The 113,201-nt window shown below is 40.2% G+C and overlaps 2 protein-coding genes across 3 annotated transcripts; both read left to right on the top strand.

The window, feature by feature from the left end:
* The first annotated feature begins 5,244 nt into the window (after window positions 1-5,244).
* Window positions 5,245-7,347, top strand: ddx28 (DEAD (Asp-Glu-Ala-Asp) box polypeptide 28). The gene has a single exon (XM_004539563.4). The coding sequence runs from the start codon at window positions 5,445-5,447 to the stop codon at window positions 7,128-7,130; it is 1,686 nt and encodes a 561-aa protein (XP_004539620.2). The 5' UTR covers window positions 5,245-5,444; the 3' UTR covers window positions 7,131-7,347.
* Window positions 7,348-9,680: 2,333 nt separating this feature from the next.
* Window positions 9,681-109,633, top strand: tln2a (talin 2a). 2 transcript variants are annotated; one of them, XM_004539565.4, is made up of 58 exons: window positions 9,681-9,825; window positions 35,933-35,980; window positions 56,055-56,226; window positions 57,063-57,160; window positions 59,334-59,463; window positions 59,625-59,777; window positions 60,990-61,132; window positions 61,466-61,593; window positions 61,748-61,811; window positions 61,920-62,024; window positions 64,321-64,476; window positions 65,276-65,377; window positions 65,797-65,873; window positions 66,589-66,769; window positions 66,919-67,032; window positions 67,170-67,278; window positions 68,048-68,256; window positions 69,205-69,303; window positions 69,850-70,017; window positions 72,718-72,852; window positions 72,939-73,098; window positions 77,222-77,388; window positions 79,564-79,692; window positions 80,404-80,517; window positions 80,668-80,781; window positions 81,215-81,349; window positions 81,570-81,698; window positions 81,860-81,962; window positions 82,691-82,899; window positions 84,024-84,143; window positions 84,627-84,824; window positions 84,975-85,114; window positions 85,774-85,867; window positions 86,056-86,145; window positions 86,245-86,367; window positions 86,474-86,617; window positions 87,439-87,600; window positions 87,854-87,994; window positions 88,107-88,288; window positions 89,469-89,601; window positions 90,174-90,275; window positions 90,848-91,018; window positions 92,958-93,104; window positions 94,869-94,970; window positions 95,543-95,662; window positions 96,188-96,334; window positions 97,087-97,253; window positions 97,960-98,143; window positions 98,317-98,442; window positions 99,610-99,726; window positions 99,960-100,145; window positions 100,440-100,547; window positions 100,739-100,844; window positions 101,468-101,592; window positions 105,352-105,540; window positions 105,637-105,819; window positions 106,064-106,189; window positions 106,748-109,633. In XM_004539565.4, exons 3-58 carry the CDS (start codon window positions 56,091-56,093, stop codon window positions 106,874-106,876), a joined length of 7,629 nt encoding a protein of 2,542 aa, XP_004539622.1. In that variant the 5' UTR covers window positions 9,681-9,825; window positions 35,933-35,980; window positions 56,055-56,090; the 3' UTR covers window positions 106,877-109,633. The 2 variants fall into 2 exon arrangements, with proteins under 2 accessions (XP_004539622.1, XP_076737779.1); XM_076881664.1 differs by lacking the exon at window positions 9,681-9,825 and adding an exon at window positions 9,911-10,160.
* The last annotated feature ends 3,568 nt before the right edge of the window (window positions 109,634-113,201 follow it).

Genomic DNA, 113,201 nt, shown 5'->3' with positions numbered 1-113,201 from the left:
ATGTTTCACCAAAGGTTTTTGCAACACTGATAAGCATAGATATAAAGCACTTTTTTATTGCATGCATTACTGTTAGGGCACTTTTTATGATCAAGTTGCACTAAAGAGTAAATAAGACAATACATTATTGTTTGTGAGAGAAAAAAATCAAGATGGACATTCCTGAAATCTAAGCAGTTGCAAGGGCAAAAAAGAGTCTTTATATTTTTAAAAAAAACTGCTTCAGCAGCAGAACTTTTTGCTATAATTCGCCCCATCCTTCTGCATATGCAGCAGTCAACACCGTCTTATTTTTCTGACACAGACACACATATACCTATGCAAGAAGCATGTGGGCGTTCAGACAAGCACTCAGTTCTCAAATGCATCTGAAAACATCAATATCACATTTCCTGTGGTCTTTATTTCCAAGCAAAAGCACAAAATTCAACCCTTTTCTTATTATTTGACATTTTATGAAGCGTTGTCTGTAGGCAGGTGTTCTACTTAGTTTTCTACATCTGGAGGATTACAGAGTCCTCCAGAGTTCCAAATATACATTTTAAAATGTTTTTCTAAATCTTTTCACCTATTAATGTCATGCCACTTTTGCAAAGTACTTGTTAAATTATACAAATGCACAGAAAGAGAACAAATACCTGTCTCTCATAGATGCATATTGACTTAAATAAAATTACCGTAAAACTATGCCACATTCTTGTAAGTAAATTGCATTATAGATTACATTATGCATAGAAGTCACCATATGAATCTTAAGGCTTTTTCAAACTTTATCTTATCGCCTTACCACTGAAAAGAGGAACCAAGCATATTTAAAACAAACGCCACATATCGTTGTTGCAGCAGTTTGTTTAGAATGATTTTTAGTAGCAGGGTTAAGAAAACAACCTGCCTTAAAAATGTAAATTAAAATTATAGTTGTATCTGACTCAATTACAAATACAACTAGGGCACTGGCTATAAAACAGAATGAGGAAGGAATGAAAAAAAGGCTTTGGCTGAAATTGATCCATGTGTATATTAGTATAATAATATTGTAGTTATAAATTATAGAATTATTATATTATCATGTTGCAATTATATAACTTGAATGAACTTTCTCCTGTGCAGAAGTCATGTCTCCAGACCCACCCGTCTCTAATTCAGGTTACCTGCATCTCTTATCGTCGCAGATGACCTTTGAAGGGAGAAGATAAAGAAAACAAATTGTGTAGGAGGCTGTAGATGTGGTTTGTGATATTATGTTCTTGTAAAGAAAGTTATGAAGGAAAAAAAAGCAGCCTCTGCCCCCACACTGGTCCTGTTTCAGAGGTGTCATTCTTTCAAGGATTGGAGTTTGCACACACTGCAGAAATGCAATGCAGCACCATGGCAGCATGTGCAATGTTCACAAAATGTCAGTGAATATCAAACTGTGTGCAACTCCGTATCTGCATGTCAGCTGATAAGATTTTAAAAGCTCATGATAATGAAAGTAGTAAAAGAGAAATAAGAAACTATCTATGCTGTCAAATGTCTGAATGCAGTTAATTCTGTGTGCAAATTATACCTTTATTTTTTGTGGGGTAGATTTACAGACTAGCAGCAATATTTACCATGCAGAAAAGGTGTCTGTGTGATGCATATAGTTTACAAAACGAACAGTAATGCAGACACATTATGCTTTTGTTTGTATATGTCTATGTGAAAGAAATGGACAGACTTGAAAAACAGTGCAAGCCTTTACTGACATTTCTCCGATTAGGATTTTGGTTGGTGTGAAATCTACCTTGAAGTTGTATACTGCCCTCTTTTGGTCAATCTCTGGAACTGAATGTTGATGTCTAATACTTGAATAATTCAACAAACACGGATTGGTCATAAAGCCTTGTATGAATAGGGGACTCACACTATTTAAAATTTGCCCTGCAGTGTTATGCTTAATTAAATAAATTCACATGAAGTAGTACATAGACTAATACATCGTCAACTCAGCTCTTTCCTACTTTGGGTACAGCACACAGGGATTCCTACTGCCAGAGCATTTGTTTGGCCAATATGTGACAGAGTCTCTAATACTGAAAGAGTGTGTGATGTTCTGAAGCTACACTAAATCAATGAATGAGCTGATTCGTTCAGCACATGCTGAGGGTAGCTGATACACAATCAATGCTAGATCTGACAGCAGCACTGATGCAGACAGCTGATTTTTTTTCACCCCTGATGTATAAATACCTTTGTCCTTTGCATAAAATAATATGCTGTGTGGGAAGATACAAAGTCCCTTATCAAAACACAGTCATAAGAGTATTTCCATTAAACAACTGAAGAGAGGCAGAGTAAAATGGCAGTAAAGCTGCTTGTTCCCCCTGTTTGGACCCTCTCTAGATGCATGCCTATGGAGATTAGTCTCCTTTTTTATAAGCTTGCACACCAGTGTTGAAGCAACAATGAATTATCCCCCTCAAGGAACTGGGCACCAGCAGGATCTACAACAGTCATACCTCTTGTGATGATATTGACAATTAAAATGTTGGAGCAAAAGCCCAACAAGAACACATCTCAGCCACGTTTTAGGTAAAAGGTTAGGCTCTAATGATTTCATTAAATTTGTGTTTAAAATCTTAAAGGAATCAGTAAATTACAACATAATCTTGGCCTCTTTTGGGTTCAGTAACGCAAACCAAAGGTGTTATTAGGTGTGTCTGTTCAACTGTCAACATGGTAGTTGATGACAGATGTTCTGGTCTGAGTACTTCAGAAAAATGCTGATTTACTGTGATTTTTCCCCACACAGCTATCTCTGAAGTTTACAGAGAATGGTGGAAAAAAGAGAAAATATCCAGTGAGTGTCAGTGAAAATGCCTTGTTGATGCCAGAGGAAAATTGCCAGACTGCTTTGAGGTAGGCAATAGTAACCTCCAATAATCAGCTGTTACAATGCAGATATGAAGAAGAACATCTCTGAGCACACAACAGTCTTGTCAAATCCTGATGTAGATGGCCTTCAGCAGCAGAAGACCATACCAAATGCCACACACAGGGAAAACTGGACCATAGAAAATTGGATTTATTGGTTTGATGATGTTGCTAACCATGTCCACTCTTTTATGATCACAGTGTGCCCATCTAGCAGGATAGGGTTTCTATGTCCCACAGGTCAGATCCTCTCAAACTGGTTGCTTGAACATGACAGTGAGTTCACTGTACTCAGATCTCAGTCCAGTAGAGGACCACTGTGATTTGGTGGAACAGGAGATTCCCATCATGGATATGCAAATGACACTGCAGCAGCTGCATAGAGCTATCATGTCAATAAGAACCAACAGGCCAAAAGTTTCAACCACCTTGTTTAAGCTGTGCCATAAAATTAATTAAAGCCATTCTGAAGGCAAAAGCAGGCCCCACCCAGTGGTATCTTATGCATGTGTCATTGTACTGTTCTTTCTGTATGTTCTTGTTCAGCATGTAATTTTTTGTGTTGCATAATTGTAGGATTTTGTTTCTTACCGTGCCTAAGGTTATAAATGGTTTGATGCATGACATCAGTCTTGCTACATACTTGTCCTTCCACAAATAACCCATACCTTTTCTTGTCTTTTTCTTATAATGTAATGGTGGAAAAGTCAGGGGCGATCGTGGCTCAAGAGTTGGGTGTTCATCTTGTAATCGGAAGGTTGCCGGTTCGAGCCCCGGCTCGGACAGTCTCGGTCGTTGTGTCCTTGGGCAAGACACTTCACCTACCGCCTACTGGTGTTGGCCAGAGGGGCCGATGGTGCAATATGGCAGCCTCGCCTCTGTCAGTCTGCCCCAGGGCAGCTGTGGCTACAACTGTAGCTTGCCTTCACCAGTGTATGAATGTGAGAGTGAATGAATAGTGGAATTGTAAAGCGCTTTGAGGGCCCTGAAAAGCGCTATGTAAATGCAATCCATTATTATTATTGGATGTTGTCCAAAATAAAGACAATGTTGGGTAACACCTCCCACCCACTCCATGACATGCTGGTCAGTCACAGGAGCACGTTCAGTGAGAGACTGAGATTACCGAAAAGCACCACTGAACGACACAGGAAATCTTTCCTGCCTGTGGCCATCTCCCTGTACAACACATCCACTTAACACACTGTTTACTGCTACAACTACACATGTTTCTTTTTCAGCTATTTATTAATAAGTGACTTTATATGTATATATTCTTAGTTAGCGTATTGTCTGTCTTGTTAATGTTTGTTTATAATGGAGCACTGTAACAAAAAAATAATTTCCCCCAGGGATCAATAAAGTATTCTGATTCTGATTATTATAATTAATGTAGTGCTAAGGCTACAACTTCTACAAATGGTATTTGTTGTTTGGTGAAGGGGATTGAGGAGAACTCAAAGTCAAAGTCATGTGGACTGTTATTGACAGTCACTGCTGAGTCAATGACAGTGTGCTTTCTCACCCTAGAGTAATCTATTACAGTTTCTTACATTACCATATACAGCAGGCTGTGCTGAATGCCCAAGCCAGGCAACAGATGAATGAGTTACCATTGTAACAGCCCTATGATGAATACAACTTCAAAGTGGATGCACTAATCAGGTAGAATTCTTTTCTTGGGACCCTCGATTGACTTTGTTTAATAAATGTATTCTTTTATAATGCCAGTGTGTATCTTTAAATATAATCATACCTTTAAAAATTCATTATGTTTTCTTTCCGCTCTTGCCAATTATCTCACCCTTCCTTTTTCTTCTGCATAACCAGTTCTTGGTGATTAAAGGCCAGAGCCTATTCTAGGAAGGATACACGCTAGACAGGCTGTCTGTCACAGGGCTAACACGGAGAAAGAGACAAGCTTATGGCTATCCTGAATTACAAGTTAACCTAACTCACGTGTGTCTTTGAAAGGCTGGATTACCCTGATAGAAGGCGAACGACCATAGGGGGAAACTGCAGACTCCAGACAGAGAGGCCCAGCCATTGTTTTTAAACCCAGCACCTTTTTCCTCTGAGACAACAGTGCAAACCACCACCCCACCGACTGCAAACGTTCACATTACACAAGTAGATATGATAAATATAAAATGTTAAAAAAAAAAAAAATAGTGATGGCATGTTAATATAGGACGTGTAATATTATAATAAATAGTAATAACTCTCTCGTAAGCTACATTTCTGTCTTTTTGGTTAAAATTTAGCTCAAACAATCAAACAACAAAACACACGAGTTGAATCGGGATTCGGCTTTTCTGTACACCTCGTCACGCCACGCCCACTGACATCATCAGCACTCGCCGGGAAAGCATGGCGACATGACTGTCTAGTATATAAATTTCTGCGCCTTTTGGACCTTTATATTGTCTTTTGTGGAATTACAGTGAATTTAATGGGCTTTATTTCCAATTTTTTTATGGTTCAGTTTTGTTGCTTTTTCTCGTCAGCCGACCGTTGGACACTTGCGAGCCGGTTAAGTATTTAAAATGCAGGCTGTGAAGGTCGCCCATCTGGCTTTGGTAGCGTCCAGAGCTCTCGGATCAAGAAGATTGTGTTGCAGTGAGCTTTTTAAAGCGTCGGCTTGGCTTCGATCTCTCGGTCAGAGTCGCTTCTGTCAGACTGGAGCAGAGACCGCGGTCATTCGTGTTCCCCGGTACCTGCAGAGACGCATTGAAAACGTGAAGGAAATTCGAAGCAAAAGCAAGATCAACACCATCAAAGCTGGAAAGCTCCTCATCCAGAGCAAGAACCCAGCTCTGAACCAGTCTGCCGGATACATCCTGGGAAAATTCGAGCAGCCTTCTCTTTGCTCTAAAGGATGGAAACATAACAAATCATTCGGTGACTATTTCAGCATCAACAACGTCAGGGCTGTTGCACCTTACGTTGCTGAAAACGGGAATGAGGACGCTGAACAGAAACCGCTAGCCACTTTTAATAATCTCCACATCTGCAAGGAGCTGGTGGAGACTTTAGAGACTCTCAGTATTAAACATCCCACCACTGTGCAGCTGCAGACCATCCCCAAAGTCATGAGAGGTCACAATGTACTCTGTGCTGCTGAGACTGGCAGTGGGAAGACGCTGAGTTATCTCCTACCTGTTATTCACAGACTGCAGGCTGATAGGGAGTCTGAAAGTTACTCTGAGAGTGCACACAAGATATGCACTGTGGTTCTTGTGCCTTCAAGAGAGCTGGCAGAGCAAGTGGCAGCTGTGTCCAGGACTCTGTGTGCGCCATTTGGTTTCGTTACAAGGACCATTGGAGGAGGACGAGGTGTGGGACACATCAAGACAGTCTTCAGGAGGGATCATCCGGATATTTTAGTGGCTACGCCAGGTGCTCTGGTCAAGGCCCTGCGGAGGCGTTGTCTGGATTTGAGTGAGCTGGGGTTCTTTGTGGTTGATGAGGCTGACACAATGTTCGACCCCAGCTTTTCTGACATGCTGGAGAACATCCTGCTCCACGTCAACGTTGCTAGTGATCCCAAGGAAACACGTGGCCTGGGTCACAAAGCACAGCTCCTCGTGGTTGGGGCAACCTTCCCAGGCGGTGTGGGCGACGTGCTCAGCAAGGTGACAGATCTTGGAAAAATAGTTATTATTAGGAGCAAGATGCTGCACTTTCTTATGCCCCATGTTAAACAGACATTCCTGAAGGTAAAAGGTGCCGACAAGATCCTAGAGCTCCACCAAGCTCTGAAGCTGCTGCAGCAAGACAGAGGTGGAGGCGCAGTTCTGGTGTTCTGCAACAAGTCTTCCACCGTCAACTGGGTTGGATACTCGCTTGAAGAGATGGGGGTAAAGCATGCACGTCTCCAAGGGGAGATGCCTGCTGCTGTGCGTGCAGGAATCTTCCATTCCTTCCAGAAGGGCAACGTAGACGTGCTGATATGCACGGACATTGCCTCACGTGGCCTGGACACATCCAGAGTGCGCTTGGTGGTCAACTACGACTTCCCAGAATCCCACACGGACTATATCCACCGAGCAGGCAGAGTAGGGAGAGCAGGTGGTGTAGAGGATGGGGAGGTGCTCAGCTTTGTCACCCATCCCTGGGATGTGGAGCTGGTGCAGAAGATTGAGACAGCTGCACGCAGGAGATTGAGCTTGCCAGGCATGGAGTCCGACATACATGAACCAAAGCCCATAATGTTAAATGAAATGGAGTAGATGGTTTTTGTGTGTTTGTGATTTAAATGCAAAACATGGAACAGAATAGATTTTAAGGAATGGTTATTTGAAACTAAACTGCAGTCAGAACCTATAAAGCTCACGTTTAAGAATGATTTGTGTGTGCTTCACATCTAAATGTATTTTTCTGCCATGTACAAAATCTTGTCAACACCTTTATCTTTTGATTAAAGATGTTCTGCTTGTACAGATACAACATTTGTTGGGTATATTTCTGTTAACTGATGCAGTTTGTTTTTTTTCCAAAATGATTTCACCTCAAAGTAAAACCTAATAGCATATTCCTCCTGTGCAGTTGCATTTACTAACATGAAGAAGCATAAAAGATTATTGGCTGTCCAAGTCTGGATTGGAAAGCGTCTAATTTTTGAATCTATGTTCAATCTTTCTTTAGGAGCAGCAACAGTTTTGATAGGTTTGTCACGAATCTTATGTTGCAGACTTAAACCTCCTCAAAACATCTAAAAAACCAAAACTTTTAGTTATTACCTCATAAAAAGTTTTAAAATCTGTAAGAGCATTAAATTGCAGTTAGTGTTGCCCTCGTTTATGTATTGCATGTATTCTGCCACAAGGTGGCGGCATTTGGCTGATATTGGTTTGTAGAGGGTTTAAAGGTGATTACATGTGCAGGGGAAGGATTTATGCATTTCTTTATTTTGCTTTCTGCTCATTGCAATTAACTCGGCACAGTGTAAATAGCATATTATGTGCCCACCTAGTAGTTTGTGTGCTGTGGCTCCCTGCATGTTGTTTTGTGGTATAGATGTAGCTCATCAAACTAAAGCAGTAATCAAAGTGTTACAGCCGAATAGCTCTTATTGTGGTAGGTCTGCAGTACTTGAAAGGATTTCCCCCTCCTCTTTCATGTCTATGAGTACTTGTTGAAAGCAAAATGAAAAATTGCAGGCTTTTATTTTGTAATGCTCATTAATGTGCCTGGTGATTTAAGCTGGAGTCGTTGTGGAAGTATTGAGATTACAGGGGCAGACGGACCTCAGCGTGAGGCAGACAGAGTTAACGGCACTGAGGGTATCAAGGGGCTTCCATGAGAATGTTTGGTATTTAGCTGTAGTTGTCCTGCTCCAGCTGGGGTCGACATCTTTGAGCTTTTCCCCCCACGTAGGTTCACATTTCACCCCAGTTTGCCCTGACAACAAGAACCCGATATCCACTTACAACATGTGGAACAACTGCTGCCGATCCCTCAACTTATATTCTTGTTCAGTTTTAACCAGAGTGGCCCCTGTAAAGTAAAACACCTAAATACTGTGTAGAGTTTCCTTTATTTGTCTCGCTCCCACATAGTTTGCTGGGTCCCATTTCCCAAATGGCTTAAATCAGTGGTTTAAATCCATCATTTAAATCATGGAGCACATAGAGCTCCATTTGACCACTTTGATTAAGTGGGTTGAACTGGTATAACATAATAACACACATAACTGATTGTTTTTACATTATTTCCCAGTTCTAAAGCCGCTAAGCAGTTCAGTTGGTTATTAAAAAGAAACTTACTGGCTCAGCTCCTCACTTTAGTGGCGTGGCAGGCCGTGGGTGATGTGAATGTCAGTAAGAAGGCTGACAAACATTGATGATTCAGAACTGTGGCCTGGATGAAATTAGCAGTTCAGACATCCACTTTCATGACGTTGACTTAATACATAGTTCTTCATTTATTACTATTGTGACATATGTGCAGCTGTCTTCTGGGGCTTTGGGGGAACTTCACTGAGTTTAAGACAATAACTCAGTCAAGGTCAAAGGGACTGTGTGTATATAACCTGAGAGGTGATGGAGACAGTCTAAGATGCATTCTAGAAAATGTGCCAGTCCTATAAGCTCAAGCTCAATTTATTCTATCTGCTGATTTTCAGTTCAGTGTTCAGTCAAAAAAAAGTTGTTGTTTTTTTAGTGTTTCCTGATTTGGAAATTTGGCTCATATTGTGCAGTTTTGTACATCAGTATCAACATCTGCATATTTGTCTGCTGGAGAGAGAAAGTTTCTCTCAGTCACTGGTGTATGAACATGTTTTTGTGACCCTACAAGTGGTTTAGAGATCTTTTGCTGTCCACTATACTGCTTAGTCAGTCAGATATTTCCATTTTTTCAGTGTGGGAAGAAGCAGTAGCATTAAATATGAGAATTATCAACTAGGTACATTTCCTTCTGTGTTATAAAATCAAAGCTGAATATTTTTTCCCAAGCCCTGGACTTTCAAAATATTTGAGCAGGTGGTGATTTTTGCGTGTCTTTTTTCTTCTTCTTTTCTTTTCTTTTTAGTTTCTGGTTTTAGCACATCAATGCTCGTCTGTTACTAAAAAGAAGAAGAAAAAAACAGGAAGAAAAAGAACAGTGTGAAACTAACACTACATCACCGAACCCGATCCATTTTGTAGTTTAACTGGGTACAGATATGACCAAACGGACTACAAAACGCTTGGGCCATTAATAATGACGCATTTCCTTTTTGCCCCACCGTAGGATTATCCCCCCGTCCCCTCCCCTCCCCATTTACGCACACACATACACACGGTATCTCTGCTGCTCACACGCTGTTGGCCACTTGGAAATTTCCCCTCAACGCGCAGGATATTTTAGTGCTGAGGAGCGGGGCTGCCGGCTAATGTGCATCTTCTCAGGGCTGACTTGCCTGAAATGCCCCAGCATTTGAAGGTAGGTTTACACCCCCCCGTAATCGGTTTAATCTGGTGACCATCTCCCCCCCTGGCAGCAGCAGATCTGCCTGACCTCTCCGACCAAGCTTTTTAATCAAACTGCATGCTGTGTGTGAGCGTGAGAGTCCCAGCCCCTCTCTCTGCTCTGTGACTGCGCTGCATTTTTTTCTGAATGGATCTGCGGTCTTTCAGTCGCCGTGATGCTCATTTGAATTAACGAAACTTGTGGGGGTCTCTAATTGCTGACTTTTGTGGTTGCATCGCGTCTTTTTTTTGCTTTTTCTTTCTTGGGCGACTTGTACAGACCACATGGTTGCAGCAGGGGGTCGCCCGGTGAGTTTGGTTTTCTGTCTCTTATCTTTCCGTTTTCCCTTCTTTTGGCCTTTGAAGCCGCAGGATCGAGCGTGCGGTGAGTGCGGAGTCTAAAGAGTTCACGGAGCGGCTGGTATCCTAACTTGCATTGCACTGGCCGGAGAAAACCAACCTCCGCCATGTTTCCATGTCAGTCAAGCTGCCTCTTGTACGAGCAGGCAATTGTTTCCAACTTTTTAAATCATCGTTTTTCACGCGCTTGCGTCGGAAACGCACGCGTTAAAGGCTGCAACCTGTACGAAGCCAGTTACAATCGCCCAATATCACATGGCTTGCAGGAGGAGGGGAGCACCTATGTTTGAGCTGTAGGCGTTATTGCCACCTTTTATCCGTGGCTGAGTGCACGTGATTGCCATTCTTCTGGCTAACCTGTGATGGAAAATGCGAACCGCGACATCTTGGAGTAATGTATGGCTCCACCACTGCAGCAGGTTGTATGGACTAAATGGTGAGGATGAGTGGCTCAGCTGCCACACCCCTTCATAGAAAGACGAGGCTGGTTATGTTTTTACACTGATCACATGTTGTTGTTATTATTAGTATAGCAGGGAATTTGGTGATGTCTCCAAATGTCTCCTCTTGTTTGGCGTGGGACTGAGCTGGGAGATCACCTGTGTGTGTGTATGCTAAGTTTGTGTGTGAGGAAGGATCAGTGCAGGCCATCGCTGCTAGTATTAGAATGAATGGACCTATCAGCAGCCTGGGAATTTCAGTGAGCCTGGTGTGTAGACTGTGACAGTTCTCATGAGATTGCTGGCCAGGTATGGAGGAAGAGTTGCCTGTAATGCAAAAGTACTCTCCTGAACACCCCCCCCCCCCCCCCCCCCCAATACGCACACACACCTCCTTTGGATCCCCCCACACTTCCCTTGAATTCCTCCACCCCCAAAAGCTGCCCAGACCTTGGCTTGTCAGAAGAAGACACATGACCTTATTGGCTGCAGGCTTGAGCGTGTGTGTAGTGCCTCGGGAGAATGCTCTCCTGTGACTGTTCTTTTAGGTATGTTGAACATGAGTCTGAGCGTTGAGATCCGGCTGACAGTAGGACAGCGTACCCCGTGGGGAATGCTCGGCAGATATCGGATATGTTTGCCCAGAAATCTATAGTTAATAAAGAGGCTTCAGCAAAAGAGAATGTCATCGCTCCACCTCAAGTTGCCCTTTGTTAAAATCTGTCCTTTCAAAATGGCAGCTCTCGTCTAATGAGCCCAGCTTCTGTTTTCTCGTGCTTATCATTTATTCTTCTGTACATCTCTGAAAATGTCATTCTCCCGAGCCCCCGTACCTAGCTGTTACTATCTGCCGTCGCCGCTGCTTGGTATGCAGCTCTGGCACCGGCGACGACACCGATCATTTATTAAACTGGCCAAACTCACTCTGGCTTCCTTGACATAAAAGCAGCAATCAACAGCGTTTTCATTACATTAGCAACCGTGCTGACCTTTTGGAGAGTGTGTTTATGCATCCATTAGACTGTTAGTAGTTTTTCAAAGCGGAGTCCTGCACAAAACCCTTTTTTATTTTTCTTTCCTTCTGTTTTTTTCCCCCCAGTGTAACTGTTCAGTTATTTGGTGCTGAAGTCAATGGAGATGGAGTGAGAATTGCAGAGATGTTCTTGATAAAGTATTTCAATCTGCATTTCAAAGTATCACACTTTTATTTTAAAATTTATTTATTTATTTATTTTATTTTAAAGATTTCTCACATTAATAAATGCTGTATGTATAGGTTTAGCAGAAGTTTACAGCTGGAAGATTGCATGGAGTGTGATTATCATTTAGCTTGTCGATATCTGTTGGGGATTTTAACTTTCAATGGAAATGTGCTCCTGGCTTCAAGTCCAATCTGTGGGGTTACTCATCAGCTGCACATGGCTAGTTTATTGATTTTTCTCATTGTTCTGCATGAAATCAGGCCTCTGCTGTCACCTCTGACCACAGAGAGGAAGTAATGAGCAAACTGTAATGACACTTTAATGACACTGATAATGCAGCGGATTAGTTTGCGGTTGCCATGCTCAGTCAGATATTTCTGCTGTGCTCTGTTGGCAGGGGGAAAAGGAACATACAGAAAGTGTTATTTTCATGGTCAGGGTCAGCAGTGTTGTTGTGTACAGCAGGCAAGTTCAAGTTTTCTATTGAGATTTTCTTTGAGAGACTGCAAGAAGGGGAAAAAACACTCTGCTTGTGAACTGTTTACCCTTTAAAAAAGTATTTTATGCAAAAGCTGCAAAGTGAACAGACTATTTGTAATGCAGGTGGAGGGAAAACAGTGAAAGTTGTGCAACGAAAGCTACATTCATCAAACGTAATACAGCTTAGGTTCAAAATTCTGAAGCAGCAGCTATCCCTTGATGCTCGTTCCAGAGTCGCTCTGAGGTAAACCAGCTCTGGTTGCTTTTAATGCTGCACTGACCTCGTGAAGCTCTGTCTCTACTCTTCGTTTGTTTCCCAGGGCAGCTCCCAGCTGGTCACCTGGAATTAATTTTGTTGTTTTTTTGTTTTTTTTAACGTGGCTCTCAGGGCCTGAAACAAATGTTTGGAGCTGGTTGCCAGATTGGTAACTAAGAATCGCTGTTTGGCTGAGAAAGCTGGCAAAGATAATTGGTGTAGTTTAAACTGTTTGAGTGACAATGTTCTTGTGTGGGTATGCAATTATAGATGATCATTGTATGAATTACTTGTCAGGGTGAAAAGGGGAGTGATGACCTCAAGCATGCCTAATCACATTTGCAGTTTGACTCATGTCACATTGATGCTGTTGATTTGTTTAACGATGACATTAAAGCTTTTACTCCTGAGCATGCACTGAGCAGGCTTAGTCAGAATAGTCTCATCTACGTTCAGCGTTCGTACTTGGATACACGGCGCCTGCTTGCCCTTGTTTAGGGATGTCTTGTTGGGCTATTTTACATCACCTGTTCCTCTCTTTTGCTACTTTGTTAGTTCAGCCTCTGAACAACTAGACTAGCAGACTTGTTTTATCAGTCGTGAATGGTTGATGGTCTAACTTTCCGTCGCTTAAATCAGGTTTTTGTTTGACTTCAGCATGTCAGTATGTGTGGTGGGTCTCTTTGGTGAAACTAACATTTTGACATTTATCTTTGTCCTTTATGTTCTTCAGCCTCAGTGATGGAAAAAAGCATAGCTGTAACTTTGGATTCAGCTAATGAATCTTTTCAATCCATGGGTGCAAACGTGCTCTTAAATATAATCCTTGAGATTTATTTAAAAAGAGTGTTTTGTTTTTGTTAAGCAAAAGCTATTCAGTGGTTTATACTCCCTACATACCTTTCTTTGAAGCTCTTTGCACTGTTACTGGTGGAGTCCAACATTCCTGCCTTGTATTCTAACAACCTGTGTATGCATAACTGCAGTGTGAGTTTGCATGGCTGCTCTGTAAGCAAATAAATCAGTTCTTCTGCTGTGTTTATGACAAATTAAATACTCGAGGAGCGTTTGCAGCCCACATTAAACCCCACCTGATGCTGCTGTGTAAATCAAAGTGTTAAATCAGATAGGCCTGACCCAGTGACAAGATTTACAACTTTAATGTTTCATGTCAGCTCACAGAGTTCATCTGAAAAGGCTCTGTAGGGCCATTTTCATGGAGGCAAGAGCTTCAACATGGCCGTATGGCTGACCTGCACACAGTAGAGGAAGAAGTGTCTGTTCCATTGTTATATTTCTTGTTCTGCGGTTCTGGATACAACTGCAGAATTCCCTCTATGTATAATAATTATATAATAATTTTCAGTTCAATTTAAATCAGTTTTTTTTTATGTGCTAAATAACAACAGCCGCCACCTTAAGGCGCTTTATATTTTAAAATAATGAACCCAAAATAATAAATAAATATAATTTTATTTATATAGCACCTTTCTAGACAGAATCACAAAGTGCTGCACATAAGATAACGAGTCATAAATTTTCTTTTTTTTTTTTTTTTGAAAAAAAAGAAAAAAAAGAAAAGACATAGAGCTGTAGCAGATCAGAGGTGTAGGCTGGTGCCAGTCCGTGCACAGCTCTGTAAGTCAAGACCAGGATCTTAAAATGGACTCTAAATTCAACAGGAAGCAGTGGAGATGAGATAGCAACGGTGTCACATGTGAATACTTAGAGGATTTTGTCAAAAGCCTAGCTGCAGACGATCCAGAGAACCTTTGCTTAGACACATAAACAGCGAGTTACAATAGTCCAAGCACGAGGAAATAAATGCATGTATAGCAATCTCCAGTTCAGAGCGAGATAAAATCTGGCTTAGCTTAGCCACATTTCTTAAATGATAAAAACAAGACCGAACCAGAGATTTCACATGACCATCCAATGTGAGGCTACATCCACACGTACCCGGGTATTTTTGAAAACGCAGATTTTTCTATGCGTTTGCACCTTTCGTCCACACGTAAACGGCGTTTTTGGTCACTGAAAACGAAGATTTTTAAAAACTCCGGCCAGGGTGGATGTTTTTGAAAACTCCGTTTTTGTATTTACGTGTGGACGAGGAAAACGGAGAAAACGCAGCGTCAAAGATGTGCGCCTTTTTTTTTGACGTCACACTGTGCGCCACGTTATTGTTTCGGTGAAATTAATTTCTACAATACTGTTACTTCTACTCTCTGCGGTGTTTAAATGCTTACATATACACACAGTTACTGTCCCTCCACACATACGACTTGGTTCTGCTTCTATGCCCCAGTTTTGTTTACTTTTTCCCACCGAGGCTTCTAGACTTCTGATTGGCCAACATTTCTACACGGTTAGGAATATATCACCACCTGTTGCTTTGGCATGTTCCTAGCAGCGTTTTCCTTCATTTCTGCGTTTACGTGTGGACAGGATTATTTTTTTAAAACGAAAACGGAAAATCTCCGTGGAATGTAAGCGTTTTGGGCCGTATCAATCAGGATGCACAACTCTGTGAAAACGACTGAAAACGCTAGTGTAGACGCGTTTTCACCGTTTTCAAATCTACCCGGGCTAGTGTGGACGTAGCCCGAGAGAGGACCAAGAGCTTTCACTATCTGCGATAAAAATCTGCCAGGAGCACATACGAGGACTTCGGTTTGCCCCTCGTTGAGTTGGAGGAAATTTTCAGCCATCCAACGTTCTAACAACCTGTGTTGGAACCGAGAAAACCTCAACAATCAGACAATCAGCAATTACTTGGCAACAGTGCGAAGGAAAAACTCCTTTTTTAACAGGAATAAACCTCTAGCAGAACCAGGGTCAGGGATGCACATGACCGATCAGGGTGAGAGGAGGAAGGCAGGACAATAGACACTGTGGATGATTAAATGCAGAGTGGTGTATGAACATCACTGTTCAGTGGGAAACCCCCAGTAGCCTAGTCCTGCTGCAGAGTAACCTGGGTAGGATTCAGGGTCACCTGGTCCAGCCCTAACTATATGCTTTAGCAAACAGTAAAGTTTGAAGCCTAATCTTAAAAATATAGAGAGAGTCTGTCTCCATAATCCAAACTAGGAGCCATCCTATAAACCACATGTAAGCCAGCATTCTGAGAGCAAAGTGCTTTGTTGGGGTGATGTGGTACTATGTAGTCTTTAAGATAAGACGGGCCTGACTATTTAAGACCTTGTATGTGAGGAGAAGGAGTTTGATTCTGGATTTAACAGGGAGAGGCAGAAAGATTAAAATACAAAGGGTTCTTTCTTTCAAACTTCAGTTTGTACAATTAAATGTCTCACATGCTGGGAAGAAAAAAAAAAATGAATATTTTGGTGTTCTTTATGCCAGGATCTGACTGGAGACATTTTAATGAGTGTCTGGCCCAGTTCAAGTTAACAAAATCAGAGAATTTTACAGTTTGTTGTGCCCAACCTAGGCATGCATGGCCTTAAATGCAAGAGTGAAATCACAAGATTCCCATCAGAGAGGCTCCCTGTGCCTGCCTTCTTCTCATGTGCACTTTTTGGATAGTGTCAGATAGAGAAACGATTGGATAACTTTCGATTATCCTTCATTTATGAGGTAAGAACTGGCAGCAAGTGATTGGCTCATAACATATCGAAGTCTCAGTGCCAGGCTTTTTAATTCTTTAAAATGTCTGTGGGGAAAAAAAAGAATATTGTATTGCGACATTAAAAAATGAACAGTGTAAAGATTAATGCCCAGATATTAAAGAATACTACCAGTTGAACAAGCAAACAAGTGCACTGATTGTGATGTGTAACTTTAGGATGATGGTTACAGTTGGATGGATGCAGCAGAGGCTGCCTTCTTGGCACATCGTATCTACTTTCTGTTTTTTCCCACCTCCCACTGAGTTCTCGTTTGCCTGCCTCCCACTCACTTCACCATCCCATGTAGATTGCATCACAAATAGAAGCCAGTACCGTGACTGCCCACTGGTAACATGAAGAGCTATTTCTGCACAACTAGCCTTTCCTAATTGATTAGTTTTAAATACTCAGCATGACTCAAGGGCAGGACATGTTCACTGTGTGTGCGCGCCGAGGGGGTGGTGGTTTCTGTTTTGTCTAAAATTAAACATGAAGTATGTTTTAGGAGGAGCAAGCAGTCTGTCTGAGCAACTGTTGCCCTGCAGCAGGCTCCGTATGTGGCTCTGTACATTCTTTGATACGAGGCGGACGACCCTCAGTCTGGTTTAAAAATACAAAATTTTGGTCATGCCTTGCAGTTTGGAGCAGCGGTAGCCAGTATGGTTGTCATAGAGACGAGAGATGGAAACTCATGCTGCTTACTACGACAACAGGGTTTTAAACTGGAACAAATGAGTGCTATTGTGCCCAGAAATACATTTATATTTTGTCCCGAATCATACTTTCTAGCATTAAAGCATCTAATGTGGGCTTTTAACACAGGATATTCTTATTTGGCAACAGAGGAGCTGAGAATTTACTGTCCTGCCAAATTGATTTGTCAAATGTTCCACACCTGAAAGAACAGAGCTTCCAACCTCGACGCAGCAGTTATCTATCTCTGTCAAAACTAGAGATGGTCGATCCTTCAGCTGGAACACAGACGTTCTTATGCTGTCTGACAATCGCTTTCATAAATTCAGGAAATAATATCGTGTTGAATATGATGTAGCGCTCTCAAGGTGAAGTGTGGCGAAGTAATCCTGTTTCAGTTTAATACTTTGAAATGAACACCAGTCATTGCTGAATTCCAGTGCTGTTTTTTTGCTTTAAGTGCTTGTGATGGGGCTGTGTTGCAAGCTTTTGGATTATAATAATGAACTTTGGTTTTAGTGTGCATCTATTATGTTAATGAGCGCGAATGGTTGTTTGTCTCTGTGTGTTAGCCCTGCGACTGGACGGATGGATGTTTTTATCTCTTTATAAACCTATTTATGCTGGCCTCCGCAATAGTCCCAGGTTTCCATGTGGTGCTTCGGGAAAATAACTTGCCTGCCCCAGGGTAGCTGTTCTGCTTGTAATCTAAACTCACTATGATGAAACACATGTCCTTTTAAGCTACATAAACATCTGTAAGACAGATCAGTGTTTCTTGGAACAAATCCAGGTTCTCTTTAAAACATCAGCTTGCAGTTTCAGGGCTTTTGGACAAAGTCAACCATCATCTCAATTTTTGGATGAAAGAGTATCTGCTCCGAAATGTGTTTCAGGTTACAGCTGAGCTCTTCAGCTATTACTGGACTGCATCTCTGGCAGAAATCCATGCTGCCGTAGTTGCCACCTCGAGGCTCATGCCTCTTAGTCACCAGGGCAGAAATGAAACCTAATCAGGTGTGTGGTACTCCTAGTTCACTGCAAACAGTGTAGATTGGCTGTTTTGTACAAAACCACATGTGGCCAGCCACCCTTGTGAACCATGTTAGTATGTAACATGCTGTAATTTTCACATTTCTCTTCAGCAAATCTTACATTGCTTTAGGCAGTAAAATTCAATCTTCGTTTACCCTCCTCTTCTCTCTGCTTGGGGGTTGTTTGATTTGGCTGAAGTAACCAGAAAACGTAGTAGTTGCCTAAAGGTTGCAGGATCTTGTCTGTTAAATAGAGAATGTAATAGAGTCAGTCTGCAGTAGAAATTAAACTATGCAGCTATCTCTGTGCTACAGCAGTGGTTTAACTTCATGAATCGACTAATGAATCTTTGAAGTCGGGAGTTGTACATGCGATGATGAATTTCTCAGAACTCTTTCAGATTATAGGGATTCTCTAAATGTTGTCTTTCTTAGTAATTGTTTTCTGATTACACATCTTATGCCTGTTTCTCTTGGATAACTTGCATGTAATTTAAACACTGAAAAACTCCAACTGCTGGTCAGTAAAGGGAATATTGGGCATTTACTAGATTTCACACTAGCAGTCTCGGTCTACTTATCAAAGGTTGTTGTCCTGTCTCTTTTAACCAACCCAAAACTTCAGATGCCGGACCATTGTCCAACAAAAAGAGCAAGAGTTTTGCTGTGGTGTAAGACGACAACAGCATAAAGAAAGGAAAAATGCACTGCTGTGGTGGTATGCGAGCAGCATCTCCAGAATCCATTGGGAATCTAGCGAATCCACTGCCAGAAAATTAACAGTGGTGGATGAGCACATCATGATTTGATTGCTCTGCCAATGAAAACCTCAGACCCACCCTTCTATTTTAAAGATGAGGACATGTTTCTTCTGTCGCTTTGAAGCCGCCTGGGCAGCTGGGGAATAACGTCACGACGAAGTCATGGACAAATGGTGTTCTCGTTACTCGACATGAATGTTGTTTGTTGACAAATTTCAACATTCGTGTCACTCATCAAATTATTTCTGTCGCTGTGACGTAGCGCTTTGTGAAAAATAATCCTACTCTGGAATTCCCCCTGGAAGCTGTTGTGGAGCAGCTTGGAGCTTTGTTGCACAGGGGTGAGTGTTCATTCTGGGAGTACTGGAAATGTATTCCACCATCACCCGTTAGCTCCTCCCTAGCCCTCCTGCAGCCTGGGGAGGCTATTCTTGGTTTTCCCATAAGTATAAATTCTTGCTCTAAATGCTTTTCATGGGGAGTCACCTCTCTATATAAGGCCGCCCTACTGGCAGAGGGACCGAAATGGCTTCAGTGTTGCAGAGCAGAAAGAGCAAATGGTCTGGACGTGAAAATCATGAACTATGACAGTAAAACTTCACATCATTTACCTTTAACGGATCACATCAGACGTGGCTGCTTTTCTTTAGTGATGGTGAAATCTGTATGTTTGTAGGCTGGGCACCTTTTCCAATGTAACATAATATAACATAAAATGAAACACCATATGTTCATGCAGATTTTCCCATATTAATTACTACATGGTCGCAGGCAGGCCTTAATGCTTTAAAACCATTATAGTTGCTATAAAAGAGAACTTTGAAAATCTTTGATAAAGGGCTTTGATAAAGTGTTGTTAAATGCATTTGTCTTATTTAGCCTAACATGGCTCCTTCACCACTTAGTTTATTACTATCAGTCCAAATAGAAATCAAATTACAAGGCGTTTGACTAGAAAGAACTGGATTATTCCTTTGAGCTTCTGTAGGTCAGTCTGCATTTTCTATAAAGGCTCCAAAACAGCTCCCATCAGTATCAGAGAGCAGAACACATACATTTTTAAACATCAGTTAAACACATGGTTGATTGCTAATGTGCTTTGTCAGCACTGAGTTGACTTTATCCTCTTGTTACCAACATGCCTCTCTTTAGTATGTTTATCCTTTCTTTCTCTTTTCCTTTTTTATCTTTGCAAAGTTTATGTTGTAGTATAGGTTATTTTTAAAATCTGGATGATGGGACGATGAGGCGTCTTGCTGAGGCTTCTCTCTAGCTGAATCCTTTTCTAACCTGGCCACTGCGGCCGGCACGTTGACTCATATTTGTGTCTAGAGTTGGTTGCTGGCCACTTTGGGTCACTGTGGTTTGGTTCTTTGTTTTAACTTCATGTTATTTTGTATACAAACCGAGTCCCAGCTATGTCAAAGGCATTTGCTCATCCTGTATTTTTTGCCACGATTTGCCTTATAGATTTGTTGATGTTAGTATGTTGTGGTAATTATGTTTACTGTCACTTGATATGCCAGTTGGAACCACCATCCTGCACCCTCCTGGTTCACATTAGCCCTAGACCTAACCTCTTCATCTAAAAAAAAATACTACAATGAATGCTATTTTTATTTTTTAAATGTCTTGTAATATCATAAGTTTTGTGAATCCTTTATCAAGTTTAATTGTGTTGTGAAAATCCGATATTCTGCAAGTCCTTTTTTGTAAAATCTGACTGGAGGCATATTTTGTGTTCGAACATTATACTAATATTCTTTTATAATTTTTTCCCTTCTTTGCTTTCCTCTTGGTATGATGCTTCCCCCCCCCCAGGTACTTTTGCATAGTATGTGTCTCGCTTTGCACCCCTCACAAACTTATCCAACCTGACGCTGCAAAATTCTGCAGATGGATGGCACCAGAAATAGCACTTTAAGTGGCTGTTAATGTATGAGTGTTACACAATCGCACTGTCAGTGCTCCTTTGCCCTTGGCCGAAGCCTTTCTGTCTGGAACAGGCTTGTGCTTCCCACCTCCCTGCAAACCTCTGATGTTGCATGTGGATGTTGTAGACTTTGAAAAGAGCTATATAAGGGAAACCATCCTTTGTTTATTAGTTAAAGGAGAGCACACGGGAGCGCTGCCAGGCCACTCGGAGTAGAAAATGGGGACAGTAAGAAGAAGACAAAACACCACTCAAACAGAGTGTGCTTTGCTATGTGGAGTTGTAAACATTGCCCCCCCCCCCCCCCCCCTCCTTTTTTTTTTTTTTTTTTTTTGGGCAGTGAAACGATTCAGGCAGCTGGCTTACATTACATGTGGAGCGCTCAGTGTTAATCAAGTGGCTTAAAATAGGATTTTATATGTGCAATGGGTTATGGACAGTGCACACTAATGCAGCTAGCCCCCAAGAATACTGTGGTAACATTAGCTGCCACTGACTGAGTATAGTCTGCTGGCTGCAGACGTCTCTTCTTCTGCTACAGTTTCATTGCATTTTTAAAAGTGTAATCAACAAATAAGATATGTCATATTAACATGTTACAATTTAACTCTAGGCTGCTAAATGTACTACCTGCACATGTTGAAATGTTATTCAGGCAGGAATGTCTGGAGATGCGGTTTTTTTTCCATTGATCCGAAGTCAAAAGTTGCTGTCGGCTTTGCGTAATCACTGCTACACCTTTAGCTTCTAAGTAACTGTATGTATGTGCACTACATGAATTGCATGTGATTCCACAAGGTCTTGACTTCATCTTGGCATTATTCTTGGTGGAGAATAAATGAAAACCATGAGATTTTATGCTTCATAATCACCGCATGCTTAATTTCAGAGGCCACTGTTTGCAAACAGCGGTATAATCACTCGTGGTCCTGGTTTGAATTTAATTGAGATAATCCAGTGTCAGTATTTTCTGCTTTGCCAATTTAAAATAAGATTGTTCCTAGTAATCTTCTGAGCTTAAAGTTGTTGCGCACTGTCTTTCATATCTACATGTCTGTGGGGAGCTTGTTCTCCAGCTGGCAAAGAGACAAATGCTCCATTGTCAGATTCCTCTATTTAGATGGACTCAGGCATTTTGTCTTTTGGAGTTGGGGTAGAATGCCAGCCTTGTCCTCAGTCGGGTTACTTATCTCCCCAGTGCAGAGCACACCCCCAGGGAAATTACTTGGGAGGCTTCCTTGCCCACTCCTTCAACTCTTTGACAACATGATTGAATGATGTCTCTCTTCAGGGTTTCTGCCAGAAAAAAGTTGTTGGACTCAGCTGAGTCTTGTCTTATTGGGGTTTTTAAGACTCATCATATCAGTGAATGCAGCATGCTTCTGTCTTATGCACTCTGCACACAGAGGCGGTCAGTTAAGGGATATATTATTATAACAAGACATATACATACATATCAGATATAATATCTCTATAGTGTTATACTTCACAATGTTTGAGTCACACTGGCAGCTTTGCACATATAAGCTTTCGCATACACAAAGGTTTTCCGCAGTTACTGTAGCACAGTCCACCTGGCATAGACGCAGGCTGCGTGGTACAAACAGAAAAGCAGAACTGCGTAGGCTACGTATCGCTCTACTACTTATTCTGAGATGACTCAGTGTTGCTGATAAGACAGAAAAAGAGAGACCTGGAACCTGCTTCAGCATAAAGAGAAAGTAAGGCCTCAGTCACATAGAGGCACCGTGGCAACCTCTGATTAATAGGGAAATATGTGTATTCCCCAACTGGTTGGGGAGTGGTTCCTCCTCTCCTCAGGTTAATTTGATTGCAATGGTGTTACTGCATAAAAAGCCTCCCTGTGATTGCTTTGGTTGCTAGTAGATTGCGAGTTGCCCATAGTTTGCATGGCTAAGCGGTAGTGAAACTGAAAACCAGAAATGGAGACAATTTGTCTTCAAAGTAAAGGTTTTGCCAATTTGTCACTGGATAGTCATTTTTCCCTGTCAGCTGGAGGTTGCCAGGGGGTCACTGACCAGTTCTGTGGGCTTCAGTGATTGGGGCATAACATATAACAGCGGCAGTGCACCAAAATAGTGATCCTCATTTACATACACTAGTACTTTATTCAAAAATATAAACTAGATATATATGAGCTGAACAACTGACGCTAAAAGTTGTTTTAAAAACTAACTTTTAAGTTTTATAAGATTTAAATTTAAAGTCATCTTACAGTGATATATTTGGACCACATCAAGTAAAAATACAGAGAGAGGAGTGAGGGGAAAAATTAGAATGGCATGATTTGTTTTTATTTTTTAAAGGTCCTCTTTATTGTAGGGGGTGGGGTGTTGAGTAAGGAAGCGCATGGGTTCCCTCTTACTGGAATGATAAAATCTTCTTGATTTCGATCTCTCATACTACAAGCAGCAGTCTGTTCAATAGGCATTTCATAAATCTGCGCTCCGCTAGTCTCCTCAGCTTTATTTTGCTCAAATATTCTTTATTTTCATAAGGTTGGTCAGATAGCAGGTGGAAATTTGTTGCTGGCCGCTGTCAAGGAAAATGTTCATGCAGGGGCTCAGTCTGGATTTTGAACTGGTGACAGGCACTGCTACCATGCTGGGTTTATATGCCAGTTACAAGTGGCAGATGGGATTTTTTTGATCTGTTTTCCAAGATATCAAGTGCAGCTTGTTCCTTGATTAGAGTTTTGTTAAGTGTGTTGCCAAGCCTTATTTTTAATGCAGCTGTGTGAGCAGGTGAATACTCGCGAGAAACCTGGGACCCTTGCGTACTTTGGACTGCCATGCATTCCAATGATTTTCTTCACCTTGCATGGATTTACTTCAGGCTGTGTTCACCTGAAACAGACATTTTTTTTTCTTTTTATTGGAGGGAATTTCCTTTTTAATACACAGATGGTCACTGAGACGAACAGACTGGTACTACTTGCATTTTTATGGAGAGACAAGAACAAAAATGCACTTTTCTGTCCATTAAAATGGCTGCAATACATATTTCTATATTAACAATAAGAGACTGATAATGAGTCTACAGAGAATTATAAAATGACTGGATTTTTCCTAAGCTACATGTCGTTTTTACCAAAACCACTCCATACTATGCAGCACAAAACAGCAGGAGGAAAGTTAGCAACTACCTTGTGAACAAAGTGGAATACGTAGGAGCTAAAGAGAGATATTTCCCTTAGAAGTTGATCAACACTAATAACAGATCTGTCACAAGCACGGTTTGAATGGCATTGTCACCATGGCTGCTAATTCCTGTACTTGTGGTATGTTGCGCATGCTTTGACTTTTAGTTCCAGGCTCAAAGGAAACTTCAAAAACCCTTCCTTTATGAATAATAGACAAAAAAAGTTAGGTTAAAGAGGCTTTTCTATCCACACCATACAAAGTACAAACATTGGTGGACTTTTCTCATATTTCAATTCTGACGCTGGTCCATTAACATCAGAGAGCATAAAAGACAGTTCGTGTACTTAAGGCAGACAGACCTATCAGAGGATATGAATGAAATTCCCCCACGAGTATAGCCTGAACTTGATTTTTACAAAACATGAGCTGAAGTCAAATTTTTTTGCTTCCAGCTATTTCCACCAGTCCCCTGTGTCCCTTAAAGCCTGATTGAACATTATAAGATTCCAAACACATAGATGGAGCTGGTCAATACAACAGGGAAAAAAAAATACTATCTGAACTTTTCCCCACCCATTCTCCTACACTAGTAATAATCAAGTGATTAATGATATTAATGTTATTTTTTCCTGTTAATGAAACAAGGCCAGCTTACATTATTTATGGGACACGTGTATCATTACTGTAAGACTGGACCATAACTATTGTGACGCCCAATCATTAAACTAACAAATTAAGGCAACATGTTTCCTGATAACTCTGAAAACAGATTTTATGGTACCATATAAGGCTGTGATTAGATAAATTATCTTTACAGTGGCACAGACTATTTAACCTTATATCAGCAACCCAGACTGCAGATTTGGAATAATAATTAGCAGTGAATTATTTATGCTGCTATTATGTTGAAGGACTTCCGTCGTCACAGATGTTTGGACCTTCTAATCTCACGGTCGAGCTCAAGGTTAAACTTCCATCACCTCTAAAACACTGTGGTAGGGATTGTATAAGTTGCTTAAATATGGATGTCGGGACTTGAAATGTTCATAATTGTCACATTGACCATATTTTATTTTTCCTGATTTGCCCCAGATCTCATCTAATAAAAACAAACAAACAAAAAACCCTTTGTATCTGTCATTAATGTCATCAACTCCTCCGGGTATGTAACATGCTAAGAATTCATAGTGCTGGTTGCCTCCTGTCTCTTCCTTTGGTCTGGTTGTGGTATTCCTGCTGAAAGATAAGCTGTCCTGGAATCAGCCCCAGTCTGCTGACCTCGCAGGAAACAGTAGCTGTGCCAGCCCCCACAACCCCCCCTAACGGTTTCTCTCTTCATCTCACCTTTTCTTTTTTTTTCTTTTTTCCCCCCATTCGAATCTAACCCTCTCTTAATTCTTACAGCCCCATCTCTTCCCAAGCCTGTGGTTAGCGAGCATGTCAACACCTCAGCCCCGACCCAGCCACATGGATGAAATAACACAGGTTGGGCTCGCTAGGCTGTAAATCAGCACAGACATCTGGTAAACGGATGAAGTGTGGTGCATAGAGGGCCGGGATATTCACACTGCCTGTGTGACATTTTGAATTTTTAGCATTGTGTTTGTCTGGGTATCTAAAAAATTGACTCCTCTTGCATGATTTGTGATGACAGGAAATGGGTCACCGTGCCTTAACTTAGCTTGAGTTTAGTATTACTGTCACTTGCGTAGAAAACATAATACGATGAACAACCCTGCCGAGATGCTTCCTACACCACTAGAATTATAGTGTTACTACAATGCTAAATGAGGTACTTAAGGACGAGTTCCTCTTCATTTATACTTCTGTGCTTTTACACTACAAATGCTGTGAGTGCTGTAGCCAGCATTTTGTTCCATCTGTTAATTTTAATTATTTTTACATACATTAGATTATTACACTAATTAGATAATGACTTTGCATGTCATTTTGACACAGGTGTAGTTTAGCCTATAAATCAGTTTCTAATATATTAAATGGCTGACCAAGACCTGGTTGTCAGCGTGGATTGGATAATGTGTTCAATAATACCAAGAAGAAATTTGACACCAGTTAGATTTTAACTACAACGATTTGGTCTGTAAGCTCAAGATGGTTTAAATATGATAGAGCAACACTGATATGCTAGCTGAATGACATCAGCAGTAGGGCTGGGCCATATCATACCGTTCACGGTAATGCCGGTATAATGTTAGGCAATGATAAGAAAATGAAATATCGCGATAGAATTTGGGTAAAACGCGCATGCGCAGTGCCTTTTTTTTTTTTTTTTTTTTTTTTCCTCATACGCACATGGTGGAAAAAGCATGGCTGCAACTTCAGTGGTGTGGAACTGGTTTAGCTTTCGTCCGTCAGATACACAACAAAGCACTATTTTTGGTAGCGCATGCTAGCGAGCCGTCGTTATTACCGTGTTTTTTGGAAAATACGGCACACTTAAAATCAATCCTTTGATTTTTCTGAAAAGCGACAGTGCCCCTTATAATCCCGTGTGCCTTATGTATGAATTCTGGTTGTGTTTACTGACCTCGAAACGATTTTATGTGGTACACGGCGCTCGAAGATCTGTCAAATGTTTTAGTACGACTTTGCTAAGCTACGAACCCACACCGCTTGATGGATTGTCGAAGCATTACGGCTATCGTAGGCAGAGCTTCGAGGAGTGATACGTACTGTGCTTCAACATAATATTACCATATTGTGTGTATAACCTCTTTTTAAGTTTTGTAGATATTATACATATGTCGGCCAATTTCCACTGGAAATGCCTTTTGGTTAAACTGTCAGCAAGGAATTTGCATTTGCACTGTTAAATTTTTATATAACTTTAATGCACATAAAAGCTGCTTGTTTAAGTGAAAATTCATTGATGTTTTTTTTTTCTTTTTTTTTCTTTTGCACTAATAAAGTTGTGGAGTTGTAAAGTATTTTGTCTATTGTCAATAATATCGTCAGTTATATCGTTATCGCAAATTGTATGTATGTCATGATAAATATTTTTGGTCATATCGCCCTGCTCTAATGTGAGTAATGTGGATATTGTATTTTAAAAACAAAGGTCAGGTCATTAGAATTAAATGCAGTCTTTGTTATAATTCCTCTGTTTTGAAACGATGGGATCTTAAAATCGAGAAGCATGTGTGCACGAGTGTGTGCACGCTCACCACCTTGTCTGCTTTCTGTTGCCAGAAACTCTCCAAACAATTCATAGCATTTAATGTAGTATGAGTTGAATTGGGAGCGGCTCTTGCCTTCTCCTAACAATAGAACTGACAAGCAAGAGGTCAGGCTTTCACTTTGCAGACGGCTCTGAAAAACTGGGCTTGGAGTAGCTGAATTGTTCACCCACAATAGGCAGTCGGAGGCCTGTAAGTCACTTTACCTCCCATGTCATGTTTTTCTTCTCCTTTGCTGTGCCTGGGCCTCAGAGCAGCCAGCAGACTGCTTTTTAATTGGTTTTCCTGCCTGTTTGTCGGCTTACCTGCCAGGAACTGTTATCACATCCACTTGTCCTGAAATTGCTGCATACACTTTTTTTGGGGGGTGGGGGTGGAGTTTGCTTTAAGAAAGTGTCATGCCTGGGGGGGAAAAAAAAACCACTTCGAAAACCTTGACTGCAAATGCAGGTAATGAAAAAGATGAAGGGTGGCTCAGCGGTACTTTTGCTGGTTTAAACATGTCGATCCATATATTGTAGCTCGTGGCCGCATTGCTTTTTGAAGGCCAAAATGACTAGAGCTACAGCAGCAGACCGTTAAGTGTCTGTTTGCAGCTGTCCATCCAATGAGCGGATTAGAGGACTCCCATATCTGTGCGGCTGAGATGCAAAAGAAGATTAGGTCAGCAGCTCATAAGGAAGGTTGGACCATCCTAATCTGCAAGACTGCCAGACTGAGACATGGCTTTTTAAACCGGCGATTTCTTGTACCTTGTAAATAATGTACTGACCCTGGCGGCCATGTCTGTGAGCACATTTAAAGCCCGAGAGGACCAAAAGGAAAAAGAAGCCAACTATTCTGTGGTGTAATACAGCAGTCCCCAACCTTTTTTGCGCCACGGACCGGTTTGTGTCCGACAATATTTTCATGGACCGGCCTTTAAGGCGTCGCGGATAAATACAACAAAATAAAACTAGTACCTGTACCGAAAAAAATAAGATTTATTCATAACACACGTGAAAAGACCCAGGAAAACCTGCACGAAATGATATCGTCGTGTTGGTGTTGTTCCCAGATCAACATTGCAAGTGACCAATCAGAATGTTGTGACGTCATACTTTGGCGACTTCGGGAAAAACCGCCGTAAAACAAAAAACTGTACTTAAGCTGCAAGAAACTGCCCCTGTCCGCCAATCAACGGACCCTGACCCTAACCCTAACCCTTTAATAAACGCTAAGCAGAATTGATATTGTCCTTGCAACATTGGAATTTCATAAATGCATGAATGGCTTGGCGCGCCAAAGAATAACGTCACAAGAATGTGATTGGTCACTTGCAATATTGATCCTGAAACAACATTTACTATGTTATTCCAGGAACAACACCAACACGACGATATCAGATCATCCGGAAAACAGAGTTAACGGAAAAAAAACCGATAACAAAATAACGCTAAAAACCGTGAAAACCATACATTTCACACCCGAGTCTCACTCTCGCGGCCCAGTACCAAATGACTCACGGACCGGGTCCGTGGCCCAAGGGTTGGGGACCGCTGGTGTAATGTGTCAAAATAAAAAACTCCCTCCAATCAAGGCACTCATCGATTACATTTTCTCAAGTAACTTCTGTAGCTTTCTTACTAGATTTGATGTTCACGCAGCACTGTTGGTACTGTTTTGAGCCTTTATCAGCTGTTCTGGCACATATAAGAGCTTTATTATTTTGCCAGCAGTGAGTGGCAACATTTTTACCGTGTATTGACCAAAGTAACAATGGATAGTAGCTCTAGATTAGTCCAGTGGTGAAGCTTTGCTATACCAAAGCAATTGGTGTTTTTCCCATCAAGATGTTAGCTCCAAATGCAGTACAGGATTGTGCAAAGTGATCAGAAGGTGTAACCAGAGTACAGGATGTATCACACCCTGCCAAGGAGTGCAAAAGTATGATTAGAATCAAGCTGCTCAGCTATGCCGTGACTGCTTAGCAGCTGGTATCTTTATGTCCAGCAAAACCTGCTTGAAACACTGGACCAAGGCCCAGATTTTTACCTCTGAAACTTGGTGAGCTTCTTCAGAAACCATTTTCAAGACAGATGGATAGCAAAAAAGAAAAAAGTTATGACATGGTATTTATGTCAATTTAATACTGATATTATTTTTCTGCCAATTTGATTTGTGCATTTGCATAATCTAATGTTAAATGTTGCACTAAGACTTTTGTTTGACGGCTGCTCTGTTCTGTTTTATGATGGTGAAAAAGGAAGGATCTTGTTGACTTGGCCAGTCTTTAATGTTTCAGCTTTTTCAGGGAATTCTTTTTAGGGCAGATTTACTTCTAGGGATGGATGATGGTTAATAAACAAGTGAAATGTGAAGTGAATGTAATTAACAAGAAAACTTTGTACATCCATCCATGTTTTTTTTTTTTTTTTTTTTTTTTTTTTTCTTCCTCTGCTCCAATTCAGGGTCACGGGGTGCTGGAGCCTATTCTGGCTAAAACAGGGCAAGAGGCTGTGTACAACCTGGACAGGTTGCCAGTTTGTTGCAGGGCTAACACAGACACCATTCACACTCACATTCACACCTTTGGGTAATTTAGAATCACCTATTAACCTAACCCGACTGACTGCATGTCTGTGGGCTGCAGATATGGTGAGAACATGCCAGCGCCACAAAGAAAGGGCCTGGCCAGATGGTGGATTCGAACCCAGGACCTTCTTGCAGTGAGGCAACAGTGCTAACCACGGCACCTGAAGATGTGCTTCATAAATTTATAAATGTATAATTTTATGATTTGTACATTCACATTATTTGAGTAGTTTTAGTTTCTTTCTGCTTCTTTTTGATAGTTTTCCTCAGGTGTGTGTGCTTTTGTCATTTCAGTTCTTATTGTTTGCCAGCTGCTCACAGAAACTTGGCAGCAGGAACTTTAAATAGGAGTATTTCATTGCACTATTGTTGGTGGATGTAGCTTTCGAAAAGCAATTACACAAATGATATTTAGATTTATTTTTAGTATATAGAGCAACTCGGATTTCCAGTTTGTGTTGTCTTTTACTTTTGCCTATTTTGCCTCTTGTCTAAATACACTTTAGCTTCATGGGGATAAATATCTTTCTGAGTGGATAAAGTTGAGTTTTAATAGCAACTAATTGCAGATTCTTTTTTGTCTTTTTCCCCTTTTTAGGGGGTCATTTTACATGTTTTGTCAGAAATCCTGTGAAACCCTTATTTCATAACGGGGTTTCCAGTGTTCAGCCAGAGAATAATAGCGGCCTCTCCCAAGCTAAAACAAAACCAACCAGTGTAAATCACAAATGTAAACACATTCTTGGCACTCTGCTCTCCCCCCCCCCCTCGGCCGGGGTGGTTTTGATTCCATTCATGGAACTGGGAGTCGGCCTGAACACAGACGAGAATCTGTGTAATTGAATTAGTAGCCGTGCCTACCCTCCACCCGCACCCCCCATCCTCACCACTCCCCACTATCTGGAAAGGCAGAGCTAATCAGTGAGAATCTCTGCCCTCCCCAGAGAGGGTTGAATGGTTGCCTTGTATAGAAGAGAGATGAGAGAGGGTCTGGTGTGTGTGTCTCAGTTTTTGTCTAATTGTGGTTGTGCAGAGACTATCTATACGTAGACCAGATTAAATGGTGTGTCTGGAGACCGGGCTTCTGACCTCCTAACCCCTGTGTAACAACTGTGTGTATGTGTGCTTGCATATGATGCAAAGCACCAGCTGTTCCCCAGATGTCATGCCAAAAAAAAAAGGGGGGGGGGGGGAGAAGAGAATTAAGAGGGGGGGAAAAACTCCAAACTGAAGGAAGAGTGATAAGGCCCTGTATTTATTATTATGTTTAATTTCCTAGTGAAAATGTCTTTATTCTTATAGGGGGCATGCACTGTGTTGCACCAGATGTCTTACATAATTTAATATAAGCATTTCTGCCACTGTATTACAAGTCTGGGCCTAAATTGACCACCTGGTAGGCCAAAGCACTAGGGGACTCCCCCCCCCCCCCCCCCCCCCCCCTTCTCCTATATACCACAGCTCCAACTGTTGGGTTAGATAATATGTTATTAGCATGATTTTAAACAATGGCTTGTTTGAACTTAAACTGCTTTTGCCTCTTCATCTCATATCCATCACTTTTAATTCACCTCTGTCTGCCTTTCTCTCACATCACGCTGTACAGAGATACATCTGTATTATTTTAAAAAAGGAGCTGAAGGTTTTTTTGTGGCACTTTTGAGGTCGGCAAGCAGGATACAGAGGAAGTAACAGCAGATAAAAGTAGAAGCTATGAATTTCTTTAATCTATTACTGCCATTATTTTTTTTTTCCTCCCCTATTAGATTCATTCATAAATGTTTTCACATCATTATCTTTCCAGGGTTTTCAGGTTAGGGACTAGTCTTTGATTTTTCTTTCAAGCAAAGCTCCCTAGTTTCTTTTTCATTTTGGGATCGAACTGTAAGCTACAAAACTTTGTTCCTTTTCAGCATTATGTTAATGGAACACACGTCAGCAGAACAGTATGATTTGTGTTTATAAAGATTGGCATGCAGAGAAAACCAGTGCAGGTACAGGAAGAACATGCACCTTTTGCAAAGAAAGGCTTTAGAGAGCCATGCGATTCAAATGTCGAACCTTCTAACCACTGAATCACTAAATGTTTTTTGCTCTGGTTGATATTAGTGAAACGCGAGCTGGCATTTGCACCGAAAGGTCACGTTATCTGCTTCACACAGGTGGTACGGATTAAAATATATCTGTTTACTTTTACTTCATGGACTTTTTGCATCAATTAGTTCTGTTGCAGGGTTTCATCCTGTCATATCTTGAGTTCTCTAAAGGTCTATTTTTATTTTTATTTTTTTTAATTTATTGATTAAATTATTATCTCTATTTTTTTTTTTTAGTGCAGTTATAGTTCTAGTCGCTTCCAGTGAGGGTAATGGATAGAGTCTTCTCTTCACACCTCCCCCATCACATTTATCATTCCCAGATCCATGCTACCATTTAGGTCATTGCATATCAAGTTATACAAAGTGTGCTGAAAGAACACAGACGATTAGTCAGTATCTTCAATGCTGGGATGTCTTCCATGACTTAGGACTATCAGTGCTCCCCTACTGACATATAAACAGCAGGAGCATCATCCAGAAGTTGTTTTCCCATCAGCATTGCTTCTAAAAAAACAAAAAAACAAAAACAAAACCCATTCTCTGCAAAGAGCTGACAATTTCAGTCTGTGGTTTATAGACGGGTTGTTTATGGAACAAAGATTATCCCTGCTATTACATCTGTGGGTTTTTTCAGGTAGTAGTGCTATGGTTTTATCGAGACACTTCTGTTTTGTGAAGCCATTTGGAGCCAGGGTTTGCTGTTGATGGTAGTGGTAGATCTGCCTGTCCGTGACGCTGAGCCACTTGTTTTGCTAATTCAATGTAATTAGAGTTGTTTGATTTATTCGATGGATTTCAAATGATAATAAGCTTCCATGTACTTGAGATGAAAATATTTGGCCATGATTTGGGATTCAGTCTTTCTATTTGCAAGTCAATTTCAGATTGTAACACAGGACAATTGCATTGCAAGTGCATTTATTGTCATGAAGTTAACACTTAACTTCATATTTAAGGCGCAGAGAGCAACAAAAATGAGAATAATAAGTCTTCCAAAATGTCAAACTATTCCTTTGAGCAAGACTGTGTTTGTGTAAATCTCTGAAGAATTTGGTAAAGATGTGAATGAGCAATGCTCCCCCGCAGTGAACAGCTGCCACTGATCTTTGAGATGACCTGGATGAAGGAACTTAGCACCCAGCCCCGAGTTTTTAGAGGAGAGCTTTAGTGGCAGCTGTGTTTGTAGTAAACTTGTTTAAGGTAATTAATTTAAATTTGCTTAATGGCAAACATCATCTCCTGTTGATAGTTTGATGCTGGGGGATCATAGTGGGCAGCTTAATTAAAGGCCTCCTTTTTGGGCTTTTCCTAGGCAACACACTGTCAGCTTGTCCCCACTCTGTCCTCTTCTACACCGTGTTATTAATGAAACAAGCAGGACTGAACAATGAGGTCCCCAGTGGTGCATTGTGCTTCCAAAGGTTGCCTTCAGCAATGCGCCACACCTCTGGAAACCCCAGGGATACCTTGTGAGAGTTTTCCCTACTCAGTTATAACTTCCTGCAGCCTTATTTATTTTTTGGACTAATTAAGATAGAACAAAAATATCCTAAAGTAAAGTGTGGTTTTTAAGCACATAGTTGCTACTTATGCCTGTGGTGACCCCTGGGAGTTTCCTAAATCAAGCATGTTGAGTTTTGCTCAAAGCAACTCCCCTCAGACTCAGATGAAAGAATTATAGGATTGCAAATATGTGTCTAGTTGTCTCTCTTTAAGTACCTTGCTTAATTTGTGTCCTTAATTGTTTTCCTTGAGGCATTACCAATGATTCTTTTCATGTTTGTTTGTTTTTTTTTTTTTTTTTTTTTTTTTTTTAATCATTGTTGTTTGATCTGTGTCAGTTTCCTTTTCATTTTCTAATGTGTCTTTGATAGGAGACCCTGTTAAATGTCATCTAATAACCATCTATTATCACAGGGTATAAACATTGGGGAACAGTGTACTATTTTATGCAAAACTGTAATTTGAATGTTAAAATAAGACACTGTTACTTCCCCTGCTACTTTGCTAAACTGAGCAGTGTGATTCTTTGAAATGATGCTGCACATGTAGCGAGAACTAGAAAATCACTCACATCTGATGCATCTTGGAGCTAGTATGCTAATAGTAGTAGGCTACATTAGCCACTACTAGGAAAAGATGCAGTGGGGTTAACAGTGTTCCTAGATTTTGTTAAGGCAAAAGAACATGCAAATAGCCTGTCTGTGTACAGTGGTGACATTCATCTCTGCTTGAGGCTATCAGCTATAACTAGTGGCTAATTCTGCTAGCATAACACTTTGGAAATCGCTGGGGGAAAAATAGCTTGTTATTGTTGAAAGCGGTGTTTCTGTTCTTGAGGCTATCAGTTTATATGCTAGTAGATGCTGATGTAGGCTACTTTAGCTACTATTAGCATAATAACCCAAAAACTAAAGTGGTTTGTGGCACCTAGCTTTTCAGTTGAAAGTAGATTTCTATCGCTGCTTAAGGCTATCAGCTTGAACGCAAGTAGCAGCTAATGGCGCTGCTTAGCAGGAAACTCTGTAAACACCTTGAGGCAACTGTTGTTGTCATTTGGTGCTATAGAAATAAAATTAAACTGACTAACTTGCCAACAGTTATTTAACCCCCCCAATTCTAGTGAATTAACCTATTAGTTGAGTGTATGTTCTGCTTTACAGGCATGCTTGGAACTAGTGGGTTATATGCTATTAGTATTTAATATAGGCTACTTTAGCCACTAGCATACTGGAATCTCTCAAGCTGTTGGAAGTCAAGTAGCAAAAAGTTTAATTGTTCCTGTCAAGGCAGAAGGAGCTAAATTAAAAAAAAATAAAAAAATCATCACAACATGAGTGCTGGGTGCATGCTGCTTTCCTGGCCTTTTTTCCTCTTTGTTTCATTCTTTTAATGAACATTTGCTATCATAAAGTTTGATTTCTTACCTCCTTAGTGGGACTGGAGAAGTGAGTCATTGTGTGAATCAGTTGCCTCCCAGTAAGAAACCTAAACCCTTCTTCAACTCACTGCCAATGTCAGCGAGTCAATAATACTCAGGGGGCAGATTGCCTGAGCAAAAGCCAAGCTCCAGTGGAGTCTGATGATTAAGCAGGTAATCAGAATCATTAGCAGCACTGGCCAGTGTTTGCTTTCATCAGTATGCAGCCCTTTGGAGTTGCCTTTCCTAATATCACACTGTTTGTACCGCTTGGATGTATTAATTGACGGATAGTTCTGGCTTCCTGTGAAACGTACTTTATCTTTTCACATTTTGCTGTATGTGAAAACGAATAACTTCATTGGGGTATAGGATTACAAGGATGTCGCATTCTCACACTCAAGACGACTGTGCAGTAATGCAAGTGACGGTGTTACCGCAGTGTGTGCAGAGCCTCCCGTGGGAGAGAGGACAGGCATGACAGTGTGCCTGCAGCGTGCTGGTTTACCCTTCGATGATCCACCTTAAGAGTGTCTCTCACTTGTCCACCCATCAGTCCTCCTCCCTGTCTGGAGCCACTGCAGCCAGTTGTCATTAACTCTGGCTGTGGGCATGATATTGTACTGCCTGGGCAGGTGTAATAATCCATGCTGCCTGTTGTGAAATGTTCTGGCTGTCTTGCTGTATTGATCAGCCTTGAACATTTGGAAACTGTAGCTGTAGAAAAATACTGCATATACAGCTATAGCACAGATTAAATTTGCTGTCTTTTTTTGTGGTAGATTGTTTGTAAAACCTTTGTATCCTTGGACATTGTTTTTTTCATTTTCTTAATAAACAAACCTCAAATGTTTTAGTCTGACATACCTGTAAAGTGCAGTCTTCACATGAAGTAGGTAATTTTAAACCACAATGTTGTTGGTTAAATATCATTTAGTCAAAATGTCTGACTGCTGTGTAATAAGCGTGCTACATAGTTGTAACTATTCATTTTTTTGACATTTAAAATATTCTAGTTAAACTGTTCTGCTTTTTTTATTGTCTCATTTCCTCTTTGTTCTTAACAGCAAGGAAGTAATTATTGTGCATATCCTAATTATGCTTTGCCTGGAGTGTATTTTATACTTATTTGCTGTTAAATATGTCATAGCCTGTTACACATATCTAAAAGTATAGGCCTAGGTGTTTTGTTTCAGTGGAGCATGAATACTCCTGCTGTGAATCCATTGCTTTAATCACTGTATAGATTAACATTTGTAATTATCTTTTGTATGCAAGTCTATATTTTTGCATTCTGCAAATGTGGCTCATAAATACCCTCCTTTCTGTTTTTCAGCTGTGAAGTTCAGCAGATATCCAGGGCTGCATTTTCCTGAGCAATAAGGTAAGAGGCTGTTAATGGAGATGTGGTGCACACATATAGTGACAGAAAAGCTTTTAAATCACATGTCTGGACTGTGGCTGGATAGATTGTGAGGGGGAAAAAAAGAAGTCATTACAGATGGTACACAACACCACTTACGGGTGAAAGAGAAGTAGCTGAAAATGTGTGATTTGGCTTTTCATTAAATTAAATTAAAGTGTGAAATCACACATTTGGATAATTGTAATGGAGGTTTTGCAGTTTTCACTTTTATGCTGTACTGAGACAGATTGGACGCCAATGAAATTTTCCCAGTGGCAAGCTCTTACTTTGCTACCAATGCTAGAGGATGAATATGAAATTCATTCACTTTAAAAGGTACAGTTTGCTAGTACTGTGTGGAACCCCGTCTTGCCTTCAGATATTGCTTAATTCTGTATGGCATAGGTGCTGGAAATGTTCTTCAGAGATTTTATTCCATATTGACACAATAGCGTCACGTAGTCGCTGCAGATTCGTCCACTCTACATCCATGATGGAAATCTGCCGTTCCAACAGTTTGAGAATCTGATAACTGTAGAGCCATTTCAGTACAGTGAACTCATTGACAAGAAATGTGTTTGAGTATTCTAGTCGTAAAGGTTGCTGATAAAGATTTAAAACAAGCTTATTTGGTATTGAGAGGCCGAAAGTATGCCAAGAAAATATCCTCCACACAGTTACATTATAGCAACCAGCCTGAACCTTTGACGCAAGGCAGGATGGATCCATGCTGTCATGTTGTTCACGCCAAATTCTGACCCTACAATCCAAATGTTGCAGCAGAATTCAAGACCGATCACATGTGGCAATGTTTTTCCATTCATCTTTTCTTCAGTTTGATGAGCCTCAGTTTCATGTTTTTAGCTGAAAGGACCTCAGTGTGCTCAGTCTGGTCATTGTCAAATTTCTGACCTCCACAAGGCGTTTTCACCAAGGGAACTGCTGCTCAGCAACCACGCCATTTCTTTTCCATTCTGATGCCATATCAGCTACCTGATAAAATATCCAGTTTGTGTATATTGTAGAAGACGTGCTACTTTGTGTTAATGGAACCTATACAGTTAGGTTACTGCTCTGTCGCGTGCTACATGTTTGTTCTGACGAGGCTTATCGGGATGATCAGGAGTAGCTTCCAGCTGCCGGGGAGCCATATGGAAGCACACTAAATGATTTCTAGTCGTGTTGCTTTTATCTGCTGTTTGGAGTTGCAGCAGCAGCATCTTTAGTTTTACTGTATTTTCTGCCCTTTTATTTTTCAATGCGCTTTTTTCCTCTGTTTCCATTATTGTCATTCTCTTCACTTACACGATTACAGGTTCACAGTGAAAGCTTAAGCACTTCACCTGTACAGCTCACTCTAAAGCATTACACACCAGTCGAGGGAGCCGCTGAAACTAAACGGTCTACTTCCGCTCCATTTGTGTGTTTACCCAGCAAGGGGGAGAGTGTGTAAGCAAGACACACCTGGTACAATTTATCAGTTACTCTGTGATCTTTTCTGTGGACACTCGAGATTATGCCGTTTACATTCAACTAACTAATAGTCAGTAGACTTTATAATATATTAAATTGTGTTTGCCTGTATACAGACCTCTCTAACAGCACACAATAATGTACATTTTCAAGTCGACTCAATGTGCTGCTTTCTGGGGGCAATTAACTAGGCAACATCTGGTGCCCAACTCCTTTGTAACTATGCTCCACTCTGCAAATGAGTTTACAGTTTCTGTGTGTTTTAGTTTTCTAGCAATTAATGAGCTCTGATGTTGATTTGTACCAAGCTTCAATAAACAGGCAGATCTCAATGTAATCAGATGTGCTTAAAGTGTAATCCTAAATTATAATCAGGCTATAGGTTAAGAATCGGCTTTTTGAAGTGATAACATGTTAATTACGCTGCTGTTTTGTATCTTGCTGTGCCTGCTAAAAAATTTCTTCTTTTGTGTTTGGCGTTGACCGTTGTTTAACGCCCCGAGAGACACAGCTGAAAACAAATCGGTGTCCTGCAGAGTGTTTGACATTTGCATGTTTTTGTAGCGTAACCCAGATTTAAAGGGGTTTCCCAATTCATTTAACAAAGCATTACATTTGAAAATGGTAGTGTGTCTTAATTTCAATATGGTGGGATGTTCAGAATTGAGCTGCCAGTAAAGAGAGAGACGGAGAGGAAGAGGGGGACAAGGAATTTGTATCTCGGTCCAAACCTTTCCTTAAAAGTCTGTTTATATCTGTCATGGCTCAGCTAGTTTGTGTGATCCTAGCCTCCTCCAGCTGTTCAGTACTCTGTTTGCTCTCACATGATTAGTCCAGCATGAGCTCAGTTTGTGAAGCTGTGAGCAGATGAACCTTTTGATACACGGCGCATACAGTATATAGACCAGCTTTGGCTGTCTTAATGATTCCCACAAAATATATTTATAAAAATATTAGTTTGAGTTCAGGATCTTTTCTTCACATTTTGCAGGATTTAAAGGTGATGAATGTGAAATGTATAAGATTTTACTGCAGCTTGCTTTCCAGCATTGACACAAACAACAGCACTGGGTTTCCCTGTATCTTGCATTGTGAGGGCTGTTTATCCTTATTCACATCCTAACGGCTGCCAACTAAACTACACTACACTTCCTTGGATCTCCGGCAATACACCAAAATAGGGTGAAGTAGGGTTGCTGAAAAAAGTAGACACAAAGGTGCCTTTATTTGTCAGTGACTTTATCTCAGTAGATGAGCAAAGAAGCAGTCTGAGCTAGCAGCAGATCAGGTTTCCATAATTTATTAATTTTCCAAGGTATTGTGTGACATCCTCACATGCTTTTTCCACATGCTGTGGAAGCACCTCTGCTCTGCTACTCATGAGACAGCAACCTTTCTAAATTATTTTTTTAATCCGTACTCTGTTTCTTTTTATCACTGCCAATTGTTTTAGTTCTGTTTCTCTGTGCATGGCCAACATATTGCATTTTAAACACGGCAACTGTTGCCGATGGTACAGCCCTGAGTGGATGTATTGTTGCACTGTCGGCCTCTTTCTTGCCAGGAAAGATTCATTAATTGTAAATGGAAGTAATAATGCTGTGAAGATACAGATTTTATTTTATTATGTAGTCTTATTATGGGAACTGTTGTGCTGGATATGAAGAGCCTAATGTTTCCAGGCACATCAACCCACAATTCTGGGTTGGACTGTCTTGGTGCTCTATTCGTCCATGTTTGACCCAATGCTGGATTACTGAAATAAGTCACTTTTAACCCAGCAGCTTTGTCTTTTTCCTTGCACGTATATAATTTTGATTTATATTGTTATCGCACTCTTTTGAAACAATATACTAATGAATGAACTAACTTATATTATATAAATATAAATGTTTAAATTACAGATATATTTTTGTACAGTATCATGCACTAAATCTCTGTCAGTTGATCTGATACCTTGCAGCTGAGGTTGTCTGTGGTTTATCTAACAATGATGATATGGTGTGTCACTATGGTGACTGTAAAGCAGTGGTTACAACTGACTATGACCAGATGTTGTGGAATTAGTGAGTCAGAGCGGCATCATTCAACAGCAATGGCAAGTATTTCTTAAACAAGGAGCGCTGTGCTGAGGAAGAAGTGATTTCACTTTCATAGCAGAAACCTGCCTTGATGCTGTGATATTTGTAGCAATGCTATATGTACTTTCTATTTAAATAGCCTTCGTTTATTGTTGTTGTTTCCAGGACTGTCTGTGATTTCAGAGAGTAAAATGCTAGTGATGAGCAGATGTGACTATTTTTTTTTTTTTTTGGTTTGTCAGCAAACAGATTAAATATTTATTTTTTATTTTTCATATGAGAATTGGTCTTACTCGCCCTGTGAAGTGAATGGCTCTCGGCCACATCACACCCTGACTGTTTCAAGCTATCGCTGAATTCCTTCCACAACAAGACATTTTACCGGCAAGTAGTAGGTCATGCCTCCTGGTGGGTGAGACTGAGGCCATCGCCACACCAGCTAACTGACACCATTATAGTGAATCACCTGTTTTTCCAGTCAGAGTGACTGTGCCATTGGGAAGGGTTGTGTAATCGGAATTGCATCACTGCCAAATAGAGGGGGGCCTCAGAGTCTGGGAATCCTTTGGCCTTCTTGGCATTCAAATCAACCCGACTATCATGGGTATTCTCCCCTGGATTTCTTTTCTTTTGGGGGTTTTTATTTTTTGTCTTTATATGTTTTTGTTATGGGTTATTAAAAAATAAGTCTGTTTTTTTTAAATAGATTTACAGTGAAATGGCTACAAATTCAATAAATGCAGCCACTTTCAGCATGCTAAAATAAAAAATGTTGCATGTACTTTGGACCTTGAATGTTAATATTGTCACTTATGTATAAATTGGCTTGATACTGATACACTGTCGTTTCTATTTGATCTCTAGTGACACTTTCATCCGTGATTATATCTGTGTTCATCAGTGTCGGCCCTTAGTTGGAGTCGGCACTGCTACACTAATGACTTAACTACTATCTGCATTCATCCAAACAGTATTCAAACTGAAGATCTTGTGCTATTACAGATGGATGTGGAATTATTATGGAGAAAAGTGACTAATGGAAATTATCTGACATCAGGGATTATCCTCAGACTTTAACGAAACCGGTCACACGTGAAACGCAATCCATCCAATAAACATTTAAAACCATATAAAGCAGAGATTATATGAACGTTTAGTGAATGGCAGAGTTTATTGGTTACAATGTCATCACTGTAAAGTGTTTTGAGAAATAAGTATGAAAATCACATTGTAAGAAATAAAATAAAAGGTTTACATTTTTTGTAGACTTGACAGCAGTGCATATGAGAATGAATGGCATATTGAGCTTTGGTTATACTTTGTTACTCACAAATATGATATCATATTGGAGACATGATAGCCAAAGAGTCATTCCTGTTATACTTCCTTGAAGTCCGCTTGTAGGCCTTTGCTGTCCGGATGCATAGTTGGTGCATTGTAATGTAAATTCTCCCATACAAATCTGCACAGTCACGTGGGGTCCACCCAGGTCCTTGCACTCACTGTCTGATGATGAAATTGAAGTCACTCGGACCTGAGCGGACCATAGCAGACAAAGCACAATCAAGGCTTTAAATCCACATGTTAAATCCATCAGCTCCCCAGTACAAAGTCTGATTAGACTGATTTGGACTATTGTAAGAGTAGCACAGGTAATGGGCCAGGAAGCTCCCTTAGCTAAACCAAACTGAATATTTTCAGTTGTGAAAGTGAATCTAATGTGGACTTTCTCTCGTCGTGTACTACATCTGAGAAAGGACAACTTCAGCAAACTTCTCCACCTTATTCTCCCGACATTGTCCCGAGCTCTTATGTCTTGTTGTACACTCAGCTGCGCAAACTGGCTCCATAATATCTTTGTTAGAGCACTATTTACCAGAGACTTGTTGAAAGTAGGATGTGTCATATTCTGATCCTGGTCTGGATTTAGCACGAAAAGCTCTTTGTCTTTGAAGGCAAACCTTGCAGTAAATGACACCATGACTCAATTCAAAGTAAAAGCTGTGCCTCAATAAATGTTGTGTTTCTGATGCATTTGTTTACCAAAGCTGATATTCTCCAAAGTTTGTCTTACTTGTAAAGCCAAAAGTCTGTATGTATAATATTACAGCTGATTTCTAAAGCTGCTTGCAAGTGTAAAAATTGTTAAAATCTTTTAAATGTGAATTATTTCCTCTGACTTATTAAGAATAGCAGTGCAAAATGGAAATGGTTAAAATACAAGCCCTTAGAGTAGGTTGAGCTATAACTCATCCTTTTTACTTGAGTCATTTTTAAAACGGTTCCCTATAGCAGATCTACCCCTACGCCACTGGCTTTACATAACGAGATATAGATCAGCTCGGTTCTGTTTCTAGACAAATTGCAGCCCTGTCAGAAGGAATTGGGTAAAGAAAAGTAGATGGACAAATGCACATTCATGCACAGAGATCTGTTCGCGCCTGTTTGTCTGTTCAGAACCTGCAAAGCCTGGAAGAACGACAACAAATGTGGAGTGAGTCACATTTGTGTCAAAGCTCTAACTGGCGTGGTGGTCTGTCAATGGTTTGGTGACTCTTGGATTTTTGGCTCTCTGATGGATGTTGCCCAGCTGTCCTCTGTGGTTTTCAGATGGGATGAGAGGAAGTGGTGCTGTCCACTGAGATCTGTGTTCAATTATGTCTGAGAGGAAGATGAGCTTTATAGACCTCTGACCAGTCTTTTTATTTACATTGTTCTCCATATGATGATGACCCTTCATTCATTTTATTATTATTGGGTTTTTTTTATTATTATTTTTTAATGTATCTTTTTTTAAATAAATCTAAATAGCTATAAATCTCTCCTTGGGCTGGTTCCATCTTATTTATGTGTTTATATGTGTAAAAACCACAACCAATACAGCCTTCGTTCGAACAAAATCATACAATTGATTGTCCCAAAAATCAGAACAGAATTGGGGAAAAAGGCTTTTAAATACGCTGCCCCTGCTTCCTGGAATAATCTGCAGAAGGAACTGAAATTATCAGAATTGGTTACCTTGGGAGAGTTTAAGTCTGTCTTAAAGGAACGAGAGAACAGCTCTTTTACTCAGTGTGATTGTTTTTAATGTACCGTACTCTTAATTTGATCTGTTATTGTATATTTTACACATGTTTGTATGGGATATTGTATTCGTTTTAAATGTTATATACCTACTGTATGTGGTATGTGACTTTTGTTGCCATGATGCCAGGTCTCTCTTGGAAATGAGATTTTTAATCCCAATGAGATTTTTTTTTACCTGGATAAATAAAGGATTAATAATAAAAAATAATAATAATAATTTAATAGTGCTACTTCTGCTTGATGCAGCTCTTTAGATAACAGCAGCTAAAAAAGAAACGATGGCAGTGAATTGGATTTGGGTCTTTTAATAATCTGGTAACCTGGAACAACAAGGTGGGCACTGGTAGCGTGTTTGAAATGGCCTTGCTGTTGTAAAAAGATTGTGTTAGAATGAGTTTTGTCCTTCACTTTATTTCGGTACACACACATACACATTTTCTTTTTGTGATGTGTGGCTGCAGTTGTCCGTCACGATGGAGCCACGATGGGTTGAATCGTGGACTTTGGCAACATGCTACACCCAGTTTGGGATGAGAAAAATAGAATGAGGGGATGTTATTAATTAGTTTTGTGTACTTCCCAAATGAGATTTCACTCTGTGTTTAGCGTTCTGCTGTATGGTTTATGCTTTTTAGGATATCACAAAGAACTTTGATACTTATCATATTTTGAGTTTGACTTCCAAATTTGTTGGTCAAAGTAGGCTGACGAGTCTGTTTCTACCATCTATAAAAGTATGTCATTCATTATGTACTGCTTCTTCATTCTGCTTTCAAGAGCTACAAATCAAATAAAAAGAATAGAATTGGTCGTTAATAGAATGTATAGCATTTATTTAGGGTATTAAAATAGCTTTGGCTGCTTTCTTGACTGAGTTTAATCTTTGATAATTAATTAATTTTTGCTTTAACAGATGAGACGCACAGACATATCGTTCGAATATCGGCATTAGCAGATACTGGCCCTTCTCACTGAAACTGACAGGTTGAAAAATAAAACGTAACATATTGCTGATATTTCTCTGTTTTCTTGAATTCTGCGCTGGATAAATGTTCAAAAAATTATGTGAAAAGCTGAAAGAATTGAAACAGCAAATATTTCTTTACCAAAGGGGGAACTGAATAACTGCAAATTAAAAAAACAAACAAACAAGAAAAGTATTTATACTTGACAAATTGTGATTTTAAACATATAATAATCAGTGCACCCTCTATGCAGAACCTCCTTACTGTCTCCATAGGAGTTAAGAGGGTAAATAGCAACTGCGTGCTATTAGTCAAGTGCACTTGATTAATTGATCATCAGCAAGTGTGAGCACTGCTATATAAGTAGAAGTTTTGGCAGTTTACTGGTCCAGAGCATTCATGTGTGTGTTAACAAAATGCCACGATGTTCAGCCCAGTGCAGTGCTCAGAAGTTGGAAAAACCCTCAAACTACATCTGAGACGCTACAGGCCTCAGTATGTTAAATGTTATCGTTCATGACAGCACAATTAGAAACATACTGAGGGGCCGCCAGAAAAAAACCAACACACACACACAGTGGCATGTCTTAGGTCCACAAAGTTGCATCTGAACAAAGCACAAAACTTGTGAATCAACTTTGAACCAAGCATCTTCACTTTGCTCTCATTGGTCCACGGTGGAGATGATGTGGCCATCTCATGACGCACAAAGTGGTCATGATCCACAGTAGCATGTTTGTGCTGGTAAGTGGTGTTTGGGTTTTGCCAAACCCCTCATACCAAGCATGAGGTTGAGGGGTGATCACTGGGATTCATTTACAGGACCTGGGGCGTTGCAGTCATTGAGTTGACCATGAACTCCTCTGTATTGAGGTTTCTCATGTGACATCACGCACACATTGCTCAAGAGTTGTTTGCCTTATTGGGTGTGATGCCATCACCAATTATTGGGGAAAAATATGTATTGACTGTCAGCGGTTCGCAAAGATTGCTGACTCTGGCTACTTGCTGATTGCAGTGATTACTTGAATTTTTTGTTTGTTTGTGTTGGTCTGCAAATACTTGCTAAGCTGAGCTTGGCAGAACATTAAAAAAATTCAACACACACTAGAAATGGTTTGTCTTCAAAGTAAAAGCTGTGCCTCAGCACTACAGCCAACATGCTTCATAATGCGTAACTTTTATTTTGAAGACAAACTGTCAATTTCTGGTTTGTGCTACACTTTTCACAGTTTCATTGCAGCACAGAGAGTAGTTAGCCAGTGTTTGTAGATGGGTAATTTCCATTCAAAGTAAATGCTGTGGTAAGACCTTAAGAGAGGCTCTGGATAAACGCATGACTGCAAACATAAATGAACTGAAGCGACGCTTTAAAGAACAGCATGCCAAAATTTCTCCACATAGATGTGAAAGGTTGATAAAATTGTAAAAAAAAGTAATCACTTCAAGTTATTGCCTGCTAAAGGTGGTTCAACAACTTCCTAAATCATGGGGTGTACTTAGTTTTTTTTTTTAATTTTTATTTTTTTTATAGAACCGCATAAAGTCTTGTGAAAACTTTCTTTTTCACGTGAATATCAGACAAACAGTGTTTTCTCATTTTAATGCCTTATAAAGCAGATCAGATGATAGTCGAGCCACAACCTGCCTCGGTAACCATAGCAACCTGTATTTGAACAAATCCTTGAGTAGCAATGGAGTTGTTAGAGGCTGAATCCATATTCTAAATAGAAAACAAAAGCTGTGGTCTTTACTTGAAAACTGCAGTGTGGGAGTAAGTGAGGGTTGTAATGCAAGATCAAGTCCGAGTATTGGCTCAGAAACGAGAAGTCTTACACAGCCACGTTTGTTTTCAAGTACCCGTCAAAGCTGATATCCATATGACAAATTGAGCCAAATTATGGTGGTGACTGTGGTTTGGCTTCATATTTTGAATAGATTCAAGTAGACTCCCTACTTCTAGTTAAGAGGCTGATATGGTCCAGGTTCACGTCACTCAAGATTTTCAGTTCCCGGAAATATTAGTAACAGCTTGAGCAATTTTTTCCGTTAACTTTTATTTACTTAATGTAGGCAAACACAACAAAAAACAGGGTAATGATAATAAATGATCATGCTGACTGTGTTTCACACTGCCTCATTATGTTGAATTTGTTGCAGTTGTGGGACTGTTTGCCTCTCTTCTTCGCTTGCATGAAACTCGACACCTGCACAAGAGCCGCTGCCGACAGAGATGCATCACCTGCCTGGCTTAGCTGCTTGCCAAGCTCGCTCTCTCTCTCTCTCTCTCTCAAATGCACATGCAAAAACACACAGGCACACAAAAGACTTGGAGTTTGTGACCTGTGGCATATGCAGTCTGTCACCTAACCCCACCACCAACCAGGTGGATAATTATGCAAGCAGGGTTTTTTAACATGCAACTTTTTTCCCCCCACGTAGAAGGGTGTGAATGTTCTATATCCTACATGCCTTTTTAAAACCAGGCAATAATGAAAAGCAGTTAAAGTATAACAAGTTTTAGTTTTATGGATGTTAAATTATATTTATTTCAGCATTTGTAACACAGCCAAAAGCCAAAAAGAAGAAAGACTGGTTGTTTAAAGTGTTATCCGACACATGACTTTTCTTTTCCATTTTCCAATTTGGCCTTTAAAAAAATAAATAAAATAAAAATCTAAGATAAAAAATACAGTTGGTTGACACCTGTAAAGCCTCCCTCCCTCAGTCACACTTGTTTCCAACCTGCATTTATCAAAACTTCCTCTGAGACTTAAAAAGACTAAACAGTGGAGTTTGAGTGTTTCTATCTCTCCGATACTAACAGAAGAAAACACCACAGGCCTCGTGGCACACAGGCATAAATATTCATTAACAAGTTTACCTTGAAACCAGATGTGTTTGTATGTGCATGTGACTGTACTCCCAAAGGGTTTCATTTTTTTTCTCCTATGCACTGATGCATTTGAAAGACTTCCAGCATCTGCTCAGTCCGGTGACTCTACTTTAAAAACATTTTACCCAGCGTGAGCCTGTGTGAACTGGAATGCACATGGTGAGCAGTAAGCAGGGTCACCACTTGACTCAGTTGCACTCGGAGAGAGAGAGAGAGAGAGAGAGCGATATTTACTCAGTTCCTCGTCCAACACTTTCCACTGACTCTTTCAACCTCCTGTCCTCTGCAGCCCCATTCATGCTGGCTGGATGATGATGATGACGTCATTTCTAACTGTGCTGGTTTGATTGTGTGTGTGACTAAGCTTGTGTGCTTTAGATCAATTTCATTTCTGCCTGATGAATAGTCAAGAGAGGGTCTAGAATGCCTTGTTTACACTGCGTTTGCCTTGGATATGAGTGGTCATAAAAATTGATTTATTGGCAGCTGAGGTTATTTAGAAGAAAAGGCTGGCTTGTTCCAGATGTACATGAAATTGGTAAACACTGAAACTCATTCATCATGGAATAATTGTCAGGACGACCAACCCTACTTGTGGGAGGGTGTTTGTGTAGTTGAGAAAACATTAACCGAATATATGAAACACTTGAAAGGCCAGTGGAGATGAGGAGCAATGGAAAAGGCCAGCAGGCTGTTAGCTGTGCAAGAGGTGCTAAAAATGAGCAAGACCGATTTTTACAGCGCTTGGAGGGTGGTTTCTTTTCGATTTAGGATTTTAGAACATCAGCACAGCACCGAATTATAAGGAGTTGATTAAACGGTGCCCTTTCGTTCTTCTCAAAGCTTCAAGCATTTCCTCCTGTGGTTTACCTCCAGTAGAACTCTCGCAGCCTCTACGTCGATTATTGTGTGAGCTTACAGATCAAGTTAGAAAATGAATCCTTACATTTGTGTTAGATGATAGAACGCACTTGTTGGCCAACATCCTAATAGCTTTGTCTCACATGAATGTAACCACTGCTTGTACTCTTCTAAGTGTTTTTCTGTGTTATTTAATCAGTATATATTTTAATTCAATTTTAATTCAATTTTTATTCATAATGCTAAGCTGTAAGGTTTTTTTTTTCTGAACCAGTCTGCAGCATTCAGACTGAGAACCACTGACAAAGATGCTAACTTATGCCAGCGACTTTGAGTTTAAGAGCCAGTGTCAGCATGTGTCGCCTTATAATAATTCAACTAAACCCACTCAGAATTACTATGGTGAAGCCTGACAAAGTACTGCATTATACAGCATGATCATTATTCGCTAGCAGTGCATAAAAAATGGATGGATCGCAATTTGTAACATGCTCTAGGAGCACATTAGTTTTTCCACCCTGGGGCTAGAGTGTAAGTTTTAGCTTTTGTATGTGGTTTTCACTGATTTTTTTTTTTTTTTTTTTTTTTTTTGGCTATCAGACATGGTTAATTAAAACTTTATCTTGGTATTTGTTATCAAGCATTTAAAAAGGGGTTTCTTTTAATAAAAAAAAAAAAAAAAAAAAAAAAAAAAAAAAGAACAACAACAGCGATTGCTCTCAATCTCCTAGGGGCATGTGCACAGTGAATGTTACGGCATGATAAATACACGCTGCCTTTGTGCAGTGCTTTGGGTCAGAGAATAAATCAACTTTTAACTTCAAATTAGAAAGTGATCTGTTCATCTGGAACAACAAGTTGCTATATGTTACTATGATAAACTGAGAGGCAGGTGGACTATGTGTACATGGGCTTTGCACTAGCCCAGTTTGGCCTTGTGTAGGGTACTAACATGCTCTGGTCAAATATCGAATTGATTGTCTGTCTGGTTCAGAAATCCTCTAGGATTGGCCTGTTTGACTTGTAAGCTGTTCTATTATTGGATTAGAGGACATGTTACTGTAATAGGGCATGGGCATTCCCAGCAGGCACTACTCTGCCTCATTGATCTATTGAGCGGTAGCTACATGTTCTAGCGCTCGTTCTAATTTTCCTTTTATCTCACGAGCTCTTTGTCTTGGAGTTCTCTACACATGAAATCAAATTCTTTGTGCACAGTTACAAAATGTAACACGCTTTCCCTTTACTCTTTCATGTTCTCTGTGAGCTGTCTGTCTCCACTGGTGTGATGCGTGTGTCAAACCCTGTGCCTCTGAGTTTCTAACTCAAATGACACAATGCTTAACACAAACCATACTGACAGCTCCCATCCTTTAGCATCTGTCAGCATTTGTTCTCTTGGATGTGCATTTACTAGCTCCAGTGGAGGTCAGTGCAGCCTAATCCTTAACCCAAAGCAAGGGCAGCAGTCTTGGCAGGTCATTTTATTATTGATAGAGTGTGTCCACAGAGTTGAGATAATGCGTTCATTTAGGACAGTCAATAGGCAACAAAGTCAATTCAATGCAGTTGATTTGCTATAATAAGTGGTGACATACAGTTAGTTTTTATATTGGAGTTTAGGGATACCTGTAAGTCGCTATTTGAGATGTGTGGGATTTATTTGTCTGTGCAAATACAGGGAAGACACAAGCATGCACTATTCGATTATCAGGGCTCTCTACATCTTGTTTCTCTGATAGAGATGTAGTTTTCTTAATTTACTAGAGGTGTAGTGGCAGATGTATGGCAAAACCCCTGACTCCTGTCGGCTGGAATTACCCGGTAGTTACCAAAATATAGACACAGGTGAATCGGTGCACACCGTACCGAATAAAGCTTCCATTACAACACAGCATATCCTGTAATCTGTCATCTTTACTGTGTGTAGACACTTGGTGTGTTCTGTTATTTTAGTATTTAAGCCAGTATTATCTCACAGGCAGAATACTTACCTGAAGTTCGGTGGTTCGATCCCAGGCTGCATCCTGGCTGCATGCCAAATATCCTTGGGCAAGATACTAACCCCGTGTTTGCCTACTGGTGGTGGTCAGAGGGCCCGGTGGCGCCTGTGTCCGGCAGCCTCGCCTCTGTCAGTGCGCCCCAGGGCAGCTGTGGCTACAATGTAGCTTGCTATCGCCAGTGTATGAATGTGTGTGTGAATGGGTGGATGACTGAATGTAGTGTAAAGCGCTTTGGGGTCCTATGGACTAGAAAAGCGCTATACAAATGCAGGCAGGCCATAAGTTAGATTGTACCAGGTCTGTTACAAAGTGCTGTCTTAGGAATAGACTGGGTTACACAGCCTGCAGGCTTCGTAACTCACATGAATGCAAACATTAAGTAAATGTATCAGTGCACTTTGAGATGGGGGACTTTTTCCATGTTGACAAAGCTTTTGTGATGAGAGATGGAGGTAGACCATTGTTTAGAAGAGACGGATAACATCAGAACACATCTTTACACCTTTGGCAATGGGATGGACGATACCTGAATGATTAAGAGGTGTGGGTCTTGGGGGAATTGTTTTGAAACACAAATCTAAAACGGGCCAAAATAGAAATGCATGAGTAAAGCATAAGTACTACAAATTGTCGCACAGTGCTGCAAGTAACTACAAGCCTAGAGTAATTCCTCACTCTTCAGTACTTTAAACAGGATATAGAAGTCGTATTGTCTAGATCAGGTGGCAGGAGATCGAGGGATGCACCTGGGACGTGTCTAAGCTAACACATTCACGGCGCTTCCCTTTTGCTCATGGCAATTCTGTTGAAGGGTATTAACTTCCCTGTCGGCCTCTCGGACATAGTCTTTGGCGGCAGGTACATGTACATTGTCACCTTTATTCAGGGTAAATATGATACGTAGATAAAATGCTGAAGACCTTCAGGGCTCGCTTGTTTGAAATCTGAGCTCATTGTTGCTGGCAAAGAATTTTTCCTTACTTTAGTTTTTCTTTGTGATGGCATTCATCATAGGACAGAGAATCAAGAATAAGTATGGCGTGTCGGTGCATCACAGCTCGAATATGCTGGATTTTAACCTGTGGATTATTTGGGACATTGCTGGGTTTTCTCCTTGTTTTCCTTCCACTAACCAAAGATATAGATATTGGCTTGTTTTAATTATTTTCTAAATTGATTATGGGTGTTTGTTTCCTGTCTGTGTTAATCCTGTGGATGGATTGGCAGTTTGACCAGGATTTACCCCAGCTTCTGCTCAATAATAGAGGTGATAGTTTCCACCCACCCACAATTCTAGTTGGGTAAGAGCACAAGACTAAAATGAACTAACGTTGGATCAAGTTGTTTCTTATCAGAAATGCAGAGCATTTAACAGAAAGGTGCGGATGTTTAACCAAGTATTAGGATGACTTGGGGTTGCGCTTTTGCTGGGATCAATTTAAGGTTTTGATTTCATTTTGATGTGAACATTATTTGGGTAGGGTTAGGAAAATGTAATAGCTTGATTTTGAACTGCATGCTCTTACAGTTCCTTAAATTTTCTGAGCTATGAGGGTGCCAAGTTATGCAGGATCTAAAAGTAATGACACCAGCAGACATGTTCCACCCACATATTCAATTAGAGGGCCAAACTGTACCACGTGGCTATAGACTGTAATAACCTGCAATTTTCTGGTGAAAAACGCTCTTTGATTGTAGTGCTAATTAGTGAAGGTTAAGAAATTGAAGTAAAACAAACTGTTTTTAAATTTAGATTATTACATCCCAAAATCCATGCATGAAATGTACTGAGTGGTCATAAAGGGGACTTTTATAGAACATATACATAGAACAATGTATATTAGTCATCATGTTTAGTGACACTTCTCTGAAAATCCACACTTATTACTCATTCAGGGCCAGTGCACTGTGATTAAACTGGCCCTGAATGAGTTTCTGCTATGGTTGGTGTACGTCACATGAAAAATGTTGTTTACAGCAAAGCGGTCCTGTTGAATATTCGTCGTTATGTGAGCCTGCAGTACATCAAAGGAGTGTAGGTGTAACTGGTGCAGTGGGTTTAAAGTCAGGAGGGGAACGGAGGCTTTGTGTTGAGTGTGGGAGTCTACAGTGTATTAATGATTAAGGATTTATACGTTCTCTGTCTGTGTTACTCTTACATGTACTGGTGGTTCGGTGTGTGAGGGCAGCGGCACCTTTTCCTCTGCTCGAGGGGCCTCCTTTCCTAAAAATCGCTAACGTTTCCTCACATTCTGGTGGTTTTAACTCCTCTTCTGCTGTTTGGTGGCAATTAGCTTTGATGTTTAGGTGTAGCTTTGAGAGGCAGGTGTATAAAATAGACAGAAAATGCTGCTAACTGACAACACCCTGATGCAGGTGGATGAATTGTACAGCCACATAAAAGCAGATGAGCAGGTAATCAAAGTGTGCAGGCAAACAGACGGGCCTGCCTCCAGATGGATTCGCCAGAATGGAGCGAAATTATGCCAAGAATGAAATGGCTGACTACTGTAGTCACCGAAAACAAAACTCCTCTTCATCGAATCAAGTGAAACTCGAGATGCAAGTCTTTGAGTTCTTTGTTTGGTTATTGCCATAAAAAATGTTTAGACCCATAGATTTTCTCTTTGCCTGTAAACTGATCAATTAATTGGTCTTTTACCTGCTGCTTTGGCTAATATACTACCAAATCTGGGAAATTAAGGGTTGTAATATTAGAATGTTTTCCCACACTCGTTTTTAATTAACATCTGGCTGACTAACAATATACCAAAATTAAAAAAAAAATACGTTTTTAAATGCCATGCTAACAACACCAGTCTATCCATTCCAAATTACAATAACTGATTGGATTTCCTACTTGATTTGTCAACAGCTACAGGTTCATGTTAGCTGCTCACATGACTCGAGTCTCAGGTGTTTTAAAAGATTTGGTTTTGTCTTCATATTTTTCTTCAAGAAGGCTATGCATTTTTTTAATTTAGTTTTATTTACAGATTAGTTTAATATCCTAATGAGGCAAAGTCTTTATATGTCATTTATGTTCCTCTTAGAATTTGTGTTTTTTTTTTTTTATGTCTGAATATTCATTTTTTCTTTTTCAAAACTAAATCAAGAGAGTTGCCACTTTAATTTAGGTGCATACACGATTACTGAGCAGGTTAGTTGGTACTGCATGCCCACTGGAGCTGTATTCCCTCATTGGATTTTGTTGCGGTCTAATGAGTTGGCTGTACTCAAGTGTTTTGGGGGCTTTACAATCACATTTGATCTCGGCAAATCCTTTCTCATCTCAGAGAAGCGAAAATGCACGATGGGACGCTTTGCCGGTAATCTGGCGTCGACAGAGACGCTGCTTTGCCTTAATGTAGGATGAACCTTTATATTTGCGTAATGGGCCTTATCGGGAGTGTCATGCTCTCAATCAAGCTCATCATTTGGTTTACCGTGCGTGATTTGGATTTTAGCAGGTAAAATGTTTGACGGCTATCATGCTCGGGATGTTTTTAGCCATGTTTGTTTACGGAAACAAATCGGTTCCTCTCGTGAATATGTTGTTTGTGTGCAGTGAAATGGAATTATAATTCACAGAGGATTCACATCTTACAGAAGCTCAAAAGGGTTTAAAGGAGGATAAGTAAAACATGCTGTGTGACAACCAATTTTCATATTACTGCTAAGGCTAAAAGGATTTTGTGTGAGCCAATTGTGTGGGTGTTCTTTTTTTCTTTTTTTTCTTTTTTTTTTTTAGTTTCCGATTTGACTCGGGACCCAAACGGTGTGTGGCTTTACTGTGCATTCACTGTGCTTATCCATCGCCAGGTTTGCCACCTGTATTGAAATGGGAGACTGCACAGAATAACATTTCAGCAGCATGGTTGACACTAATAAGATGTGTTATGCTACAGTTTAAATGTTCAAAACAGGGAAAATGCATAAAGTTGCAGTCAAAAATGGATTTTTGTGCTTGTGGTGCCATACCTCCTTTATTGTTAGTGATTGGCTGAATCTACTTGTGTTTCCCCTGTCACAGTTTTTTTGTAATATTACAAACCTTTTTACAGAAATGCTTGAATGTTGTTTAAATAAAAAGAATTTTAAAAATTCTTCAGAAAATTACAATCACTGGTGTGAAAAAGTAGCAAATGTCCAAAGAAAAACTTTGAACTATTGCTCAAGAGCACTTTAAAAGGTTGCAAGAAACTCTGGCTCCTTGGAAGCAGAAGAGGGCTGGCTCAATTGAAGGACTGGAGCGATTCCAGATATTTCATCCACTGAAAACCTTTACTGAATACATATGAAGTGAATGATATGAAGAAAGTAGTGCTGCCAGCTAATGTCGTTAAAATGACATTAATGACATCAGGGGCTGCACAGCGCTAACGTATTAACGAGCTTAAGCGCGCTGACGTCGTGCAGCACTCGCATGGGGCGATCCGCGTTAACTCGCTAACAGAGATTTGCCGCGTTAATGCGGTTATGGCGTTAACGTCATTTTAACGAGATTAACGCTGACCGCACTAGAAGAAAGAGAAACTTTTGAAATTCCATATCAAGCAGCTTAAATCCCATCACGTCAGTATAGGAATCGTTGTTCTTATGGATGCAGGTTGGTGGGAAACATGGCCATATTCCAGATCAAGATTTTAAATTATAAGCAAATCATTGGTTCCATTATTATTGTGATCGCAGCATTCCCAACTTTTTTGGAAATGGGGTTAATGTTTATCTTTTCCTCCTGTTCATCTTTCTCCACTAATGGCTGATGATTACATTTCTGAAATTCTGTAAAGTTTGTTTCTTGGCAAAAAGATAGAAAGCACTGTAAGCTTAGCAGATAAAGGGAATATAAAAAAAGACCCCAAAACAATCATGACCGTGACTCTGAAACAGATGCTGCTGATGCTTCACGCAGCGATGCAGAATTTGTAGTATTCCAGAAATCTGTTCATATACGTGTAAATCACCCTCAGCCCTGACAGGGTTCCCACAAGCTCACCTTGTTGGTTTTTTCATAGCTGATAACTGGTCTTTTAAGACAGATGTTTTCATATTGTTGGTTAGCGGGCGATCACCAGAATAGCAGCTCATATCTATTTTAGGATGGTGTTTTTGCTAGTGTCATGATCTGACACTCTTATATTTTGAGTAGGAGCCAGTTGTTAGCAGTTGAAGTGTTTGGATTGGCTCCAGGAACTATCAGCAGGAGGTTTGGGAAAAGGCTTGACTGACTAAGACGGAATACACAGCAATAAGGAATGTACAGGCTTGAAAGTCTGCGTAAATGGTTTGTTAATAGAACATTTTAACAAGTGCTAAACTGAGACACAACACATATTAACATAATGGATTTTTTTTTTTTTTACCCAACTTGAGATGCATATCTGAAAAATGCGTGGCTGTGTTATTACCGGCTTCAGAATACCACGGTGACATGTCAACATGGTGCAAGACGAACGCTCCAATCCTTTGTGCGAGTTAATCTCACATAGGAACCAGATTTTGAGAGTCTGAGTCAGGGTTAGAGGCCAGCGGAGCAGAGGGGAAGCTGCCTGTGTACTTCAGCTATGGCCCAGGCTAACCTCTGACCTTTGACTCTCCTGTGCCACAGGGTATTCCTATGTTCTCATTGGTGACAGACAGGATGTGCTCTGTCAGCGAGGTCATGGCTCTTTTCTCCCTTTTCTCTGTTTTAGTTGTGAATCGCAGCAGTGTTGAATCTGAAAGTGTACGAGCATCCTCCTCCTCCTCGTGCATTTCTAATGACATAAAACTGTCTAAGATGGATTAAAATTGCACGTTACACGCTGAAAACTATTGTTAAAGCAAGCATTTTTATAGCATCTAAGATAAAACTGCAGCAGTGTGTGAGAGGACTTTCATTATTTCATCTCAGTATTGTCTTTCTTTTCTTTTCTTTTTTAAAAAAAAAAAGAATGGACAGATGATTGACAGCGTGTGTTTTCTTACACTGTTGGTTTGCGTGTTGCAAGAGAACATCAAGCATTCTGTTATTTCAACAATGTAGGACTCATGTTGACTTTATCTTAGATAAGTTGGAAATTGCTCTGTTTCCTTTCTGAAGAAGGAAATTTCATGCAGGCTTTTCTTGCTGCTCCCCCCCCCCCCCCCCCCATTGGCAAAGAAACATCAACGACTTAAGCGGGTTTTACCCACCTAGTATGAAAACAATTGTAGAGAGCTGCCTCTCTGCTTCCAGTTGTTGTTGTTGCTGCTTTTCTGCTTTAGTTTTAAATCTTTCACAGAGAAGAGACTTTTTCTTTGTCCCCAGCAGGGACCAGATGGGCCATTTTCAAAAAGTGATAAATTTGTTAGCTCCTTTTTGTTTTATGAAGCATGAAAATTTCATTGTTTATGATGGTGCAAGGAGATGTTTTCCTTAAGTATGTGTTATGAAAGAGTGATATACTACAAGAGCTTAGGTTATGCATTTTCCCGTGCATGAAGCACCACAGTGGTGCCACACTGGATATATTAGAAATATTAGAATATAAAAACAGCATAGAGAGATTTGTGTTTCAGAGACCCTCCCCTCCAAAACAACTGAAGGGGCATTCTTCTTCTTCACCATCTGGCTCTTTTATCCTGTTCAACGAGTTTCTTCCCTCTGCTCAAATTTGAGACTCGCGCCTTGTTAATAAACTCAACCTCTTTGATTTTTGCCAGGTGTAGCTGCAGCGCTCGCCCGCACCGCCTGGCAAGATGGTGGCGTTGTCACTGAAAATCTGCGTGCGGCAATGCAACGTTGTGAAGACGATGCAGTTTGAGCCCTCCACAGCTGTCTATGATGCCTGCAGGATCATCAGAGAGAGGGTCCCAGAGGCTCAAACTGGACAGGGTGAGAATTAACTCTACTTGGTTGCAAAAACTTGGTTTTCTTTGTAAAGACAAAGAGAGAAGTATAAACTTTACTGGCTGTGGTGAAGACTTTTGCAGCAAAAAGCAATATGATGGAAATGTGGCTTAGATAATATTTGATTTACAAAATGTAGAGACGTTAAAGTCTCATTTGGTAGGTTTATATGTCATTTACACTGCTTTAAATTGGATTGCAGTCAATAAACTAATGCTTGGATTAGATTATGTCACAATTTTGGCTGCTTTGCTTCTGATTAAGTCAGTGGGTCTCAAACTTCTTCAGACATGAACCTTCTTTCAGACCCTCCCTCCCTCCCCCCCAAAAAAACACAACAACTTGTTTTTGTGTATCAATCACTGATTCAAGTTGACATCCAGCGATTGAAATGTCAATATGACAATTAAATCGTGTTTAATTTGCTTTACATAAATCACATTCGTGTTAAAATTAATTTCATTGGCTCTTTACTCTGCAAAGTTAGTCTCACAGTTTAAGAACCACTGAATTAAGCAACCATGGAATCTGAAATTTTTGCCATTACTTCCATGACCCCAATGCTAGCTTTCCATTTTACACAAGTAGCAGGTCTGACTTATCTGTTCCATTCAGCAGCACCAAAGTCATCATCCCTCTTTTGATTTTCCATGTTTACAGACTTGCCTTGCGCTCTTATGACCATTGTTACAGAACATGTGGTGAATGCTGTCATAGAGGGGTCATTATAGAGTTGATGTCATTTAATCTGATCCTGGCCTAGGGAGTCATTTTCAGTTCTTTAATGTCTAAAGTAGAGTTGTTTCTTCTCACTGCTACAGCTTCAGACTATGGCCTGTTTCTTTCGGATGAAGACCCCAGAAAAGGCATCTGGTTGGAATCTGGAAGGACGCTGGATTACTACATGCTCCGCAATGGGGTAAATAAATGTAACCGTGAATTATGGATAACTGGCATCATGGGGGCGACACACGCACACACACACACACACACACACACACACACGCACGCATGTGAATAACGCTGTGTCATAAACAGCATAAACTGATGCTTGGTGGTCCCAGCGTCTCACACATTTTCTAATCATTGGAGGTAGCAAAATTACAAACACTCTTCACTTAAGTAGAGGTACAGATACTTGTGTTTTAAAAAAAAAAATAAAAAAATACAGTTGTAAAAGTTGGAAGTACTGGTTTAACTCAAATAAATAAAAGGCTAACTGAACTTCCTGCCATAATAACACCATACTAATATAAAAAATAATATTAATACAAAGGAATGTGAATCTCATTTCAACCTAAATTCGAATTCTAATGAATTTATTCAGCTTGAACATCTGTTAAGTAGAACTGAAGCGGAGAAAAACTCTCTTTGCCTTTGCCTGCATTATAGATGAGTGACTTTGCCACCACACCTGAGCAAATATACGCAGATATTATATGAGTTATCATGGCTGATTTCCCATAAAGGTGGAATTTAGTGAGTGAATCTAATCAGCATCATCAACTTAAATATAATTTACCCTCAATGGAACATAACATTGACTATGAACAGCACAGCTTTGCTGCACCAATCCAACATGGTGCATTACTGCAAACAGATCAGTGAAACCTTTGCACTTTAATTTGATTTGCAGAATATTTCACAATATGAAAAAAGCAAGATTATTCTATAAATCCCATATGTGTTTAAAAGGCTTTAAATTTCCACATTATCAAATGTCCTGGAGTAGCTGCCTTCTCCCTCTGCTGTCCGGCTTTATATCTTTCCATCTCTTTGTAAAGTTAGAGCTCATTCTTTTCCCTTCCTGGGAAATACGGCAGCTGAACATTTAGTTAGCAGACACACTGTGTGACAAACTACAGACCAGCACTTTGTGTGTTTGCTGATATTTGGTGAGCTGCCAGAAATCTGAAATTACCCGTCACTTAAAAGAAAAAGAGTTTACTCCCTTCATGCGCACTCCTCTTCCGCAGTGCTAGTTAGAATCAGAAGTATTGCGACCATAACCCCTGAGTGTAGTACAATAAGTCATATCATTTTGTGTATTTTTTATGTATTTTTTCTTCCTGTTTTTTGTCTTTTTCACCCTCCCCTTTAAGTGTGTAACCATCGATTGATCCACCAGTATATTGTCTAGTTTTGTTTAAATGTGTGTAATGGCAGGAAATATCTCCCCTCAGATGTTACCTAATGTAATGTAACAAGCCTGTTTTCAAAATATAAGAAGTACAAAGTTAGAGGTACTTGTTTTATAATGTAGGAAGGACAAAATAATTCTACTTAAATACAATTTCAAAGTCTTGATACTTTGTTACTTCCCGCCTCTGCTAACAATACTTCTGTTACCTGGCATTAAGACTGGGAGTGGGAGTTAAAGCCTTGCAGTGTTGAATATATCAGCAAAATGCTTCATTGTTTGAGCGTATTTAAACATTTTATCTGATTTAAAAAAACAAAACAAAACATTTTCGATCGACATAAATTCACTAAAGAGAAATTGAAACAGCTGCCAAAAATCTCATTCAGACACACATCATGCACAGGAAGACAAAACAAAGAAGCACCCCGAGAAAATAAAAGCATAAGCTACAACTGGGAACCAAGACACAGAGAACATCGAAAGAAGATTTTAAAAGCGATCCTTAAAGAAGTGCTATAGCCAGCTTTAGATCGCTTGCCAGCTTGTTTCAGAGGCTCTGATTCTCACTGCCAAAGGCCTGATACACTCTGGTGTTCTATTTAACTGCATATCACAGCCCCTCGGTACATTTGTGCTTGTGGTTTTGCAGCTCTAAATGGTTTCTCCTCTTTAAATCTACCAAAGGCAACCCAGGTAGAAGGCATGACTGTGACCAATTATTCTGAACCAAATCTCGTCTCATTGTTGAGATTGGAGGGGAGCAGCAGGCTGTGATAGGCAGCCGTTAAATACGGTTTTCTGGCCTTTATTCTCCCCTCTCTCTACGCAACCTGGATGCTTGTGATCTTTTTCTAAGTAGTTACTTTGACTCTCTCTCTCTCCCTTCATTCTTCTTTCTTCATTTTACTCACATTTTCCCCCTCTCTCTACCTTTTTTGTTTTCAACCAGGATATTCTTGAATACAAGAAGAAGCAAAGACCACAGAAAATTAAAATGCTGGATGGGGCTGTCAAAACTATCATGGTGGACGACTCCAAAACAGTGGGAGAGCTGCTTGTGACTATATGCAGTAGAATAGGTACATCATATCTTTGTTTTCTTGTGCTGCCAATCCTCTCTGTGTTACAAATCTGTTGAATCTGTGCTGAACCTTTATGGACACACACACAAGAAAAGAATAATCTTTCCATGTGAAATCCTTTTCCTCCTATCTCTGATGGGAATCCTTTCTTTCCCCAGGCATTACAAACTACGAGGAATACTCTCTGATCCAGGAGACGGTGGAGGAGAAGAAGGAGGATGGCATGGGTACCCTGAAGAAAGACAGAACACTTTTGCGAGACGAGAGGAAGATGGAAAAGCTGAAAGCCAAGCTTCACACAGACGATGACTGTGAGTTCAAGAAAGAAAATGAAAACACAAGTTTTCCCTATTTTTTTTATTTTTTTTAAAGTGAAGTCTTTTACCAGAAACATGTTATATATGGAAAGCGGCAGTTTAGTAGCCCACGTTCACAGCTCTCTGCGATATCTACCAGCTTTCACTGGAATGTGGGAGTACTAAATCTAAACTCCTGATCCCAGGTCAAAACATCTCACTTCCTGCCTATATTGCATCCAAGATAGGAATGCAGCTGTTATTCTGTGCCTGTGTGCAAAATCACTGCTTCCTTCCCTTTTTACTCCCTCACATATAGCAGAAGATTAAAGCCTTACTCTGTAATAAAGGTGAGCCTCACCTGGGAAGGACTGAATAGAGACAGGAAAGATGGACTTGCTTGTATTTCAAGAATAAGGGGATGTAGATTAGTCTGGTTGGGACCATAGTCTGTTTAATTTATGGTAATTATAGTTGATGTCAAATCCAAATAAATGTCCATAAATTCACTTTGCAGCATTTGTTGTCCCATAAGCTTATAATGTATATAAAACAAAGATGGAGCCACCATGAACAGCAGGTTTGAAGTCCCATCTTTAAACCTCAATTTAGCATTTTAGCCGTCTTAGCTTTCAGAAGCCAAAAGTTACGGTATTTGGAGGAATATGCAGCCCTACCAAACCTGGGTGGCAAGGTGGATCCATAGCCACAGATACCTGTTTATTAGTGCTAAGTAACATATAGGTAAATAGTTAAACTGGCTTGTAGTACAGTTAACTGCAAAGTGAGCCTCCAGCACTGCAAACACTGTTATGAGTTTAGCTACAGCGTAGCAGACAGCAGCTGCCTGTTTCAGCACCCACCTGCCACTTAAAGCAGCCACGCCCCTAACACTGCAGAACTTTTATGCTTTCGCACAATTTAAACAGTTGAGTTATAAAAAAGGGCCACGTGCCACAAATGAGGAAATTTGCTACAGAGATGACAGGTGGCCCTTTTTTTTCTTAATTGGGCAAAATGTATTTACATTTGCTTTTTCCAGCCACGAATGTGAAGATGCAATTTGGTGTTTATCAAAAACAAATACTTGTAAAAAAAATTTAATAAATAAACCACACACACAAAACAAACTTGCTATTGTATATGGTGAACATTAAATAAAGATAATAGACCTATGCCTCTTTAACAAGAGATTTCTATGAACTTGTTATTTTTTAATTTTTTTAGTGAACTGGCTGGACCATAGCAGAACATTCAGGGAGCAGGGAGTGGACGAGAACGAGACTCTTCTCCTGAGACGCAAGTTCTTCTACTCTGACCAGAATGTAGACTCCAGAGACCCAGTTCAACTCAACCTGCTTTACGTACAGGTCTGGAACTTACTTTTAAATATGTCTTCCTCTCATTTTTCATTTCAGCAGTTCATGACTGTTGAAGCAGCAGTTTGCCAGTGTCAAAAACAGACACTCGGATAAGAGTGTCTCTCCTCTCCTGAGTAAAACAGGATGTGAGCAGACGATATGCAGTAAAATCCATTTTTCTCTTGTCTCCTAATGGTGACAAGCAGCTACAAAATGTGCACACGGCTGGCTTTTTTTGATCAATTAAGAATTATGCAAGTCTAGAAAACAGATACAGTGGAAAATAAAGTCATAAACTTGATGTCTACAGTTAATTACTGACCGTTTTAATTTGTCTTTTAGGCTCGAGATGATATCCTGAACGGTTCCCACCCGGTCTCGTTTGATAAGGCCTGCGAGTTTGGAGGGATTCAGGCCCAGATCCAGTTTGGACCTCACATAGAGCATAAACACAAACCCGGATTCTTGGAGTAAGCATCTGTGTCATGACGTCTGTGGAAAAACTTGTAAAATATTAGGGTTTTTTTTTCTTTTTGTCAGAAATAAACAGAAAAGGAAACAACAAAAGGAGAGTTCAGACTTTTTTCATGAGTTTCAGCTTCTTATTTTTCCTTTCTTTTCTAGCCTGAAAGAGTTTCTACCCAAAGAGTACATAAAGCAGAGAGGAGCTGAAAAGAAAATATTCCAGGTGTGTTCGTGTTGTCCCTTTTGATAAATGTACACATTGGTGCACAAGCGTGAAACGGGGGGATTTTCAGTGTTCTGAAAATCAATACATGAAAAATCTGACCTGCAGGAGCACAAGAACTGTGGCGAGATGACCGAGATTGAGGCAAAAGTAAAGTATGTCAAATTGGCGCGGTCTCTGCGGACATACGGCGTCTCCTTCTTCCTCGTCAAGGTAAGTTTTTAAAATCATCCATTTGTCCTTTTACCAAATGTTTGAAGTACCAATGCCCTATTTTATTCCTTCAAAAAGTAAAAATATAGCCTCAAGTTCTCTACTTGCCTTTTTATTTTTTTATTTATTGTAATAGGAAGCGGATTTTGGAATTAGCCGAACTGTAGTCGGAGCCTTTTATCTTCACAGCATGAAATCTGTCCTCTGGGTTTGGTGCTAACTGGATAAAGAGGCTGATGGTGGACTCCGCTTGTATAAACTGTCTGCTCCTATTTGAACTCTCGCAGCTCGTTATGTCACCTTAAACTAAGCAGAGTACCTGTTGCAAAAAACCAAAATTTCAAGATGAAAGAATGCGCTGCGTGCAAAAGCAAGAACCCTTTTGTGATTTGTTTGCCATGCATTTTCCCCTTGCACACCTCTCTCGCTAACACACATACAAACACACTGGCAGCACCTCCTCTGCAGGGAGTTCAGTGTGTTCCTGGAAGGAAACCAAATGTTGTCTGTGCAGCCGAGTGTGGCACTAAGATTATTTCAGAGTGAGTAGGGAGGAAGTGGAGTGAATGAGATATACAAGGAGACATTGCACAGGTAAACCAGCGATACTGAATCTCTTGAAGAAGTCCAGCTGCCAACAGATACGAGCTGATGGGAGCAATTTGCAGACTTCCAAATGCAGTACCTATAAAACTGTTCTGACAAGAGTATCAGAGTGACTTTTCCCCCCACGTAATTAGTCACAAAGAGGACATCCTGCAATGGAAATCTCCATTTGCATCATTTGTTCCTGTCAGCTTCGCTGCGCTCTAGTAGAAAATTGGATATTTCCTGGTATTACTGGGACAAGTCACTTGCGCTTTTCATTAATAGCTTTCATCACAAAAGGATAAAGAGCAAAAATGTATCTTGTTTTTTTTGTTTTTTGAAAAGGAAAAACAAAAAAACACTGTGTTGTAGGGCTGTGCGATATGACCAAAATCTCATATCCCGATGTAAGAATTCTATCATCCCGATAACGATATAAATCACAAAAATGTAACATTTTCTGTAAATTCTGTGAATCTCGGACAGCTCGACTTGCGGGAAGTGTTTCCAGCTGCGTGTCATGTAGCTGCAGTCGAGTGCTTTAACACATGCATGAAACTATACATTTTTAGACATAAGTTGTAACGGCCGTTTTCTTTGTGAGGTTTTTTTTTTTTTTTTTTTACTTCTCATCCGTAAATAATCTGCTCTTTCACGTGATTCAGTTTATTTTGAAAAGTCTCAACAGGATATTGAGCTTCATTGTGAAAGGTCTATGTGGAACATAAACAAGCGGACACGCGGTGGTTTTACCGTCCTTGTTGCTAACCAAAATGCATAAAAACAGGTGCTTGTGTGGTTATATTAAATATAAGAGAAAGAGAGAACTTTAAGAAATTAATATAGCCACTACAGTGACCATCAAAACGATGAAAAAATGTTGCTGTAAACAGTTCATTTTGCGACACCACGAAACAAACGTTTTTATATCGTCATCTGATATATATTGTTATATTGAACAGCCTTACTGTGTTGTATTGGTTCAATAGCTTTTAGCGAGTGGCTTGTGTATTCCTTTATTCTATACATAAAAATATAGATAGCCATTATATCTGCTCACCTTTTGTTGTCTGTCATCATTAAGGTTAATTTTACGGAGCAGAAACATTTTAAAAACAACCGTGGGGGGGGAAAAAAAATCCGCCGATAGTCTCTAACCTATAACCTGCAGAGGCCCCAGTGAGTTTACAGGCCCCTCAGGATTTTTGCACAATTTACCTCTTTGCCCCTTGTGTCACAGTCCATCACTTTGTGTCTCTTCTCTAACTGCAGCTCCCGAACAAATGTTTGCTCTTTCCATCGAAGAGAAAAAAAGGGGGGGGGGGGGAGGAATGTAATGCTTCATGGCTTAGGAAGCAACTTAAGTATAACATTAAAGGTTTAGTGAATACAGGAGATCTAGCAGGAGGTTGAAAGATGTTGACAGGCAGATAAAGACAAGATTTAAGATGCAACATTTTAATTGCTAACTGGGAAAAGTTAACGTTTCCCCCCCACTGGTTGAACAGATAAGTACCCATCTTGACATATCATTGTGACAGAAAAATTAGACCTTTGTGCTGAGAGGAAGATAAATTTACATGATTTGCTTAACTTGTTAATCTGCCCTGTGCTTCAAATGTCTCTGGTCGCACTTTATACCCTCAGTTATATTTTGTGGTTTTTGACAGTGTTGTAAAGTTTACATGGTTCAAATTTGTTTTTGCAGGAAAAGATGAAGAGCAAGAATAAACTGGTGCCGCGGCTTTTGGGTATCACAAAAGAGTCTGTGATGAGAGTGGATGAGAAGACCAAAGATGTAGTTCAAGAGTGGCCACTTACCACTGTGAAGAGGTGGGCAGCATCACCCAAGAGCTTCACCTTGGTAAGAGCCACATTTTCTACCTTTAAGCCTAAGACTTGTAGCACATTTATTACAGAAAGCAGGAGCTCTGAATACTTCATGATATGCTGGCTCTGTTGGGGGGTGTGTTTTATCTTTTATTCATTCTGTTTGCACTGAGCATCTTGTCGCTAATGCTAAATAAGAGTGACAGGCTCACGGTAAACCCAACGATTCCTGCGGTGCAAACAATCACTGTTACGCTCAGCCTGCATGGCTTTTTTTGGCCCTGGTGCACTTCAGATATTGAACAGACTTTTTTCTTTTTTTTTGTCAGTGTCAAAATCCCTTCTTTGTGTCAGCAACATGGGTCTAATCTTGCAGGTCTGGAAGACGCAACATCTTAATTAAATTAACCCAGCCTCTTTCCTGCTGTTAATTCGGCAGAGTGCTCTGCCGTTTAGTCCGCGTGTTTTTCGTGACGCTGTGATTTCAGGTTTGATTTGCAGCTTTCGGAAGATGTCATGGTGGAAAGGTTTAGCATTTTAAGTGCGCGAGTGTAAAGAACTCTTTATTTTACTTAGTCCTTTTTTTAAACAATACATGTGGAAGTAACCTTTGCAATGCTCCGCTGAAAGAAATCTTCAGTGTCCTGTAAAACGTCTACCCCAAGATTGCTGTTGGTTTAATCCAATTCTCTGTATGTTGCAGCTTTTTGATGTCAACCAGTGTTCTAATCCTTGCAGTAAATCCTTAGCCTGCACAGCGCACTCTGCAGTGGTTACTTTCCTTACAATCCACAATGAAGTGTGTGTGTGTGTGTGTGTGTGTGTGTGTGTAGGACTTTGGGGAGTACCAAGAGAGCTACTACTCTGTACAGACCACTGAAGGGGAACAGATCTCCCAGCTCATTGCCGGTTACATCGACATCATTCTCAAAAAGGTGAGACATTTATCTCTGGAGATGCTGATGAATCCTCGCGAATCAATATCTTCCTGTGACAAATGAATTCTCACATCTGTTGATACTAGACACAGCCCAGCCACTGTGTCATACAGCTCCATTTAAATAAAAAAGAAGCACATGTGGAAAGGCTCATGTGGCACCGGTATACAGCAGGAGCTGGTAATAAAGCTTAGAGTGAACAGCTGAGGTTCCATGGTTAACACAATTACCTATCACTATTATAGGCATTAGAACTGTCGTCCCCTCCTTTTTCTGGGGGTTAGAATACCATCCATCACAGGTGTGTTCAAGGTTTAGTTGTATTCTACTCTGAATGACCTAATTTGTCATGAACCTGTGCAAGTGTGCAATTCTGTGTCACTCAAATTTTTGTTCTGTTATTTTGTTTCCTGCAGAAGCAAAGCAAGGATCGCTTTGGATTAGAAGGTGACGAGGAGTCAACAATGCTCGAGGAGTCTGTATCCCCGAAAAAGTATGTGCATTCCTGCTGAACAAAAGTGGCAATGTAGCCTCTGTTTAGCATAAATCAGCAGTCTTTATTTAAGCCCAGTTGTATTCAAATATATGTTGAGTATAAACGGTCGTATGATGATGCTTTGACTGTGAGCACAATAGCACGGTACAAGGCGTTCTCATATTATTTGAACAAAGCACAAGATTAAGTCTTTCTTTATTTCCGTCTCTCTGCCGCCTGTGACCACAGCTCAGACATCCATCTCGCAGAACCTCACTTCCTTATCCTGAAAGATAATCATTATGTGAGGAAATTTTGCTGCACCGGACAGGCAAAGGCTCTGTCTGAACATTTCCTTATTAGATGTATATTAGCTCACCGAGCCACAGTGGACTCTCAGCGTGTAACTGAAGTCCTTTTCCTTTCATGCCTCAGTTGATATTGCTTTCCTGTTTTCAACCGAGAGAGTATTTGTTGCAATTGTTATTGTATTTTTTTTCTCCTCCTTCGCCCGCTTTTATCCAGACTTGTTCACTGGCTGTAGGCAATCGTCTTTAATATTACAAAGACATAGTAAGCCAAACTCTGGAAGGCCTTATCTGCAGAAAAACAAAACAAACCTTTGTCTGCCAGATGTACACATTGCAAAGACTTTTCAGTATCTTTCTGCTTTGTGCACAGTCACAAATGCACGTATGAGAAGACTAATGTTTTACATGCATCATATTTGCAGGTCCACCATCCTTCAGCAGCAGTTTAACCGTATGGGCCGGGTGGAGCACGGCTCTGTGGCGCTGCCAGGGGTGATCCGCTCTGGCTCAATCGGCGCAGAATCACTTAGCATGGGTACCATGCCATCCCCTCAGCAGCAGATCACAATGGGTCAGATGCACCGTGGACACATGCCACCACTGGTAATGATGCCTGTAAAGTTTTCTTCCCTGTTAAAGCCGCACGTGTAAGAGGTGGTTGTAGCGATGCTGCTGCACACATTAACTAGTGAATTTAAGAATCAGTCTAATATTCGCAGTGTAAGGTGACATGTTTTTATCTTTATGTGCAGAGCTCAGCACAACAAGCTCTGATGGGAACCATCAACACCAGCATGCAAGCTGTGCAGAAAGCCCAGATAGACCTGGGGGAGGTGGACAACCTTCCACCACTGGGACAAGACATGGTACCCTGCATTGCACTTGAACTCTAATATATATGCTGATATTGTAATAGTAGTAATATGTCTATGAGATGTGTTATTGAAAATCATGTTTGTAGTATTTTTACATGTGTCAGTGATGATTTGTGGTCTCTGTTTAGGCATCTAAGGTGTGGATCCAAAACAAGATGGATGAGTCAAAACACGAGATCCACTCCCAAGTCGACGCCATCACTGCAGGAACAGCCTCTGTTGTCAACCTCACGGCTGGTCAGTGGCTCTGGCAGGAGTCAGCACAATCTGATAATGCTTTTCTTTATTAATTTCGTCTTCAGAACATGAATCAGTTTGTCCACTAAGAAAGCGTGGATTTAGTCTAGCTTATAGGAAAAAATATAATTCATTTCAGTCTTAATAGTAGAGCGTGTCTCTGGCATACACTGTTCAGTGCTGACATTTATTTAAAATAAACACAATTAGGTATTTTGGGAATTCTACATAAGGCCTGTAAAGTAGTGGTGCTCACACTTTTACGAGGCAGTGTTAGCGGCGCTATTTTCTTGCAGTTAAAATTATTTGGCCAATTAGTGACTTTAAAGGAGACATTTTCCATCACTCTGGTGTTCATTATCATCATTGTAGAACCTGTATAAAGTCTAATAGCTCTCTCATATCCTGCTGTGGTTTGGAGACTGTGCGCTGCTGAAGGTGTCGGCTGGCTTTGTGCCAGTCTTGCCACTTCATGTTGAAAATCATTTATTGGTGTGGTTTTTTTCAGCTTAATGCTCTTGGGAATTGTTCCCAATTTCTTCACTATTTTTTAGGGTTGTTTTTTTTTTTTTGTGCTTATTTCTCTCAGCTGAAATAGACTTATGTGATTATGCAAAGTCTGTAATCTTGGTTAAAGGCAAATACTTTTGATAGTTAGCTGACTGACTCTGTGAATCTTTCGTTTTGGGGTACCTTTATTATAATCACTTCTCTGAGACTGTATATTTTCCTGATCTCCTCTCTTCTGTTCATTCTTAATCATAATTAGCCGATCCTACCGACACAGACTACACAGCAGTGGGCTGCGCCATCACCACCATATCCTCCAACCTGACTGAAATGTCAAAGGGTGTGAAGCTGTTGGCTGCACTCATGGAGGACGACGTAGGAGGAGGCAACGACCTGATGAAGGCCGCCAGGACACTTGCAGGGACCGTATCTGACCTGCTGAAGGCTGTGGAGCCGGCCTCTGGAGAGGTGAGCGAAAGCACCCCAAACTCTAAGAATATAAAAATAAACCAATTTAAGCTCTTTCAGTATTTAGGTTTACTTTACATTTTAGTGCCATATCTATTACTGCGGCAAAACCGATGGCTACTAAGCTAAAAAGGAGCATTGTGTATGCATTAATATTGTCTACTGCATATGTAATATGTGGAAGGTCAGCTTTGGTTGTCGGTTTAAAGTCAAATAAGGTCTGGACATAAAGGAGGTATTAGAATAGAAGCTAAAGTATGAAGGGAGGACCAAATTTGCACACTGTGTTGAGACCAGAGGGAGGAGGGGGAGGAGGAGGGGTAGCCACATTGATAGAGGCATAAAAAATGGAGAATGTGTGAAAATGAGTCCTCACTCTGGATTCCAAGCATCAAGCAAACTTTTCACCATTTGTACTCCATTAAATGCCAGATTTTGTGTGTATGTGCCTGTGGAGCTTTTTCTTCAGTCCAAATGGGCAACCTAAAAAACGCTAATCAAATTGGTCACAGAGCAGCTCTACCATGAGACAATGGATCGTCTCTGAATAATCTATTTTCTCTCTTGGTCCTGAACTAACCTAATTATATTACCATCTTCCACTGCTTGACAGCTTTAACTAACTAAATTGTTATGGTGAATCTGAATAAAGACGGGATATTGAAGCCGAGCTGATCGGCACGTAGTTTGGAGTTAGTTTGAAGGACTTTAATGTAAGGATGTGTTGTTAATTTGTTTGAAAAAAATAATCTATGTACTGTACAGTGTTTAACTGAAAACCATTAAGCTTTACACAGGTGTGCATCGCTGTGCATGCGGATAGTTGGAAAGGTGAATTGTAGATTTGAGTTTAGATGCTACTGATCCAACGCACACAACACACAAATCAAGATATAAAATGCTGCCGGGTGTTTAAATACAGTTTCACATCCTGTGTGTTTTCTGCAGCCAAGACAGACTGTGCTGACAGCAGCAGGCAGCATTGGTCAGGCCAGCGGAGACCTCCTGCGCCAGATTGGAGAGAACGAGACAGACGAGAGGTTTCAGGTGAGACTGCAGCCATTTATCACCTCACTGCATTCAGAGAAAAGTCAATGCTCTGGAACTGCCACTCACTTAATCAAAATCGCCTTGTATCCAGGGGAAAAAGACCAAAATATTGTTCCATATTTTGACCATGTTTTCGGTTTGAGTTGAAGGATTTTCTAGCTTTTAATCTAGATACAATGAAGCTCTTCTTTAGCCTGCCTTCCTAAACACATTCCATTTTTTGCTTGTTTTGCATTTTACAACAATTCAGTTAATGAGTTGAACAGATGTGGAGTGGCTAAATGCGTATGTGTGTTTAATTGGATTATTGAGGCAGAAGCTTTGATGAGATTTATTTAGTTGCATATAACTGCAGACAATCCTGCGCTGATTTTTGCTTCACAATAGTGTTGGTTTAAATGTTCATTTCTACTGTAAGATGCTGCTGCTGCAATTTCTTCCATTTGTTTATGGCTATTATATCAAATGTTATATATGTACAGGTACATAATGTTGCTAATGAGGTGGATTTCCAAGTTTTTTTCTATGTTTGTTGCTTTACAGGATGTCCTGATGAATCTGGCGAAAGCAGTGGCCAATGCAGCAGCCATGTTGGTGCTGAAGGCCAAGAATGTGGCCCAGGTTGCAGAGGACACCGTCCTTCAGAACCGGGTCATTGCTGCAGCCACACAGTGTGCCCTGTCCACCTCTCAGCTGGTGGCATGTGCCAAGGTACAAAAATATGCTTTGTTGGATGTGATATGAAATGAAAGTGAAGAGCTCTGTTCCTTCACCGGTCGTCACAAGCATGAATCATATATTTTTAAAAACTTGATCGATATTACATTTTTGGGCCTACACCAGTACTGGCTTTTAAGGAATACAACTTTGAAATATCATCCGCTGTTTTAATATTCCTGCATGTATTCCATAAACTAAACATAGATCTTCAATGTTAGGGGATTTAGCACGGAAGTTCCTATCTCACTCCTGGTTGAGAGATATTTTCCGTTGCTCCATCGGCCCTCTGTGACACTGACAACAATTCATTGCGTTTAGCTTAAACTGTCCACGCTCCATAATCAAAACTATGTGAGCCAAATGGGGGGGAAAAGACAGCCTGGGGAGTTGATTGCCCCCTTACAGCCTGAAGAGAATTAATGTAGGATATACCTGAATCAGCTGAACATCGGAAATAGTATTAATTATGATATCTTCTTGTCTGTCTCTTCTTCTTTAGACATGTGGATCAGTAACTTTTTCAGTCTTTTTGTGTGTGTGTGTGTGTGTGTGTGTGTGTGTGTGTGTGTGTGTGTGTGTGTGCGTGCGTGAAACAGATCACTTGTCTTTCCTTTACTCTTCACTGTGTTCTCCCCACACACAGCCGATGGAAGAAAATGTTTTATTTTACATCCAGCATTACTAATATTGGACCAAACCAACAGACATAAATGCTCCCACTTCTTTCCTGTTTTTAGTTAATACAACAAAGTAGTGGAGGTTGTGAGTTGTAAGCGTCATTTACTTTGACTGCAAGTGTTGGCGAAAAAGATTACATTTATTATGTTTATAATAAGGTTCATATATAGTTAATCCATTAAAAAAAACAACCTAATTGGCATGTTTTTGGTGACCACTCCCCATAACTCTGTCCTTAACTGAGTCAAGCAGATGCTGGATATTAAGGTCAGATTTGATGTTCTGAATGACAGTAGCTTTGGGTTTGCTAGCTAAAAGAGCTTATAACATGAGTAACAAAGGAAAGACAAAAACATGGAAATGTTGAATGATTTACAAAGAGAGTCTGCCAGGTACAAGTTTTCCAATTTTTAGCTACTAAGATCAGATCTCTAATCCCTAAACCTAACCAAGGAAAACTGGCAGATTAGCTTGGGTAAAAGAACGAAACTTGAGGCACACAACAATGTGTGCGGCGGGTAAAGTTTCTGGGCTGCTTTTCCTCATGACACCCATCCCCCAAGATTTTCTCCATTTAAAGCAATGCTTTGTCAGGGATTGTAACATCCTAGTCCTTTTACTGGATCAGATTTTAATATACTAGTACATGCCCATGCAACAGTATTGTTTGGTCTGTTTATAAACTGATATACATAATAAGAAGGAGCGAGAAAGTATCGTAATGAAACCATTTTTGTTGATCCCCTCCAATGCTCAGGTCCTGCGCTAGTACATTGTTAGGTGGATGCCAGGCAATGTGATTCGGTATATAAATAACGTTGACGATTTATGGATTCAAGACATTATTTTCAAGAAATTAAAAGGATGTAATGCTTTCATAAGATGTTACAGATACATAAATGTTGCAAATGGGTCATTTCAGCTCATTGGTTGGTGGTTGTTGGGCAACATGATGATGTAATTATTTGCACCCTATTTGAACCCTTAAGGGCCAAAGATGTACCTGTGTACTAAGTTTGGCTTAACTATTAATCACGCAGGAAGAGTTCATAAACAAGCAGATAGAGATTGTGTATATTATAGTGAAGATCCAACAAAATTCTTTGTGTGTACAATATGGAAAATTATGGGTTAATTGTTTATTTCAAAAACTTAAGCAATGCCATCATCTCCTCAGTTGTGATACTACTCAGCTACATGTGCTGCAGACAGTACTCGGTGTCAGTGCTTGGTTGTGTAAACTATGTACTGGATTCATTTTTAAATTGCCCTGCGGTTTTATTTTGTTTTTTCTGTAATCTTTTCAGACAGAAGTTTTCAAAGCTATTCTAAATGGCTCGCATCAAGCAGTATTTCCATGAGATACATTAAATATGATGCTTGTTTTTTAGAAATGATGATTGAATAATGGGGATTTTCTTGGCGTTTATTTTGTCTTGGATGTGAATATTACACTTACAATTTTACAAGAAAAACACTTGGGAAAGACTGCATTTGGTTTCCTCTTTGCGATATAATCACAAAACCGTGTTGTAGATTTAATAAAAACTAAATGATTTCCTCAAATATTAGAATCTCCTATCATTTTTTCTGCAGCGCAAACTTCCATTTTTATAGTGGGGGAAAAAAAATCAGTATACGCTAAGGCACTGATAAATACCCTGTGCCCTCATCATATTTGTGCATCTGTAATTGTACAGCCCACATGTCTCTAATTAGTTTAAATGCCCTGCCGGCTCCTAATCTGAATAGTTGCATTTACAAAGCCAATCCTCACCTCTGTTCATATCAGCGTGATGACAGCCATATGCTGAAGTCCTTTTAAATTTATGTTTTCTCTGTTCTTTGGTTTTTTGTTTAATTAATGATGAAAGAGTGTTAAAGTGGTTCATTTATTCCAGGTTCCTGTTTGGATTTGAGGCCTTTTTATTTAAAAAAAAATGTTTTTGTGTTACATTTCTCACACAAAAGAGGTAATTATATATATTCTTTTTCATCTTTATGTTGACGTAGGTGGTAAGCCCAACTATCAGTTCTCCAGTTTGCCAAGAGCAGTTAATTGAAGCTGGAAAGCTTGTCGACCGCTCGGTGGAAAGCTGCGTCCAGGCCTGCCTTTCAGCCACAGAAGATGGCGAACTTCTCAAGCAGGTTAGTTTGGTTTAGTTTAGATCAACATTGCGCTAAACCTTTTGCTGCCTGGTGGAATAATAAACAATGAATCTCTTGTGTTAAAGGTGAGTGCAGCAGCCAGCGTGGTTAGCCAGGCTTTAGGAGATCTCCTGCAACACGTTCGTCAGTACACCTCAAGGGGAGAACCGATTGGGCGCTATGACCAGGCAACGGACACCATTATGACTGTCACTGAGAGTATTTTCAGCTCAATGGGAGATGCTGGTGAGTCCAATTGAGGAGAATTTTCTAGTACTCTAAAATCTGAAATATGCTGTGCATTCAGTGCATGTACAGTGCCACTCTTCCTCACTTGAAGTCAGGAAGGGTGGTATTGTATGAGGACGACAGGAGTGACGGACAAGTGCTGTATATGAGTGTGGTGTAGGGCATGTATGAGGAGGCAGTGAGAAAGTGATGAGGTATGTGCTAGACGTGACAGATGGGTCCAAGGTGGTGGTGAGATTACATCAGGGATCAGCTCTGAGCCCCTTCTTGTTTGTGATGGTGATGAGCAGGTTGACAGATGAGGGCAGGCAGGAGTCTCCATGGACTCGGATGCTCACAGGTGACATTGTGCTCTGTAGTAAGAGTAGGAAGCAGGTGCAAGTATGCTCTAGATAGAAGAGGAATTAAAGTCTGTAAGAGCCAGTGTGTGAAAGAGAGGCAAGTGGACAGGTGAAGAAGCAAGTTAAATACCTGGGGTCAGTCATCCTAAGCAATGGACAGTGTGAGCGTCATGGGTAATTTGTGACAGGTGAAGGTTTACAAGGTGGTAGTGAGACCTGCTATGATGGTTTGGAGACAGTGACACTGATTTAAACAAAAAAAAGGAGGCAGATTTGTGGATGCTGAGATTGTTGTTGCGATTGACCAGGATGGACAGGATTAGAAACGGGGACATCAGAGAGACGGTGCAGGTTTAGCGGTTTGAAGACATGAGACAGTTTGGACATGTGCAGATACAATGGACAAAGGATATTGAAGATGGAGCTGTTGGGCACGAGGAAAAGAGAAAGACCACAAAAAAAATTCATGACTGATGTGACAAAAGAGGATGGAGGCAGATGAACTGGTGGGGCGACCAGATCATCTTCAACTCTGGGTCAAGTGCTCATTTAGAAAACTCAGCATGCTAATATGCTAAAACGGAGACAGTTATAAAGTAAACATGTTATGTGTCTTTGTCTTGCTGATGACCTGTTTCCATCATCCAAATTTAGAAGTATTATGAAAGTAATTGCTGATAATCTGGAGAAGGGGGAAAAATGAACACGAAGAAATGAAACAATGACTAAAACACATTCATTGGCTTGTAGGCAAAGCTCACAGCTACTAGCTGATAAGTGCCATCTAAGCTGTCCAAGTGAAATCAAGTGTCAGCGTTGACTTATCAACACTTTTAACCCATGAGAGCTGAATCGGCCTGAAGCATCCTCCAAAGAACCAGCCATAAGTATATAAATAGTTACCACAGCCTACTCTAGAGCTAAAAATGTGAAACTCAACCTGTTATTCTAAGAAGTTTGAGTTTAAATAGACAAATACATTAAAACAGTGCCAGTAGGTGCATTTTTCTTTAAAAAAAAACTGGCTTACCACATCTCTAAGGCTTGCAGTCCCTGAGTAGATGCTTTTGTGTATCTGTGCCTCTTCCTGTCTTCTCCTCTGACAGACTGATGTGATGCTGGGTTTGAATAGACTCCTGTCAGGCGTTGTGAGTCCACAGAGAAAAGCTGACAGTGATTTTAACAAGCCTGACAGTAGAGAAAGACCAATAGATGGATATAGATGCACTGAGAATGTCAGGGCCTAGAGGTCAGCTCTGACAAAGTGATTGGCCTGACAGTAGAAATTGCTGTTTATTCTTCTGAGAGCTAAATAAAAGAACGACAGAAAACGCCGCCTTTGAACTGGTTGTCAAAGACGGTATGTTATGTTATGTCACACCCAGTATAAAAAAGATAAAGTGTGAAGAGCATTAAAAGAGTCGCTCTGTCAGTAGTGTCAGGTTGAAGGATCACCTTAGACAGTCACATGAATTACAGAGGCTTATCGTAAAGTAGCTTTTAGGGTGTGTGTCTTTGGCACATAGATTATAAACAATAATTTCTTTCATCATTTTTTATTTTTTAAATATTTTAGTCTAGGGCTGTTCGATATGACGATATAAAAACGTCTATCGTCAAAAGAGCTTTTGACGATAGACAAAAGAGCTTGACAAACTCTTTTGACTACGATGACCTGGATGACTGAGAACCTTCACAGACATAAAAACGTCTATCGTTTCATTTTACGCTATCGTTTGTTTCGTGGTGTCGCAAAATAAACTGTTTAGGGCAATATTTTTTCATTATTTTGATGGTCACTGTAGTGGTTATATTAATTTCTTAAAGTTCTCTCTTTCTCTTAGATTTAATATAACCACACTACAGACAGACAAGCGTTTGTTTTTATGTGCTGTCGTTAGCAACAACGACGGTAAAACCACCGCGTGTCCGCTTGTTCCACATAAACCTTTCACGATAAAGCTCAAGATCCTGTTGAGACTTTTCAAAATAAACTGAATCACGTGAAAGATGACGAGTGTTTACGGATGAGAAGCAAAAAAGAGCGGTCAGGTGCTAAAAAATAAACCTTAGACTCAAACGTTAGAACAGGCTTTCCCCCGCAGCACGCCGTGTAATAAATACTCACAAAGCAAACGGCGGCTGTTACAACTTATGTCTAAAAATGTATCGTTTCATGCATCGGTTAAAACACTCGACTCCAGGTACACGACGCCCAGCTGGAAACACTTCCTGCAAGTCGAGCTGCCGGAGATTCACAGAATTTACAGAAAATGTTACACTTTTGTGATTTATATCGTTATCGGACGATAGGTGTCTTAATATCGGGATATGAGATTATAGTCTTATCGCACAGCCCTATTTTAGTCTGTAATCTTAGTCTTAGTCTAGGAAAGTTTGAAATGTGCTAGTAATATTTACATTCACTGGTTTCTTTGTGTGTCACAAGGGAGATATAAAGTCCTCCAGATCTTATTAGGAATACAGCTCTTCACCCACACAGAGTGAAACATGTTTGTATATTTTCTTTCTCTCCCACCAGGCTCTCTTTTAAAGGGCCCTTGTTACACCTCAGTCATATTTATTACTTCAGACCGTGGTAATACAAGTGAATGCACAATAAGGAAGCTTAAAAATTCTGTATCTTACCTTATACTTTCTTGGGTTTAAAATTTCCATCAAAAAAGGTCTTTTGATCAATGTTACATCTGTTGGGCTTTTTTCTTTCCACTTTGACACCAGAGGGATTTTATCTGATTCTTTTGAACGTTTCCCTGAGCTCACCTGAAAACATGTGTACCTGCAAGCAGGATTTCTAATATCACATGTTGTTTAAAAGCTGATGTTCACTCATCGCAGTGCTTATACCTCATATGCATCTCTTTTAATAATGTAGCTGGAGTCGTGCTTGTATTAGTGAAACTTGAATCTTTGTAAAGATTTCTGCCTTTTAGTTAATTGAGCTTTTTTGTGGCAAAACCACAGAAACAAAAAGATTGCTCAAAGCAGTGTAAATTTTATATAAGCTTAAATGTCTGAAGGGGATCTTTTATGTTGTCTTACTGATAGAAAATTAAAATATTTCAAATTTAAAAATCAATACTGTCTTGTTAAAATGTTTATCTGCTCCGCTAGGGTTTGCCAGCATGGGAACATTATTGCATCGTTATCACTAATCAGTACAAAAGAAAGCAGTTGTTGAGAAGGGTTTGACTAATATTGCAAGTGGTTAAAGAAATTTTAAATGCTGTTATCCAAATTGTTCATTATTCAGTAAACTTGGAAGCATTTGCAGTAAAGAGATCTAAAAGTACCCAGTACAGGTTTCTTAAAAACAAGCAACCACCCGGTCTTTTTTGGGAAGGGACTCGATTCTGTCCCAGCTGACATTGGGAGAGGCTGTGTACACCCTGTATAGATCCTTAGTCCATCACTGGGCTCCTGAAATTGAACAAAATTCCAAAGCCAGTATTATTTTTTTGTGTTATTTTATTCCTCCTAAGCCAGAATTTCATACTTTGTTGAACCATTTTTGCTTTTTTGCTTTTGCTAGTGCATGGTTGTACATCTTGGTGTTTAAAATACCTCTTGTTCATAATTTGTAGGGTTATACATCACATTAGTGGGAAACATTCACTGACATAATTTTAATCCATTCATTGAGAAAACCACTCCACGAGGAGGGATTAAAGGAGCCTGTCATTAGTATGACTTCTACATTTACCCATGTCTCTGTTTCCCCTCATCTCTCCTCTTTAATCCGTCGCTGCGTTTCTCAGGAGAGATGGTGCGTCAGGCTCGAGTCTTGGCTCAGGCCACCTCCGATTTGGTGAATGCCATGAGGTCCGATGCAGAAGCCGAGGTCGACGTCGACAATTCTAAGAAGTTGCTGGCAGCTGCTAAATTGTTGGCTGATGCCACAGCAAGGATGGTGGAGGCAGCAAAGGTAAGAATCATATTTATTAAATGGTGAATGGACTTTTTTTTAGTCGACTTGAGCAATCAAAACACTTTATCCTACGCACAGCACTTTTTTTTGCATCTAAGTGCTTTCCATCTAATAATCACTCTGCGATCAAGGGATCAGTGGCAACTCAGGGTTCATCATCTTGCCCCTTTAGTATGCAGAGTGGAGCAGCCAGGTATCGAACCAGCAACCTTCCAATTCTCCTTAGGCTAAAATTTCAAAAACATGCCTGTTTATCTTTTTTGGAATTTGGCTTTGATACCTATTCTGTCCCCAAAAAGACTGAACTGAGCTAAAGATTTCATTTTAATCTCAGTAATGGCATTTTTAAGATTGTGTAAAGATCCAGTGGGCTTGGCTTTGCTTCTCCGGTATGTATAAAATGACCTTTATAGTGACAGCAGAGGGGAAAGAAGCAGAACCAGAGACCCCAAGAGGGAGGTAGGTGTGTGTGTTCACACAAAGGGGAGAGAGGTTATTCTGCTTGGTCTTGTTGGCACGGTTCTAATTCTTTAATAAAAGATGACCTTAAAAACTTTTTCAATTTAAAAAGAAAAAAAGCCCCTCTTGATCCTTATTTCTAGGATGCTTTTCTCAAAGTCAACATCTACAGGGTCAGTCTTCTTGTTAAGCTGCATATTGAATTGTTGTTGGTTAATGTTGTGAATTAGCGTTGGTGGTTTAGTGACACTGCTCATTCTTTTGTACTTGTAGAGTTTGTGTGTTAGAGTTATTTTATTTTAAATACTTTGAAATTACACATTAAAAATCTAGGCCTTGTTTAGTTGATTTATAGACACTTGGAGTTGTGTGAATAGTGACTTTTATATTGCTAAAATTTCTAACATTCAGGCAGTTTTGGAGCTCACTGAGTAACAAATTATACTTTGAAATGAAATGAAGAAAATCCTGCTCCCTTAAACCTTCCTCTGGTAAACAGCAATAGTTGAGATTAGGAATTACTTTGAAGTACAGAAACAATAATCAACTAAAGTGTAAAATTCACAGAATTGGTCTGAAGCAATATATTGTTTAGTTTTCTCTCATCTACTTATTACTTCATAACTTTTTTATGAAAGCAACATTAAAATTGCCTGGACATCAAAATTGATTCTCCCCAGACTTTTGAGGTCAGGCTTAGCTTTGCCTCTTATCTCATCGTCTTCTATCCAAATTATTTATCTGCTATCTTTCGACATCGGTCCCGTTATCTTTCAACAGAATCTCACGCTGATATTAATAACTCTCAACTTCCACCATGAAAATTAAATGATGCCCTCCAGCTGGTTGGTAGAGTCTGATGCCAGACTTATCACCATCACAGCTGTATGTTTATCCGTGTGAATGGAAGCTGAGACCTTAGCCAACCATTGCCTTGGTAATGGGTTTAGCATATTTAGCTTATTTCTTTTGCTCCAAATTGTAAAATCAATGCTGATGCTTGAGCACTGTTGACTTGCTGAAACTCGCGTACCATGCTGCTATTAAACAATCTCGGATTTTAAAGACTAGTTCCCCAGGATGAATTCTTTCTTGCAAAGTGTTGTTACACCCTGTGGAAAACATCACTTTCTAATAATTATGCAAATTGGCTGCTCTATTTAAATGGTGTCAGCAGTTGCCAACAGGCTGATGACAGCTGCAAACTGCACCGACTCGAAACCGGTTACTAACAACATTTTAACTCTGATTAATGCTCTTGGAGCACAAAATTAGTTTTGTTTTTGTCTGTGTGCTCGTGATATATTGGGTTGCAGTGACTTCTGCCAGTAGCATCAGTGAGGTTAAATATTTCTTTAATGACATGTGTTGTTATGCACACCTTCCTCTCTGTGTAGCTGCAGGTGATGCTCCCCATTAATTAACTTAATGGCAGAAGGCTGAGCTTTCTCTCCAACAGCAGGAGACGGGAAGGTGCGAGTACCCAGTAAACATGTACCGCTGTATGTATAAACAGGAAGATGGAAAAGCTTCTTGATATGAATAAACAACAGCTCCTGACATTTAGCCGTCTACAAAGAAATGATTGTTTGCATCAGGTTGAGCAGTGGGAAAGTCATTTTCAAAGATTTCTCGGGACTGGACGTTCTAAGATTATTTCTTCCTGCCTTGCCTATCTGTCATGTATAGGCTTATCTGTGTGTGTGTTCTCAGGGAGCAGCAGCCTACCCAGAAAATGAAGACCAGCAGCAGAGACTGAGGGAGGCTGCAGAGGGGCTGCGTGTGGCCACTAATGCTGCTGCTCAGAATGCCATCAAGAAGAAACTGATCAACAGACTGGAGGTCAGCAGAGCAAAATTAGCAGTTGCACATCGACCCAAGTGAATAAGCTACCACAGACAGATGATATTTCTTCCTGAATTTAGCCTGAGAGGTGATATCGTGCTATCTCCAGCACCAATTCTAAATGTCACCATCTCTAAAGTTGTATTAGTATTAGGATACTGTGTCACCGTCTACAAAGTTCAAATGAGGCACCAAAGATTAGGGAAGATGAGATTTTGATGTTTACTAAGCTGTTTTCACCATTTAAATGTCAGGTTTTAAATATTTGCTTCAGTTTGTTTATTTCTTTCTTTTTGCCTGAAATGGGAAAAGAAGTGCAATCGAAATGGATCGAAAGTTGCTCGTATGCCTTAAGGTTGCTTGACTCACAACTCAATATCGCCTCAAATAATAATGTTGAGCTCGTTCAGAAGGATTTCTAAAATTCACCTGATTTTGTTTATTTAATTTCATTTTTTAAATGCACTTTCCTTGTACATAGTCTTTTTACATAACGCCTTTTTTTTTTTTTTTTTTTTTTAAATATAGGAAGAAAATGTATGGAAACACAAGTCCCACTCTTAATTATTAGTCTTTTATGCTGCATATTTAGCAGCATATTTACCATTTCAGCATCCAGAAGCAGAGGAGTGAAGAGAGTGTGACACCGTGACTGCGAAACCATATTCTACATGTGACGTTTGTGTGGGTCTTGTCATTATTCCTCAGAATGCTGCCAAGCAAGCTGCAGCTGCAGCCACACAGACAATCGCCGCTGCTCAAAACGCCGCCGCCTCCAACAAGAACACAGCTGCTCACCAGCAGCTGGTGCAGAGTTGTAAGGTGAGGGATGTTGCTAACAGCAGGGTGCCATTTATTTTTGGTGGTTTTGGCTTCTTTTTTTTTTAATGTGAACTGCATTGAAACTTTGTGCTTCATACTATGTTTCTTTCATATCTTTATGGTAATGTGTCTCCATGTTTGTGTGTGTAGGCAGTTGCAGATCACATCCCACAGCTTGTCCAGGGAGTCCGTGGCAGTCAGGCCAAACCGGAGGACCTGAGTGCACAGTTGGCCCTCATTATTGCCAGCCAGAACTTCTTACAGGTGCAGCCCTTTATGATCTTTTGGTTTGCCTGTTTTGCTGGTGTGGGGATTGTTAAAAGTTTATGTGCCCGCACTCGTACTGGGTAACTTCAGTCCTACATTGGAAACCAGGCTAAAAGTATAAATAGTGCTTCTGTCATGTGGGGACGTTAAAAATAGGCCGGTAACCTCTTTTTGGTGTTAGCGGGCGGTTACAGAAATGCTGGTGTGATGGTATTATGTGTTAAATACCTAACTGGGGTTTCAGAGCCCCACATAATACCCTTTGAAGAAATATCAACAAGTCTGTGAACTACACAGTGCACTGGTTGCTTGATTCTCTAAGGGAACGCGTTCCGTTGAGCCCTATACGATTTAAATAAATACAATTTTATTAAAATTTAAATTAATGTTTTTTGGGGGGGTTTTTCCCCACATCTCTCTCTCTCTGCAGCCTGGCAGTAAGATGGTGACCTCGGCCAAGTCATCTGTTCCCACGGTGACTGATCAGGCTGCAGCCATGCAACTGGGTCAGTGTGCCAAGAACCTGGCCACCTGCCTGGCGGAGCTGAGGACGTCTGCACAGAAGGTAGAGCATAGACACGCACGGGAATTCTTGCATTCCCATGTGTGCATGTAGGAATTTATTCTTGCATGCATAGTATTCACAAAATGACTGGATTTTGGACATGCAGATCGCATGTGCAAGAAAATATTTTACCTTTGTGGTTCATATACAAATTTTAGACCTCATAGGAACAGACAAAAAGCCATATAGACATATGCCATATACTTGCTTTTGTTTCTAGGCTCATGAAGCTTGTGGCCCCATGGAGATAGACTCTGCCCTTACAGCCATCCAGACCCTAAGAAGTGAGCTACAAGATGCCAAGATGACTGCTGTGAATGCCCAACTAAAACCACTTCCTGGAGAATCAGTAAGAAACATTGTAGCCCCATAAAGCAGAGTCGGGACTCAGCTGCACTAGATTCAAGACATGCTCATGCTGCCAGTGCATGAGCATGTCAGAAGTGAGTTTGCAGACTAATATTCTGTTTTCAGTTACTAAAATACAAAGCCCCCCCCCCCTTTCTCTAGCTGGAGAAGTGTGCTCAGGATCTGGGAAGCACCTCCAAGTCTGTGGGATCCTCTATGGCTCAGCTGCTCACCTGTGCTGCACAAGGAAATGAACACTACACAGGTTGGTACTGCTGACATCATTCTAGTAAAAAAACCGTCAAACCGAGGCAAGAGGAAGAAATCTTTATCGTTTTAGGAAACCACATACAACCTTTCATCTATTGCCTCAAGAAGGCCTACTTCTTTATTATAAACCAACTAGACCCGCAGCTTGATGTCGCACCTTAATGAGCTGAATTTATGGTCACTAGTTGTCTTGACCTTTCTCAAGTTCATCCTGTGCTATTTTCTCTTGCTTTGCTCTCCAGAATGTAGCACACACAAGGCTCGCTGGTGATTTCATTAGCTTTAACAGTATCCTCGGTTAGAGCACAGCCCAATGAACCAGAGGAGAAATGCACCCATCGCCTGGAACCCGTTTTTCCTTTTTCCTCCCCCTTGAGTAATCTTGTTATCCGAACCATAATATGGCTTCATTCCATTTGTTTTATCCTATCCAGCTAATTTGTTGTGGATGAGATGTCACATTTCTCATGAGACTCTCATTGTCGGTTCCTGTCTGTGAGGGGAAAGAGCCTCATGGCACCTTGTTGCTTGTTGCTTCACATTTCTCGAGACAGAAGAATTACTTTTTGTGCCTTTAACAAATGCCATTACAAATTTTTATGACTCGAAGATGACAGTGAACACTGTCTTGTCACAAAGTGTCATAGCTTTAATAACGCACTGTGATGCCTCTGTGTCAGTTACATTTGTACTCTCTCTTACCTCTGATCATCGTGCGTGTAGGAATAGCAGCCAGAGAGACAGCTCAGGCTCTAAAAACACTCGCCCAAGCAGCCCGTGGCGTTGCTGCTTCCACCACGGAGCCCAAGGGCGCGGCTGCCATGTTGGACTCGGCCCGTGACGTTATGGAGGGCTCTGCGCTTCTCATACATGAGGCTAAGCAGGCACTGATTTCCCCCGGAGACGCTGAGAGCCAGCAGAGACTGGCACAGGTGAGATGGTTCAGAATTGCTCGAGGTTATGGAGTCCAACACTGCAGATGGCAGGAAGGCTCGGTGCAGCCCTCGGCTTCCTTTCAGATTATGGCACCTGTGCCTTAAAAGTAAAGTCATCAAAATAAACTCCTGAACAATCATGAACTAAATGAAATACACTGTTAAAAGTAATATTTTTCCCCTGGGACTCACGGAGGAATTGAACAGGAAGTTTAATAATAGATCTTACTGAATATGTTGTGAATTTACACGATGTGACTTTTAAAGATGAAACCAGGTTCTGTTTTTGTTTAATATATTTATTAATCAGCCTTTCTTTCTTTTGGTTAATATGTTTAGTTGAATATTTACGTTTAGAAGGATATCTACGTCTGCTTGGTGATGCAGTCAAGTGAACACCTGTCAAATTTAGCAAGTAGCTCTATAATAAACCAGGTGGCAATTTATTGCAAAGTATTTTAATTATTTATACCTCGTTGCCCAGGTGTTTTCCACTCAAAATGAATAAATGATGTGGTATCAATGGAGAAAAATGAATATTAGAATAACCAATTAGTGTTATCTAAGACCTTTTGGAAATGTTTAGTAAAACAAAAAAATTTTGGATGTGCGAGCCTCTCTGTTATCTTTGAACTGCTTCACTGAGATGTCATGTTGTTGTGTGCTTCAGGGGTCGCTATGTGATATTTATGATGGAAAAAAATTCTGTTATTTTCCATGAAGAAACATGACAGAATGAGACAGTTTCTTAAGACTCAGGTCTATGAAAATAAGTAATGGCTTAAATAAAATATACAAATAAAAGTAGTACAACAAATGAATGTAATAAAAAAATTCTATAAACTAATCAACTATACAATAAATGACCCTTTAAAATAAAAATAATGGCCTGCTCCATAAGTCTATTAAAAAGTGCAGCAGTTTGAAGTGAAAAATGTTTGTTTTCAGAGGCGTGACAGCTGAACAGTCTCACTACATCTGACAAAAACCTTTTCAGCCTTATGGACAACTGGCACTTTTTGGGGATAATTGCTATGCTCATTAACGTTTTGAGTTTGGATTTCTAGATTAGCTTGTCCACCTGTGCCCACCCTCCTAACCCAGTTTGCTGTGTGTTTCAGGTGGCGAAGGCTGTGTCTCATTCCCTAAACAACTGCGTTAACTGTCTACCTGGCCAGAAGGATGTGGACATGGCTCTCAAGAGCATCGGAGAGGCCAGCAAGAAGCTACTGATTGAAACCGTGAGTCATCGGAGCTCTGCCGGCACAACATCGGCATCACAGATTGCTTTCCGTTCCCACGGCGGGAGGGAAAAAAAGAAACAACCTCGAGAAATATGTGATTAATGACGCGTACAAGTTAAGAGCAGGATTGACCTTTTAAATATCATTTCAAGCATTCTTTAGTGACCACTTTTAAATCATTCAGCAGCGTTGTTCATCTGACGGGAGTGTAAACCTGATTTCATTTAAGCATGCAAGTCAGGAAAGGGGCATGATTTACATTTCTATTGCTTTTTAGACATTTGTCAAGTTTCAAATTTAAGACTGAACATGTTTTGGTTTACAGACAGTTTTCAGTTTATAGGGTTAGCACTAAAGTGACATCATTATTGCTGATACACCTGCTGTAAATGCATTGGGGAACTGTTAGATATTACTCTGACGCTTACAAATAATTTAATTTCTTTCATCTTGAATCATTCTATTTTGTGCTGCCTTCAGATCCCACCCGCCTCAAAGTCATTCCAGGAGGCCCAGAGTGAGCTCAACCAAACAGCAGCTGAACTAAACCAGTCAGCGGGCGAGGTGGTCCACGCCTCCAGAGGCTCCAGCAGCCAGCTGGCTGTGGCCTCTGGAAAGTTCAGCCAAGACTTTGATGAGTTCCTGGATGCTGGCATCGAGATGGCTGGGCACACTCAGGTTGGTTTTGTATCTCAATTCCAACATCTGGTCATCAATATTAAGACAGTAGTAGCACGTATCACAACTCAGATATCCCAGTAAAGAGACAAAGACTTCAGACTCCTTTGAAATGTATTTTCACACGCTTGTGTGTGTGTGTCATTCTAGAAAAAGGACGACCAGGTGCAGGTGATTGGTAACCTGAAGAACATCTCCATGGCTTCTAGCAAACTGCTGTTGGCTGCTAAAAGTCTGTCTGTGGACCCAGCAGCAGCAAACGCCAAGAACCTGCTAGCTGCTGCAGCAAGGTACTACAACTGGCCCCTACACACACCCACAAACCATGATTTTTAATATTTACAGCAGATTTGATTGGTAGTATCTCATGATAGATCTTAAGATCAAAGAGTCGATATAAGGCTCAAGGTCCAGGGTTCGGTAATAAGACTAACAGCAAATAATTAGCTGTTCAAAGCTATGAACATAATAATTCTATTTTATTGCTATTGGTTTAGATCTGTTTTTTAAACTACCACTTTACTCATTCGGTAATGAGCATATGGTAAAAGCGTCTATCAAGGCAAGTGGGCTTTGTTATGATTTTCACATTATCAGCAAAATGCACTCAGACATCTGCTTGCTATGATAACATACTCATTAATGGGTTTAATGGGGCCAATTTCAGCTGCCAACCAAAACGGGTCATTTAAAAAATTAAAAGCAAACAAAAAGAGAGATGCAAACAAAATGTTGAGACGATCAGATAAGGGGATGAAATTGATAAGCTTGCACAAACAAAAAAGACGTAGGTATTTGCAAGGGTGAGTGTATAAGCTGTGTTATTAGCACACAGAAACAAGCAGGAATAATTCTCACATTTCAAAAGCGACGCGCACAGAATAAAAGCCTGTTTCCCTTACGCTCTCGTGGACTGGAGTGTGATGTTTGTTCCTCTTCTCTATGCCAGAGCTGTGACTGACAGCATCAACCAGCTGATCACTCTGTGCACACAGCAGGCTCCAGGGCAGAAGGAGTGTGACAATGCCCTGAGAGAGTTGGAGGTAAATAAAACTTTTCCACCTTGCGATCAAGCATTCGCGATCAAGCATTCGCAATCATCAATGGTGTCAGCGAGTTTCAATACAAGCTGTGGATTATAAGACGCCTCTCTTTTCTGGCACTGACTAATGAGAATAAAGTGAAAATAAAAGCCTCTCAAACTTCTTTAAAACCTTTATTCATCTCCCAGGCTGTCAGAGGAATGCTTGACAACCCTAATGAACCGGTCAGTGACCTCTCCTACTTTGACTGTATCGAGAGTGTGATGGAGAACTCGAAGGTAGGCTTTTGACTAAAGCAGACAGACACAAAGCACACGGCACACTTCCAATTAGGCATCTTAAGCGTACCATTTCTTCTCTGCCGACTCTCTGTTCAGGTCCTGGGAGAGTCTATGGCTGGCATTTCTCAGAACTGCAAAACCGGGGATGTGTCTGCATTTGGCGACTGTGTGGGATCAGCGTCTAAAGCCCTGTGTGGCCTCACTGAAGCCGCAGGACAGGTACAGAGTGTTAGAACAACGATTGTCACGCTCCCTGGGCAAATAAAGAAACAGCAGTCGGGGTGATTATGGGGAATGCTGTTTGATGAGTGTTATTTTTCCACAGGCTTCTTACTTGGTGGGTGTGTCAGACCCTAACAGTCAGGCGGGACACCAGGGTTTGGTGGATCCCATACAGTTTGCTAAAGCCAACCAAGCAATCCAGATGGCCTGTCAGAATCTTGTTGACCCAGAAAGCAGCCCCTCCCAGGTATATCCACTGTTCTGCTCATATACAACCAAAGCCAGTTAATTATATAAAAGTGTAATATACAGTGCCAACATAGCACTGTGGTTACGCTGTTCTGCAGAGATGTTATAGTATGATTCATTATCAGACCAGTGTGTTGGACTGATATGTGTTCAGAATAGCATTTCTAGAAAACAGAATTATTGAAGCAGACGGTTATCCGTTTGCTCAGAATTGCTTAATATTCTGTGCAGAAGCATCCAACTGTTTGGTAGCCAGATGCTTTCCCTGCAGATCTGGAAGTCTAATATTAATATTTGCTCTATTATTGCCTTTATTTCCATCAACAACTGTCTGCGTTGAAGATTAACATCTTTTTGTCTAATTATGCAACTTCTTAAGCACTCTCACATAAGTCACATTTCAGCTCATCGGTCTATACCAGAGATTTTAATGAAAATCTTTTATTAGTAAATGATTTTTAGTTCAAATAAATGGAAATGGCACAAAACTGCATACATACCACATGGGCGTCTGCAGGGAGTTCCTGAGTCAATTCCCTGCTAACCAGACCTTAACTGCATTCTCCTACTTTCTTTCATCTCATTTCTTCTTATCTCTGCGGCGACTGTCTGATGAAGCCAAAAGTTCCAGAAAACGTTCAAAACAAAAATAATAAGACTGTACATTTGCTGTACATTTGGGCCTCTTATATCAAATCTAGTATTTCCAGTAGTCAGCTTTGATCTGATCTATCGCTACAGATACTGTCCTGAATTTATGTTGTAAGATTGCCCATGCCTGCAGTATCACTGACAATTGACCATTTTACTGTTTTACAGGTTCTCTCAGCAGCCACCATCGTTGCTAAGCACACCTCGGCATTGTGCAATGCCTGTCGTCTCGCTTCTTCTAAGACAACCAATCCTGTTGCCAAGAGGCACTTTGTGCAGTCTGCCAAGGAGGTTGCCAACAGCACTGCCAACTTGGTCAAAACAATTAAGGTATGTTTCTATCTTGTCAAAAGTTTGACTCTGTGACCTGATTGTCATTGTACAGCTATAAACTTAGCTTAGACATAACATTTCTGTCTTTTCCTTGTGTGATAACCTGGAGGAATCCCTGTTTTTATGTAATATGTCTGTCTTTTTTAAAATATTTATTCTCAGCGCTTGCTTTTGATAACTTTAATACAGTCAGTTTTAATGCTATTTGTTTCATACACCCTTTTTAAAATTCCATTCTCTCACTTTCCAGGCTTTAGATGGTGATTTCTCAGAGGAAAACAGGAACAGGTGTCGAGTCGCCACGGCTCCACTAATTGAAGCTGTTGAAAACTTGACAACATTTGCTTCCAACCCAGAGTTTGCCAGCGTGCCCGCTAAAATCAGCACTGAGGTGTGGCTCTGTTAACATTAGTGCAGGACTGTTGCGCGTTTTTACAGTTTACCGGTTGAAGAAAAATTTGGAAAATTATGCAAAATTTAGATTGAGTTTGTTTTTTCTTTAGGGCTCTGCAGCACAGGAGCCCATCCTCCAGTCGGCACGGTCTATGCTTGATAGCTCCACCCATCTGCTCAAAACCGCACGCTCATTGGTTATCAACCCAAAAGACCCGCCCACGTGGTCCGTCCTGGCCGGTCATTCTCGTACTGTCTCCGACTCCATCAAGAGTCTCATCACAGCCATCCGGTTAGATAACAATGATTCAGTGAGACTTGCAAAAGACAAACTACAGCAGGAGTGTTTATGCAAAGGTTTAAGGAACACTTTGACATTTTGGGTGATAGGTACATTCACTTTGTTGCTGATGGTTAGGTGAGGAGATCAATACTGCTCATGTCTGTTAGATAAATATGAAGTTGGTGCCATCATCTGTTCAGATTTAGGTTTGAAAATGGGCAAACAGCTAGGGCAGCAGAATTTAAACAAAAACAAAATAATATCATGATTTGGCAGGGATTGTGAAACCCTTTCAACCCAGGAAGACTCCAAATCACCAGTTTAATAATTTATCGCACTTCAACACCACTGTAGTCTATTTCCGTGCAGTGATGAATTGTGCGTAACACAGTTTGTGCTCCCTTTTTATCTGCTTGTATTGCTGTATAAAGCACCTTGAGAGGGGGCAGCCAAAAGCTGTAACCTGGGGTTACGTACACTTGTGTTTTGTGCAGCTCACATTTTTAATCTCCTCTTTCACACAGTTTTGTACCTGACCTTGATCAGAACAAAACTGATGCCCATGAGAGGCTAATTCCCTGAGACCAAACACACTGAATGTTAAAGTTCTCATTCGTCTCAGAACATCTGCACATTAGCATTCATGCGTAGCCGGCTTAGCGTCGCTTTCAGTTCTGATGCCCTTATCGCCCATCTTCCTTTTTAGACTGCAAATTCAGTACTGGGAGTGTAATAGAATTCAGTGATATATTTCAGGCCAAAGAATACACATAGCATCCTGCAGCAGCCGGGCTCATAACTTTGTCAGCCTCATTAAGCACAGAGACGAGGTTTTATTTTAGTCTTACTTTTGGTGTGCCACCGTGCATGGAAATGGATGTTTAACGAACTTAATCTGCCCATGAGGCCGGAGCCACAGACAAATCAAAGGCTTCAAAGCTAATTTTGCTGCCTGGCTTGATCTCCCTATGCAGAGACGAGACCCTACAGGCCACAGTTTGGCAGATGTGACCTGAGCATCAATGAGACGAGGAAGCCAGTAGAGAAAGGGGGAGGGGGGGGATAGAAATCCTGCAATGTGTCTGTGTTTTAATAATTCCAATGTTAACATTTCTTCTTCTGGTCTTTTCCTTTCTTCATTACTCATTTTTGTCTTTCTGGTTCCCTTTTTCTCCTCTCCTGTTTGCAGGGACAAGGCCCCAGGCCAGCGGGAGTGCGATTCGTCAATTGATAACATCAACAAATGTATCCGGGACATTGAGCAGGCCTCTCTGGCCGCTGTCAGCCAGAACTTACCCAGCAGAGACGACATCTCACTGGAGGTAAGCGGCCATCGGAAGATGGCTCCGAATCTTTGCAGACACAAACTTTGTCTGTGTTTTCATTTGTTTTTTTTGTTACTTGCGTAGATATTAATCTGCTCCTTTTGCCTTTTCTTTTTTCCCACTTCCACTTTTCCCACTTTTTTGTATGCTAAATCTGTCGGTTTTGAGTCTATTTTTAGTGGTATTAATGAGGTTTTCTGTCCTTGTCCTTCTCTCAGACCATTCAAGAGAGACTAGGGATTATTTCTTTCTTTTCCTTTTGTGTCTTTGAGTGTAACAAAACATTTGAATGGCAGTAGTTCTTCTTGCAGTAGTCCTTCAGCACAGTATGGGCAGAATGTGAGTCTTATGTTTAACACCCTGACACTGGCTTTAATGGGGAAGTTTTGGCACCTGCTAAATAATAAAAAGTTTAAGCTCGCATATTAAAAGTCAGAGTAGCTCAGGGCAGTTATCCTTCTGTTATGTTTCCTGCTTTTTAGCAGGTCCCAGCTGCCTTCTTTGAATGCACCTCTGTCTCCCATAAAAAGCAACACAAAAACCAATTTCTTTTTATTTCCTCTCTTCAGGCACTACAAGAGCAACTGACGTCCACCGTGCAGGAAATTGGCCACTTAATTGACCCCGTTTCCACTGCTGCCAGGGGCGAAGCTTCCCAACTAGGACACAAGGTATATAGGGCAGTGCCTTAATTATTATTATACTGCAACTGTGGAGCAACAAAGTTGTCTTTGTCAGCAGCAGGATTCAGTGGCAGGAGTGTTGCCTATATGTTTAGGTTAGCTGTGGGCTGTTATAATTATCTCAGCATTATCTATCATTAAATAATAGTGATTTTTGAAACAAAAAGTTGATGCATTGTTCAAGCAGCAGGGTTAGTTTGACTTTTATATGAGTAAACTTTCACCTCCCACTAGAATGCTCTGTGTCACTGTCCATCTTTGCAAACTTATCAGCATTTCTTCACGTGTTGTAAAGAAGATTATTACTGCAACATATTCCTTTTTTATTCTGTCTGCACACCAAATAGTCTGCTTAATGGCCTGAAATTGTGCCCAGTAAGTGAAATGTATAAAAGGTTTAACACTTATATGACCGTACCATTTTGAAATAATTTGAGAAGCTGCTCATTTTCTGAAACCGTGCTTCTTCACGTGTGAATGTGACACTTAGCACTTCAGCCTACATATCGCTGACTCGTGCTGTTTCTCTAGACTCATTAAAAACTTTTCTTTTACCTCAGGTGACTCAGTTGGCTGGCTACTTTGAGCCACTGATCAAGGCCTCCGTGGGTGTGGCGTCCAAGCTGAAGGACCACCAGCAGCAGATGACTTTCCTGGACCAAACAAAGACGCTGGCTGAGTCGGCTCTGCAAATGCTCTATGCTGCCAAAGAGGGTGGAGGAAACCCAAAGGCACGACCATTTTATGCTTTATGCACCTTGTTTAAAGTGCTCCTTCGCTTCCTTTACACATATTGGAAAATGATCTCCATCATTAAGTTTTCCAGTGCATCAACAAGTATAATTAACTGTATTTATTGCACACTTATGATACACAATGATGTGTCAAAAGGGTGGAGCAAAGGGTGTCACCATTTAGGCCTTTTTAACTCCTCCCAAACAACGGGAGCAAAAGAGTATCACAGATGCGTGACGAGGGAGAGACGGGCCTGTGTGCCACCACAGTTTTAATCAGTTGATCAAAATACGATTAAAGTGGAGACTTTCAGCTTTAATTAAAAGGGTTTTACAAAATTTCTGCATTAACCATTTTGGAATTACAGATATTTGGTGGAAAAAACAAAATAAGTAAATAATCCCAGAAGAAATAATAATCTGCTAAATTCTTTAAAATAATGAATGCACACTGACCAGCTCGGCAGCACAAAAAGGTCTGATTACAGAATTATTTCCATGGTTAAGTAAAACAGTTTCACGGCATCTAACCAATTCTTGAAAACTTGGTAAGCACATAATTGTCTTCAAAAACTGTAATGAATGGAAATAAAGAGGGTTTACAATAAAGTGCAAACCACTGGTTACACTCAGAGACAAGATTTTGTATATCTCTAAATAAAAAAGAAAAATCTTTGGACAGATGAAACCAAATGGAGGAAAGAAACAAACTGTTATGTCAGTAACATCTGTTCCCTGAAGGGGTTGAAGAAGATATAACACATATAGGATGAGATATAACACTTCCTGGTTGAAGACACTTCTGTTCACGCCATTAATGCAAACGATATGTGACATATGTGAGGCCCTGCCTGCATATAATACACCCTTATCATCACAGTCATCCCTCAGTTTTGATAGCCGCTCTTCACCGAGCCCAGCTGCACAATGGCGGTGTATCTAATTCCTCTCCTTCAGGGAACAGAAGTTGAGGACAGAACAGTTTGTACCCTTTCAGGCAATTCACTCTGTACACACATAGTATCAAATATATATACATCTCACAAAGCAGCCGCTGAACCAGAGTCAGACCACCATCATCCGACTGCAGGGTAGATCCAGCCGAGAGGACACAATGAACCACTGACGGGACTGCCAGGTCCAAATGATAGAACCAAACAAAAGTGTGCAGTGATGATCAAGTAACTGCAGCACAAACATCATTCACAGGAATACCTGTAAAAAGACCCCATGAGGATGCCATTCCTCTGGTGCAATGTGCTTTCACACTTTGAGGAAAAAAGAGAGTCCCTTTGTACCATATGCCAGGGAGATGGACTCCATAATCCGGTAGGAGAGCCTCTGTTTAGACGGAGATCTACCTCTGGATGGATTAACTAAGCAGACCAACAATTCATCACACTGAGTATCGTCAATATAGGTAGGAAACACTGCACCAGACATAGAGAATACAGCCTACTCTGCTCCTCAGATGGAAAAGTGGGGTGACAAAAGCTCAGATTCATAGAGCTATAAGTTGTAGGAATAACCTCAGGTAAAAACGCAGTATTTGGCCATAATATGATGGGCAAATGGCGCTCGCCTCATGCTAGTCCACATCCAACAAATCTCATGATCCAAAGCATACCACATTATCTGTCAAACACGCTAGAGGCGATGTTATGACATGGACATGCATGGGTACTAGTATGTCATGGCTGCTAGTGTTTATAGTGTACAGAGCTATACTCTCTGCTCAGATTCAGCCAAACGCTGCAGAAGTGACTCGATTTCAGTGCAAATGGATAATGTTCCAAATACATATTGCAAAAACCTAAATGTTACTAAAGGCAAATAAATCCTGATATATGGGTTAGTTTGACAAGGTCATTTTTAAACCTCTGAAAATGGGGGTGCGTGTATTTCACATGTGCTTGTGCTATGTCACATTTCACAGGCATCCCATACCCATGATGCTATAGCAGAGGCAGCTCAGCTCATGAAGGAGGCGGTTGATGACATCATGGTGACACTTAATGAAGCTGCCAGTGAGGTGGGAATGGTGGGAGGAATGGTGGAGTCGATCGCAGATGCCATGGCCAAGGTGAGTGCAGCCGGTTACAGTGTGTCGTCATTTGGATCAGAAGCCACAGAATAACATCTACACCAATTTAAAGATATGTTTAGAGTTTTATTTGGTTAAATTAATTGCACTCTCTGGTTCATAAATAACAGACATTACTGCAGCTCTAAAAAAACAAACAAACCTCCACCTTTAAGCTCTTTGTCCGCATCAGCGATTGTCTGCTTTTCACCATCATCTATTTCAGCTCATCACCAACTATGTGGTGATTGACAGCTCTATTCTGTCTTCATTTGTGTTGCAAGACAGCATGGCTGCTAGTCAGATAATACATCATCCAACATTATCTTACAATGAGCAAAACCACCTGCTGTCCACCCTGTTCCCAACATCCAAAACAGGCATGGAAAATTAAACATAGACTAAAAACTAAAAATGCAGCAACTTGATATTTTATTCCACAGTTAGAGTCCATTTTAGTATGAATTTTTAAACCTGCGTAGTGGGAAACATCCTGTTTTGAAAGATTTCCCACCTACGGAAGCCAGAATGCTATAAAAAAACTGAGTGTGTGGTAAATGGATTAAAAGTTAATAGCCATAACAGAAGTTGTCTTATGGAAGCAAATGTTACAGAGCAATCAGCATCTAATTAAAGTTTTATTCTTTTCTTGTGTTCATTTGACCCATGACTTCCCGTTGCTCTGTGTAACATCTTGATTACAACCATAATGTTTCCCAGGCGTCATTTAAAAGTCACTGATTAACATATTAATACAAATCACGAGCAACTGAAGCAAAGGAACATTGACTGTGAACGCAGCCATTCTTACTCGGAGTCAGATAATTTGACCTATCTTTCCAATTAACAGTGAAACTATTGGCTTGAAAACCAAGAAAAAGCCTTTTATCTCGAGTACAGGCAGCAGCTAGCATCAGCTAATTATATTTCTCCTTACCGTGCTGAGTGAGGAGCATTGCAAAGGTGAAGAAGCGTCTCAGGAGTGTGGCTTCACCAGAGGGAACAGCATCTTTGCATCAACTTTGTGTGGCATGTCATGAATAATTTATGAAAATGGTTCATTTTTAGTACATGTTGAGCATGCAGGTGCGTGTTTTGTCTGCGTGTCAGTCAGTGCAGTTGATTAAATGGGGATAATCCTCCCCAATAATCCCATTGGCGTAATGGTCACCCTCCATTGTGGTTTTTAGCAGCGGCGATTTAAACAGCTTTTCTGATTAACTTTGAGTCACCTAGTCGAGGCTGCAGATTTTAACGTATTATTTCTATCAGCAGGAGGTGCAAACATCATGCACTTGCAGTATTATGCTATCTTGCAGTACCAGCATGTTTTTCTGGAATCTCTTTTGTCTTCTCTGCCTTTTCCGTGATATTACAAGTAGTCTAATTTGGCAGAAATGCTAGAAACGTATAATGTTTGAACTGCAAGCTGATGATCAAATGTTTTTGGGGTTGATGCGGTTTTAAAGCTGTAATTACAGAGTGCATAATTCATAATGAGTGTTTATCATTCATACAGAGGGTTTCCCTGAATAGAAAGCTGCATTAATGTCGGTTTGCTGATGCCTGCACACCTGACAAAATTGGTATAATTGAAGGGTAGATTAGATGTAACGTGCCATTACAAGTTAAAGAGCTGAAAAATTGATTTCCTTCACGTTTGAAGATGTTTGTTCCTTTCGCGAAGGACAAACCGATCGTGCCTAAAATGAAAAAAATGCAGTGGCAATTTAACTGTGTGTTGATGCGTGTGTTTTTCCTTAGCTGGATGAAGGTACACCACCCGAACCTGAGGGCTCATTTGTGGATTACCAGACCAGTATGGTGAAATACTCTAAAGCCATTGCTGTCACTGCTCAGGAAATGGTAAGCTCTCAAAATAACTCTTAAGATTTTTGTTCCTGAAGTACACCTGTGACCTACGACTGGGTTATTGTTGATTATAAACGAAATACTTTGATTTACATGTCAATTCTGAAATCAAGCTTTTTTTCTGATAATCCACGGTTTGATATTGTAGTTTATCAGCCATCTGCGGTTAGTAGAAATTGTCCTGTCGTGTGGTCCTAATTCTCCATCTTTGTGAGATGACTAGTCGGTTAAATCGAAGCGAATCAAGCTCATTTATAAAAGAAAAATTGATTTTGACTTCACAGCATTTCATAGCGTAGTTAGTAAGTGAGACAGACTTAATGATTTTATCTACCTGGGAGAATCCAAAGATCTGATTAAAATTATTTATCCACCTGCAGTCCCTCGTTTATTTTAATGTTCTCCATTTGTCACATCTCTACTTTCGTCCTCTCATTTGATCACTTTGGTAACCTTGTGATCATAGCCTTGATTTTACTATGAGTTAATGATTTTTGATAGTTTGTTGAAGAAAAGTTAATCTGGGTTTTTTTAGTGCCGAATTTCTTTTTCCCTCCATTTATCAGATGACCAAATCAGTGACTTGTCCAGATGAGCTGGGAGCCCTGGCATCACAGGTGACTGTGGACTACAGCCAGCTCGCTGTTCAGGGACGACTGGCTGCTCACACAGCTGAACCAGAGGAGGTGAGGAGGACTCTGAAAACAGTTTTTACTTACAAAAGAGCTCTGCTCCTTCAATATGGGAATTTTCTTTTTGTGACCTTTAGGCTGCTGTGGATTTAAAGAGAACCTAATGTGCTCTTCCTTATTTTCTGTTATTCATATATAAATATATTTACTGTAGGTGAATTTTCATCAAAACTCTAGTTTCAGGCTTCTCTAAACACTCTGTTATGTTTTTTTTTTTTCTTGGCTGTGTGCATTGTGAACACAGAAGCTCCATCCACCTGCTCAATTCTTATTTACAAAGGGCAGCCAGTCAGATGAAAGTTGGCTTGAAGGGCAGGGGAATGGAGCAAAATAAGCTTGTTTCAAACAATACATGAACTGAGGGGCTGAACCATGACCTGTATAATCATGCAAAGCTTCTCTAGTCCAGGAACATAAATGTGGCATTTTTTCATACATACATACTTTTTTTTAAACTATTATTTTAATAATAATAAAAAAAAAACTCCTTTATGTTCTTGCTTTGGTTTGTGTTTGTAGATTGGTTTCCAGATCAAAACCCGAGTGCAGGACCTTGGTCACGGCTGCATCTTTCTGGTACAAAAGGCCGGAGCTCTGCAGATCACCCCGTCTGACAGTTTTACTAAGCGGGAGCTCATTGATTGTGCCCGTGCAGTCACAGAGAAGGTATTGTCCTGTCAATAAAATGGGACCGCCTTATTTAATTAAAAACACACTGTGCTTTTTTAAATTTTGTTCCGGTTTTGTTACAATAGTTCTGCCCACTACTGATCTTAGTTCCCCCATCCATTAACCCAAACCCATCGGGCTAATTGTTGTCGATTGTTTGTTTGCTTCATCTTTAGGCTGCAGATATTTCTGCTTGGCCGAGTATGTTCCGCTCTGAACTCTCTGTGTTGTTCTTTCATTGAATGTTAGAGTAAAATTGTTTTTAGCGATGTAGTTCACATGAAGTGATTCGGCTCTGGTGGGTTTTATCTGTGTGTGGTTTAATTATAGGATTCCAAAGCATGTATAATGTATATGTATTATACACATCATACTTTTCTTATCAAGTTTTCTCTTGTCTGAGCTTTTCACAGCTGTTATTTCTAATAATTCAAGCGTGCCAGTGTTTTTAATACCACTTACACATAAGAAGGAAATACTTCAAAAACATCACACATACTTATTTCAGTGACTTAGCACATTGCAACGTACTGACATTTTTTCCCCTCTTGCTCTTCTCTGTTTTGACCAGTAAAAATATACTTTACTCAAACTGAGCCAAAAGTAACACTACTTTGCTGCAAACTGCCAAAGTTGTTTGTCCTTATTAATGTGCATCATAAAATTTACCAACCTATCCTAGATGGGCGAAAAAAGCCTTCATCTGAGCATCCTCACCTGTGTGGTTAATGGTCTGCTCACGTCCCCAGGTGTCTTTGGTGCTTTCAGCCCTCCAGGCAGGCAATAAGGGCACTCAGGCTTGCATTACAGCAGCCACTGCTGTGTCTGGGATCATTGCTGATCTGGATACCACAATAATGTTTGCGTCCGCCGGCACACTCAACGCAGAGAACGAAGAGTCCTTTGCCGACCACAGGTTAGTGCTTGAAACGCACCCAGTGGTGCAAGACATTTCTACAAGACCCAACAGGAGTCTAAAATCCACCCTGTTGTTATCTTTCATCCCAGACTGACAGAGTGACATATTACCTGCTGAACGGGGAGGAAATCTCTGCTGATAGAAACAATAAATTATCCTAAGGCTTTGAAAAATGCACAGAGTGACACTTCTCTTATTGTCCTGCTCTCACACTTGTCCGCTCTAAGGCAGCACTTCCGCCGTTAAATACTAGTGCGTGAAGAAAAATACAGCAAAACGGGTAGAGAATAGACGTGTTCCATTACTTAATTATCATTGTAGTTCCTTACAGATGGTTGTTTGTGACGTTTCACTGTATCTCACTGAAGAATCTTTGAAGTGTAGATAAGCAGTCTCGGGACACGATGAAAGAAAACAGAATCACTTAATCTCCGAGCATAGCTCACACAGCTACCTCAGAATAATAGAAGAAACTCTGCAGCTGCTATAATCTCTTTTGTCAATTTTAGGAAAAGAATAACTGACATGACTTGTTATATAACCTTAGCAATCCTCCTAATGTTTGCACAAGCTTTCATGAAGAAATGCCTTTAATATTAAAAGAGATGTGCAGCAATATGTGTGTCCTTTTCACAGCAGTTCTCACACAGTTGATTTTTTATGTCTTTTTCCCCCTTGTTTAATCTTTCCTTTTCTGTTTCAGGGAAAACATTTTGAAGACTGCTAAAGCTCTGGTTGAGGACACAAAGATGCTGGTGTCCGGCGCAGCTTCCGGTCAGGAGAAGTTGGCACAGGCTGCTCAGTCTTCTGCCAAGACCATTACCCAGCTCACAGATGTGGTCAAATTGGGTGCTGCCAGCATTGGCTCTGATGACCCTGAGACACAGGTTGACCATTATTGTGTTTGTAATCCTCTCATTTCTGTTTGTCCTTTGTCCAGTGTGCCTGTTTAATAGGAGGAATTATGGAATTATGAACTGCGACTGGCAATAACCTTTCAGTGTTTCTGCTTTCCTGGACTGCGCAGTGATTAGTCAGTGTCTTTCTGTCCTTTCTCTAGGTGGTGCTGATAAATGCTGTCAAAGATGTGGCCAAGGCATTGGGTGAGCTCATTAGTGCCACCAAGTGTGCCGCTGGCAAGGCAGCCGATGATCCATCTATGTACCAACTAAAGAGCGCTGCGAAGGTGAGGAGATCAGTCTGCAAGTGCTGAAACTGTCATCTAATTTAACATCCTCCAGTGGGCTCGAATATAGAAATCTGGATATTGGAATTTTCTTTATTTTACTCAACAAAAACAATCAGAGATCTATTTGATTTTTGTTGGTTTCTCTTATGTTCATATTTTCTGATTATACTAATGGAAAACTGAAACTGACATCAGTTTAAATTGATGACAATAATTCCACCGTCCTACATCCTGTATGCGCAGACATCCTCCCCTTACTCAGGCCGAGTCATTAATCAGTAAAATCACCCACAATAGTTAAACTGGAGACTTGGTAATGGAAATTGTCAGGCTGTTCGAGATAGCAGGAAGCGTCTAATACTTCTAACCAAGATGATTATGCTTAGTGCTTTGATCCGGCACACATGCGCTGTAAATTTTCAGAGTCACGGCTCATAACTCACCGATGACACTGTCGACTGCTCATTATCACCTCAACCTGTAAAGCCTGGGGAAAAAAAAGTCAGTTCTCAGTCAGCAACACCACAGAGTGTCATGAAGTCTCTCTGAAGATCACAACATGCCTCACATACAATTTTAGGACCGGAGGTGGGGTGGTGGGGGGGTTAACTCTGACAAATCAGTCTTTCCTTTATGGGGCTTGTGTGCCCCCTATCTTTCAGTATGGTGCATTACAGCTGATTTTAACTGGATGTGTTCTGTTTTTATGTCCTCTCATTGTTCCAACATAAGTGTGAAATTACGGAGCTATAGAAATGTCATCTGAATTAAATTAGTTCAAACTATAAATGAAGACACGATGAGCCAAGGAAATATATATATTTAAAAAAGTGTGTCACCCATATATGATGATCGTCAGGGCTGTGTCCACCAGTGTAGTGAAATATCTTGATTGGGGATGTTTATATGCTCAATTACTTATAAAATAAACAGTCCTAGACGTTTTTTGTTTTTTTTTTTAAATAAATTACAACTACATATACATTTATTACAAAAACACAACCAAATACTGAACCTCCTCGTTGGTAATATTATCATAGTAATAAGACTGTTGTCTTAAATATTCCATAATGTCAGTCATTTGCGGTTTGTTCTGTTGTCCTTCCTCTATTTCTAATTCAGAGCTTGGATGTGGCTGAACACGATGTTCTCTGTTTTCTCCAGGTGATGGTGACAAATGTGACATCCCTGCTGAAGACGGTCAAAGCTGTGGAAGACGAAGCTACTCGCGGTACCAGAGCGCTTGAGGCTACAATCGAGTGCATTAAACAGGAAATGTCGGTAAGGACGAGTCGAGAGGCTAAGCTTGTGAACGTTAGTTAGCAGTATGGTGGCATCACACATTTCAGAAAGGGGACTGATCAGTTTGGAAGTGTGATGAGTAATATTTTTGTAATTATTGAAAATGTCGCATGAGTGACAAAGTAAACATCTTTCGTTTTTTTTTTTCCACAGTTAGGAGTTATTGATTTTAATATTCCCTGAATTAAGTTTGTGATCTGAAATGTCCACAGGTGTTTCAATCCAGGGATGCTCCCAACAAGACAACCACACCTGAGGAGTTCATTCGCATGACTAAAGGAATCACCATGGCAACTGCTAAAGCGGTGGCTGCAGGGAACTCTGGCCGACAGGAGGACATCATCCATACTGCCAACGTCAGCCGCAAAGCCATGTCAGACATGCTCACTACCTGCAAGGTGCTCTATTGCCACAAACAAGTCATGCATGTCTAAATTTGATTTATTGTGGTACTTCCAAAATGTTGCAAAAAAAAAAGAAAATGTGTCCATCTACCCATTATTTCCCACTTATCTGAATTTGGTTGTGGTAGCAAAGGCTAAGCAGGGTATTCCATCTTTAAGGCTGAGCCCAGCATCATCAGCATCAATCGTTTTTGCCACTACAAATGCAAACCAAAAACTGAAATTAGAATTCTGACCCACAAATGTCATCCCCACACAAATTTATAAGTGTGTGTTTGTGTCTTTCAGCAAGCAGCCTACCATCCCGAGGTCAGTGAGGAGGTGAAGAACAGAGCACTGATGTTCGGAGCAGAGTGTACAACTGCTTACATTGACCTACTGGAACATGTACTGCTGGTAGGTTGAATACTGCATCAGCAAGTCTGTAAAAATAAAAGACTTGTACAAACGCTAATCTCATTATTTGATACTTTAAGCATCTTTAATATAAGCATCCACCATTGCAACACTATTTATGTATCTATATATAAAAAATAATAAGGAAAAGTTTCTTTTAAGTTTACACTGTTGCACCCATGTGTTTGTAGGTCCTGCAGAAGCCTACTGCAGAGCAGAAGCAGCATCTGGCAGCTTGTTCCAAGCGAGTAGCCGGAGCAGTAACAGAGCTCATCCAGACTGCTGAGGCCATGAAAGGTAATGCACACAGTGCATCACCACATGTTACACAAGGAGTCCTTTTGAGATGTCATGCAATAAACCCAAATACATATGAGTAAAGCTTTTATTTACTTTCTAATAAAGATCCCAACAAATATTATATTGCTATTAATAGTAGAATGTATTTTTAAAAAGCTCATGTAACAGAAAAAAATATTTATTTACTCAAACATTTGGTAATATTCCTGTCCTCCTTCTCTTGCTACAGATGGAGGTAAGTTAGGGCCGTTTTCTGTTCTGTGCCAGTTGTGAGCTCTTAAATAATTTCTCTCCTCAGCGCTAACATCGATTTTATTTAATCTCATCAAATCCAGCTGCTCTCAGGCTTCTCAGTTACATCCATCTGCTCTATCCATCATGCTTTCTTTTATGTTCCATTACTCTGTCTCCATCGCAGTGAATGATGGTTTGTTGTCAACTATGCATGGGATGTGAAGATACATGGCACACTTTCCTGTGTGTGGTCACGGTGTACTTGTTTTCTTTGGATCACAGCGTGAAGCATGTTCGGTCAAAACACTGCTTTGTGAAGCATTAATAAAATCCTGTTTGCAAATTCAAATCTTATTCATGAATATGGGTGTGCTTGCCTGCCTCAGGTTCAGAGTGGGTGGATCCCGAGGATCCAACAGTGATCGCAGAGACGGAGCTGCTCGGAGCAGCGGCGTCCATCGAAGCAGCAGCTAAGAAGCTCGAGCAACTCAAACCCAGAGCCAAGCCAAAGGTGGGTGACTGTATGGTGAATAAATGAGGAGAGAGGTGAAGGAGATAATCGTGTCAACATAATGTTAAAGAGAAAGACAACCTGTCAAAAGGCCTTTTTCCATTTTATTTACAGTTTAAAGCTTTCTAAGATATTGTTTCTGTCAGCAGTCTCTGGAAATAAAGAAGAAATATTCATCATGAAGCTCATAAAAGTCTTTCATCATGATAGATGATGTGCGGATAGAAATACTCTGTTACAAGAAAATGTCCTGACTTGAAAATTTAAAGAATGAATGGAAAATCATTCCTAAACAATCCATTTACTAATGGCTATAGGTGATGTTTATATGGAATTTTAAAGATGATGTGATGAGCAGCTAAAATACTTTAAAATCATTAAATATTATTTTGAAGATAAAGAGAGAGTTGTTTCCAAGACGCAAAAAGGGGAATAAACCGCAAAAACATTACAAAAGACCTGTAACCAAACCCCTCAGGATCCCCTGCTGCCCACATTAGTTAAATCTTTACAATTTTAGTGAATGTTAAGTCTAAAAAGAAAATGATAATCTAACTTTTCTATAATATAGATTATAGATTAGTGAGCTGGAGTACTTTGGTGCTAATTTTATCAGGTAACCAAATTAAAATTGTTTTATTAAAAAGTACCAACATAACAATGTAACTGTTAAAAGTAAAAATATACACACATTGCCTAAAAATGATAACCTCTAGAGTGTTATTATGGCCCGAGCACTAGTGTGTGAAGGACCTATTGTAATCGCTTTGTTTATCATAGCATTATTATTGACTGTGTGTGTGATTTTACTGTTACAGCTTGCTTAAATGCTTTTTATATAGCAAAAATTTAATGGTGACCAATAAAAGGTCAGGTCCTCTGCAAAGAGTCACAGGAGGCATCTGAAATGTTATTGGATGTGGTTGATAGTCTCACTGTAAAACACCTGATATTATGATGTTGCCCAGCAAGCACCTAACAACAAGCCAACCAGTGCTGTAATGTGGACATGTGTTAGTTTATTTAATGTAAAAACTAGTGATTTAGAGTAGAGTGCACTTTGATCGGAGCGCTAAATATTTCACCTTTTCAGATTACAGCTCATCCTTGTAACTGCCAAGTGATTTGTTGACTTTTAGATAAAACTTCTTATTTTGATCTTTGGACTGCAGAGTGTTTACAGCTCTGTACATTACATAAATGAGCTTTGTAGGAATACGTTCAAGTATATCCTAAACAGTGCTCTGTGCATGCCTGTAAACATCTTTTTGTGTGGTTTATATCCAAGTTTCAGTGTTATTATTGGAAGTTGTACAAGGAGCAATTTTCCGGTAACAAAATAGCACATTTTGTTTTGTTGCATTACTGAAAGGGTGCTCTATCGCTTGTCCTGTCTGTAAAGCTGTTGTATTCAGAACTGTGCAAAAATCTTGAGCCATCCCTTATTTCTTTAAATTTTGCTTCAGAGAAGCAGCCTGGCTTATATTTTTCTTAACTGATCTTGAGCTATAGTTCTCCAGGTTTTCAAAGTTTTTCTTTGTTTATTTTCTGGCCAGTCTTGAAACCTGACAATTTTCAGAGGACTTTTTTAAGCTGCTTAACATTGACCTATGAATTAGACTCATTTTTTATGCTTGCATAAGTCAAATGATGAATCTGAATTGTGTCTACACATAACAGACACGAACCAATTTCTAGTTGTATCTTGAGGCACTTTATTATTTGCCGCTTATCACAAACTTGTAGTTTGTTCAATTCAATTTTATTTACATAGCACTAAATCACAACAGGTGTCGCCTCAAGGTGCGTTATAGAAATCCCAACAATCAAACAACCCAATTTGAGCAACCACTTGGCAACAGTGGAAAGGAAAAACTCCCTTTTAACAGGAAGAAACCTCTGGCAGAACAAGGCTCAGAGAAGTTTTTCTGCATCACTCTCAGACAGGATGTTTCCAATTTTAAAGAGATGAGGCCTCCAATTTTCCATTTGTCCCCATTTCTTTAGTTGAATCTACAAAAATGCCAAAGACAAATTTTGACAGGTATAAAATAGTATTTTTACAAAAACGTGTTTCCCAAAACACTGGCACTGTTTTAAATTGAGGAAACTGGACAAGAGGAGGACAGAAGAATTGTCCTAAAAATTGTCTACAGCAGATGGAGAGTATCTGAAAGTAATGTCTTAAGTAATGAAGAGCAATCCAGCAAATACCTGACACAAAACCTGAGAGATGCATCTGGACCTTCAGTTGATTGATCTACTGATCACTGAAGCCTCAGCAGAAATGGTCTCAGTGGAAGGGTAGCTGTCAAGAAGCCATTCTTAACGAAGGGAAACCAGGATGAACGGCTGAGGTATGCCAAACTATGTATGTACAGAGGTCAGGAGAGAAATTCACAACAGTAAGCCACCTTGTCAAAACTCATGGAATTATGAATGCAGAATTGTGATCCATCATGCAATACCAGGAATAAAGCATGACAATGATTCCCGAAACGATGCCAATGCAGTGAAACCATACTTGGACAGAAACCACACAATGGGAAACTGCGTCATGGACTGGCCTCCCCAGAGCCCGGACCTCAACATTTTTGGAACAGTGTTGTCTCATCTGGACAGAAAACAAAAGGCAGCCAACATCCAAAGAAGAGACTGAAGAACTTTTCTTGAAGAGAATTTAAAGAAATTACAGAAAAGCTTACCTAAGAGAGTTCAGGCTGTGCTGAAGAATAAAGGCGGTCATAACCTCATTAGAACTGTCCAAACTAAATTACATAATTCAATAACCCGTTTCCACCCATTTTCTATTTTCGTGCAAGTTATGAAGAAATGAGGGATGGCTCAAGAGTCTTACACAGTACTGTGCGCATATGTGCATATAGATATATATATATATATATATATATGTATATGTGTGTATATATATATAATTGCATATTCATGTTCATGGAAGTATTAATGTGATCTCTGTAGCTGACACTTGTTATATTGACAAACTCACTAAAATTCATGATACTATACATAATATTGTCTTCATTCAGATCGATTCAAGCACCATCATGTTTACTGTGCCCTCCCTCCTGTTCATCCCACTCCTCCACCACCCACCCTGCCACCGATCCAGCCACCTGTGTTAGTTCATTGTAGTTCTAGCTTAAGCCTGTCCCAGTCTGTGTCTTCTAGCTCCCAGTTAACCCCCCGCCCTCCCTATTCCTTCCCTGCCTGCCCCCACCACCGGAGGCCTTCTCTGCAGGGCTCTGTCTGATATGTTTGATATATTAGGTTGTTATTCAGTCCCAACTATATATCAAACATATTCCTACAGTGTCCCGCTCTGTCTACAGACATGTAGTGTGAATGTGTTTGTGTGAAAAGTGTGTGTGCGTATGTGTTTAAAAGAAAAAGAAAAGAAAAAAGCAGATGAGTATAATAGGATGCTTTCTATAGAGTCTTGCTTGATGTTGTTGTATGTAGCTCCTTATCAGCTCTTGCAGTTTGAGAAGAAGCTCTGTATCTGGATGAATCATCATTTTGTTTCTCTTACCAAGTGTCCCAGCCTTGGTCACTGATGATCAATCAAGTCCTGTCTAAAAATGTGCATACAAAATGTTATTCAACAGAGTAATAAATCCAAAGTTCATCTGTTTCCAGTGATAAGTACTTCAGTTTGAGTAGAGGATTAATCAACTTTGATATTTCTTTAAATTTCACCCTGGCGAAAGACTTAATCATTTGAATGGTTCTCTTCTCCCTCAGCAAGCAGACGAGACCCTGAACTTTGAGGAGCAGATCCTAGAGGCAGCTAAATCCATTGCTGCAGCCACCAGTGCTTTGGTTAAATCAGCCTCAGCTGCCCAGAGAGAGCTGGTGGCTCAGGGGAAAGTGGGCTCTGTCCCTGCAAATGCTGTGGATGATGGACAGTGGTCCCAGGGGCTGATCTCTGCTGTAAGTGCTGGAGTGAAAAGTGTTGTTTTACACAGGTTACAATCACATCTGCCAGAAATTAACTTTAAATAAATTAACTTATTTTTTCATGAACAGGCACGTATGGTAGCAGCAGCAACTAGCAACCTGTGTGAGGCAGCTAATGCCTCGGTGCAGGGTCACGCCAGTGAGGAGAAACTCATCTCTTCAGCCAAACAGGTGGCAGCCTCTACTGCTCAGCTGCTGGTGGCCTGTAAGGTGAAGGCTGACCAAGACTCTGAGGCCATGAGGAGACTGCAGGTAAACACAGCAGGTTAATTTAAAAGCGTTGATATGAAGAGGATTAGCGATCATCTTCAATAGCTTTTTACTTTACAGGTGTGCATTTAATTAGAAAATGTTTATGCTCGTCTTTGCACCAGTTAAAAGGAACTGATTGCTTTTAGTCAAACACCGTAGTTTTCTCATCTTGAGCTGCTAGTACTTGTATATTTTTGTTTTTATGTTGTTGTTCTGTTCTGTAAATGATGTATTTGCCCTTTAGATCGCTGGAAATGCAGTGAAGAAAGCATCTGACAATTTGGTGCGGGCAGCTCAGAAGGCAGCATTTGAAAAATCCGATGAAGACAACGTGGTGGTGAAGACGAAGTTTGTGGGTGGAATTGCGCAGGTAATGCTTTTAAGCAGCATTTAATTTTGAAACCAGTTTCTGTTGCATTAAAAAAATTAATCTGTTCATTCTGGTGTGTTTAGCAGTTTTATTGTTAGTGAAATTTGTCCTTCATATCCACTGGTTCACACATCTCTAGTCACCAGCTTTACAAATAATTTCAGTTTCTCATTCTTCAGCACTGCTGGGCAATTATTGATTTGATGCTGCTGAAAAATGCTGACAAGCTATTGAAATGCCCTCTACTTGTTAATTATTTCACGTCTCCTGATGGTTGTCAGTGTTCTCAGAAAAGATTTTTGTCTTCTTCAGTCAATACATGGAATTCAAATCCCCTGTTTTTGTACACAAGTGCATTCACACACATCTTAAGTTAGACCATACAACCAATAAACACACAGAAACATAAGGCATAAAGACACTGAGGTAGTAAATGTTCTAAAAATTGCGATTACATTGCGACAATTACATATTTTGCAGGTTTTGGGTCGTGTGTGTATTAAAAAAGGTTAAAATGATATATGCTCTGACATAAAAGTTTCCTCACTGTCTGTGTAGATCATTGCCGCCCAGGAAGAGATGCTGAGAAAGGAGAGAGAGCTGGAAGAAGCCAGAAAGAAACTGGCCCAAATAAGGCAGCAGCAGTACAAGTTCCTGCCCAGCGAACTGCGAGAGGACAGCAACTAGTTATTCAGCCTCACCTTTGCTGCTACGTACGCTTGCACCAGTGTGAAGAGCACATCTGTTTTTGTGTGCATATTTGTATCCTGCTAATGGCACACCTGGACCGGTACGCCGTCCTCCAGTGAATCCAGATAAGTTGTGACTGATTAACAAACCCAGGTCTGCATTGAACACCACTGACAACATGTAAGGTCATCTTCTAGCACGTATTAAAAACTACTGCGTGATACTGACTACTTTGTGAAAACAACAAAAAGATTGTGGTGATCGCCTGAAGAACTCCTTCATGTCCTAACGTATAACTACTTCAAACTGATGTGATCTAAACCAGAATGTGACATGCTTAGTTCAAACAGCACATGTGCTCTCACGTTTGTTCTTAAGCGCCATTTTTGTAATGTTTAACAATTTGCAGCTCTTGTGCATAAACTTTAAAGTGAAGAACTGATTGTATTGCTGTTCACGTCACATAGCCATTTAACTGCAACGACACCCTGAAAGCAAAAACATTTCTGCTTGGTACTCTGATATTGTATGAATGTTTGCCTGTATACCCCAATCTGGCACCTTAATGTCTGTCTGAATCGTGTAAATCACTGTGGCATGACTTGACTTTAATTCAGTGGCCATAAAACCTAATATGAAGGAAGGCCAGATTTTGCATATGGATGTTTCTTGGGCCATTTCAACAATGAAAGTGTTTTGGGGTTTGTTTTTTTTGTTTTTTTGGCAATCCTCTCTTCGTGTAGAGAGTTACAGTATATAAGCGTCTTTGTTTCCTTTCTTCTCATTTTTATACTCTTTGTTTGCTCCACGTGCAAAACTTCTTTAATGCAACTTGCAGGAAATTCTACGTTTGTCACAACCCTTGACTTTAGGACCTCATGTGCAGCCTCTAAGACTCAAATAGAATGTTTTACATTATGTTACCATGTAAATGCTTTCCTACGCAGGGCATGTTACCATAAAATGGATATTTATTACTCCTGAGTATTTTTAGCAGAGAGGGGTCTCTTTCAGGGTCGCAAACGGTCTCATTTATTTACTACCACTAGCAGAGTCCTGGGTGGCTTCTTGGCAAGATATCAAATATCTTCAAAGACCTTCAAAAGTCTTTTTTTTTTTTTTTTTTTTCCCCAATTATTTGTCATTTCAGGTAATGGGACCTACATACAGTATAAACAGAATATGATCATGATGCAATAAGATGGATGGTGCTTTAGGGGGCAGTATTAGCTTCCCTTCTGCCATGTAAACTTAAAGTAATAATCCAGAGCTCTGCCTATACTTTTCGTGCAGAATGGAAAAGTTTGCGTAACCCTGCAGGCCGACTACTACGTAATGCATGTTTGGAATAACTGGAAAGATGCCAGGGATCAGTTGAATTAGCCGAATGCCATGCAGAGTGCCACTTCTATGCATGCACTTTTTCCTGATGATTAGTCCCAACAGATTTACTTTGGTCCTTATATGTTAGTATTTTTTTTTTTTCTTTCATTTTTTTCCAGCAAAATTCATCACTGCCAGGGACTGATGTTATTTATCTCCACATTTCTAAATTCGGGAAACAACAAAATTCAGAATCTAAAAGATGAATGAATAAATAAATAAATACACGAATAAATCTTTAACATGAATGGCCTGAAAGTGAAGAGCCTGCAACACTAATCCTTCTCCTGTTCTGGGTGCTCCGTTACTGAACTTGCTATTCGCTGCAATAGAACAACCTTTTGTTTGTAATGTGTTTTGTTCACATGTCTTACTATATGGACTCTGTTTCAATATTACAGTAGATTGTGAGAATAGGTCCTGCTGTGAAAATGCATGGCTTTGTGCTTCGGATGCAGATAGTTTCAGACCTCCACGTGAGACCATCACCTTTAAGTTTGTTTGTTTTGAAGCATTGGAACTGAATTCAGAGACATTTTCTGCCATTGTGTTTTTTTGGGGTTTTTTTTGTGTGAGTGTGAGAAGCGAGGGGTGGGTTCACTGCTTTATCAGTCAAGTCTGTAGTGTTTTTATTAGTGCCTTAGTCCGTAGCCCATACACTGTTTGGTCTGCTTATGTGACAGTTTCACCTCAGTGGTCAATAGAAGGTAGTGGACACGCTATTTTTTTTGGTTCTTTTTCTTTTAAATGTAGGTTCATGTCTGTGGATTGTTAACATTTGATTTCCCACTCGCTAGCGTACTGTTCCTCTAAGTGCTGAAAGCAACTGCACCCCCTTTATTTTCCTCTCTGCCACATGCAAGGCCTTTTAGGGATGATGGAGGAACTGTCTGCCAGTCAAAAAAAAAAAAAAGTGTCGTCCTTTAAAATGTATTATCAGTATGCCGTAGATACTGAATATGTATATTACACGGATGAACACATTCCATGGGCATGTACCACAGTGCTTCTAAATGACGACAGACTGGACACGTGAGCCTGTCGACTGCTTTATTGTGTGTTATGAAGTCACTGAAATCTTATGGGTGGGCTTTCTTTCCTTGTGCTTTTAAAACTATGAACGAAACATGTGATAAGAACATTTCGATATATCTGTCACCATTAAGATGTTGTGATTCATTTTCAATGCTGTGGACAATTTGAAGTGTTCTGTATGTTTTGTTTTGGTTTTCGCCCCCTTCCCTTGACAGAAATAAAATTAGGAATTCGCTACAATAAAAGTAAATGATAACATACAATATAAAAGATATTTATCTGGCCTCGATAAAAACTATTTTTTGTATTCACTGAAAATAAAGCATTTCAATGTAATAAAAATGTGTGTGGTTGTTTTACTTGTAATGTGCACGCAGTCAGATCTGCAAGTTTCTGTATAGTTGCAAAACCAAAGAGCCAATATGTAACTGAAATGCAGACTTTATATAGACTATATATATAGAGAGATGTGTATATATAGAGTGATAGATATAATAAAACTCCACAATTCATGGGAGCGTGCAGCTATATCCAGAGTGCATGAGTGATTGTTACACCATGCAGGGCTTCTGACTTCTAAAATTGCATATAATTTCCAATATTCTTGTAAATAAAAAGAAACTTTTAATACTTAGAATTAACCTCAACTGCTAAAACCTCACATTCGAAACATCTTTTTCGCTGGTATGCTGAAAGTGCAGCTTCCTGGAGACAACTGACACCAAAGTCTGTCCTCAGAAACGGTCCATTTGGGCTTTTAGTGAGGACAAAATTGAAAGAAACTAAAACATTTTGTAAAATGCACTGGATCTCTATTCTCTGACTGTTTAAAGGAAGGTTCAGTAACAATAGAAACATTTGCATTATGAAACAAAAAAATATTTTTTGTGGGCTAAAGTTTGCTCTAGTTTCAATTGTAAAGTACAAGATTATTGTGAAAAGAAACTGAAGTACTGAAGTTACTCCAATTTGTCATATAGCTTGTTGATGGTTTATCTCTGAATATATCTGAGAACTCTGATCACACGTAGATCATTACTGGCTGCCAAGATTGCACTTCTATTCTGGCAAAACCCTCTGCCAATAATAATAATATTTATCTGGAACACACATTGAATCAAAGGCGTCATAAATTAAAATATCTTTAACCAAATTAGGTGAGAATAAGATCGTACGTGTACTTCTTGACCATTAATAATAATTATAATAATAATTTCTAATTTAAACATATCACGTTCAACTTTGACCACGCAGTGTTTAATCCTGTGTGTCAAGAACTCGTTTTAGTGTGTAGTTAAAATGCACTGAGGTTCAGTATCATGCTATATAAGGACTCTACCAGAAGTTTATTACCAGCATACTGTAAGACTTTTATATTGGGATATCATATTTACAGAAAGCAGAATTTAACAGTCTGCTGATAATGTAGAACATCAGATTCATCATGTCTGTTGCATCCATGTGTGATGTTGGAGCTGCAGAATGTGAAACCACTCTAAGTGAATAACAAGAGGGGTAACTTCTGGCGAACAAACAAGGTCTCTTTAAGTGTCTGTGTCAGGACAAGTTGGTATTTCTGAGTCAGCACTAAACCTGACTCTATATTGAGTCTGGACTATAAAATGAAGCCTATGCTAAATTTGTCCAGCACTAAAATTTGAGGAGGCAAAGTCAATTGCAGTGACACAGCTGCTCCTGGCACTGTTTTAAAGCCTGGAGTCCTTTTTTTCCCTGATATTTTCTCACTAAATCAGCTTTTAAAGCAAATACCTCGTGTTTTTCTATCTGGCACAAATCTGAAACTGTGTAGCTGCTAAAACATTTCTGTTAACAGTGGGTCTGACTTGTAACAAGAGGCCCTGTTGGCTGTGGACAAGACAGCAAAAACCCTGGCTGAAAGGACGAGGGCATTGCATTTAATGTGGACAAGCAGGTGATAGAAGACAGCTCATCCATTATTTTTATGTCCTAAATCTAATTATAATTGAAGTCAGCTACAGTTACTGATGACTACAGCATGCTATATAGCAAGTCTTGACGCTTCAGTTGTGCTCAATGTAAGATTACCCGTCGTTAGTTAGCGGTGCCTTGGGGACAAACGGCATCTTGATCTCCTTCTTCTCATCTGCTCTTTCATCCCATCTCTCTACATTCACTACCTCACGTTCACCTTTTCTTTTCAATAAAAAGATTAGGGTCAGATCAGCTGGTTTTTATGGTGTTATTCCACCGATGCACTAAAATGGATTACCGTGATGAGAACGCTGCACACTCATACACACTCCTTCATTTGCACGGCCTCACATGTGAATCTGTCTAAACCCTTTTGATGAGCTTCATTAAGTTTGTCTCACCAGGTTTAAGTGAAACGCCAGCAGTATGTGTGGGTATCTTTTAATTATTGAGGAGGAAGTGAGAAATTCCAGTCTAGACATTCACAGTGATATCATCACCAGACTCCCATATTTTATTATTTTTGTTTGTCAGGGAGCTCCTTACACAGCTGTCTCAACAGATCTGTGACGAAGTTTATATTTGTGGTCTGACACCAAACTGTAAAAACACTGCTGAATACCTTTGGCGTTACAAAAGTACATAAATAAAAGAAGTCAATTACAAGATGGCGCATAAGCCCGTCTGATCTTTCAATCATAGTGCGCTTAGATTTATGAGCGCCTCGCAACAGCAAACAGGTCTTAAGCAATCACCACTTAATGAAATGAAATTGCAGCATTTAAAGTCAAAGGAGCTTGCAAAGAAAAGCGTCTGGACTTCTTTAAGTTGCTTGAAGACGTTTCACCTCTCATCCGAGAAGCTTCTTCAGTTCTAAGGTCAAATGGTGGAGAGTCCCAGATATAAACCTAGTGGGAGTTTCCCCCCAAAGAGGGACAAAAGGACCCCCTGATGATCCTCTAATCGCCTGAGCCAAGGTGTGAAACTGGGTGTGGGTCCCAATCAGCCAGACTCTCCACCATTTGACCTTAGAACTGAAGAAGCTTCTCGGATGAGAGGTGAAACGTCTTCAAGCAACTTAAAGAAGTCCAGACGCTTTTCTTTGCAAGCTCCTTTGACTACGATGACCTGGATGACTGAGAACCTTCACAGACATGCAGCATTTAAAGTTCACATGCGGCTCTTCACAGGACTGCGACATAATGGTAACAAGGCCATGCACTTCTTTGCATGTAGGGACTTCTGGAAACACTGAGGTTTGATTCAGTTATCACACCTGTCTGCCTTAAAGCTTTAACAGGTTTGACAGCACTCATTTAATATATAATTTAACTAGTGACATTTTTTAAAAGTCTTTTTTGAACTGAAACTTTTCGGATTAATTATCTATGTGTGTCCTGGACCCAGACAGGAACCATTAACTGAGCATGCATCTTTTAGTGCATACCCATGCATACATGACAGAATGTACAAACCCCCACACAGAAGGTTCAAACCCAGGAACCTCTTGCTGTGAGGGAGTAGTGCTAAACACTGAGCCATGGTGCTGCTAATTTTAGGTCTGGTGGTAAAAACAAAAGGTCAAAAGGACCCAAGTGATTAAGAAAATGATCACTTTGGCTGATAGCAAAATGGCTGAAAATGTTGTCTGAGTATCAAGGCCATGGAGGAAAATAGCTATATTTGCTAAAATCAGAAGAAATAAAAAATACATCATTCTTAATTATCAAATTAATACATTTCTGTCTCATGATTCAAATTCCCTTAACCTAACCTGAAGAAATCATTATTTGTTGGACAGGTACAATGTGACGATGTTCGTCTCTCTATCTATCCAGGGTGCTAGGGTGACATGGAATGCACCCTGAGCCTCTCTGATCTCTGTGTATGACTGGTATGCCTGCCTGGCTGCTGAACTGTCCACAAACACATGGCAGAATGACAACACAGT

Source organism: Maylandia zebra, linkage group LG1 (assembly GCF_041146795.1).
Source record: "Maylandia zebra isolate NMK-2024a linkage group LG1, Mzebra_GT3a, whole genome shotgun sequence".
Taxonomy (NCBI): domain Eukaryota; kingdom Metazoa; phylum Chordata; class Actinopteri; order Cichliformes; family Cichlidae; genus Maylandia; species Maylandia zebra.
Note: the sequence above shows the minus strand (reverse complement) of the source record. Positions and strands in the feature narration are given on the sequence as shown.

Coding starts and splice junctions, on each gene's coding strand:
- ddx28 (XM_004539563.4), top strand. CDS start 5,445: ATGCAGGCTGTGAAGGTCGCCCATCTGGCTTTGGTAGCGTCCAGAGCT.
- tln2a (XM_004539565.4), top strand. CDS start 56,091: ATGGTGGCGTTGTCACTGAAAATCTGCGTGCGGCAATGCAACGTTGTG. Junction 80,518..80,667: donor AGCTGGTGCAGAGTTGTAAG/GTGAGGGATGTT, acceptor TTGTGTGTGTAG/GCAGTTGCAGATCACATCCC. Junction 87,601..87,853: donor ACTTGGTCAAAACAATTAAG/GTATGTTTCTAT, acceptor CTCACTTTCCAG/GCTTTAGATGGTGATTTCTC.